Source organism: Tamandua tetradactyla, chromosome 16, assembly GCF_023851605.1.
Source record: "Tamandua tetradactyla isolate mTamTet1 chromosome 16, mTamTet1.pri, whole genome shotgun sequence".
In the NCBI taxonomy this organism is placed as follows: domain Eukaryota; kingdom Metazoa; phylum Chordata; class Mammalia; order Pilosa; family Myrmecophagidae; genus Tamandua; species Tamandua tetradactyla.
In genome coordinates, this window is record NC_135342.1 from 42232397 (window position 1) to 42376575 (window position 144179).

General features: G+C 40.1%; 1 protein-coding gene, 1 non-coding gene and 3 pseudogenes across 2 annotated transcripts; 1 reads left to right on the plus strand and 4 right to left on the minus strand.

Annotated features, from left to right (window-relative positions):
• Window positions 1–8256: 8256 nt before the first annotated feature.
• N4BP1 (NEDD4 binding protein 1) lies at window positions 8257–89139 on the minus strand. The gene is made up of 7 exons (XM_077132355.1): window positions 88936–89139; window positions 29588–31269; window positions 22029–22159; window positions 20358–20454; window positions 17078–17185; window positions 15028–15135; window positions 8257–13053 (listed from the first exon to the last, which is right to left on the minus strand). The coding sequence occupies exons 1-7, from the start codon at window positions 89131–89133 to the stop codon at window positions 12696–12698; spliced, it is 2682 nt and encodes an 893-aa protein (XP_076988470.1). The 5' UTR covers window positions 89134–89139; the 3' UTR covers window positions 8257–12695.
• On the plus strand, window positions 48054–48244 carry LOC143660446 (U2 spliceosomal RNA). Its single transcript, XR_013164047.1, has one exon. It is a non-coding gene; the product is annotated as a U2 spliceosomal RNA (small nuclear RNA).
• Window positions 89140–101939: 12800 nt separating the features above from the next.
• Window positions 101940–103414, minus strand: LOC143660279 (elongation factor 1-alpha 1-like; annotated as a pseudogene).
• A 22295-nt stretch (window positions 103415–125709) lies between these two features.
• LOC143660280 (E3 ubiquitin-protein ligase rififylin pseudogene) lies at window positions 125710–126761 on the minus strand (annotated as a pseudogene).
• A 10561-nt stretch (window positions 126762–137322) lies between these two features.
• LOC143658428 (uncharacterized) lies at window positions 137323–138915 on the minus strand (annotated as a pseudogene).
• Window positions 138916–144179: the final 5264 nt, after the last annotated feature.

Below are 144179 nucleotides of genomic sequence, written 5' to 3' on the forward strand. Positions count from 1 at the left end.
ATTGGGATGTTTCTAAAGAAGTGATTTAAAAATTTGAGTCAAAATTTAAAAATGGATTGAATTTACATTTTCAGAAAACCTCCAGATTTCTAGGTTTTCTTGAGAAATGGAAAGATAGGGCAACACCAGGCCTGCATCCCTGCAGGACAAAAACTGCCTGTCCCCACCTTAGACAAGGCATGGGCTCACTTACCTCTGCACTCACTCTTGTCTCCCCAAGACAATTTCTGTGCACTTTTGCTGTGCTGCTTCACTATTTTCTGTTGCATGCATGACCCTTCTTAGGTGCTGGAGTTAGTAACTACTGTGTTAGGTTCTCTCTACTCTGACTTTTGGGTAGGATGTTCTCACCTACTCTCTTCATCTCATCCTTCAGAGCTCAGTTCTAACTTAGGTCCCCCCAAAACCTTCCCTGATCAAGATTGGGGAAGACTCCAGCCTTGTGATCTCACAGATGCCTGTGCTTTTCCTCAGTCATTGCCCTGGGGGGTTGAGACACTTTAGTTGCTCAATGTGTGCCACCTCAGGGAGTTCCATGAGGACAGAGATTAACTCTACTTGGGCCACTGCTGTCCTCCATTGCCTATTTCAGGGTCTTGCACGTAGTAGATGCTCAAGGAATATTCAATCCAAGGATAAATGAACACTTCTCCCACAGGTGATGAGCCTTCAAGCAACATCTCACGTGCATGCCTTCCTCCCCCCTGCCCCCCTTCCCCCTCACTTGATGACATACCTGTGAAAAGGGTCAGGGTAGGATACCTGTATCCCTGGCTTGGGAACCGTTAACTTCTAATAAGATAAACAAGCTCCTTAAAGCCTGGGGGGAGGTCCTGGCTGGAAGCCCAGGGATGCAGCCACCCTGCATGGCTCTGAGTGCTCTGGTTTATTGTCTTTTGCTTAGTTTTAATAAATTAATTTTAAAATGTTAAGGTGTTATTTACATACATTAAAATGCATAGATCTTCATTGTTCAGTTCAATGTTTTGGGAATTGTATACACTCATATAAGAGCCACACAGAACAAGATATAGGGCATTTCCCAGAATACTCTCTCATGTCCTTCTGCTCCCCATGACCTTCTGACTGTTAGTCCCATAGGGTCATTTTGTCTGTTATAGAACGCCATACAAATGGAATCATAGCGTGCACACTCTTTGTGTCTGGCTTCTTTCATTCAACATGTCTGTGAGATTCACCCACGTTATTGCGTCTATCTGCATAATCTGAGTATCTACTGAGTAGTATTCCTTGGATGAATGTTTCACAATCAGTTTATCCATTTACCTGTCAATCAATTTATCCATTACCTGTCTGTTGGATGCTTGGGTTACTTCCAGTTTGGGCTCTTAAAAATAAGGCTGCCATGAATATGCTTATAAGTACTTTTGTGCACATATGTTTTTATTCTTTCAGATAGGGAATTTCCCTAAGAATGAAATTTTGGGGTCATAGGGTAGAAAAATGTGTTTAATGTTGTAAGAAACATCTGACTTATTTTCTAAGAAGGCCTAAGTTTGTGTTTCCCTGCTCCTGAACCCTTTTGTTCTGGTGGGATTTAAGAGTCAAGAAAATTTAGAGCTACAAGAGCATTCAGAGGTTAAGCCCCAGTCTACAGCTGAGACCACATCCTTACTTAGCTTTTCCCCTGGCCTACCCTGCCTCCCTTACTCTTCTTTCTTGAGAGCCCTCCTTAATACATTTGCTTCCTCAAGACCGTGTCTGAGGCCCTGCTTCAGGGGACCAGTTATATCTCCCTTTAGAGCACATACAGCCCATTTTATGCACCTCTCAGATTCTCTTCGGCCATCAACCCGCTGCTCTTGGAGCGCTCCAGCTGTCACCACCTCATTATCTTGGTGTCTTAGCCTCCCTGGGATCACAGCTGTCTTGCCAAGAGCTGGAGGAACTCCGGCACTCAGGCTGAACCCAAGGAACTTCTGTACTTGGATGGTCCCTCCCAGGCCTGGGTCTGGCAGTTCTGGACTCTGGGTGGGGATTACACCCACAGCTTCAGCAGGCTGTTACAAGGGCTATATGAAAGTTTACCCGAAGACACTAGTATGTACAGAGTTTCCCACAGCACTGCACACATAGCAGGCACTCAAATGTGAGGTGTTGTGTTATGGTATAACCTATCCTTCCACTTCCACCTGAGCCACAGCTAATTTGCCAGGAGTGGACCTCTGGACATTAGATAGGTTCCTCAGGTACGAATTTCTATAAAGCGGACATGGCATGTAGTGATTTGAGTTAGTCTTGATTGAGAATTTGGAACTGCGAGATTTAGGGCGGGTAGGTATGGCCATTTTTGCCACATACTTGGAGAAGCAGAGAGAAATGATGGGTTGCAGAGAGAGGCAAACAAAGCAAAAGCACACACATGGAAAGGAAGAGTGAGGAGAGATGGAGAGGGTGGCTGTCCTGCATCTGGATGGTAGTGACAACAGTCGTATCCCTGGTTCCAGTCTTGGCTTCCTGTAGTTGTCACTGGTGTTCCCAATAAATCTGCTTCAACTTCATTCAGCCTGGTTGAGAGGGTTTCTCTTCTCCCAACCAAAAATTTCTTTTAAAAAAAAAAAATACATATTTTTAATATTTATATTGAGAAATCTTCATACACATATAGTCCATATATGGTGTGCAATCAGTGGCTCACAATATCATCACATAGTTGTGTATTCATCCCCATGATTATTTTTAGAACATCTGCATTATTTCAGAAAAAGAAATAAAAAATAAAAAACTCATACATCCCATACCCCTCACTGCTCCCTTTCATTGACCACTAGTATTGCCATCTACTCAATTTATTTTACTCCATATCCCCCCTATTATTTACTTATTTTTTATCCATATATATATTTTTTTACTCATCTGTCCATACTTTGGATAAAAGGAGCATTAGATACAAGGTTTCCACAATCACAAAGCCACATTGTAAAAGCCGTATCATTATAAAATCACCTTCAAGATCAAGGCTACTGGAACACAACTCAAGGATTTCAGGTGCTTCTTATCAGCCATTCTAATACACCATAAAACTAAAAAGGGATATCTATATAATGCATCAAAATGACCTCCAGGATAACTTCTCGACTCTGAAATGTCTCAGCCACTGAAACTTTGTTTCATCTCTCTTTCCCCTTTTGTGAAGAAGGTTTTCTCAATCCCATGATGCCAGATCCTGGCTCATCCTGGGAGTTCTGCCCCATGATGCCAGGGAGATTTTCACACCTGGGATTCATGTCACACATAGGGGGAAGGGCAGTGAGTTCACCTGCTGAGTTGGCTTAGAGAGAGAGAGGCCACATCTGAGCAACAAAAGATGTTCTTTGGGGGGGGAGCCGGGTCATGGTGGCTCAGCAGGCAGGGATGCTTACCTGTGATGCCAGAGGACCTGGGTTCGATTCCCGGTGCCTGCCCATGTAAAAAAAAAAAAGATATGTTCTTTGGGGATGACTCTTAGGCCTAATTTTAAGTAGGCTTAGACTATCCTTTGCATGAATAAGTTTCATAGGGCGAACACCAAGACCAAGGGCTCAGCCTATTGATTTGGTTGTCCCCACTGCTTGTGAGAATATCAGGAATTCCCTAAAAGGGAAAGTTTAATATTTCCTACTTTCTCCCCAGTCCCCCAAGGGAACTTTGCAAATACTTTGTTATTAATTTCCCAAATTACTCTGGGACATATCTGGGCATTACACTAACCTGGACTAACCAACAAGATCTCATGCCTTACTCAAGATTCCCTGTACTTATGGTGTTCAACTAAATGGACCATCAAGTTAAATTTGGTAATGTACTACCCAAAACTAAAAATTTTGCACCAATAAACATCTCTCCCTTTGGTCTCACATAGAAGTTGAAGTTTTAAAATATGGATTATATCATCCTCTACCCTGTATTCTGATTTACCTTAGTCCTATCCAAACCAGCTTCATTCATATCTCTAGTCGAAGTCAGATCCCTTTTTCAACTTTTAAGCAGTTTCTGTATGGGGTAATGCTAACTTTCATAGCTTCAGAGCTCTAACTCTCAGGTGTCACATAAATACCCAGTTTCTGGGACTAGCCAGGTTATATACAAATAGCTCAGTATCTCAGAATTTAGAAATAGCAGTACAATTCTTGAATATATATGACTGCTGTAAGAGCTTACAATCTAGGACCCTTTACAATAAGCCCCAACCTGAAAACCTACACTCTTGACTTCAATTCACTGAGTTTGTTGAGTGAGGCATGGTAATATCTGTCTTTTTGTTTCTGACAAGTTTTCATTCAACATATAGGCCTTAAGGTTCATTCACCTAGTTGCATGCCTCATTTCATTCCTTCTTCCCAACCAAAAGGTTGACAGAAAAATGTAGAAAAGCAAGATAGAGCCCCCAGCTTACCAGTCATCTCGGAGGAGTAACAGAAGATGCCAGCCAGATGAGTGAACCAGGCTGCCAGCTCCACGAGGGCAGAAACCACTTCTGTTCCTTTCACAGTGAGGTGTCCCTAGTGCCTGCCCAATAAACGATTGATAAGTGAATAAACAGTATAAACTGCCAGAGGCTGGGGCTCTTGGGAGACATGGAGAGCAGGCATGGAGCTGATGGCTGGAGTCCCCTCCTTACAAATCTCAGAGTGCAGAGTGCTCTTAACACCATGGCTCTCCCAGCAATTGGGCCCAGTTGCAGTGTGGGGAATGTCACCCATGTCTCGTCTATTGGAACACTAAAAACCAGAGAGGGGAAGGGACAAGCCAAAGAAGATCCACAGCAAAGCTGGGACTAGAACTTCAGTTCTTGATCCAAGAAGAGATGTGTTCTGCAGCAGCAGAACGGGGCGACTTTCTGCCCTCAGGCCCCCTCACAACAACCCTCACAAGCAGGGAGCAGCCCTGTGTGGGCCTAGAAAGGGGAGTTCTGCTCTGCACAGATGGTTGTAGTTATTGACTGAGGGACAGGCGAGGGGTGCATTCCCTCAGAAGGGACAAGGGAAGGGTGGGTAATGAAAAGAACATTAGAATATAGGCTCTTCTTCCATTGCTCAATTAAAAAAAAAAAAAGAGAGTCGTCTTTCTTTTACTTTTCCCCGGTCCACCAACTGGACATGTGATCATGAAAACTTGATACAATTTTTAAAGGCAAGATAAATCTGCTCTCTTTATGGGAGATCTGTGCACGGGCAGTTTTCTGTAGAATTTGGTCCATGGAAGTTCCTTCTGGGGTTTTCTTTGCCAGAGGGAGGAGGTCAAAGCTCTGGGGAATGTGGGGATCCCCACTCAGCTCTGGGGCTTTGCTGTAAATGCCACATGCTGCGGGCAAGGAATTCTCTTTCGCCATTGGAATGAGGCACCCTGCCCTGGAGGCAGGAGCATGGCCTATCTAAGGGCTTCTGCACCCTCTTTAAATTGTTCTCTAGTCTACCCTGTATGAGAAGTGAGTGAGGCCTTTCGAAAGCCCTTTAGAAGTCTGAATTGTGGTTAGCTCTGGTGGAGAAAGACGGAGGGGCATGGGGGGGGAAGGGGTGCTCCGAGAAGTTGGTAACGTTCTGTCTCTTGTCTCTTGAGTATTTTAACCTTGCTCACGCCACATGATTCTAAGATGCAGCTTCATTGCTCCCATCAGCAGGGCCTTGAGAGGTTGAATGACTCCGACCCGATCACACAGCAGTGTCAGAGCAGCGTCCACACGTGCATCTCTGGGACCCTTTAGGAAAAGGGCTGTTTGGTTGTTTTCTCCCCCAGCAATGTCCCCTGCACACAGTTGCTGTCAATGAGAGCTGATGGAAAGGGGCAGGGAGGAATCACAGACAGGCTGGGGAAGCAGGAGCCTCAGGAGGAGGATGCAGGAGTCTGGCCTCTAGCTCTTCCTCCACCACTTAGCAGCTGGACCTCAGTCATGAGATGAGAAGAAGGGGTGCCCGGCCCATCTCAGAGGGGAGGTGTGAGATGCTGTGCTCTCCTGAGGGGCTGGAAAGGGGAGAGGGGCCTGCTGGCATCCAAAAACACTCTGGTTTGGGGAAGTCATGTGAGCAAAGCAGAATCTTGCTGCAGGAGGCTCTCTCCTTCCTGCTGCCTTTTTAGGTGGCTGAAACCTTAGATGGATCCTGGAGCCAGACAGGCGGGCAGACAGCACATTCTTCCCTGGGAGGCTCCCCCCTTCCCCCCCTTTCACTAGGAGCAGGAAGGTTGGGTTGGAGGTGGAGAGCAAGTCCTGCCCAGGCCCGAGATCTGACTGGGTTTCAGGCTGCGGAGCCTAGCAGGGTTCCCTGGGGGCCTGGGGCTGGGGTGGGGAGTGGTGGTAAGGAAAACCCAAAGAAGCAGTCTGTGGCCTGAGGCCCTGGGCCTCTCAGAGCAAGAGCCATCTAGTGGGAGAAGGAAGGAGGGGCTGACTCAAGAGGCCCTAAGTCCCTGGGCTTCCAGCCCCACTGCTGACTGTGGGGTCTTTGGCTGTTCCTGAGCATATCTCTGCCCTGCTCACCAGCCTTGGCGCCATGGATGTTAAGAGGATTGAAACCTGAGCTATAAAAAAGGAGGCTCTCCATTTTAAAACCACATCAAAAGGCTTTTAACTGATCTGTGCCCGTATGAAGTGGAGGGTGAGTGTGGTACACACAGGCTCACTACTGACAAAACTTCGGCAGCTCTGGTCAGTGCTTTTTCTTTTAAAAAGTGCTCAGCATCCTCTCACAGGATCAGGGATGGATCTGGGCTGTATCATGCAGGAAAGTGAGAGGTGGGAAGCCACTTCCTTCCACAGCCTCCCTCTATCCTCCAAGCAGCTGACAACCTTGACCTGGGTCCATCCTTGGCCACCTTAGGCACCATCCTGGCTGCCCACTTAGTTCCTTCCGGGGAAGTTTTGCTTTTTGGAGAGGTAGGGTGGCCTGGTGGAATTCAAATCCTAAATCCTGGACACATTAGCTTTGGGACCTGCATGTTTCTTACTCTTTGCACCTCAGTTTCCCACTCTGTAAAATAGGGATCATAAACAAATACCTACCTTGGAAGATCATGATGAAGATTACATGAAACAGCCCAACTGGTCCATACATGCGGCATGCTCACTGACTGAGCTACTGAGGCTTTAGGAACGTGGAAGTACTCACCAAGCACCCCCATCACGGTACATATTGTGCTGGTGAGTGCCTGGAAGACGAGCTCTCCGAGCCACTGGCAGTGGAGTGGTGACAGTGAGTAGAGATGGTGAGTGGGAACATGTGGCCACAGGCTACAGGTCAGCACTACAGGGATAATAAGTTTCAAGTCGAGGCTGTGCCAGGCACTGTACTGGCTCACGGCTATTAGCACGTTTATTTCTCCTAGCAGCCTGGGAGCAGAATTATTCTTATCCTATGCCTAGTTTGTAAATGAAGAAACTGGGGCAGATGGGGAGGTCAGATTCCAAGTGAACAGGCTGGTCTCTGTCCAGTGAGGACATGGAGCCAAGCAATCCTCCTCAGGGTGTTTAAGACATGACCTTGAGAGGAAGCAGGATGCTGAGCCGGAAAAGCAGCAGGAAGCAGTCTACCTGGGGGTGGAGGTGGGGGTTCCTTTCTGAGGTGAAAGGAAGGGGAAAGTTTTGAGTCAGAAATAGTTGGACTTGGGTGAACGCTCTCAAAGTTCTGTTTGCACTAACTTCTCCCATGTAACCTGCAAGTCCTTGCTAAAGGTTTACTGAGGGCTCTTGATTTCATGAGACATGAACCCAACTTGAACTAGATTAAGCAAAAAAGGAAGTGTGTTAGAATATGGGGTGGGGTCTTGACATCTGAGGAAGGGCATGGATCAGTGCTTCCATGACACGACTGGAACCTGGAACTCAACTGCTACCAGAATCTCTGTCCTATTTCTGCTTCTTTCCTACTGAAGACAAGCTTCCCCCCATGGCAAGAAATGGCTTGTAACAGTCCGTGCACAACATCCCACAGGAACCACCATCAGAGGGGAAAACAACTCCAAGGATGACTGATTGGCCTTGCTTGGGCCAGGTGTCCACACTTGGCCAACGTGTCACTAGGAAGTCAGAGTGAGATTAGTTCATCCTGCGTCTGGTGCCTGTCCCTAGATCATATGCCCAGGTGGTGTGTGTCAGAGTCTTTAAGAGAAGGAATAATGGAGTGAGTGAGCAAGGCAGTCATCTGCCCTAGCTCTATCACAGTAGAGTTAATGAATTCATGAGCTCGGTCACTGGAAGCTTGACTTTGGATGATCTTACTGGAAACTGCCACCAGGCGCCGCAATCACAAAGGCACTATCCTCCAGTTGGATTAACAGACGTTTATTGAGCACCTGTAAGTGCAAGGCACTGTGCTAGGTGCATGGGAAACACAAAGAGAGAACACAGAGCGTCTCTGCCCGCGAGGAGCTCACAGTCTAAGAATTCTGGGAGGTAAGAAAGTACACAGCCGGCTGCAGGAACACCAGCCAGAGTGGCGAATGACAAAAGCAAGACACAAAACTGAATGCTATGGGGTCATAGAACACCATGGGATTGCTTCTGGTCAGAAGCCTGGGACAAGGATACAAAGAGGACTCAGGGCTGGCCTTTGATGGGGGAGCCATCTGAGAGAAGGGCATTTCTAGTAGAGGAGGCACGTGTGTGGGCTGGTACCCACTGGTATTTGTGAAGAAATCTGTGGCTGTGGAGTAGCGTTAGGATAGGGCTCTACCAAGTGGGTGCTTAAGCATGGGCCAGAACTTACCAGTGAACAGCCACTGGTATAAAACTTGGTGTGCGTGTGTGTGTGTGTGTGTGTGTGTGTGTGTGTAGTGGGGGCTGAACTTGATGCTCCGGCCTAGAGAGTCATTGAAGATCACTGAACAGGAGACTGGTGCCCAGAAAGTTGTGCTTGGAAGATAAATTCAGCAGCAATGTAGAGTTTGGAAAGGAGAGGCGAGAGCTGAGAGGGAAGCCATGGAAGCATGGCTGGGGACAATGGCATGGAAAGGAGGACAACAGGGCTCCACTGGGGTGGAGGTGGGGGTTGGAGACTGAGAAGGAAAGTGGGGAACAGATACAGACTGAGGTCTGGGGAGTGAATGTGAAGACTCCATGGGGGTTCCAGGTAGAGCTGGAGAAGCACTCCTGCATGATGTGGCTAGAGTGGGCTTAGAGTCACTTCGAAGAGGGCACAGGTTGGATTCAGGGAGGGTGGTGATTCCTAAAGGGGGGTAAAGTTTCTTCACACGCAGTCCATGGGCCATCTGCATGGCATCACCCAGGGAGTCTGCTGCGGAGCTCCAGGCTGTACTTCAGAGTGACTGAATAAACATTTTAAGCATCTCCAGGGAGGTGCCCAGGAATGCCCAGGATATCTGCATTCTGAACTAGAGCCACCCTCCCTTTCCCATGAGTCTAAAGTTCGAGAATTCCCTTTTGAGAAAGAGAAGGGTGCCAAGGACTGGCTTTAGATAAAACAAAGAAGGAAAGGTATGAAGACCATCTAAGAGTGAGGGAAATCTCAGAAAATAGGGACAATAAGGTCAGCGGTTATATGCTGTGGTCACTGAGATTAAGGACTGAGAAGGAGCCTCTGAATTTGGCAATAAGGTCAGTGACAACTTTTCCTAGGTTACTTCCATATGGTGGGTGGAAGCTAAATTTGCAAACGGGGTCATGAAGAGTGGGAAGAAGAGGGAGTGATAGTAATGAACAGGGATGATTCTTAGGGGGAATCATGCCATTTGTTTTACTGTAACATAAAGGATCTAAAGTATGTGAGGAAGAATAATGGGGAGGGGGAAGGAGAGATCATGAAGAAATGGGGGTGAGCCAGTTGTAGCTGTTTGCAGTGAGAAGGGACAGGCTCAGGGACACAGGAGGAAAAGATGGGTGAGAACAAGGGATGTGGATGGAGAGGTGGAAGTGAGAAAGGACTCCCAAGACAGCATGGGGAGGCTGGCTGGGATATGAGGTATGGAAGGTGCCCTGCATGCCCAGAGGGGTAGGAAGTGCCTGGCTGGGCGAGGGTACCCAAGGTGTTGTGGAAAGCATAGACTTTCTGTATGTGTTCTGTGGTGCCCCTCTTCAAGTTCCACAAGTGCCACTATAAGTCAATGAAAGCAGGACTCCATCCCTCCTCTCCTTGATAGCAAAGCCACAACAGGGTGAGCAGTACCTGGTGACATGACCCGGCCTGCCTCGACCACGCCGACCACCATCCAGGTAGGCTGAGATGCCTGCTTGCTTTGTTCTTAACTGGCAGCCTACAGGGGACCTCAGGCAGAGGTTACCTGACAGAAAAGCCAAATGAGTCTCTTTTCCCCCTACAGGAACCAGGGAAGAAGACAGGCCTGGGAATCATTTGGCTCCATCAATCATTTATTCTCGGAATATGGACAATCTCTCCAAGCATCAAATATCTCATTTACTGAATGAGTGGGGTCCTCTGCCCTGTTGCCTACTTCACAGCAACGTCGTGGAATCCAGGTGAAATGGCCACTGTGCGTGAAAGCCTGGAGGAGCTACTTATAGCCTGCGGCAGCACACTTTAGAAGCCTACCACAGGAGCTGGTCCATCTGAAAGCATTTAGTTTGTCTAACACAACACTCAGCCTCACATTAAGAGGAGGCTGGGAATAGGTACTGACTCTCTTTAAAAATCGTTTGGTAACTGGATTTTTAAACAAACTAAATTTGATGGATCTCAGAAAGGATGGTAAATTATGTTCCATGCTTTAAAAAGGTAAAAAAAAAAAATGTTTTTCTGTATTCCTCAAATACAAAAACGAAAAACAAACGGGGGACAGAGAGATCTCTCAGAAACAATACTGAGAACACAAAGGCTACAGAAGTCAAAAGTCAAGGGTCAAGTTACTTCTAAAGCCTAGAAAACTCCGGACCCCTGGGCCTAGCCAGCAACACTGGCATCAGTGGGAGCTCCACTCCCTTCCAGGTAGACCTGTAGATAAGCTTCTGGCCATCATGGCCATTTTCCTGTATCCCTTCTCTGAAACAGGAGAAATATTGCATTGGCAAGGATGCTGGACCAAACTTTCAAATAGAAGGTCACAGAAATAGCCCCAGCCCTGTTATCTCCACTGAACTTTTTAAAACAACCAGTTCTGGAGCTGAGGCACAGAGGCTGTGACCAATGTCATATTCCTGACTGGCCTCACTTCTTCTACGTCTACTTTCACAGGTGGGTGACTTAAACTACCTGTCCCAAAGCAACAGCTGACAACCAGTTTCACCTTCAAGGCATTTAAGAGAAAACCTGATTGAAGCAAGAGTCTGGCCAGCTGGAGGGCTCTGAATTCATCACTACCTGCAAAATGCTGAGGGATGCAGAGATAAGACAAGGCTAAGAGGAAATACCCTGGTGGGAGCAGCCTGGGTCAGCCTCAGCAATGCTAGTAGCTGATCAAGTCCCCTTACCACGAAGAACTAAGGGCACTTTCAGCAGTGAGTCCTCAGTTGCTGTGTCTGGGAGCTGGGGAAGACACAATTCACAGGGCAGATAGGAACTGACTGTGAGCAGCTGGGGAGAAACAAATATAAAATACAAAGCCCTTTGAAGGTCTGGATGACAGTAAAGCTGTTAAGAATTACCCAGGAAAAGAACTTCACTGGCATAGCATTTGGGCAACACTGAAAACACACAGCCAACACAAAGATATAAATTCTGAGACTCACAGGAAGGGCTGCTAAGAAGGAAGGAGTCTAAAGAGAAAACCCCAGGGGCTCCAGGGCCCCTACAGAAGCTACTAATGCTATTTATTGGCTTGGGTCATTTTTGGGAACAGAAAGCCATTTTTTGGCAAAGCTGCACAAACTCTACATTAGATGCCTCTCATGGCTGTGGACGTAAATGGCCACAATAATGGAGCCCCTCCTTGAACCTCCTCACACCCACCACTGTGCTCAGAGGCAGGTCAGGTGGAGAGGGGCCTCAGCCTGGTGAGTGTGTTGGAACACTGGACATGGTCTGGTCCCTGCTGGCTGCCCTACAGCTGTGGGCCTTGGACATAGCCAGCAAGCACTTGTGCCTAGTTTTCCTCTTCTGTGGAGTGGAAGGATAAGAAAGGTTGGATTATATAAGCTTGAAAATTTCTTCTAGCCCTGATATTCTGTGAGTCAAACTTTGCCCTGGTCATTAAGAACAAGTAGGCACAAGGTGCCATCTAGTGGCACCATCTGTCCACTCTTACAAATGGCTTGCAGTTAAAGATCCCCCCAAAGGAGCAAAACCAACTCCTTCCAACTTGATTTCAGAAGTGAATACAGGAGAGGTGGGGAAGGAGGAGCACATTTCATGTTAGTGGATGTGACATATTCATCTCAAGAAAATATACTTTAAGAGGTCTTGCTTTCCTTAAGAAAGCAACTCTTTTTATTTAGAAAGGCTAATCATATTCATTTGTCAATATTTTCAGTTTTAAGGAAAATAGTTTAAAAAACATAAAAATGTAAATACACTCAAGAGTAAACTGCTATTAAACAGTTCTGAACAGGCAGAAAATGTAGACTTTCCTTTTACAGAAAATGTTAAATCTGTAATAGCAGCATAATTTATATAGAAAAAAGCTGGTTTTGAAATCCCAGGTTTTTTAATACATAAAACATCTGTTTTCTTCCTATACAATATGACAACGTTTACACTGGGAAATCAGTTTCTTCACATTATGCCACCTTCTATCGTGGACAGACGTTAGCTCACATGGGACTGGCCAGTCCCAAGCCGAGCTTCTCAACGTGACCATCAGTCCAACACCATGGCAGAGAGTGCGTTCAGGTCCTTCATGAATGGGTGTGCCACCAAGATCTGATCAATTTTCAGTCTTTGCTCTGAGTCAGGGAAGATTTTCAGAAGGGCTTCTCTCAGCTCATTGGTTTCTGCAGAAGATCTCTGTGCTGGCATGGGCATGTTCTGCTGGATACTGGGAAGGCTTGGTAGGAGTGGGAAGTGGGGCTGCTGAGCAAGCCAATGGCTTGGAGGGGCTCCCTGAATCCGGGCTGGAGGCTGGTGGCTGCAGCTGGGTGCCTGGGCTCCAGGGACTCTGAAGCTGGGGTCAAACACTCCCACATTTGGCAGGGCATTAAGCAGGGGCTGCATATCTCTGTGAATGGAAGTGAGTCCTGGTGAGTTGGGTTGTAAAATAAATGAAAAACCCTTCTAAAATTTCTCCTGTTGCCCTTGAGACTTAAAATGCTGGTTCCTAGCTTTCAAAGGCACGAAACAAGACTGCAGTAAAGGTAGTAATGCCAGTGGCTTAGGGAGGAGCCTCTGGTGACCTTACTGATACCATCTCTAGACTGGTTACAAAAAGGAATGCTAGTTCTGCAGGAGCTGTTGTCACCTTCCCAAGGCCTGGTGCCAGGAGGACTGGCACCTCCAGCTGTTTGGCTCTAAACCAGAGTGTTTCAGAATTGTCTGAAGAAGCTTTCAAAAAATATAGATAGGGCGGGCCACAGTGGCTCAGCAGGCAGAGTTCTTGCCTGCCATGCTAGAGACCCGGGTTTGATTCCCGGTACATGCCCATGTAGAAAAAAAAAAGGATAACAGGGCCCCATTCTTCAGGAGATTCTGACTCTGACTATGGTCCTGGCTGAAAAGGATGAGGAAAAGGGGCTCCTTTCAGGCAGAGGCAGTCCACAGACTCACAGATCCTCACCTTCCTCTCCTCCCCCAAATCTCCAGGTGAGGCATTAGTGCCCACAATCTATATGTACACATGTGTGTAAATGTGTATGTACAGGGCATCTGTATTGTTAAAAAGCCTCCCACTGATCCTGGCTTGCAGCTGAGAAGTGAGGCTAGCTGACCACTTTTCCCAACTTTAAAAGCTCTGTTCCAAAATGTGAAACCCTCTGTGAAGGGGGTTATTACTGACTTTTTAGTCAATTACTTAATACCTTTGTAATGAGTCAATGGGATTGACCCTGCTGCCATGCTGCTCAGGGAGGGTAAGGAGTCAGAGCACTCCCTTTTCCAGTTTTCATTAAGTTTGACTCATGAGGTTTGAGGCTTGCACACAGGCCTCAGGTCTTAATGTTCAGCAATGTTCAGCAGAGGACTTCCAAGTTAAGATGTTTGAAAGGGAAATGAGATGTACTGACATTAGCAGGTGTTAAAAATGGCTATCATTCTCTTGGTATGGACAGAGAAGCGTGACCTTTGGGAACTAATTCATCTCTGTAATACAACCCAAAGTCTCTAAAGAGAGATGACTCAAGACTAGGAACAGAAATCATGTAGGCCTCTTCTACAAAAGATACATACTTCTATGTAGTAAAAACTCACCATCACCACCCACTAAACCTAGAGCCCCCAAAGGAAAAGATCAGCTCTGAAGTTTCACTGCCTTAAAAAGCTGTGCTGCGCAACTTCTTCTCAGTTTAGACTCCCACAACCCTCCATGCAAATATCTGCTGGGATATATGCAGAAGTGTAGCCTAAATTAGTTCTAAAAGGAGAAAGGTCTGTCAGTGGGTTATATGAGCTGTTAGCACACCTAGGATACTTTAGTTACCTATCACCTAAGAATTTTGAAAATAGAACCAACCAGTAGCAACTGGTTGTCTGAAAAATAAAAACAAAATGCAAACTAAATCAAAGAAAACTGAAAACTATTAAATGAACTCCAGATAAATATGAAATACTGACTTCTCAATTGAGTGGAGGCAGAAAATAACAGACAACTCCTAGGTAGTAATTCTTGAACAGTAAATAAACTAACCTAAGCATAATATATTCAAAGCAAGTATCTTTGGAAAATGAATGTAAAAAGATATTCACATATACATAAGGAACCCAAGTAGTTCAAAACAAAATTTGCTTTGTTTTTTTTAAACACACAAAAAACGTTTGGCCCTCCATTCTCTCCTAGATTAAAACCTAAGGGGGATCACAATTGAGTATCTGATCTTTTGGGATGCCTGTCTGACAAACTTCTACATACATTATGACAGTATCAATTCTAAGGCTTTTTTAAAAATAAAATGCCATTTGTCTTCAAAGACAGCACTTGGCACTAAAACCAAAGAATTTAATTGAAATAAACATTTAAACATAAGATTGGAAAAGGAAATACCTAGGGAAGGCTTCCTTCTGGAGAAATTCTTCTAATCGAGGTCCACTTCTTCCCAGAGGATCATCAGGAACCATAAATATGTCCCCCACAAACGTGTACTGAAGTAGTCTACAACACCAAGTACAAGAACAAGGTTGAAGAGAACACCAAGTCTTCACTGTCAAGGGAACTGAAAAGAAAATCTCTCAAAGCAGCTACCCAATTCCTAAGCAACGGTCAGTCTACAAATTTTAAGACTGCCTAATTGCCTATCGGGAAGAAAAGACACCCAAAGTTAAACCACTTTCATTTCTCTTTTGGATACAAATACAATAAAGTAAGAAACTCTATCAGTTGGCCCTCACAGCATTTCACTGGGCTTACCTAGGTCTTACTTTATCAGCCCAGTCCTTACCAAGCCTTTGGGATTTTTATTTGGGCTTGGGAAACAGTTTTTTCTCCTAAAATATCTTTGAAATGCAACTCTGAAAAACAAGATTTAAAGACTATCAGTTTAGGATACAATAGGTACTCAATAAATGTTTACTTTGAATAAAACTGGTAATAAATGTGTCCATAGGCAAACCCACTGAAGATAATCTTTTCTAAAAGGAAAACAAGATGAAATATAAAGAAAGAAAATCTAAGGTCTGCAGGGTATTGCTTATCATGTCTGGAGAAAACACAAAAAGAAAAAGTCCAAGTATCTGTGCTGTTGCCCAGACGTTGGTCTCTGCCTTGATTTTGTAAACTCTGAAGAAAAATAGGTAGGTTTGATAACACAAGTCTTGACTGCATTCAAACCCTCTATGTCTGCAGGGAGTGTCCAATAAATACTGATGACAACAAGCCCAAGGCACAGACCCAATAAACCCGTCCTGTTAGACAGCTGGCTGATTGTGCCAAGAAGGCCAAAGGCCTTTTTTTTTTTTGAGGTAGACATAGATTTATTAGGACTTATGAACAAGACAGAGTCTCTGGTGGCGGCAGTCCTGGAGGGATACAGGGGCAGGAGTACAAGGGGCAATATATATGATTTTTAGAAAAAAGACATTCCTTCCCTATAGTTTGAAGACCTCTGACCTCTAGTATAATCATTAAAGGGTCTTAAGCATCTGATATTTTACTAAGATTAATGTTTAAGACTAAGATATAATCAGTGCCATCCTGTTCCCATCTCTTTACATTTGTGATTATATTCAAAGAGCAATTTTTGGTTCCACTGTTCACTATAGTTTTTAGCTATTTGGTCAAATGTATACAGGATTTTACTATCACCTGGGTATTTATAGCAGAGAATAGTTTTCTAAAAATCTATGTATAAATACCAGACAAAGGGCAATTGTGAATCTCCAAGAAGAAAATAACTAGTTTGTCTCACACTTGGCTTGAAGTTGGAGTGTTTATTTATTTATTTGCATGGGCAGGCACTGGGAATCAAACCCAGGTCTCCGGCATGGCACGTGAGAAGTCTGCCACTGAGCCACTGGTGCCCTGTTTATTTTTAATAATTTACTGAGTTGAAACATAACATAAAACCAAATGAACAATTCAATGGCATTTAGTACACTCTTAATGTGGTACCACCACCGGTGCTATCTAGTTCCTAAACATTTCCATCATTCCAAAGTAAAACTCCTCACCCCATCGATGAGGTATATTTATTTTATGTTAAATCTAACTCTGACACTTCATAGCAGACTAAAGTCGGAAGGTCCAAAGATATGCCAATGTCTCTCAGGGCATCAGGGTAGGGTCAACTTAGGAGACCATTTCTGCTCCATTATACAGTGAACCAAATTACTGTGCCACATAAATGTGCCTAATGTTTCATGTATGGGTAATACTGATCACCACACGAGTAGTTACAGCATGATCATATCACTTTCTGGCTTTGTAGCTTTGTGCAAGGGCTTCCTCCTATTTACCATTCTGTAGACTGGAAGCATATGCTTATGATACTTCGGCCCCCCAATACTGCCTTCTATAGGGCCAAGGTGGACACAAGCAAAACAAAAGCCAATAAATAATAGCAAAAAACATTTCTGACCAAAGAAAAAGAAAAGATTACCTTTTCGTAATAATTTCTCTCCAAGAGACTGACTCAGTCACAAATTCTCTGAAGTTATCATTTGTTACAATTATGCCACCAGTTTTGTCTGCTAAGTGTAGAAGAAACCTAAGGCAATATAAAAGAAGTTAAGATGGGCAGGCAGACATTCCCAGCTTAGAGAAGCTGTGTTATAAGAAAACAAAAGGATATCCTCTTCACAGGCAAATCACCCAAAAATTTAATTGGGGCAGGGAAGTAGAAAAATTCAGCTCTTGGCCACCTGAAGATTGATCAGAGATGTTGAGTACATCTGAAATTATTAGTTAAAGGTAGAAGACAGACTGGTTCTCCTACAATCTGATTTTTTCAGTTGTAATCTCAAATATAATGTATGCATTTAATGAAAACATTATTAGCAATAAATATCGGTAGTAAGATGAGGACCAGGACAGAGAATGAATTAGAGTTGGTAAGACAGAAATCACTACTCAATTTTCCGTTGCTTAAGCTACATTATTTTGGTTCTAAGATTAACTGCCTGGTAGTTGTGCTGGTTTGAATTTGCGGACCCCAGAAAAGCCATGTCTTTTAATCATCATTCAGTACTGCTTGGTGGGAGTTTTTAAATTATCCATGGAGATGTGACCCACCCAACTGTGGGTGGTAACTTCTGATTAGATAATTTCCACAGAGGTGTGTCTCCACCAATTCAAGGTGGGGTTGCTTACTGGATCCTTGTCAAGAAGCCTAGTGAGAAAGTAAGCAGACATCCCCATGTTCGCCAAGTGCCTTTCCAGTTGAGAGAGAAACCCTGAATGTCATTGGCTTTCTTGAATCAAGGTACTTTTCCCTGGATGCCTTAGACTGGACATGTCTACAGACTTGCTTTAATTGGGACAATTTCACGGCCTGAGAATGGTAAATCTGCATATTAATAAATTCCCCTTTTAAAAAGCTATTCCATTTTTGGTATATTGCATTCCAGCAGCTAGCAGACTAGAACAGTAGTCAATTATGCTGTGCAGGTCTGAAACTGTTGTATACCCTAGAAAAGCCATGTTCTTCAATCTTGATTTGACATTGTTGGGTGGGACCTTTTGATTATGTGATTTTCATGGAGATGTGTCTCCACCCATTCAAGGTGGATCACTTACTAGAGTCCTCTAAGAGGGAACCATTTAGAAAAAGCTTCAGGGACTTCTGGAGATACAAAAAGAAAACACCCCTGGGGATACTGTTTGAAACCAGAAGCCAAAGGACCTGTAGAAGCCAGGCACATGCTTTCCCAGACTAGCCTTTCTTGAGTTAAGGTATCATTTTCTGGATGTCTTAGTTTGGACATTCCTGTGGCTTTAGAACTGTAAACTTGCAACTTAACAAATTACCTTTATAAAAGTAAATCCATTTCTGGTATACTGCATTTCCCTTAGCATTAACAAACTAAAACATATGCTTTAAAAAAAAAATTCATAGATCCACATTTTCTGCTCTAACCTATGAAAAGTCTAGAACTGCCGTTCTGTTTACCTAAGTTACAGATTCACTCAACGTAAGTTAAGAAAGGATACATGGTATAAAAAAGGGTAAAACCTAAACATTAACAAAAAATTGTTTCATTGCTAGAATTATTCATGTTTAAACTCTCTTAAATGAGAGATTTGTGATAATAATGTCTAAGGGAATGTAGATAAGGATAAAGAAACAATAAATCCAAAGAATCACTGGTATTAAAAGCACAAACAACTGCCTTTATTACTAGTAGAGAGTATTCAGAGGCAAATAAAAAATAACCTACTATTACAGATAACAGTAAACTTTGGAAAGTAAATATGATTTGGCTCTTTGGATTTATTAATTAATTGGCATGAGTTGTAAGTGGTGACATTTGCCCAAAGGAATTAACAAGATAGTAAGACTTCTGGGTGCATGTACTAGGAATTAAGACTTATACTCATGTTCTCTAAAAATGCAGATAGTCATAAACATTATATGTACTCCAATTCTGCTGGTTGAGAATGAAGCTGCAGTGTTGGAGGACCTGTAGGTCCCCCATGAGCCCTAAAGCCCAGAAGCCATTGTGTCTTCCTATGTGAGCACTCCAGGGTCCCTACCCTGGCTCGCAGGGCTGGAGTAGAAGTATACTTGAGTCCCAGCTTCCCCATACTCTCTCACACCATGCCCTGGCCTCACATACTGCCCCTCCCACAATGTTCATGTCATCTCTTTGTCCTGCCATCAAATCTGGTCTCTCCTACTAGCCTAGTAAAGAGCTAGCCTAGTCAATGAGAAGGCACTTTGGACTTCTTGCTGAATGGATGTTTGCTGTCATCTGCAGCTCCCCTTTCCTCACCAAGCCCTCATTTCCTCTCTGACCCACTGGGTCACAAGCTAAACATTTATCTTCAATGGGGGGCAGGGGGGAGCACATTAGTGGATGGCAGAGGCAAAAACACCAGGCGGGCTTGTAAGTGTTATACATCAGAACAAAGTAAGCTGGGGAAATATGGAAGAGGAAAGAATAAGCAGTCAACAATTATATTCCCAGAGGCTATTTGACTTACTGACTTCACACCACTTGAGCAGGATTAAAAAATTGGTACTAATGCCACTGATCAAATTCGGAACCTACTCTTCCCCAACCACAGCATCTGCCTTTCCCTTAGATTACTAAGTCCTCAAGGAAAGATGTGTGTCTGTGAACACAGTTGGTGCTTAGGAAAACTTTCAGGAAAACATCTGGAAAGTGAACTAAAGCTTGTCATCTCAAAGTACCAGAGCCTACTTTCTGAATGATACACAAACCTAAGAATTGCAGCCTACTTCTATCACCCAGGGCTGGGTAGAGGGTCTTTTTATTATGCAGAGGAAACACTGAGGGCTCAGGCATTACACTGATGGTCTAAGTCACTGGCCAAAACAGATAAGGAAGAAAGACGTTAATGCTTGAAAACCACTGCCACACTAAGACAAAACACATCAAAATACAAACACAGCTTTAGCATACATCAAAAAAAAAAAGACCACAAACAAATACCTACATTTACTTATAGATTCTTCAGCCTTGTTTTATTAAAAACCAAAAACAAACCTAACCAATAGCTCTGGGTGATAAACTCATACAGTAAAGACTGTTGAACATACAACTTTAACGACCATAAACATTAGCATTTTCAAACCCCAGGACAAGTGAGTTCTTTAAAAATGTGGGTGGGAATACACAACAGTGAAATGCCCAAGTGAGTGGGTGGGTGGTTCCTTCTTACCCCACACCCACCTTAAAAAGAACAGCCTTTCATACCTGTCATCATGAGAAGCAATTCTTTCTCCAAAGACCATCCGTGCAGGAGTTAAAGATAATATTCCGAGCTCCTGGAGCTGGGTTAAGAAGTGTTGTTCTGTTCATGGAATAAGATGAATACACATTCAGGAAAAAAGGTTATTTTCCCAGACATTTTTTATGTAAATGAAAATACATCCAAATGTTCTACTTGTGGAGGTGTGGCAAACCTTTTTTTCTATCAACTCAAGATGACTCAAACTTTACTAACTCACTGGGAATGAAAATTTTTAAAAAATCAAGCAAGGATCATACTATCATAAGTGCAGTGTATAAGTGACTTCAGGAATTTTTAAAACATAATAAGATTCAACTCATTTGCTTCTTAAATTAAGAATAGAAAACCATAAACCTCTATTTAATGAACCCTACTACAAAGACTCTTCAGTGCCCATTATAAACAATTGAGGACAAAAAGAGCAATGTCAAGAGTCCCTGTGAGTATGGGGTGGGGAAAGGATGAGATAAGGGAAGAGTAAGGCTAATAGAGAAAGTAGGAGGGGCAAACGGCTCTGCTCCAATCCCAAGAAAGGTTTGCTTAGTCCCTAATCCAAAAATCTGTCAAAATCTCCTAGTTGGCCTGCTATCCAATCTCTCTTAGTTATCTGTACAAATATTTAGAGATTTTCATGGGAATAGGTGAGGACAGAAGAGAGAGGAAAGTGAAAGTCACATTTTAGAAAACAAGCGATGGTAAACAGAAGTTAAAAGGACCTAAGATTCCCACACCTGCATTTCTTGCAATGATGCTCACTCCTCAAATGCTGCAAACAGTTTTAATGTCCTAGCACTGCATAATGGATAGGATTGTAAGACTCTCTTAAGGATCCAACTGCAAAAACTATTATAAAATGAGTGGATGGCTCATTCCTCAAGTACCTTCTGTTAGAACAAATATCCTCTGCAAAATGAAGGCTGTTAGCCATTGGGAAAACTTTGGGAAATGTGTGGTTTTTCCATTTCCACCTTACTGACTGAGTCCTATATTCAACCCTCTACTGCCCCTGCCAATTTATTGTTTACTTCTACTTACTCCAATGTGTTAAGCTGCCTGACACAGCCTTCTCACCTGTCTTCCTATCACAACTCAAGAAACAACCATCTTTAAGTTTTTCTGGAACATTTCATGCATGCTACATATTTAAATCTGAACCTTCTGTGTGTGGCATGCAGGCCAGCTACACAGTACCATGTGATTAACAGAAATGATTTATATTAAGCACGCAGTTAAAAACAGTCAGAAACCCAGCCTAATAGAAAGATATGCTTAATTTGCTTTATGTAATTTTCAAAAAGTTAAAAAAAATTTTTTTTTGTGACATATAGTGGCTCCAAAATAACTTTTTTAACATTAACAACTATATTAAATTCCCATGCTACCCACCCCCAAGGATTTTCTATGCCGTAACACACTCTTCAATTGACGTTTTAAGATAATTCTTAGATTTAGAGTATCATTGAGAAACAACACAGAAGTTCGAGATTTCAGAATTGGCAATTTATGGGTGCAACTAATTCACAATTTTAGTTTTAAAAACCTATGCCACATGGCACTTGTCTAAATATTGTGTGTTGCAATTATAAGCCAATTCATTAACTAATTAGAAATCCGGAAAAATCAGTTTGCTTCACCTGTGACATTAGGATCACGCCTGGTTCTCCACTGTGGGACAAATACAGTGATGTTTCTGTTGCCAAGCTTCCAAAAATATTCAACTGCAATTGCAATTCCACGACAAGAAAAGAACTTTTTCAGACCATGGCTATAAGAAAATAAGTAAAATTCATTTTAGTTTATCACATTTAAAGCATGTTAAGTTTCACCATAAAAAAAGCGAAAAGGTAAAACATATCAAAGAAACAATTAAAACAAAATTTTTACTTCGACATTAAGTTGTATGGTTTGCACTTTGAAAAGCTTGATAAGATCCACTGTAGGATATGCAATTCTTAACAGAGTTCTATGATTTTTCTTGTATTTTGGTCAGTTGATTTAATTGGATGTGCTGTCATAATAGAAGGCAGTTTTTGAACTTCATGGGAATACTTGTTTACCTCGATTTTAATTTTAATTACGGAAAGGTCCAGACAGGCTTTGTGGGCTACACTGTTTTTGCCTCAGCTATTCAACTCTGCTGTTCTAAGTGGGAACGCACCAGAAACTATTACAAATGAAAAAGTGTGGCTGTGTTCCACAGTTACAAAAACAGGTGGTGGGCTGGATTTGGCCCACGGTTTGTGACCTCTGGCATAGAGGATTAAAAACTGCACACATACCACAGTCCCCCCAAAAAGAACTGGTAACAAATTTCAAAAGAAACTAGGAAAAATATTTAAATTTTATTCTCCATAAATTGAGGGGAAGAAAGAATTTTTTAAAGTTTGAAATTCTGTAGGTGGTAATCCATTTATTAGCATTATTAACCCATAAATATTTAAAATAAAAAATGATCAAAATCCAAAACTGGGATGCTGTCATTTATGAAATCAGCATAATCCATGTTCACTATCTCAGTGATCACCTACATTCCAATGTTTCTGAATTCTGCATCTTCAGACCAGTCTTCTATCTTTAGGCCACGTCACACGCTGCTTTGTGGCTGTTCACTTCAAATCCCTGCCACCTTCGGCATGACATGCTCCAAGTCCAATCCAGTTTCTCCTAATTCCAACTCAACCTTTAAACTTCATTCAGATTGACCTCTAAATGCAGTCATGAGGACTTTGATCCTCCTCTACCCCTTCACTGGCACCCGCCCTTCTAGACAAAGTCCTCTGACTGGCTAGGAGTTCCCCTCCACACCTGAGTAGTCAGAAGGGATCTGGGCAAAGTGAACTAACTTTTTGCTGCCACGTGGGAACACACTCTCAGTTTAGGCCTGGTGGTCTTGCCATGTCACCTCTGGACCCTGAGCTTTTTCTTTGTGTGCAAGTCTCTTCTCCTTTCCCCAGCTTTCCTCTGAAGTTCCTTCAGCACTCAATTTCAGTCCCTCCTCCACTATGAAGCCTCCTCTAGAATCAGTCCCTTCCTTTCAATCAGCTCCCTTTCGCCCCTCTGATGCCCTCTCCTGCACTGTGCACTAGAATCACAGTAGTTTGGGGATGGGATAGAATTTATATTCCACTTAGACATACAAAGAACAAAGCACTGAGACAGAGCAACCTGGATGAGCTGGGACTGGACTCGGGCTTCCTCATTCCCAGGACAGTGCCCTTTGTACCACCACACAGAGGTCCTGTCACCCCAACTAAACCTACATTTGGAAGCAGGAATGGGCTAGAAACTCGACAAACATCTAACATAGTAAAAGATTCAGAAGAGCTGCTCAGAAACCCCTCCATTTAAGAGGCCAAAGCCCACTCTCTCTTTTGTTTTTTTTTTTTTATTTTCTAAAGCCCCTCTCTTTCCAACGAACCATTACTAACAGACTACACAGGCATAAGCTATACCCCAGAAAACACATTCAATTAACAAGCCTATTCTTGATTAAATAAATCCAGTAGTGGTTTATTTATCTAAAAGCATTAAAGGATGGCAAGAACATAATGCTTCTTACTTTCTTTTATATTTCTTACTGGAAAGAAGACTGGGAACAGTTATTTGGGGGGGGGGTGGAAGTTTTTTTTTCTTCTAATCTTTAAAATGATTAAACCACCAATCACTCTAATTGCTTAACAGCAAGGACAGGCCTAGAGACAATGTCAGCAACAGCCCAAGCATGAAAATCCCAAATCCAACAGCTTTCTCTTAGAAAAACCACAGAACACATATATTTAGTCCTTGAAAGGAAGACTTCAGAGAAAGGAAGTAAAAAGACTTGTCAAGTGCCTCCTTGGCTTACTTATCAGATAAAAAGGTACATGTACTCCTTTACCCGTTTTTCTCAAATGCTTCCGTTGATGACGATAGAAACCCAGAACAATAGGACACAGTTCCATTCCACCAGGTCACTGAGGAAAAAGGAGGGAAGTGCAGATAGGGAAATTCTCCTGCCCTGGACCCTTAATAAACTGAAAGGGGAAAAGAATGGAATTTCTAGAATATAGCTCTAAACTAATCCCCAAAGTGTTATCCTTAGTGATCAGATGATATCACTTTTGATATTCTGAAAACTCGCTAGAGTTGCTTTGGAAATAAAAACAGTGGTTCAAAATTCTGGAGAACATATAGATTAATCTAGAATATAAAACTACAGAAAAAAATGAAGTGGAGCCAAATCACTGTTCTCAAAATAACACAGAAGGTCCACTAAGGACCCTTCCTATGTCGATTTCCACATCCTGACCAGGAGCAATGTGCTTTATCATCACTGGTTCCCAGCCCCTTTGCAATCAAAGCTCTGTAGCATACTGATAGGCAGACTCAGATCAGCTGTTTATTTTGACTCAAGAGACAAATACCTCTCTATTTCCAGATGTTCCTAGCTCCAAGGGCATCAGAATGATCATCTGACCTGGGGCGCCACATATGTAGGTTCTCAAGAGAGAAATGCCTGTTTCCATATGAATATTACCAAGTCCATCATCTGGTTGTTTCCCGTCTTACAGCAGGCAGTTGACTAGAAGGAGTGTCCGAAGTGGAGGAAAGATAGGTGACAGACATCTGAGAAAAACTCATGGCCATCACACAACCAGACAGGGCAGTGTGGTGAAGAAAACCCTCCCTGAGTTACCCAGGAGAGCAATTTCCTTCCATAGCTTCCACTTAATAAAAACAGCCATGAACAGAGTGATTTGATCAGTGAGTGGAAAAGTAAAGTCCCCTTTGGGGAATGGTGAGAACGGGGGAAAATTCAACCCCCCTTAGTTGAACTCTTGATATTCTCACAAGCAGTGTGGACAACCAAAGCTATAGGCTGAGCCCCCAGTCTTGGGGTTTGCTCATATGAAACTTAACCCCACAAAGGATAGGTCAAGCCTACTTAAAATTAGGCCTAAGAGTTACCCCAAGAGAGTCTCCTTTTTTTGCTCAGATGTGGCCTCTCCCTCCAGGCAACACAACAAGCAAACTCACCACTCTTCCCCTATCTATGTGGGACATGACTCCCAGGAGTGTGGACCTTCCTAGCAATGTGGGACAGAAATCCTAGAATGAGCTGAGACTCAGCATGAAGGGATTGAGAGAATCTTCTCAACCAAAAGGGGGGAAGAGTGAAATGAGACAAAGTGTCAATGGCTAAGAGATTCCAAACAAAGTCGAGAGGCTATCTTGGAGATTATTCTTATGCATTAAGTAGATATCACCTCGTTATTCAAGACGTAATGGAGCAGCTGGAGGGAACTGCCTGAAAGCGCAGAGCTGTGTTCCACTAGCCATGTTTCTTGATGATGATTGTATAATAATATAGCTTTCACAATGTGAATGTGTGATTGTGAAAACCTTGTCTGATGCTCCTTTTATCTACCTTGTCGACAGAGGAGTAGAACATATGGAATAAAAATAAATAATAGGGGGAACAAATGTTAAATTTAGTTTTGAAATGCTAGTGATCAATGAAAGAGAAGGGTAAGAGGTGTGGTATGTATAATTTTTTTTTTCTGTTTTCGTTTTATTTCTTTTTCTGAATAGATGCAAATGTTCCAAGAAATTATTATGATGATGAATTATGCAACTATGTGATGATATTGTGAATTACTGATTATATATGTAGAACGGAATGATTATATATTAAGAATATTTGTGTTTCTTTGTCATATTTTTAAAATTAAAAATTAAAAAAAAATAGCCATGAAATTCTGCTTTAGAAAGACTAACACAAAAAATGATTAAAATACATCATTTGGGGAAGTGAAGGGGCAAACCTCACCTTCGTGGAAAATTATCAATCCTGCTAAGTCAGGTGTTCTAAAGCTACAGTTTCAGATTGACAGAGCCCATGGGTTATTTGGCTACCACTGTGATGTCTAGCCACATACCACAAATAATTTCCATTTACTCATCATCTGACTCATTCCTGGTGGTGAGGGGAGAAAACTGAGTAGATATACAAACTCCACAGCAGAAAGGAGGGTAGTTCGGAATTTCTCATAGGTGTGTATGAGCAGGAGATACCATGAGTAAGAGATATGCTATGTAAGTAAATAAAAGCTTTGCAGAAATGTGGGGACAGGTGGTCATCAGCTGCTTTAGGGTGGGATTTAAACCAAAAGATTCTATTGCTTAAGGACTCAAGTTTCCTTTTAACCACTTCCCCTACCAGCCAGTCAAATGAGTGAGGTTTACTCAGCAGAGCTTAAGCAACACTAACATTGCCAAGGCTTGAAAATTCCAACCTCAGCCTCTGTGGGAGAAGAATGGAATGGTAGTTTTGGGACCAGACATTATGGTCCCAAATCTCCTATCTGTGTAACTTTGGACAAGAATTTGAAAACATTCTGGGCCTCCATTTTATGATATATAAATTGCAGATTACTTTACCTCACAAAATTGGTGGGAAGATTAGGTTTTAAAACAAAAAGTACAGTACCTGACACATAACAGGCATTAAAACTTGTTGAATACTTGCTGAATTCAATATAAGGCCTCAGTTAAAATTTAATCTAGGTTGATCACTGGAATAGCAATCTTGAAGTTGCAAATGGGCAGTGAAGTTATTTAAAAAAACTCTAATCTTTTTCCAACTTTCATTCATTCATTTATTCAGCAGATCTCTATGAACGCCCACTCAATGCCAGGTAGCATGGACACTGGGGACAGTTCAAGTGAACAGAACAGACACAAATCACTCCCTGCATGAAATTTACAGTCTAACTTAATTCAGACTTAATACTGGAGTAAATGATTTAGAATAAGGGCTCGTTTTAATTATTGTTATTTTCAGATTAATCTACATTAATTAAGTAGATGTCTATCTTCTTAGAGTAACACATCCTTTTGTAAAAGTGTTGTTTTTAAACTGGCACCTCTGAATTCAAAGAAAATTCAAATCCCCCTGAAGTTATCAGCTTTCAAAAAAATTATGTCCTCACTGAACTTTTAGCAGTTTTCAAAAGATACGGTACTATACCATAGGGGGTGTTAGGAAGTGCATAGGACTGTTTTGGGATGTCACAACAATGGATGGGGTGGGAGGGCTACTGTCCAAATATGAAGAACTAGATAGACAAAACAACCTGAGCTAGATACACAATACCACCCCAAATTCTAATAGTGACTGGCCCCCCCAACCTGTGAGAAACATACTAGTTACCACTCCAAAAAGTTTTCTGAACAGCGTCACATCATTCTCATTCTATGTTAATTTGCATTTCTTATTCTTTGAACATCAATTTGGGAAATCTTTCCATATATAGAAAAGTGAAAAAGGATTAATATTACTCACAATAATGACCTAAATTTTTTTCCACCATTTGGCTCAAGAAATCGTTACAATGAGGAACTGGTGCTGGGCTCGAAATGTGGGTGACTGAAATTGCATTTTACATTTTTACTTAGGTAATGCTATGTAGCTGTGGATTTCCCCTGAATATAACTGCCAAAAAAAAAAAAAAAAAAGAAATGACAATAAACAGTATTATTTGAAAATGAAGACAAGTATATTACATATTTTAAATGCCTGCCTTCAGACTTTAAAATGCTGGCATTTTTTTTTTTTTTGGTGGGGGGGTGCAGGTGGACAGAAAAACAGTGTCATAATTCATTCAAAAAATAAAAAGCTGGGGGTGCAAGAGTAGTTCAGTGGTAGAATTCTTGCCTAGCCATGTGGGAGACCCCGGGTTCAATTCCTGGCCCATGCACTTTCCAACAAACAAACAAATGAAAAAAATCAAATAAACAAAAATTCAGCAAATGTGCTGCAATAAGGGGATACTCACATGGAAAAAGAATGAAATGTAAACCCCGTCGTATAGCACACACAAAAAATAAAAAGCGAAAGTCTTTATATTTTTAGAAATATATACTAAAATATTCATGGATTAAATGATATTTTTGAGATTTCCTTCAGAATAATATAGGGAAAGTAGGTGGGGGTATAAATGAAACAAGACTGGCCCTTAGTTGATAACTGTTAAAGTTGTGTGAGGAACACATTGGGATCCATTATATATTTTTTTCTTGTGTATTTGTACAAAAGTCTCAAAACAAAAAACTTAACAAAATATCAAAAATACCTAAGAATGTATATATCAGCAATAAAATTTATTTTTCAATCTCACCAGATATGTCTAAAAACTCAAAGCATTAATCAATCTTTCAGAACTCCTCAGAAAAGAGCCACACAAATCCTCACTAATTTAGAAAAGTTTACCTTTGTTGAAATGGAATGATAAAGATGTCCTTTAGGACAGGTCAAAGGCTACTGAGTGCAGGAACTGAAGCCTAGAAGGATTAAATTACCTACCCAACATCAAATAGCTGTTCTACAGTGGAGCGGGGATTCTGATTCAACCTTCACATTCTCCTTAACCACTATATTAAACTGTACCCCTGGAGAAAAAACCAAAATTCCATACCACAGGTGTAAAATGACAATCCTTACTAAGAAGATTAATTCAAATTTATTGGTTGACTCTTTTTACTAAAAGCAAATACACAAAATGCTAGTAAGAGCAAAAGTCCACAAGAAAGCGCAAATGGACTAGTTTCGTTAGAAAGGAAATTGTTATCCTTCTATCAACAGGAGTATAACTGAAGCACCTCCCACTTAGCATACTGTACACTCATGGGCTAGAACCCTAACACATTCTGGCATAAAAAAGACATAAAAGTCTCTTTTTTTGTCTTAAGCGCCAACCTCATATTCAGAACTAATGGTATTTTTGGTATTAAGAACCCAATGAATAAAAAATTTCTATCTATAGTGCTAATCATTGGGAAATGGGATACAAAAAGATGAATTTTCTATCATTTCTTGCCTTCAGAAATACAAGGTCAGGAGGTGGAAGCCAAGTTCACAACTCCAGAAGATAGAACAAAACCTTTCCAACCAGTTCTTTTTTTTCCAGACAAGGCTAAAGATCAATCAGATACACAGTGTTGCTCCTATAAATACATGTGGTTCTGAGATACTGCTGAAAGCCCTATTTAAAAATTATAATATAGGGCAATGGTGGCACAGTGGCAGAGTTCTTGTCTGCCATGCCAGAGACCCAGGTTCGATTCCCAGTGCCTGCCCATGCAAAAACATAAACAAACAAACAAACAAAAAGCACCCAAAATGTATAATATAATTTACAAAGAGTGGACTTACGTAATTGCAACATTGCTCCCATCAATAACAATGTGTTTCAAATCCGTTCTCCCTGGTTCATTTTTTAATTCTAGCTTGTAGGGTACTTTTAGAGTATCACGAAATCTCTGAACCCCCGTAACTGAGCAATCAAGATGATCAGATGGTCCTGCCAACCGTGCATCAGCAACTGAAGGTAGCAGCTGGGATGGTGGCATCGGCGGAGAAAGGGGTGGACAATTTGACTTAGACTGAGGAGAGCTACAACATCTTGAATGGCTTTCACAGGCAGACTTCATATTATTTGGAAGCGAGGGTTTTTCCTGCAAACCATTTTCAGGAAAAACTGGAATTCTAGGCTGGTGTCTTGTAGCTCCCCTTGAAACAAAACTGACAACTTCTTTGGGGCTTGAAGGGGCAACAGAGGTTAAAAGGCCATCAGTTTCAAGATTGTTACAAATGTAGTTCTGGTTTGAACTCCAGATTTCTTGTTTCTGTTCTACTGGCAATGTTCTGAAGGTATTAATTTTGCAATTTGAGGTACATGGTTTTGATTCTACTCTGAATGGTAGCTGAGAAATTTTTTCTACCACATTTTGCTGTGAGTGAGGTTGTGTTTTCTTTGGAGTGGAATCCATAGTTAGCTCCTTTATGCTGTTACAAATGCCTTTATTTTTGGTTTTGTTGGTCTCTGGATACATAGTAGCAGGTAAAAATTCTCTGTCTTCCTGAAACCTTTTATTTTCTTTTTCAATTTCCTCTAAGAGCAATAATGGTTCAGTAGATGGCCCAAACTCCCTAATGACCTTTTCTACAATTTCTTGGGAATAGCCCATGGTTTTAAAAAAGTTTACAAGGATGTTGTATTCCATTTCCTCAGTAGTGTCTTTTAAATCTGGACCTAAATTTTCAGAATCAATAGAAGAATGTGACAGGTCAATGATTATGCTTCCGGCTGATGTTTTACCATTAGGTAAAAGCTCCCCCTCTTGAACATTTTCCAGAGAAAACTGCTTCTTGGTATGTCTTTCTTCAGAATCAGAAAATCTTCTTTTGTTACAAATTCTCTCTTTGGAAAGAGCCTCTTCATCTGGGGTTAGGCCATTTATCGGAAAAAGTACATCTGGGGAACTAGAAAAAATTGTATCCATTTGTTTTGTAAGCTCAGAAACAGGAGTCCCTGCTTTATTTCTTGCATCTTCCTGCAAAACAATTTCATCTCTGGAAATATTCAGTCCTGTAGCAGGATCCTGTGTAAACTCTGTTTGTTTAGAATCTCTAATTTCAAGAACATCATCATCTCCTGTTTCAAACAGATTTTCCTCACTTTGTGTGAGTGTCAACAGTTCTTTTTTCAAGGAAGTGGGCAAAATCAACAAGTCCATTGTATAATTGTCTGCATGGGCTTCAACAAATTGTTTAAATTCCCTTTTCACCTCTGATTCTTTTTGACTGCTGGGTAGGTTCTCATTGTTCTCAAAGAGCTTTACAAATTGCTGAATGTGACTCCTAGCCATGACCACAGCCTCAGCACTCCCTCTAATGCCAAGAAGGCCAATGTCCAAAATGCAGAGGTCAGCACAGGTATCTTGAATCAAGCTCTTCAGAAACAGGCTTTGTGCCCCAACAAAAATGCAGTGCATGGCCTTGGGGTAGCATTCTCTTTCTTCTAGTTCGGGTTCACAGATTCCTTTAATGTACTCCTGTAAAGAGACAACAGGAAATTAGATCAATTTACAAAAGCTCCTTACAGCACATATTAACTTACATGTGTATTTACAAATGTCAAGGTGGTTTTATACAAATCAAAAGCATGTTGGGACTTCCGGAGAAGATGGCGGCTTAGTAAGACGCGCGGATCTTAGTTCCTCCTCCAGAACAGCTACTAGGGGAGTAGAAACGATACAGAACAGCTCCCGGAGCCACGAAAGAGATAAAAAAGACAGCGTACCCCATCCTGGAACGGCTGACTGGCTGAGAGAACCCGCTCCGGTGAGATGGCCGAGGGGCGCAGGGTTCCCCGGGCGGGGCGGCAAGCGGCCGGAGTCCCTCCCTTCCTCTTTCCCGGGCCAGCTGGCAGGAATTGGGCAGGCGGTCCCCTCAAGCTGCGGCACCTGGCGCCCCCACCACGCGCAGCCCCCCGGACCAACTGAGAGAATTGGATCGGAAATCCCCAGGCAGCGGAGAACGGTGACTGGGGAGGTCCCTTTCAAACACGTGACTCCCCGGTCCGGCTGGGAACGGTGCACTCTCCCGGGCAGCGGCGGCTGGCGCCCTCCCGCCACGCTTGAAGCCCCGGGCCAACTAGGAAATTTGGACGGGCGCTCTCACGGGCTGCAGGGGCCGGCGACCCTTCCCGTGTTCAGACCCCCGGGCTGGCTGGCACTCTTCCAAGCCGCTTCGGCTGGCGAACCTCACCCATGGCAAGAGTTTTCCAAAGTTAAAGGACCCACAGCACTTTTTACTGGTGGGACCGGCAGACAAATGTGTCCCACGAGCGCCACCTACTGGGCAGGATAAGAAAAATAGAACCCAGAGATTTCACAGAAAAATCTTTCAACCTGTTGGGTTCAACACCCAGGGAAATCTGACTAAATGCCCAGACGCCAGCAGAAGATAACGGATCACGCTCAGAAAATTGAGAATATGGCCCAGTCAAACGAACAAACCAATAGTTCAAATGAGATACAGGAGCTGAGACAACTAATGCTGAATATACGAACAGAAATGGAAAACCTCTTCAAAAACGAAATCGATAAATTGAGAGAGGACATGAAGAAGACATGGGCTGAACGAAAAGAAGAAATAGAAAAACTGAAAAAACAAATCACAGAACTTATGGAAGTGAAGGATAAAGTAGAAAATATGGAAAAAACAATGGATACCTACAATGATAGATTTAAAGAGACAGAAGATAGAATTAGTGATTTGGAGGATGGAACATCTGAACTCCAAAAAGAAACAGAAACTATCCAGAAAAGAATGGAAAAATTTGAACAGGGTATCAGGGAACTCAAGGACAATATGAATTGCACAAATATACGTGTTGTGGGTGTCCCAGAAGGAGAAGAGAAGGGAAAAGGAGGAGAAAAACTAATGGAAGAAATTATCACTGAAAATTTCCCAACTCTTATGAAAGACCTAAAATTACAGATCCAAGAAGTGCAGCGCACCCCAAAGAGATTAGACCCAAATAGGCGTTCCCCAAGACACTTACTAGTTAGAATGTCAGAGGTCAAAGAGAAAGAGAGGATCTTGAAAGCAGCGAGAGAGAAGCAATCCAGCACATACAAGGGAAACCCAATAAGACTATGTGTAGATTTCTCAGCAGAAACCATGGAAGCTAGAAGACAGTGGGATGATATATTTAAATTACTAAAAGAGAAAAACTGCCAACCAAGACTCCTATATCCAGCAAAATTATCCTTCAAAAATGAGGGAGAAATTAAAACATTCTCAGACAAAAAGTCACTGAGAGAATTTGTGACCAAGAGACCAGCTCTGCAAGAAATACTAAAGGGAGCACTAGAGTCAGATACAAAAAGACAGAAGAGAGAGGTATGGAGAAGAGTGCAGAAAGAAGGAAAGTCAGATATGATATATATAATACAAAAGGCAAAATGGTAGAGGAATATATTATCCAAACAGTAATAACTCTAAATGTTAATGGACTGAATTCCCCAATCAAAAGACATAGACTGGCAGAATGGATTAAAAAAAAACAGGATCCTTCACATGCTGTCTACAGGAAACACATCTTAGACCCAAAGATAAACATAGGTTGAAAGTGAAAGGTTGGGAAAAGATATTTCATGCAAATAACAACTAGAAAAGAGCAGGAGTGGCTATACTAATATTCAACAAATTAGAATTAAAATGTAAAACAGTTAAAAGAGACAAAGAAGGACACTATATACTAATAAAAGGAGCAATTAAACAAGAAGACATAACAATCATAAATATTTAGGCACCGAACCAGAATGCCCCAAAATACGTGAGGAATACACTGCAAACACTGAAAAGGGGAATAGACACATATACCATGATAGCTGGAGACTTCAATTCACCACTCTCATCAATGGACAGAACATCCAGACAGAGGATCAATAAAGAAATAGAGAATCTGAATATTACTATAAATGAGCTAGACTTAACAGACATTTATAGGACATTACATCCCACAACAGCAGGATACACCTTTTTCTCAAGTGCTCATGGATCATTCTCAAAGATAGACCATATGCTGGGTCACAAAGCAAGTCTTAACAAATTTTAAAAGATTGAAACCAGACACAACACTTTTTCGGATCACAAGGAATGAAGTTGGAAATCAATAATAGGCGGAGTGCCAGAAAATTCACAAATACATGGAGGCTCAACAACACACTCTTAAACAACGAGTGGGTCAAAGAAGAAATTGCAAGAAAAATTAGTAAATACCTCGAGGCAAATGAAAATGAAAACACAACATATCAAAACTTATGGGACGCAGCAAAGGCAGTGCAAAGAGGGAAATTTATTGCCCTAAATGCCTTTATCAGAAAAGAAGAAAAGGCAAAAATGCAGGAATTAACTGTCCACTTGGAAGAACTGGAAAAAGAACAGCAAACTAATCCCAAAGTAAGCAAAAGGAAAGAAATAACAAAGATTAGAGCAGAAATAAATGAAATTGAAAACATGAAAACAATAGAGAAAATCAATAAGACCAGAAGTTGGTTCTATGAGAAAATCAATAAGATTGATGGGCCCTTAGCAAGACTGAAAAAGAAGAAGAGAGAGGATGCAAATAAATAAGATCAGAAATGGAAGAGGAGACATAACTACTGACCTCACAGAAACAAAGGAGGTAATAACAGGATCCTATGAACAACTTTACGCTAATAAATACAACAATTTAGATGAAATGGACGGGTTCCTGGAAAGACATGAACAACCAACTTTGACTCAAGAAGACATAGATGACCTCAACAAACCAATCACAAGTAAAGAAATTGAATTAGTCATCCAAAAGCTTCCTAAAAAGAAAAGTCCAGGACCAGACGGCTTCACATGTGAATTCTATCAAATATTCCAGAAAGAATTAGTATCAACTCTCCTCAAACTCTTCAAAAAAATCAAAGTGAGGGAAAACTACCTAATTCATTCTATGAAGCCAACATCACCCTCATACCAAAACCAGGCAAAGATATTACAAAAAAAGAAAACTACAGACCAATCTCGCTAATGAATATAGATGCAAAAATCCTCAATAAAATTCTAGCAAATTGTATCCAACAACACATTAAAAGAATTATACATCATGACCAAGTAGGATTCATCCCAGGTATGCAAGGATGGTTCAACATAAGAAAATCAATTAATGTAATACACCATATCAACAAATCAAAGCAGAAAAATCACATGATCATCTCAATTGATGCAGAGAAGGCATTTGACAAGATTCAACATCCTTTCCTGTTGAAAACACTTCAAAAGATAGGAATACAAGGGAACTTCCTTAAAATGATAGAGGGAATATATGAAAAACCCACAGCTAATATCATCCTCAATCGGGAAAAATTGAAAACTTTCCCCCTAAGATCAGGAACAACACAAGGATGTCCACTATCACCACTATTATTCAACATTGTGTTGGAGGTTCTAGCCAGAGCAATTAGACAAGAAAAAGAAATACAAGGCATCAAAATTGGAAAGGAAGAAGTAAAACTATCACTGTTTGCAGACGATATGATACTATACGTTGAAAACCCGGAAAAATCCACAACAAAACTACTAGAGCTAATAAATGAGTACAGCAAAGTAGCAGGTTACAAGATCAACATTCAAAAATCTGTAGCATTTCTATACACTAGTAATGAACAAGCTGAGGGGGAAATCAAGAAACGAATCCCATTTACAATTGCAACTAAAAGAATAAAATACCTAGGAATAAATTTAACTAAAGAGACAAAAAACCTATATAAAGAAAACTACAAAAAACTGCTAAAAGAAATCACAGAAGACCTAAATAGATGGAAGGGCATACCGTGTTCATGGATTGGAAGACTAAATATAATTAAGATGTCAATCCTACCTAAACTCATCTACAGATTCAATGCACTACCAATCAAAATCCCAAGAACTTATTTTTCAGAAATAGAAAAACCAATAAGCAAATTTACCTGGAAGGGCAGGGTGCTCCGAATTGCTAAAAACATCTTGAGGAAAAAAAACGAAGCTGGAGGTCTCGCGCTGCCTGACTTTAAGGCATATTATGAAGCCACAGTGGTCAAAACAGCATGGTATTGGCATAAAGATAGATATATCAACCAATGGAATCGAATAGAGTGCTCAGATATAGACCCTCTCATCTATGGACATTTGATCTTTGATAAGGCAGTCAAGCCAACTCACCTGGGACAGAACAGTCTCTTCAATAAATGGTGCCTAGAGAACTGGATATCCATATGCAAAAGAATGAAAGAAGACCCATATCTCACACCCTATAGAAAAGTTAACTCAGAATGGATCAAAGATCTAAACATTAGGTCTAAGACCATAAAACAGTTAGAGGAAAATGTTGGGAGATATCTTATGAAACTTACAATTGGACGCGGTTTTATGGACCTTAAACCTAAAGCAAGAGCACCGAAGAAGGAAATAAATAAATGGGAGCTCCTCAAAATTAAACACTTTTGTGCATCAAAGAACTTCATCAAGAAAGTAGAAAGACAGCCTACACAATGGGAGATAATATTTGGAAATGACATATCAGATAAAGGTCTAGTATCCAGAATTTATAAAGAGATTGTTCAACTCAACAACAACAAAAAGACAGCCAACCCAATTACAAAATGGGAAAAAGACTTGAACAGACACCTATCAGAAGAGGAAATACAAATGGCCAAAAGGCACATGAAGAGATGCTCAATGTCCCTGGCCATTAGAGAAATGCAAATCAAAACCACAATGAGATATCATCTCACACCCACCAGAATGGCCATTATCAACAAAACAGAAAATGACAAGTGCTGGAGAGGATGTGGAGAAAGAGGCACACTTATCCACTGTTGGTGGGAATGTCAAATGGTGCAACCACTGTGGAAGGCCGTTTGGCGGTTCCTCAAAAAGCTGAATATAGAATTGCCATACGACCCAGCGACACCACTGCTGGGTATCTACTCAAAGGACTTAAGGGCAAAGACACAAATGGACATTTGCACACCAATGTTTATAGCAGCGTTATTTACAATTGCAAAGAGATGGAAACAGCCAAAATGTCCATCAACAGACGAGTGGCTAAACAAACTGTGGTATATACATACGATGGAATATTATGAAGCTTTAAGACAGGATAAACTTATGAAGCATGTGATAACATGGATGGACCTAGAGAACATTATGCTGAGTGAGTCTAGCCAAAAACTAAAGGACAAATACTGTATGGTCCCACTGATGTGAACCGACATTCGAGAATAAACTTGGAATAGGTCACTGGTAACAGAGTCCAGCAGGAGTTAGAAACAGGGTAAGATAATGGGTAATTGGAGCTGAAGGGATACAGACTGTGCAACAGGACTAGATACAAAAACTCAAAAATGGACAGCACAATAATACCTAATTGTAAAGTAATCATGTTAAAACACTGAATGAAGTTGCATCTGAGCTATAGGTTTTTATTTTTTTTACTATTATTACTTTTATTTTTTTTCTCTATATTAACATTCTATATCTTTTTCTGTTGTGTTGCTAGTTCTTCTAAACCGATGCAAATGTACTAAGAAACGATGATCATGCATCTATGTGATGATGTTAAGAATTACTGATTGCATATGTAGAATGGTATGATTTCTAAATGTTGGGTTAATTTCTTTTTTTCCGTTAATTAGAAAAAAAAAAGCATGTTTGTAAATCTGGGGAAAAAATGCCATGTTTTAAATACTGCTTAAATGTCTTCAGAGGAACTGACATCTTTGCATCTAAATCTAGAAGGCAGAGGTATTTGTAAAATTCTCAACTGAGTATCTTGAAACGTGATACTGGGGGTTTGCCAAACTGAACAATGAATGATCACAAGAATAGATTTATTTACATCTCTGAAAGACAAACATTTTTGGTACCCTAGGAAGTCATTTACTACTACTATGACATAAAAAGTCAAATGATTTACTCGAGAATGAACCTTGAATTTTGCTTTGCTATTATTATTCTTGTTTTCCAGACTGAACAAACTGATATTTCGAAGACATTAAAAAAGAACAAGAATAATTTAATGAAAATAAAACCTTCCAAATGGTTGGACAATGTATATGCTATATAATTTATGTCTGCTTTCCAAAAAAGACCAGAAGACTATTTTAATGTAGACCTAAGTATAAAGAACCAGAGAATGCTGGTTAGTACTGCTGTTCTGAGATATAAAGCTAATGTAAGGTGGGTTTCTAGTGAAATTTTATAGAAGGAGAGCTAAAAGAGATACAAAAGGAATTATATTCTTTAGCAATTGGGTTGCTATTTGAGGCAGAAGTTGAAACAAGTGAGCAAATCCACTCCTTCCTCCCCTCAGAAGAAAAGAACAATTGTACAATACCAAAAACAGCAAAGTTATATGATCTCTTTTACAGTGACAGCCTCCCTACCTTCTCTAAGCCCTGACAACCATTAACCGTTGTATAACTTTGTGATTTCAAAATTGTTAATAAATCTAATGATAAAGTATGTTAACTTTTGAAAGTGGTTTTTCTCATTCAGCCTAATGGTCTTGAGATCCATTTAAGCTATTGGATGTATCAATAGTACATTCCTTGTTAACAGGTATAGATGCATCACAGTTTTTTAGCCATTCACCTACTGAGGCATATTTTAGTTGTTTCTAGTTTGGGGGTATTATTAATAAAGGTGCTATGAACAATTGTGTACAGTTTTTATGTGGAATTACGTTCTGATTTCTCTGTGATAAATGCCCAGGAGGGCAACTGTTGGATTGTACGGAAAGTGTATGGTTAGTTATTTCAGGAATTGTCAAACTGCTTTCCAAAATGGCTGTACCATTTCACATTCCCACCAGTATTGTATGACAAATACAGTTTCTTATATATCTTTTTCAGCAGTTGGTATTGCCACTGCTTTTTATTTGAGCTGTTCTATGTTGTTCTTCAGTGAAATATCTGTTCATTCCTTTTGTCCATTTCCTGAGTGGATGTTTGAAAGTTCTTAATAAATGTTAGATATGAGTCCTTTGTCAGGTATGTTGTTTGTGAATATTTTCTCCCAATCACAGTTTGTCTTTCATCCTTTTAACAGGATCTTTTTATGAACAAAAGTTTTTAATTTTAAAGAAGTCCAAGGTACTGATTTTTTCTTTTATGGGCAGTGCTTTTGGTGTTATGTCAAAGAATGCTTCACCAAGGCCCAGGTCCTGAAGAGTCACTCCTATATTATCTTCTAAAACTTTTGGAATTTTACATTTAAAATTATGATCCATTTTAATTTTTTTTTTTTTGTATGCTGTATGGTAGGGTCATATTTCATTCTTTTCCCATGTGAGTATCCTGTTACTGCAGCACCATTTGTTGAATTTTTGTTTGTTTTTGTTTTGTTTGCTTGCTTGTTTGTTTGTTTGGGGAGGTTCATGGGCCAGGAATCAAACACTGGTCTCCTGCCTGGCAGGCGAAAATTTTACCCCTGAACTACCCATGCACCCTTGATTTAATTTTTACATGAGATATGAGGTTTAGGTTGAGGCTCATGTTTTTGTTTAGGGATGTCCAATTATTCAGAACCATTTCTTGGCAAGACTGTCCTTTTATCATTGAACTGTTCTTGTATCTTTGTAAAAAAGTTTGTGGTAGTTAGATTCAGGTGTCAACTCGGCTAGGTGAAGGTGCTTAGTTCTACTGCTGGGGACATGAGCCAATGGCATGTGAACCTCATCTGTTGATCACATGTGCAGTCGGCTAGGAGGCCTGCCCACTACAATGAATGATGTTTGATTTAATTGGCTGGTGCGTAAATGAGAGAGCTCAACCTAGCATAGATCCCAGGCAGCTCAGCAGAGTTTATCTCAGCACTCATAGCTCAGCCCAGGCCTTTGGAGATGCAGAAAGGAATCATCTCGGGGAAAGCTGTTGGAACCCAGAGGCCTGGAGAGAAGGCCAGCAGAGATCACCCTGTGCCTTCCCACAGAAGCAAGAACCTCAGTGGAAAGTTAGCTGCCTTACCTCTGAGGAACTAACAAAATAAATCCCCTTTTATTAAAAGCCAGTCCGTCTCTGGTGTGTTACATTTCGGCAGCTAGTAAACTAGAACAAAGTTTATGTGATTATTTCTGGATTCCTCATTCTGTTCATTCAATCTGTGTATTTATGCCTTCACCAATACCATAGTCTAGATTAACGTAACTATATAATCTTAAAATTGGGTAGAATAATCACTCCCACTTTATTATTATTTTAAAAATCGTTTTAGTTATTCTACTTCCTTTACCTTTCCAAATAAATTTTAGAATAAACTTGCTATGTCTGCAAAATCTTCCTGGGATTTGTTAGGAATTATTCAAGGGTAAGTGACATTCTTACTATACTGAGTTTTCCAAACCACAAACATATTATATCTCCATTTATTTAGATCTTTGACTTCTTTCATCAGTATTTTAGTTTTCAGCATGTAAGTCCCATACACATATTACCAGATTTATACCTAAGTATTTCTTTTTTTTACATTGGGCAACTGCAAATGTTAATGCATTTCAAATTTTGGTTTCTATGTGTTCACTGCTAGCATACAAAAGTGGTTTTTGCATGTTGATCTTGTATACTGAGACCTTGCTGAATTCACTTATTAGCTCTAGGTCATTTTTTGGTAAATTCATAGGTACTTTCTATGCAGACAATCATGCCACCTACAAATATTTCTTCCTTTCTGATCTGCATGTTTTTTTATTTCCATTTCATGCCCTTACTGCACTGGCTAGAACTTCCAGTACTATGCCAAAAAAGTGGTGAGATGCTTGCCTTGTTTCTAATTTAAGGGGGAAAACATTTTTAGCTTTTTACCATTAAGTATGTTAGATATAACTGAGGAAATTCCTAGTGTTCTGAGTTTTTATAATTAATGAGTGTTGAATTTTGTTAAATGCTTTTCTGAATCAATTGCAATAACCATGTGATTTTTCTTCTCTAGCCTGTTAATGATGTATTACATTAAAATATTTTTGAATACTGAACCAGTCCTGCATCCCTGAATAAACTTCACTTTGTCATGGTGTATAATTCTTTCTATATATTGAACTCTATTTGCTAATATCTTCTTAAGAGTTTTTTGCATCTCTACATATGAGGTATTTTTTGGTCTGCAGTTATTTTTTTTGCATTGCCTTTGTGTGATTTTACATCAGGGTAATACTGACTACAAATGAGTTGGAAAGCGTTCTCTCCCTTTCCATTTTCTGAAAAAGACTGTATAGAATTGATGTTAATTCTGTCTACAGCATTTCATAGAATTCTCCAGTGAAATGATCTGACCCTGGAGATTTCTCTTCTGGGAATTAAAAAATTACTAATGAAATTTTCTTAAAATTTTCTGTTATCTTTTATTGATTTCTAGTTTGACTTCTCATGATGGATGAACATATTCTTTGTGATATCGAGTCTATTTAAGTTGAGATTTATCTTACGGCCCAGAATATCGTCTATCTTGGAAATGACCTGTAGGTATTTAAGAAAAGTATATATTCTATTACTGTTGAGTGAGGGTTCTATAAATGTTCATTAGAACCTGTCTGGATGATGGTGTTGCTGAGTTCTTTCATATCCTGCTGATTTTCTAATGGCTCTATGAATTGTTTAGAGAAGGGTGACGTCTCCAACTGTAATTGTAAATTTTTCAATTTCTCCTTTCAATTTTGCCAGGTTTTGCTTCACATAGTCTGCAGCTCTACAGTTAACTATATACATATTCAGCACTATCTTCTTGATGAAATGACCCTTTTTTCATTATGTAGCAACCCTCTTTATCTCTGGTAATTTCCTTTGTTCTGAAGGCTACTTTATCTGATAGTAACATTCCCACTACAACTTTCTTTTACTATTTGCACAGTATATATATTTCTCTCCTTTTACTTTCAACCTACCTAATATCACTGTATATGAAATGAGATTCATGAAGACAGCATGTAGTTCAGCTTAGTTTTTTTCAAACCCATTCTGACAGTCCGTCTTTAAACTATTTACATCCATGTAATTATTGATAATTTTGCATTTAAGTCTACCATTTTATTTGTTTTCTGTTTGTTCCCTATTTTTAATATTGGTCCCCCTTTCCAGTTCTCTTTTGGACTGTATGAATATTTATTAGTATTACAATTTAAAAATTTATCTACTGCATTTTTGACTATGTATCTATGTACAGTTTATTTAGTGGTCACTCTAGTAATTGCAATTTAACAACTTTTCACAGTCCACTTCGAATCAGTATTCTACCATTTCAAGAGAAAAGTATAAACCTTATTATCATCATATAGGTTCCTTAACCCTTGGTTCCTTTCCCCTCTCCTCCTTACATGTTATAACTATCTTATGTGTTACATGTACATACAATCTAAACACCTTCAGACAATATTATACTTTTGGCTTTCAAACATCAAGCTCATTTTTAAAAACTCAAGAAGTGAATATAATCTAATTAAATTTACCCAGATATTTACCATTTACATCTGAAGTACTTCTTTTGGAGCAGGTTGCTGGCAGTAATTTCTCCTTAGTTCAACTGACAGTATACTTTACTTTCATTATCAAAGGATAATTTCTCTGGATAGAGAATTCTGAGTTAACAGTCCTTTACTTTCAGCACTTAAAAAATACTGTGTCACTCTCTTCAGGCCTTCATGGTTTCTGATGAGAAATTTGTAGTCATTCTAATTGTTGTTCTCTTACATGAACGTGTTTTTCTCTGAATGCTTTTGTAATTTTTTTCTTTTCGGTTTTCAAAGTGTAGTTATGATGTGTCTGGGTATGGAATTCTTTGGGTTTCTACTGTTCACTAGGGCTTTCAGAATGTACATTTACAACTTTTGCCAAAATTTCCCACATTTTCAGTCATTATTTATCCAAATATCTTTTCAGTACCACATTTTCTTCTTCTTCTAGGACTCTGATAGTATGAATATTAGACCTTCTGTTGTCATCACACAGGTCCCTGAAGCTCTGTCCACCCAATCATTTTTACCTTTTTGATACTGATATTATTCGCGTTAGATCATTTCTCTGCGGAAATTTTATATTTTCTTAAATTGATTTCAGGAGTATCTGTGATTGCCTTTTGGAGTATTTCTATAACATATATTTCAAAGTCTTTGCCAGATAACTGTAACATTTGTGTCATCCTGGTATTGGTGTCTGTCTTCTCCCATGTGGGTTGAGATTTTCCTGGTTCTTCATATGCCAAGTAATTTTGGATTATAAATCCTGTTCATTCTGAGTATTATGTCATGAGACTCTGAGTCCTGTTTAAATCCTGTGTCAAATGTCAACACTTGTTTTAGCAGATAATGACTTAGATCCAGGCTGCAAGTTATAAGCTGCCTTCTGTGGGCTGTGGTTTAGTTGTTAAAGCCTCTGCAGTGTTATTTGGATCTGTCTCCATGTGTGCCAGTGGATTCTGGGACCTGGATGGTGGTCTTGTTAGTTCAGTACCCCAAACTCTTTACTATGCTGATTTGGATGGAGACATACATATGTAGCTTAAAAATGAGATCAGAAACAACTTCATAGGGCCACTTTCCTAAGTTCCCCCTTTGATCATCATCATCCTTGTACTTTCTGGTCCCCGAGACTTTTCCTTTTGATTCTCTAGTCAGAAAGCTGGGGCTTTGGTTACTTCACTTTGCCTTGTACTTCTGCAACTGCGCCTGGGTCTAGCCAAAAGATAGAAAAAGCAATGGAGGCTGGTCCCATCCTCTTCAGACGATAACTTCACCCTCACAGTTTTGGCTCCTGCAGGCACTAGCTGCTATCATCATGGGATTGTTTGAGGGTTGGGGTGTGAGAGATTGGAGAAAGAAAAAGAAAAAAAAAACCCAGGGGATTTCCATGCTGTTAAGTATTAGGTGCTCTTTTTTCTATTTCTTGAGCCAAAATCAGGGGGCTTCTCAGGGTGCTCTTTCCATGCTCTGTGTCTGCTTCCACATCCAAGTTGAGTTGTGTTGAGTTTAAGCTAGGGGATAACAGAGGGGGTAAATTCTGCCTGCTAATATTTACTTTTCAGAATCCTCAAATAGCTGCTCTATGCATTCTGTCCAGGTTTTATTGCTGTACTCAGTAGGAGTAACAGGGTGGGAGGTGCTTACTTTATTTTATCTGGAACTGGAACGTTCTTGCTGTCTGTTAATATAAGTGATTCCACTCTGTTTAACATAAGTAACTGTACGGTTGAATTCACATGAATCAACACTACTGAAACTACAGTGCATGTGACTACTGGATACAGAAAAGTCTAACAAATCTTTTCAGGAAACTGCCTAAGAAAATTATCCAAGCTGCAAAGAAGTTTCTTCAGATAAAACACCTTCCAAAAGAAATACCCTCTAAATAAAGGGTTAATTCACCCAAAGTAAAGCCCATATATCAAGATATTGTGTACAGAGAGCTTCCAATCAGCCTTTCAGACTTGGTCTGAAACGTAAAAAACATGAGGGAATAAAGCCTGTTATGTGAAAGACAAAGATCAAAAAACACAAAATAAAGGAAACAGGATAAAACTAGGTAATACAGGGTACAAAAGAAAACTTCAACAAAATTTTAATTAATGCTATTGGGCAGACACAAAATGAGACTGAATTCATAAAACAGCAATCAGGATTCTAAAAAAGGAAGCAACAATAAAAAAAAAAAAACAGTAAGAGTACCTGTAAATTAAGAACATGCTGACCAAAATAAGAGTCAATAGAAGAAATGAAAGATTAAGTGGAAGAAATCTCTCCAAATATATCATAAATAAATAAATGGGATAATTAAAAGCGATTATAAGGGTCCATCTAGTAGATTCCAATCTAATTAACTGGTACTCCAAAACAGAGAATGGCAACTAATAACACAAAATCATTTCCTAGGACTAAAACATACAGGGCTCTCTGTGTATAATTAGTGAAGAAATAACTTAAAATATTTTATTGAAACTAAAGGAGACATACTCCTTCCTGAAAGGACCCATGGCATGATTACTTTTAAAAGGCCCACAGATTACCCTGGCATGAACACTTTTAAAAGGCCCACAAGGGCAAGATCCTGGTGGATGAGAGGGAAGAAGAAACAGGGCACACAGGAAAAATGGCAATCAGAATGTCAAAAATTCTCAATAGGAATTCATGATGATAGGAAGAAAAGGGAGCAACGTATTTAAAATTTTAAGGAAAAATGATTTTCAATCCATAATTCTATATCTATCTACATTATATATTAAATATCAAGGTAGAACATTTCTAGACATGCTAAGGCTCAGAAAGGTCTCCCAAAGGAGATAGTTACTCAATAACAATACAAGAGTGGTAAAGGTAGGTCCAAAAATTATAACTATACAGCTGACAAAATGAGCAATCAGCTAAGATTGGAGGAGGGTAGAGGAACCTAGGGCTGCTCTCCCAAAAAAGAGGTTCAACAGACAGATGATATAAAATAATATTTATAACGACAGACACAAAGCAAATTTCACAAGTGGATAAAAATGGTAGATAAAAACTTAAGGAAAATTTAAAAGCTGTATCAAAAAGAAAATGTAATGTAGTATATAGTACTTGGCTCTGCAGTGAGCAATATACATCCAAAAGTCACAATTATATAAACCTTGTTTATTGCTTTAACTAAAACAAACAAAAAACTTTATTGGTATAGTGGGGTAGTTCTTTCCTCACCTATCTTAAGTAAATGAATAATATCTAATATTGATATGAAAGTACAGTAAATTTTATAACCAGTTAGGTAACCCTCAGAAGAAACAGTAAAAAGCAGTGCCTCTAGGAAGTTGGGAAGGGGTAGAAGCAGGGTACTGCTGTTTTTTTACCATATAAACCTTTCAGTACTACTTGGTATTGTTTTTTAACCACGTGAGCACATTATTTTGGTACATTCCCCTGCCCTCTGATTTTGATAAAAAATAAAAAAGGAGATGTATAACATATTGTGTAATTTGCTAGCTGCTGGAATGCAATATACCAGAAATGGAATGGCTTTTAAAAGGGGGAATTTAATAAGTTGCTAGTTTACAGATCTAAGGCTGAGAAAATGTCCCTATTAGAACAAGTCAACAGAAATGTCCAATCAAAGGCATCCAGGGAAAGATACTTTGTTCAAGAAGGCCGATGATAGTCAGGGTTTCTCTCTCATCTGGAAAGGCACATAGCGAACACAGTCATGGTTTCTTTCTCGGCTGAAAGGGCACATGGTGAGCAAGGCATCATCCGCTACTTTCTCTCCTGGCTTACTGTTTCATGAAGAGGCTTTTTCCTTCTTCATCTCCAAAGGTCACTGGCTTGTAGGCTCTCTGCTCTCACGGCTATGTCATTTTTCTCTGCTCTCTCTGAATCTCTATTCTCCAAAATGTTTCCTCTTTTATAGGACTCCAATAAACCAATCAAGACCCACCCAAATGGGTGGAGACATGTTGTCACCTAATCCAACTTAACAACCACTCTTGACAAAATCACATCATCCAGGGAGATGATCCAATTACAGTTTCAAACATACAGTATTGAATAGGGATTATTCTACCTTTATGAAATGGGATTTTGATTAAAACATGGCTTTTCTAGGGGGCATACATCCTTTCAAACCAGCACACTACTACTCTGGTATTTTTCTGGATTCATTTAATTTAAGAATATTTTGCAAGAAGAACTGCTAAAAAACGATTACAGCTGTAGGTGGCTGTTTCTCCCTCTCTTGAAATGCTGCCCGGGTGGCTCTGTTTCTTCCGGATATAAGACTTTACCTGAATTTCTTCGCCTCATCTTTGGTACCAGAGTTTGCCTTTCATCTGGTGCCAAAACCTGGGACTCAGAGTGAGGTGGCTTCCAGCCCCCCTCAGCCCTCCAACCTGGGAAGCAGCAAGCAGCGGCAGCTCATCCTGGACTTATTCCCAGATCCTGATTGATGGGTCTTGGGTGTGGTCCCCCTCTGAGTCTCTCCCGTCAGTCCAAGAGGCAAGAGGCTTCCTGACCCATTCCATCTTGCAACTAGGAAGCAGGAGGCAGTGGCAGCTTGTCTTGGGCTTACTTTCCAATCCTGGTGGTTCGGTCAGGAATAAAGTCCCAAAGTACCCCTCTGGACTCACCCTGCAAAGTCCACCTCTGACAATGGCTGTGTCACCTATAAAGGAACTGGAACTTCACCCACCCCAGCCCTCTGGACCCAAAACCGTATGTCCACCTCATCTAGCCTTGTTGCCATCTATTTCCTATCCTGCTCGCAGGACTTGATCAGCCTCCAAAAGCCTGACTCTGACGCAGTTCTGGCAATCCATCCAAACAAATGTGCACCTAGTCTCTAGGTTGAACCCGGGATGCTGGCTTCTCTCTAAAAGACCACTCTGATCTATTCGGTTCCTTTCAAGCTTGGGAATGCCCAGCTCTAGAGTAGACTGTCGTCTGGCTCCTTTTAAGGTGGGAAATACCCAACTCTAAGGAAACCTTTTCTTCTCTTAAGCTGTTGACATGGGCATGGGGCACTCCCCCTGGGCACTCCCTTCCCTCTACAGCCACTCCCCTAGGGTGCCTACTTTAACACTACAAAACTAAGTTACCGAGATCAAATTCAACCAAAGCATCTCATATTCTATTTAATACTGCCTGGCTGCAATATAAACCAGACAATAATTCACAGGGGCCAGAGAATGAGATCTTTAATTACAAAACATTGCAAGACCTTGACAATTTCATACTATGTATCGGAAAAATGGGGTGAAATTCCATATGTTCAGGTCTTTTCTCTTCACTTTCGTCTCTCTCACTCTCTCTGCATTTCCTGCTCAACCTACCACATCCTCAAAGTCCGCATCTTCCCCCGACCCGCCCGTGACAGCTCCACCCGGTTGCTGCCAAACACCCATCCAACACCGGACACAAATCACAGTGGAGTGTGTTAAGGATTCTTCTGCTGGAGGATCCTGCTTGCTTGCTTGCACGCTCTCTCTCTCTTTCTCTCCTTTTTCCATTGTCCAGGTCCTAACTGTCCCTGAGGGCCATGACAGGTGAGACACTTGCATCCTCGTGGGAAAAATATAATCCTCAACATTCCTGAGGGTCACAGGGTGAGATGCATGTCCTCATGGGAAAAAAGTAATCCTCACTGTCCCCGAGGACCACGGTGGGCAGAATGCCTCCGTCCTCATGGGAAAGACTTCATCGGCTCCGGAAATGTCTGGTTCCAAGCACAGTCTTCCATTTCCTGGGAGATTCCTGACTGATTTGAGGATGCCTGTCTCACTCACAATCTGTCCCAACTTAAAATTCCTTAGTCCTATCGTTTCTCAGCCTTTTGGCTAAGATCAAGTGTAGTATCTGTTCTTATCAGTTTAATCTCTGATACATCTTCTATCGGAGGACAATATATTAAATGGATTTTTGGAGTTAGGAGATGGAATAGGAGCTTGCTCCGTCCACTCCACGCACCGACCTGGTATTGCAGTACTTCCAGGAATGGTGCACCCCCCTTGGGAGAATAAAAAATGTATAAAAAGTTATTAAAAAAAAATTTCCTTAGTCTTACATACATCACCTAAAGTGGGGAACTCAATTGTGCACCACCCTCTGCCAAAAAAACATCCACACCTTTAAGCTGTCTCCTCTATAACCTTAAAACTCTGTACCCACAGGGAAAAAAAGCTCATTTTTCTATTCAATTTCTCTGTGGCCACATTTTTCTATTCAATTTCTGTGTGGCCACAATACAAATTAGATAATGAAAGTCAATGGCTGGGAAATGGCATTTTCAATTCTCAAGTTCTCTGAGACTTAGAGAACTTCATCCAGCGCAGCAGCATGTGGTCTGAAATTCCTTGTGTTCAAGCTTTCTTTTACCTTCATCACTGTCCCTCTCTTTCCCAATCCCGTTCTCTTACCAAATTTTTCTCTTACATCATAAACCCTCTCAAAAACCTTCCTCTTGCTCTTCCTCTCTTTCCTCCCCTAAATCCCATGAAAACTTAAACTCTGATCTGTCAGACTCTGCTTCTCTTGTACCTCTTCCCTCTATACCTCCTCCGTCACCTCTGGACTCTCCTTCCACCCCCATTTCCTCCTCCCCATCCTCAAATCGGCTTTCTGCCCCACCTTTCTTCCCTCCTCATACCCACTTGTGAGAACTACACCCTCCCCCTTCCTCATTGCCGCCCCCCTCCCCCCTTTGACACAAAGGCAGATCCTAATCCCCGACTTCTTAACTCTGCAGGGATGCTGGCTCCCCTCTTACTCCTCTAGGAAGAAGTGGGAGCTGAAAGAATAATTAAAATATACGTTCTTTTTTCACTCCCTGATTTAAGTCAAATAGAAAACCTACTAGGATCATTCTCTGAAAACCCTGCTACATACCTCACCCACTCCTATGACCCCACCCTATCAGGGCAACCACTACTCCACCTTGTAATTATCAACCTGACTCCCCTGACCTTCCTAGCATGGCCCACTTTTTAGCCTGCATAATAGGAAGCATAAAAAAGGCTGCCCCTAAGGCAGTTATTTATGACCACAAAAACCTGATGAAAATTCAGCTGCACTCATGAATAGATTGATGGAGTCTCTCTTCAAATACACTAACTTAAACCCTGAATCAGACTCTAGCCAAAGGCATCCACAATTCACTTCATCAATAATCTTGTTCTGATATCAGGAAAAACTTGCAAAAACTAGAGGATGGCCCTCAAATCCCTCAAAAAGACTTAATTAAAACAGCCTTTAAAATCTTTAACAAAAGAGAGGAGGAACCAAGTTAGAAAAACACAACCAAGATTAGGCCAAAGCCTCCCTCCTAGCTGCTGCCCTCAGGTTCAAATCTCAGAAATCTAATCCTTCTTCTGCTATTCTAAGCCCCACTGGGACCATGGCTGGTATGTCATCGTGATGGTCATTGGAAATCAGACTGTCTTGACAGAGATCCTAGGCCCCCACCAGGACCATGCCCTGTGTGTCACCATAGGGGTCATTGGAAATTGAGCTGTCCTGGAAACACGGTTTCCTCCAGCACACCCTATGAACCCAGAGCCAGGATCTTCCTTTCCAGACCTCTTCGGATTGAAGACAGAAGACTGACAGGTCCCTGGTTTGAAAGGGCCCCATATCTCCACCAGTAAATCTGAACCAAGGGTCATTACCAAGGTTGGAGGTAAGTCAATCTCTTTTTTAATTGATACGGGGACCACATATTCGGTTCTTCCTGAATATTCAGGACCTTTATCCACTTCTTCAATCTCTATTGTGGGGGTTGGCAGCATCCTCTTTTCCCCTCTTTACTGAACCAATCATATGTTCAATAGAAAATCTCACATTTTGCCAGCAATTCCCTATAATCCCTAGCTGTCCCTTTCCACTCCTAGGCCATGACATTTTATCCAAACTTCACTCTTCCATTTCCTCACTAAAATCATCTCTCTACATCCTCACCTTCCAAAACTCTTAAAACAGTCCCTGAAGTTCTTACTGGATGAATTCCTTCAAAGCCCCTTCCTAAGACTGCCAGTGGCACCAAATCCAGTCCTTATTTTATCCCTCTACCTCTACCTAAGCCATGCAACTGACTTCCCTGTTATTTTCTGCCAATTCTTCTTACTCTCTCACTCTTCCTCACATTAAATGCCCTAAAATCCCCATAACATCCTCTTACAGGAAACATCCAGACTTATAAATGAACCGAACTGTTTGGTCTGGGAACCCAATCAGGATTATTATTGCTTCTTTTCTTACCCTCATTACTATTCTCTATGCATATAAATATAGTATATGGTGGAACCCAAGTATTCAACTTTTCTACCCACCTGCATTTATACTTTATCCCCTCTGGATCTTCAATAGCCCTGATGCTCACAGGTACTGGTTTTTATTTCCTATGTGGGAACGCTGAATACTTAGTATTTCCTCAGATATGGACAGGAACCTGTACTATAGTATCCATCATTCCTAAACCCCAAGAAATGGCCTCTTCTGGACAAATACCTAATCTGGTTTCCGTTCTCAAAACCTCACTTCAACCTCAAAAACAAAACACAAGGAAAAAAGGCATTTCTCAGAAGATCTGGAATTTGGATTTCATGTTCATGACAACTCTAGTCTAGAAAAACCTGGTATAGGACACATCATCTTTCATAGCCTGTTTTGGTCTGCAGGAATCCCATCATTAGAATGGTGAATTTTAAACAGCTCCCTCATGTACAACTATTCTGGAATGCAACCATATGAGCTTCTGATAACCAACAACAGGAAATAAATAGCCTAGCTTTAGTTGTTATACAAAATAGGACAGCATTAGATGTTCTCACCACCATCATAGGAGGCACCTATGTAATCATAAATGAACCTGTTGTTTTATGTTAATAAAACTGGACAGGTAGAAGAAAATCTTAAAATTCTAAAAGAAAACATAGAAATCATTCAAAAGCCCAGGATGCTAATTATGAGCACCAGTCATGGCTAATTTTTTCCCTATTTCACTTCACCGCTAAAATCATTCCTTGTATCTCTTAAAACACCATTACTGATGTTATTATTGTATAACATCAATAAAATGTTATATAATTCTCTTTGGCCCCTTCTCTTTGGCCCCTGTTTCTCACAGCTCCTCTCCCAGTTCATACACCAATTCGTCCAGTCAATAACTCAAGAATATACGATGTCTCCCAATACAGGAAGGAGCAGAAACAACTTCTTCTCCTGTCCCAGAGCAACTCTGGCCACCACCCCCCAATTTTTCCCCATAGGATAACTGTGCTCCACTTCAGCCAGAAGCAGTTACAGAAAACGGGCCATTGCTCCATTCCCCTATTACCAAAAAAACCAAGGCCTAGAGGACAAAACCCCTTACTCCAGGATGTGAGCTACCTCTGGCAAATATTTCAGAAAGCCACTCCCACCCCATCCACAGCCAGCCTGCATCTCCTTCACCCTCCAGCAGTTGCCTTCTTGTGATAACCTCCCATTACTCAACCTCCACCCTCTAGCAGATGCATTCTTGCAGTAAACTCCCTTACTCAACATTCACCCTCGGGCAGATGCATTTTTGTAGTAAATTCCCCTTACTCAATATCTACCCTCCGACAGCTACAACCCTGCATAACTAAGGCAGCGTTTAAATTTTAAACTTCACCAAGGGAAGGCTGCCAACTCCCAAAAACCCACCAATAAAAACTTGCCTAACCCCTACCCCCAAGCCATACAAACCCTATTCCCCGCCACCTCAGGGCAGCAATTTCTCCCTCTCTTGAAACTCTCCCCAGGCGATTCTGTTTCTTCCTGAAATAAAAATCTGCCTGCAAAAAAAACAAAAACAAACAAAAAAACGACTACAGCTGTAACTAATTAATTGTATGCTTTAGGATGCTTTCAATACTATGTAACAAAAAAATGTAAAAAAGCTGGATGGTGAGAAAAGCAGGCAACTACATAAACTAGTGAATAATCCTGATTTTTGTATGACAAAATCCCATTTTTAATCGTCAATTTAAGTCAACCTTGTATATTTAAACCTACAGAAAATTCATACCATAACATTCTCAACCTGCTGTATTACTTATGAACAAATCCATATATTTTTCATAGCCTATACAATGCTTTCATGGAAAGTCTGTTCTGGGGGGATATATCCAGACACTACTTAGATTACTATCTTTAGAGGAAAAAATACAAAGTAAACGTCAGATGCTATGAGATTACAGAGGCCTTGGAGAGCTCCTGTGGCCTCTGGTATATAAGCACTAGAAAGACAGGCAGAAAAATGTGGAGTTACCTGATATTATCCCCCAAAGGAGTAAGACTATCACTACAAGATTAACCACACAGTTTTGACAAAGAGTTGTGCAAAAGCTCATTACAGTTTCACACACACAAAACCCATTTTCATGTATGCCCCACAAGAAGTGAATAATTCAGACTCAAATATTTCATTAATAATTTACTCTTGTAAATTACTGACTGCAACAATTATTATACTCAAGCTCAGAAGTGAACAATAAAGTATATAGTACTGTTACATTCCAGGAGATGTTTGGCTGCCAATTGTGTTGGTAAGAAAGATACTGTAGGTTCAAATATACATTATTTGCACTTGGCTATATTTGGTCACCTGAACAGTTTAAGGTTAATCAGAAACTGTCTTTCCTGTCCTACAATGTTCTTACTCAGTTTTACTTTACTAAGGATTTCAAGAAAACCTGGGCAGATCTAAACACTCAGCTCTTCTTAATATTATCATAACATTTCACGAATCCAGAGAAGCTCCTGGCAACCTATGACATCTAGAGCATAGCTAGTACTAGAAATGATCAAAATGGCTGGCTGCTCAAGATCCTGGTGTTTGATCTGAGAAAAGAAAAGTTTCTTGGAATCACTCTTAGTGACCTACCATATCTTATTATGAGTACACACTTAAGGGGCTTTGTCAACTGTCTCTCAGACCACTTATTATTAGAAGCAGCTGACTGAAAGAAGGAAGGAAACAGCATAGGGTGCTACTTGCAAGAGCACTCAAGAGCAAATGACAACTGACTGCGTGGGTGCAAAGCAAATTTATGTGAGACATGATGTAAAAAACCACAGCTACCTGGCTATTATGGGTGTAGTTATGACATGCTGATACTGAGCCGCAGCAAAATAAAATAGACCACAAGTTGTTGAGGAAAGGAACTATACAGTTAAGGAAGCTCTTAACACATTACAGAGAGATTTCTAAAAACAGCTCAGAGCAATCAACTCTGACTGCACTTTTGGATCCTCAAACTTAAGGCCTGAATCAGAGATGATGGCTCTCTTCCACTCTATACTCTGTTCAAGTGCCCTTTCAATGATACAGGGTAACTTCCTCTTTCCTCCTCACCATATGCAATATGAACGCTGCAACTTTTCTTCTGCTATAAGTCTTATACTCCACTCTCTTGTTACAGCACTAAGGTTGATACAGTCTTATACTACATTCTCTTGTTACAGCATTAAACGAATATCTGAAAGAAAATTCATTTTTACTTTCTTGTTCAAAAACTTTCTAAAGGTCCTCCCTACAGTAATTGTATAGGATTAATGTTCAAGATCCTGAAAACCAAGGGGTCCAAGATGGCAGCTTAGTGAGGAATAAAATTTAATTCATCCTCCAGAGCAGCTAGTAAATAGCTAGGAACACTACAGAACAACTGCTGGGGCCACATCTGTAACTGGACACACAGCATACAGCAGTCTGGACAGGCTAGATCAGCTGCAATCCCACCCAGAATGGTGAGGTTCTCAAGCTGCAGAGGCCAGTGCCCCTTTTCCACAGGCTGGTTTCCAGTGGGGAGAGGAAAGAGGCTTTACTAACAGCGAGGGGCTGAGCTCAACCAAGCTCCAATTGTGGAATTAACAAATTCTCACTACTAAAAACAGACCCCTAGATCGGGTGAACCTCAAGTAAAAGCTGAGGTTGCCGGTTTTTGCTCTGGTGCAGAGTTGATGGAAAAAGAAAAAAAAACAAACATAGAGGTTTTTTGGGATCAGAGAGCTTAAATACTTGAAAGTGTCTGGGTCCTGAAGGAAAGGAAGGGGCACATAGGACCTGGAGATACATAGAGCAATGATGTACCAACAAGAGCTCTTGATTGGGAAACCCAAGGAACACAGGGGTGGTCCTGCTCTGAAAAGGACTTTTTTCCCTCTTTTCTCTTTCATTTTCTTGCTGTGTTTCTACAGCTTGACTGCTCTTTGGATACAACTGCAAGACTTCTCAAGCTCCAACTGCCCCAGCAAGGGTGAAATTAAGCTTGTCTGAGGGACAAAGAGACTAGTTAGGTAAAAGGAGGTAATTTCCTGGAGGCTGTGCCCTCCCCAGGAGAGGGATGGGGCCCAGCTCAGGTGGAATCCCTTCATCAAGGAATTTCAGACCCCAGGGACTGGAAAACTGAAGCGATTAAAGCCAGTCTACAACCTCTCTTCTGTCTCAAAAACACCCAAAGCAGGAACAGTCTGCTCAAGTCAAAGGCACTGCATCACTTTATGCTGGTGGACCCTGCAGGCAGACAAGCACCACACACTAGGCAGGACATGAAAAACGCAGAGTCTAGAGATCATGATCATTCTCCAAGACAGACCATATGTTGGATCACAAAGCAAGTCTCAATGAATTTAAAAAGACTGAAATGATATAAAACACTTTCTCAGAACATAAAGGAATGAAGTTGGAAGTCAATAACAGACTTTTCAAAGAAAGTCTTTCAACCTGCTGGGTCTCAGCCTCAGGCAAAATTGATGCAGGTGACTCTTTCCTCCTGAGAAGAGGCCAGTCTGGTCTGGGAAAATCTGACTGGGGTCTATAATACCTAAGTAGACCCTCCTAAGGAAAAAAAAGAAAAAGAAAAAAAAAAAAGGCATCATACAGGTAGGGAAAGAAACAAGAAAATAAGAACTGAAAAATTATGATCCATTAAACAAAATCTATGCTAGAGGTTTAGAAAAAGCTGAACTGAATATCAAAGAACAGAGAACAAAGTCATCCAGCAAGAAAATCCTAAGTAAGAGTGAAAACAATCTCCAGAATAAACTAATTAAGGAAATTAAATGTCTAGGTGAGCAAAAAATAACAAATCATACTAGGAAAATTGAATATATGGCCCAGTCAAAGGAACAAGCCAACATTTCAAATGACATACAGGAGTTGAAACAATTAATTCTGGATGTTTGAACAGACATGGAAAATCTCATCACAAATCAAATCAATGAACTGAGGGAGGATATAAAGAAGGCAAAGAATGAACAAAAAGAAGAAATCGAAAGTCTGTAAAAGCAAATCACAGAATTTATGGGAATGACAGTCACAGGAGAAGAGAAGAAAAAAACAATGGAAACTTACAATGCTAAATTTCAAGAGGCAGAAGGTGGGATTAGTGAACTGGAGATAGGGACATCTGAAATCCAACAAGCAAAAGAAAATAAAGGGAAAAAACTGGAAAAATATGGGAAGGGACTTAAGGAATTGAATGACAACATGAAGCACATGAATATATGTATTGTGGGCGTCCCAGAAGGAGAAGAGAAAGGAAAAGGAGGTGAAAAACTAATGGAGTAAATTATCACTGAAAATTTCCCAACTCTTATAAAAGACTTAAAATTACAGATCCAAGAAGTGCAGCGTATCCCAAACAGAATAAATCCAAACAGACACACTCCGAGACACTTACTAATCAGAATGTCAGATATAAAAGAGAAAATTTTGAAAGCAGCAAGAGAAATGCAATCAACCACATAAAAGGAAGCCCAATAAGACTAGGTGTAGCTTTCTCAGCAGAAACCATGGACGCGAGAAGACAAATGGTACGATATAGTTAAAATTCTAAAAGAGAAAAACTGCCAACCAAGAATTCTATATCCAGCAAAATTATCCTTCAAAAATGAGGGGGAAATTAAAACATTTTCAGACAAAAAAATCACTGAAAGAATTTGTGACCAAGAGACGAGCTCTGCAAGAAATACTAAAGGAAGCACTAGAAACAGATAAGAAAAGACAAGAGAGAGGTGTGGAGAAGAGTGTAGAAATGAAGATTATCAGTAAAAGTAAAAAGAAGAAAAATTAGGTATGACATACAAAATCTAAACGGCAAAATGGTAGAAGAAAGTACTGCCCTTACTGCAATAACATGTTAATGGTTAAACTCCTCAATCAAAAGACACAGACTCGCAGAATGGATTAAAAACCAGGATCTATCTATATGCTGTCTACAGGAGACACATTTTAGACCCAAGGATAAACACAGGTTGAAAGTGAAAGGTTGGGAAAAGATATATCATGCAAACAACAATCAGAAAAGAGCAGGAGTAGCTACACTAATATTCAACAAATTACACTTCAAATGTAAAACAATTAAAAGAGAGAAAGAAGGACACTATGTATTAATAAAAGGAATAATTCAACAAGAAGACAGTAATCATAAATATTTATGCACTGAGCCAGTGTGCTACAAAATACATGAGGCAAACACTGAAAAGAGAAATAGACACATCAACCATAATAGTTGGAGACTTCAATTCCCCAGTCTCATCAATGGACAGGACATCCAGACAGAGGATCAATGAAGAAACAGAATTTGAATAATACAATAAATGAACTAGGCTTAACAGACATTACACCCACAACAGCAGGCTATACCTTTTTCTCCAGTGCTCGTGGATCATTCTCAAAGATAGACCATATGTTGGATCACAAAGCAACTCACAATGAATTTAAGAATTTAAGAAGACTGAAATCATATAAAACACTTTCTCGGAATATAAAGGAATGAAGTTGGAAATCAATAACAGGCAGAGGGGCAGAAAAATTCACAAATATCTGGAGGCCAAATAACACACCAGTGGATAAAGGAAGAAATTACAAAAGAAATCAGTAAATATCTTGAGGCAAATGAAAATGAAAACACAACATATCAAAAGTTACGGGGTGCAACAAAGGCAGTGCTAGAGGGAAATTCATTGTCCTAAAATGCCTATAGCAAAAAAGAAGAGCAAAAATCAAAGAATTAACCATTTACTCGGAAGAACTAGAGAAAGAACTGCAAACTAACCCCAAAGCAAGCAAAAAGAAAGAAATAACAAAGATTAGAGCACAAATAAATGAAACTGAGAACAAAAAACAATTGAGAAAATAAACAAAACCAGAAATTGGTTCTATGAGAAAATCAATAAAACTGATTGACCCTTATTAAGGTTGACAAAAAGAAGAGAGAGGATGTAAATAAATAAAATCAGAAATGGACAAGGAGCCAAAACCACTGACCACACAGAAATAAAGGAGGTAATGAGAGGATACTATGACTAACTTTATGCTAATAAACTAGACAACATATATGAAATGGGCAACTTCCTAGAAAGGTATGAACAATCAACATTGACTTGAGAAGAAACAGACGACCTCAACAAACCAACCACAAGTAAAGACATTGAATCAGTCATTAAGAAGCTCACAAAAAAGAAAAGTCCAGGACCAGATGGCTTCACATGTGAACTCTATCAAACATTCAAGGCTACCTAACTCATTCTATGAAGCCAACATCACCCTCATACCAAAGCCAGACAAAGATACCACAAGAAAAGAAAATTACAGACCAATTTCTCTAATAAATATAGATGCAAAATTCCTCAACAAAATTCTTGCAAACCAAATCCAGCAGCACATTAAAAGAATTACACACCATGACTAAGTAGGATTCATCCCAGGTATGCAAGGATGATTCAACATAAGAAAATCAATTAATGTAATACACCATATCAACAAATCAAAGCAGATAAACCACATGATCATCTCGATTGATGCAGAAAAGACATCTGACAAAATTCAATATCCTTTCTTGTTGAAAACACTTCAAAGGATAGGAACAGAAAGGGACTTCCTCAACATAATAAAGGGGATAAATGGAAAAACCCACAGCTAACATCATCCTCAATGGGGAAAAATTGAAAAGTTTCCTCCTAAGATCAGGAACAAGAAAAGGATGTCCACTGTTACCATTGCTATTCAACAACGTGTTGGAAGTTCTAGCCAGAGCAATAAGACAAGAAAAAGAAACACAAGGCATCAAAACTGAAAAGGAAGAAGTAAAACTCTCACTGTTTGCAGATGATATGATACTGTATGTTGAAACCCCGAAAAATTCATGGCAAAAAGACTAGAGCTAATAAATGAATGCAGTGAAGTGGCAGGTTCCAAGATCAGCAATCAAAAATCTGTAGCGTTTCTACACACTAGTAATAAGCCATCTGAGGGGGAAATTAAGAAAAAAATTCCATTTACAATTGCAACCAAAAGACTGAAATATTTAGAAATAAATTTAACTAAGCATACAAAAGACCTATACACAGAAAACTATAAGAAATTGTTTGAAGAAATCACAGAAGACCTAAATAAATGGAACGGCATAACATGTTCATGGACTGGAAGACTAAATATAGTTAAGAAGTCAATTCTACATAAATTGATTAATAGATTCAATGCAATACCAATTAAAATCCAAATAACTTATTTGCAGAAATAGAAAAACCAATAACCAAATATATCTGGAATGGCAGGGTGCCCATGGCAGGGTGCCCCAAATAGCTAAAAATATCCTGAGAAAGAAAAATGAAGCAGGAGGTCTCACACTACCTGACTTTAAGGCATATTATGGAGCTACAGTGGTCAAAACAGCATGGCGCTGGCATAAATATAGATATACTGATCAATGGAATCAAATAGAGTGCTCAGATACAGACCTTCTCATCTATGGACAATTGATCTGTGATAAAGCATTCAAGCCAACTCACCTGGGACAGAACAGTCTCTTCAATAAACGGTGCTCAGAGACTGGATATCCACATGCAAAAGAATGAAAGAGGATCCATATCTCACACCTCATACAAAAATTAACTCAAAATGAATCAAAGACCTAAACATTAGATGTAAGACAATAAAAATTTTAGAAGAAAATGTAGCGACATATCTTATAAAACTTATAATAGGAGGTGGTTTCCTAGATCTTACACCCAAAGTACGAGCACCGAAGAAAGAAATATATAATGGGAAATCCTCAAAATTAAAACAATTTTCCATATCAAAGAACTTCGTCAAGAAAGTAAAAAGACAGCCTACACAATGGGAGATAATATTTAGCAATGATAAATTAGGTAAGGGTGTAGTATCCGGACTATATAAAGAGACTGTTCAACTCAACAACAAAAAGACAAACCGAATTACAAAATAGGCAAAAGACATGAACAGACACTTCTCAGAAGAAATACAACTGGCTAAGAGGCACATGAAAATATGCTCAATTTCCCTGGCTATTAGGGAAATGCAAATCAAAACCACAATGAGATATCATCTCACACCCACCAAAATGGCCATTATCAATGAAACAGAAAACGACAAGTGTTGGAGAGGATGTGGAGAAAAAGGCACACATCCACTGTTGATGGGAATGTAAAATGGTACAACTGCCGTGGAAGGCAGTATGGCAGTTCCTCAGGAAGCTAAGAATAGAACTGCCATATGATCCAGCAATGCCCTTCCTAGGTATCTATTCAGAGGACATGAGGGTGAGGACACAAACGGACATCTGCACACAACGTTTATAATAGCATTATTAACAATTGCCAAGAGACAGAAGCAGCCCAAATGTCCATCAACAAATGAGTGGCTAAACAAGCTGTGGTATATACATATGATGGAATATTACGCAGCTGTAAGACAGAATAAAGTCATGAAGCATGTAACAATGTGGATGGACCTTGAGGACATTATGTTGAGTGAGATTAGCCAGAAACAAAAGGAGAAATACTGTATGGCTTCACTGATATGAACTTACATAACACTAATGAATGAACTTAGAGAATTTCAGTAAAGAACAGAGGCCATAAGGACATAGAAATATTGGGTAATTGGAGCTGAAAGAATACAGATTGTGCAACAGGACTGATTTTAAGAATTCAGAAACGGATAGCATAATACCTAATTGTAGCAGAGTAATGTTAGTACACTGAATGAAGCTGGATGTGAGAATGATAGAGGGAGGAGGGCTGGGGCCACAAATGAAACCAGAAGGGAAGATAGACGATAAAGACTGAGATGCTATAATCTAGGAATGCCTAGAGTGTATATTGATAGTGACTAAATGTACAAATTAAAAAAAGTTTTTACATGAGGAAGAACAAAGGAATGTCAATACTGCAGGGTGCTGAAAACAGATGATAATTCTTATTTTAAAACTTTAATGTATGTGTGAGACTAAAGCAAAAAATATGTACCTGGTACAAAATTTATATTTTGACTAGTGCATTTCCTAATATAGCTTATATGGACAGTTTAACTGAACACCATAAGTACATGGAACCTTGAATAGGGCATGAGATTTTGAAGGTTTGTCCAGAGTGATGCCTCAATAAATCCCAGAGTGATTTGAACAGTGAATAAAAAAATGTATTTGCAAAATCCCCTTGGGGGAATGGTGAGAAAGGGGGAAAATTCAACTTCCCTATTTGGAGAAGGCCAGATATTTTCACAAAGCAGTGAGGACAATCAAATCAATAGGCCAAAGCCCTCAATCTTGGGGTTTGTTCATATGAAACTTAACCCCATAAAAGATAGGCTAAGCCTACTTAAAATTAGGCTTAAGAGTCACTCCCAGAGAAGCTCTTTTGTTGCTCAGATGTGGCCTATCTCTCAGCAAATAAAGCAAGTAAACTCACTGCCCTCCCCCTCTTTACGTGGGGCATGACTCCCAGGGGTGTAAATCTCCCTGGCAACATGGCACAGAAATCCTAGAATGAGCTGGTACTCACATCAAGGGACTGAGAAAATCTCAACCTAAACAGGGAAGAGAGAAATGAGACAAAGTGTCAGTGGCTGAGAGATTTCAGAGTTGAGAGGTTATCCTGGAGGTTATTCTTACGCATTATATAGATATTCCCTTTTTAATTTAAGGCATATTAGAGAGGCTACAGGGAAGTGCCTGAAACTGTAGAGCTGTATTCCAGTAGCCATGTTTCTTAATGACGATGTATAATGACATAGCTTTTGCAACATGACTGTATGATTGTAAAAACCTTGTTCTGATGCTCCTTTTATATACAGTATGGACAGATAAGTAAAAAATATGGATTAAAGATTAACAAAAATAGGGGGAACAAAAGTTAAAATAAATTGGACAGAGGGAAATACTAGTGGTCAATGAAAGGGAAGGGTAAAGGGTGTAACATATGAGTTTCTTCTTTGTTCTTTTTATTCCTTTTTCTGGTGTGATTCAAATGTTCTAAGAAATGATGACGGTGATGAATATACAACTATGTGATGATATTGTGAGCCCCTGATTGCACACCAAGGGTGGAATGTTCATATGTTAAGAATGTTTGTGTTTGTATGTTGTTTGGCTTTACAATAAAAATAAAAAAAAAAGATCCTGAAAACCATATTCAAAGTCCCATGTGTTTTGACCTTTAACATGTTTTCTTTTTCTGTGGCCTATCTTTCTACCTTTCCTTCTACCCTTATCCACAATACCATTCAAAAATTTTGATCCAGGGAAAGGGGGTGGGGGAAGGGAGCATTAATCTATTTTGTACACAAAACAGAATCTTATACATTATTATTTTTTAGACTGGTATTTATCACACTCCTCCGAGTCTATAGGATTATGGGATCAGGGATGACCTTGGTTGTTTTATGCTCACATTTTCTAATGCAGTGGTTCTCTATCAGGGTGATTTTGTTCTTCCCAGGGCATTTGTCAAGGTCTGGAGATATTCTGGTAGCCACAATAGAAGGAGTGCTACTGGCATATAGAGAGTGAAGGTCAGGGATGCTGCTAAGCATCCTATAATGCACAGTAGAGTCCCTGGTAACAAAGAATTTTCTGACCCCAAATATAAGTAGTGCTACTGTTGAGAAACCCAGGACAAATCAAATGTCTAATAAATACATGTCAGAACAGGAATTAGGTGGTTTGGAAACACAGGTTGACATCCAGCTTAGCATCAATGATGAGGGTAAAATCCTTTAACAGAAAGAGTGCCAAAATGACTGAGAAAAATGATCAAGTATGTCTAAAGAAGGTAAAAGGATGGCCTTTCAATCATACTAGAGCAGTGTCTTTATTCCACCCGAAGACTATTTAATTCCCTAGGAAATAAACTTTTGTTTGACATACCATTTATTACTGATTGGGGCTAAGACTTTTTTTAAATTAATTAATTAATTTTTATTAATTAAAAAAATGAGGGGGCGGGGCCAAGATGGTGGCTTAGTAAGGTACGTGCGTCTTTAGCTCCTCCTCCAGAGCAACTACTAGGCGAACAGAAACAGTGCAGAACAGCTCCCAGGGCCACGGCAGGGAATGGACATACAGCGTACCCCAGTCTGGACTGGCTAGTCTGACTGCGAGACTCAGCTGCGGTGAGATCCCCGAGCGGTGTGCGACCCCCCGAGCAGCGGCACCTGTGGCGGCCGGAGCTCCTCCCTCCCTCCTTCCCGGGCTGGCTGAGAGTCTCGGAGAGGCAAGTTTCCAAAGCCGCGGCGGTCGGCGCCCCTCTTTTGCGGGTGGCTTCCTGGTCCGGCTACGAGTCTCGGATCAGAGGGCTACCCAAGCCGCGGTGGCCCTCCCCCGTGGGCGGCTTTCTGGCCCGGTGGCGAATTCCCCAGGCAGCGGCGGACTGCGACCGATGCCCCTCCACCGCGGGCAGCTTCCTGGTCCGGTAGCGAATTCCCCGGGCCCGCTGCGGCCGGCGACTGACACCCCTCCAGGGAGAGGAGGGAATTTCCAACAGTGGCAGGGACTGGGTCCAACCAAACACCAATAGGGAAATTAATAAAGGAGCCACAGGGTCCCCTCAAGCCGCGGCGGCTGACGCCCCTACCACGCAGAGCCCCCTGAACCAACTGAGAGAATTGGATCGGAAATCCCCAGGCCGTGGAGAATGGTGACCGGGGGGATCCCTTCCAAACACATGAGACAAACGTGTGCCACGAGCGCCACCTACTTGGCAGGAGAAGAAAAACAGAACCCAGAGATTTCACAGAAAAATCTTACAACCTTGTTGGGTCCGACACCCAGGGAAATCTGACTAAATGCCCAGACGCCAGCAGCAAAAGATAACGGTCCACGCTCAGAAGATTGAGAATATGGCCCAGTCAAAGGAACAAACCAATAGTTCAAATGAGATACAGGAGCTGAGACAACTAATGCTGAATATACGAACAGAAATGGAAAACCTCTTCAAAAACGAAATCGAGAAACTGAGGGAGGACATGAAGAAGACATGGGCTGAACAAAAAGAAATAGAGAAACTGAAAAAACAAATCACAGAACTTATGGAAGTGAAGGATAAAGTAGAAAAGATGGAAAAAACAATGGATACCTACAATGATAGATTTAAAGAGACAGAAGATAGAATTACTGATTTGGAGGATGGAATATCTGAATTCCAAAAAGAAACAGAAACTATCGGGAAAACAATGGAAAAATTTGAACAGGGTATCAGGGAACTCAGGGACAATATGAACCGCACAAATATATGTGTTGTGGGTGCCCCAGAAGGAGAAGAGAAGGGAAAAGGAGGAGAAAAACTAATGGAAGAAATTATCACTGAAAATTTCCCAACTCTTATGAAAGACCTAAAATTACAGATCCAAGAAGTGCAGCACACCCCAAAGAGATTAGACCCAAATAGGCGTTCTCCAAGACACTTACTAGTTAGAATGTCAGAGGTCAAAGAGAAAGAGAGGATCTTGAAAGCAGCAAGAGAAAAACAATCCATCACATACAAGGGAAACCCAATAAGACTATGTGTAGATTTCTCAGCAGAAACCATGGAAGCTAGAAGACAGTGGGATGATATATTTAAATTACTAAAAGAGAAAAACTGCCAACCAAGACTCCTATATCCAGCAAAATTATCCTTCAAAAATGAGGGAGAAATTAAAACATTCTCAGACAAAAAGTCACCGAGAGAATTTGTGACCAAGAGACCAGCTCTGCAAGAAATACTACAGGGAGCACTAGAGTCAGATACAAAAAGACAGAAGAGAGAGGTATGGAGAAGAGTGTAGAAAGAAGGAAAATCAGATATGATATATATAATACAAAAGGTAAAATGTTAGAGGAAAATATCCAAACAGTAATAACACTAAATGTTAATGGACTGACTTCCCCAATCAAAAGACATAGATTGGCAGAATGGATTAAAAAACAGGATCCTTCTATATGCTGTCTACAGGAAACACATCTTGGACCCAAAGATAAACATAGGTTGAAAGTGAAAGGTTGGGAAAAGATATTTCATGCAAATAACAACCAGAAAAGAGCAGGAGTGGCTATACTAATATTCAACAAATTAGACTTCAAATGTAAAACAGTTAAAAGAGACAAAGAAGGACACTATATACTAATAAAAGGAACAATTAAACAAGAAGACATAACAATCATAAATATTTACGCACCGAACCAGAATGCCCCAAAATATGTGAGGAATACACTGCAAACACTGAAAAGGGAAATAGACTCATATATCATAATAGTTGGAGACTTCAATTCACCACTCTCATCAATGGACAGAACAACTAGACAGAGGATCAATAAAGAAATAGAGAATCTGAATATTACTATAAATGAGCTAGACTTAACAGACATTTATAGGACATTACATCCCACATCAGCAGGATACACCTTTTTCTCAAGTGCTCATGGATCATTCTCAAAGATAGACCATATGCTGGGTCACAAAGCAAGTCTTAATGAATTTAAAAAGACTGAAATCATACACAACACTTTCTCGGATCATAAAGGAATGAAGTTGGAAATCAATAATAGGCGGAGTGTCAGAAAATTCACAAATACGTGGAGGCTCAACAACACACTCTTAAACAACGAGTGGGTCAAAGAAGAAATTGCTAGAGAAATTAGCAAATACCTCGAGGCGAATGAAAATGAAAACACAACATTTCAAAACCTATGGGACGTCGCAAAGGCAGTGCTAAGAGGGAAATTTATTGCCCTAAATGCCTATATCAGAAAAGAAGAAAAGGCAAAAATGCAGGAATTAACTGTCCACTTGGAAGAACTGGAAAAAGAACAGCAAACTAATCCCAAAGCAAGCAAAAGGAAAGAAATAACAAAGATTAGAGCAGAAATAAATGAAATTGAAAACATGAAAACAATAGAGAAAATCAATAAGACCAGAAGTTGGTTCTATGAGAAAATCAATAAGATTGATGGGCCCTTAGCAAGACTGAAAAAGAAGAAGAGAGAGGATGCAAATAAATAAGATCAGAAATGGAAGAGGAGACATAACTACTGACCTCACAGAAATAAAGGAGGTAATAACAGGATACTACGAACAACTTTACGCTAATAAATACAACAATTTAGATGAAATGGACAGGTTCCTGGAAAGACATGAACAACCAACTTTGACTCAAGAAGAAATAGATGACCTCAACAAACCAATCACAAGTAAAGAGATTCAATTAGTCATTCGAAAGCTCCCTAAAAAGAAAAGCCCAGGACCAGATGGCTTCACATGTGAATTCTATCAAACATTCCAGAAAGAATTAGTACCAACTCTCCTCAAACTCTTCAAAATAATCGAAGTGGAGGGAAAACTACCTAATTCATTCTATGAAGCCAACATCACCCTCATACCAAAACCAGGCAAAGATATTACAAAAAAAGAAAACTACAGGCCAATCTCTCTAATGAATATAGATGCAAAAATCCTCAATAAAATTCTAGCAAATCGTATCCAACAACACATTAAAAGAATCATGACCAAGTAGGATTCATCCCAGGTATGCAAGGACGGTTCAACATAAGAAAATCAATTAATGTAATACACCATATCAACAAATCAAAGCAGAAAAATCACATGATCATCTCAATTGATGCAGAGAAGGCATTTGACAAGATTCAACATCCTTTCCTGTTGAAAACACTTCAAAAGATAGGAATACAAGGGAACTTCCTTAAAATGATAGAGGGAATATATGAAAAACCCACAGTTAATATCATCCTCAATCGGGAAAAATTGAAAACTTTCCCCCTAAGATCAGGAACAACACAAGGATGTCCACTATCACCACTATTATTCAACACTGTGTTGGAGGTTCTAGCCAGAACAATTAGACAAGAAAAAGAAATACAAGGCATCAAAATTGGAAAGGAAGAAGTAAAACTATCACTGTTTGCAGACGATATGATACTATACGTAGAAAACCCAGAAAAATCCACAACAAAATTACTAGAGCTAATAAATGAGTACAGCAAAGTAGCAGGCTACAAGACCAACATTCAAAAATCTGTAGCTTTTCTATATACTAGTAATGAACAAGCTGAGGGGGAAATCAAGAAACGAATCCCATTTACAATCGCAACTAAAAGAATAAAATACCTAGGAATAAATTTAACTAAAGAGACAAAAAACCTATATAAAGAAAACTACAAAAAACTGCTAAAAGAAATCACAGAAGACCTAAATAGATGGAAGGGCATACCATGTTTCAGGATTGGAAGACTAAATATAATTAAGAAATCAATCCTACCTAAACTGATCTACAGATTCAATGCAATACCAATCAAAATCCCAACAACTTATTTTTCAGAATTAGAAAAACCAATAAGCAAATTTATCTGGAAGGGCAGGGTGCCCCGAATTGCTAAAAACATCTTGAGGAAAAAAAACAAAGCTGGAGGTCTCGTGATGCTGGACTTTAAGGCATATTATGAAGCCACAGTGGTCAAAGCAGCATGGTATTGGCATAAAGATAGATATATCGACCAATAGAATCGAATAGAGTGCTCAGATATAGACCCTCTCAACTATGGACATTTGATCTTTGATAAGGCAGTCAAACCAACTCACCTGGGACAGAACAGTCTCTTCAATAAATGGTGCCTAGAGAACTGGATATCCATATGCAAAAGAATGAAAGAAGACCCATATCTCACACCCTACACAAAAGTTAACTCAAAATGGATCAAAGATCTAAACGTTAGGTCTAAGACCATAAAACAGTTAGAGGAAAATGTAGGGAGATATCTTATGAATCTTACAACTGGAGGCGGTTTTATGGACCTTAAACCTAAAGCAAGAGCACTGAAGAAATAAATAAATAAATGGGAGCTCCTCAAAATTAAACACTTTTGTGCATCAAAGAACTTCATCAAGAAAGTAGAAAGACAGCCTACACAATGGGAGATAATATTTGGAAATGACATATCAGATAAAGGTCTAGTATCCAGAATTTATAAAGAGATTGTTCAATTCAACAACAAAAAGACAGCCAACCCAATTACAAAATGGGAAAAAGACTTGAACAGACACCTACCAGAAGAGGAAATACGGATGGTCAAGAGGCACATGAAGAGATGCTCAATGTCCCTGGCCATTAGAGAAATGCAAATCAATGAGATTTCATCTCACACCCACCAGAATGGCCATTATCAACAAAACAGAAAATGACAAGTGCTGGAGAGGATGCGGAGAAAGAGGCACACTTATCCACTGTTGGTGGGAATGTCAAATGGTGCAACCACTGTGGAAGGCAGTTTGGTGGTTCCTCAAAAAGCTGAATATAGAATTGCCATACGACCTAGCAATACCATTGCTAGGTATCTACTCAAAGGACTTAAGGGCAAAGACACAAACGGACATTTGCACACCAATGTTTATAGCAGCGTTATTTATAATTGCAAAGAGATGGAAACAGCCAAAATGTCCATCAACAGACGAGTGGCTAAACAAACTGTTGTATATACATACGATGGAATATTATGCAGCTTTAAGACAAGATAAACTAATGAAGCATGTAATAACATGGATGGACCTAGAGAATATTATGCTGAGTGAGTCCAGCCAAAAACTAAAGGACAAATACTGTATGGTCCCACTGATGTGAACGGACATTCGAGAATAAACTTTAAATATGTCATTGGTAACAGAGTCCAGCAGGAGTTAGAAACAGGGTAAGACAATGGGTAACTGAAGCTGAAGGGATACAGACTGTGCAACAGGACTAGATACAAAAACTCAAAACTGGACAGCACAATAATACCTAATTGTAAAGTAATCATGTTAAAACACTGAATGAAGCTGCATCTGAACTTTAGGTTTTTTTTTTTTTTTTTACTATTATTACTTTTATTTCTTTTCTCAATATTAACATTTTATATCTTTTTCTGTTGTGTTGCTAGTTCCTCTAAACCGATGCAAATGTACTAAGAAACGATGATCATGCATCTATGTGATGATGTTAAGAATTACTGAGTGCATATGTAGAATGGTATGATTTCTAAATGTTGTGTTAATTTCTTTTTTTTTTCTTTCCGTTAATAAAAAAAAAAAAAAAACTGCATCGCATATCAGGGCTGGAACCAAATGAAGAAAAGCTGAAAAAATATGAACAGTTAAACATGGTGTGATGATACGAATATTTCTTCCTTGGTTGTTATGACCACGTTTGTATTGTACAGAAAGCAAATACCTTTGTTTTCTTCTCTATCTTATCCTTTTATCATGACGTAAGTTGTACTGTTCATGTCATAGTATTTAAGTTATAGAATATCAAGTTTAAGAGTGAATGGTACCCAAGGACTTGCACTCTATTCTGGAAAGATTTAGTTAGTGTGCTTCCAGTTGTACACAGGACAGTCAAGTACTGTTAGGCAAAATACGGACTTTCAGAGTTAACTCATCAATATAATTAGGTGCCTAGAAATCTGCAAAAAACGACACACCATACTCAGAGACAGGAAAGACATAGCCCAGTTAAAGGAACATACTAAAATTGGAGGAGATGCAGAATTTGGAACTAATCAAAGAGGTTCAAACAAATCTCCAAAATCAATCCAGGACATAAAGGAAAATATGGCTAAAGAGATAAAAGATATTAAGACACTGGATCAATCCTAGAATTTAAAAACAAAAACAAAAAGAAAAACAACTCCTAGAAGAAAATGTAGGGAAGCATCTTCAAGATCTTGCATCAGGCAATGATTTCTTAGACTTTATGGCCAAAGTAAAAGCAAGAAAATAAAAAATAGAAAAAATAGATAAATGGGACCTCCTGAGTATGAAAAACTTTTGTATACCAAAGGACTAACAGGAAAGTGAAAATTCAACCTACTCGATGGGAGAAAATATTTGAAAAGCACATATTGGATAAGGGTTTACTATCCAGAATATTTAAAGAAATCCTACAAGTCAACAATAAAGAGTAAAAATAATTACAAAAGAATAAAAAAAAATAAGGAAATACATATGATTAAAAAGCAGATGAAAACATGCTCAACATCATGAGCTATTAGGGAAATGCAAATCAAAACAAGAAGATATCATTTCACAGCCACATAATGACTATATTAAAAAGGAGTTACGTGAGCAGTTGAGTGATAGAGGCTGCACTGACTGAAACCCTAGGGAGGAAGCGGGGCAAGATGGTGGCATAGTGAGATGTGGAATTTATTCACCAAATAGGGCAGCTAGTAAATAGCCAGAAACTGTTTGGGGGACTTAAGTGACTGGACACATGCTGTACACACATCTGCAACAAGTGGAACAGCCAAGATCCCAGAGAATTCTAAGTCTCCCATGCTACAGAGGCTGGCGCCCCTACCCCACAGGCAAAGCAGGCTGGTTTCCCATGGGAAAAAGAAGGAGACTCCATTAGGGGCAAGGAAGATAGCTCAACCAAGCTCCAACTGTGGAATTAATGAATTTTTACTGTTGAAAACAAGCCCTGAGCACAGATAACCTGGCGTAAGCACTAAAGGAACCAAGCGTTTTTGCCCCAGCAGAGGGGGAAGGGCTGACAGGGAAAAAAATACATGGAGGCTTTTTCAATTGGATGAGTATAAAATATTGGAAAAGGGCTGGGTCCCAAAAAAGGGGTGACATAGAGCCAGGTACCAACTCTGGCTCCTGAATGGCAAACCCGGGGGAATGGAGCCCAGCTCTGAAAAGGCTTTTACCTCGCTCTTCTTTTTAATCTCTTAACAGTTCATTAGAGAAAATGCAGGCATTCTGGGACTCAGGACTGCCCCAGTAAGGACAGAATTAAGACATGTCTGAGAGACAAAGTAAGTAGTCAGGTAAAAGCTAATAATTCCCTAAAGGGTATATTTTTAAGTAGTTTCTACTGAGAGTAAGGGAAGGTAGCTCAGCCATGCTCCAACTGTGGGTTTTAATCCTGAAAGAGAGGAAGTGGGGCTGAAAGAAAAAAAAATAAAGTGAAACAGAATAAAACAGAACAAAGATGGAGGATTTTGGAGTCAACTGAGCTCAGAGAACTGGTACTTTGGGGGCTGGTGACTGACTCTGAAAGGGAATTTCTTTGGTTATTTTATTTTAAACAATTCCAAGCAGATCATTAGAGAAAGCCCAAGGCATTCTTTTTTTTTTTTTAATTTTTATTAATAAAACCAATCAACATACAACACGAACATTCTTAATGTATGAACATTCCATGTTTGCTGTGCAATCAATGGCTCACAATATCATCACATAGTTGTATATTCATCACCATGACCATTTCAAGAACATTTATATCACTTCACAAAAAGAAATAAAAAGAAAAATGAAAAAAACTCATACATACCATACTCCTTGCCCCTCCTTCTCATTGACCACTAGTATTTCCCTCTACCCAATTATTTTGACATTTGTTCCCCCTATTATTTATTTATTTTTAAACCATATTTTTTACTCATCTGTCCATACTGTAGATAAAAGGAACATCAGAACAAGGTTTTCACAATCACACAGTCACTTTGCAGAAGCTGTATCATTATACAATCATCTTAAAGAAACATGGCTACTGAAACACAGCTCTACAGTTTCAGGCAACCCTAGGCATTCTTAATTGTCAAGAGGACCCAGGTAAGGGCTGAATTAAGATAAGTATGAGAGACTAATGAATCAAGTGGGGGGAGAGAATTCCCTGAAGAGTGTATCCTCTCCATGAAAAGAGGGCAGGGCTCAGCTCAGGGAATTCAAGCCCCAGGAATAGGAAAACAGAAAGCAACCTAAACCTGCCTTTCACTTCAGCCTCTGTCTCAGCCATGCCCGTGGCAGGGAGGGACTGCTGAGAATTAAAGGCTCTGAACCACGTTACACTGGTGGGGAGCTGTGGGCTGACAAGTGCCACTTGTTGGGTGAGACAGGGAAAAAAACAGAGACTAGATGCTTCAAAAAACTAGAAAGTCTGACAACCTGCAGGGTGGGGCTCACCCTCAGGGAAATTTAATACAGATTACACCCTCCTTCTGAGATGTGGGTCTGTCATGTCTGAGAAAATCTGACTGGGGTTAATCTCTTCAGGAGATCTTCCTCAAAAAGAAGGTTCCACACAGGCAGAGCAAGAGCCAGAAAAACAAGAGCTGAAAAATTCTGATCAAACAGATGATATGTTACAGGTGTAGAAAAGTTGAATCAAACACCAAAGAACAGATAGAAAACAAAGCCAACCAACAAGAAAACCCAAGGTAAAAGAGAGAAAGTGGCTTTCAGACTGAACTAATTAAGGAACTCAAATGCCCAGACACCAACAAATAATGAGTAATACTAGGAAAATTGAAGATATGGCCCAAAAGAACAACACAACATTTCAAATGAAATACATGAGTTGAAACAACTAATTAAGGATGCTCAAACAGACATGCAAAACCAATCAAAAACCAAAACAATGAGTTGAGAGAAGATACAACAAAAGAGATGATGGCTATAAAAACACTGGGCAAACATAAAGAACTTGAAAGTTTGAAAAAACAAATGGCAGAAGTTATGGGAATGAAAAGCACAATAGAAGAGATGCAAAAACAATGGAAATTCACAACAGCGATTTGAAGAGGCAGAAGAAAGGATTAGCAAGAACTTGAGGACAGGACATCCAAAATCCTACACACAAAAGAAGAGGAAGAGAAAATAATGGAAAAATATGAGCAGGAACTCGGGGAATTGAATGACAACATGACATGCATGAATATACATGTTATGGATATTCCAGATGGAGAAGAGAAGGGAGAAGGGGGAGAAAGACCAACGGAGGTAAAAATCACTGAAAATTTCCCATATCTTAAAAATACAGAATTACAGATCCAAGAAGCACAGTGTGCTTCAAACAGAAGAGATCCAAACAGACCTACTCTAAGACATTTACTAAATAGATTATCAAATGTCAAAAACAAAGAAATCTGAAAGCAGCAAGAGAAAGGCACTCCATTACATATAAGGAAAGCTCAAGGAAGACTATGTGTGGATTTCTCAGCAAAAAACAGAGGCAAGAAGGCAGTGGTATGATGTATTTAAGATTCTGAAGGAGAAAAATTGCCGACAAGAATTCTATACTAAGCAAAACAGTCTTAAAAAAGAGGCAAGAGTTTAAAATATTTTCAAACAAGCACTGAGAGCGTTTGTGACTAAGAGGCAGGCTTTAAAAGAAATCCTAAAGGGAACACTGCAGACAAACAGGAAAAGATAGGAGAAAGAGAGGTGTGGACAAGGGTGCAGAAACGAAGAATATCAGTAAGGGTAAAAAGAGTAAAGTAAATAGGATAAGACATATAAAATCCAAAAGACAAAATGGTAGAAGAAAGTACTGGTTTTACCTTAATAATAATGGATTAAACTCTCCAGTCAAAAGATATGGACTGGCAGAATGGATTAAAACACAGGTCCAGTCTATATGCTGTCTATAAAGGGATTCATTTTAGACTCAAGGACAATAACAAATGTAAACTGAAAGGCTGAAAAAGATATTTCATGCAAACAACAACCAGAAAAGAGAGGTGGTAGCTATACTAACTTCAACAAATTATAATGTAAAACAATAAAAAGAGACAAAGAAGGACACTATGTATTAGTAAAAGGAACAACTCATCAAGAAGATAATAACAATCATAAATATTTATGCACTGAGCTGGAGTGCCCCAAAACATATGAAGTACATACTGACAACACTGATGGGAGAAACAGACGCCTCTACAATAATAGCAGGAGACTTCAATACACCACTCTCATGAATGGACAGAACATCTAGAAAGAGGATCAATAAGGAAACAGAGATTTAAAAAATATATAAACAAGACTTAACATTTATACAAATTACACGTCACAAAAGCAGGTTATACATTTTTCTCAAGTGCTCACGCATCACTGTCAAAGACAGACCAGACACTGGGTCACAAAGCAAGTTTCAATAAATTTTAAAAGTTTAAAATTATACAAAACACTCTCTCAGATCATAATGGAATGAAGTTGGAAATCAGTAACAGGTAGGGGGCCAGAAATTCACAAATATATGGAGGCTGAAGAACACACTCTTAACAACCAGTGGGTCAAGGAAAAAATTAAAAGAGAAATCAGTAAGCATCCTGAGGTAAATGAATGTTGTGAAAACACAACATATCAAAACACAACATATCAAAAAATTGAGGAATTAGCTGTTCACCTAGAATAACTAGATAAAAAACAGCAAACTAACCCCAAAGTAAACAAAAAGAAATAACAAAGATGAAAGCAGAAATAAATAAAATTGAGAATACAAAAAGTATAGAGAAAATCAACAAAACCAGATGTTGGTTCTTTGTAAAAATCAATAAAATCGATGGACCCTTAGCTAGGTGGACCAAAAAAACAAAAAAAGAGGATACAAATAGATAAAATCAGAAATGGGAGAGGGAACATAACTACTGTCCCCAGAGAAATAAAGGAGATGACAGGATACTAAGAGCAACTACATGCTAATAAACTAGACAACATGAAAAAATGGACAACTTCCTAGAAAAGCATGAACAACCAACACTGACTCGAAAAGAAATAGACAACCTCAACAAAACAATCACAAATAAAGAGATTAAATCAGTCATTAAGAAACTCCGCAAAAAGAAAATCCCAGGACCAATGGCTTCACATGTGAATTCTACCAAGCATTCAAGAAAGAATTAGTACCAATTCTGCTCAAATGCTTCAAAAAAATTTAAGAGGAGGGAAAGCTACCCAACTCATTCTATGAAGTCAACATTGCACTAATACCAAAGCAAAAGATACTAGAAGAAAAGAAAATTACACACCTATCTCTTTAATGAATATAGATGCAAAATATCTCAACAAAATACTCGCAAAATGAATTCAGCAGCACAGTAAAAGAATTATACACTATGACCAAGTAGGATTTAACCCAGATATGCCAGGCTGGTCCAACATAAGAAAAGCAATTAATGTAATACATCACATCAATAAATCAAAGCAGAAAACCACATGATGATCTCAATTGATGAAGAAAAGGCATTTGACAAAATTCAACATCCCTTCTTGATGAAAACACTTCAAAAGACAGGAACAGAAGGGGACTTCCTCAACATGATAAAGGGAATATATGAAAAACCCACAGCTAATACCATTCTCAATGGGGAAAGACTGAAAGTTTTCCCTCTGATATCAGGAATGAAACAAGGATACCCACTGTCACCACTGTTATTCAACATTGTGCTGGAAGTTATAGCCAGAGCAATTAGATAAGAAAAGGAAATAAAAAGGCATCCAAATTGGAAAGGAAGGAGTAAAACTCTCACTGCTCGCAGATAATATGATACTACATGTCAAAAATCCTGAAAAATTGACAGCAAAGCTACCAGAGCTAATTAGGACAGCAAAGTGGTAGGGTACAAAATCAACACCCAAAAACCAGTGGTGTTTCTATACACTGGTAATGAGCAATCTGAGGGGGAAATCAAGACCAGAATTCCATTTACAATAGCAATAAAAGAATAAAATATTTAGGAATAAATTTAACCAACGACACAAAGGACCTATACACAGAAAACTACAAGAAATTGCTGAAAGAAATCATGAAGCCCTAAATAAATGGAAGGATATATCATGCTCATGGACTGGAAGACTAAACATAGTTAACATATCAATTTTACCCAAACTGATTCACAGATTCAATGCAGTAACAATTAATATCACAACAACATACTGTGCAGAAATTGAAAAACCAATAACCGAATTTATTTGGAATGCCAGAGTGCCCGGAATAGCTAAAAACATCCTGAAAAGAAAAATGAAGTGGGAAGTCTCACACTACCTGACTTTAAAGCATATTACAAAGCTACAGTGGTCAAAATAGCATAGTACTGGTATAAAGATAGATAGTATTGACCGAGGGAATCACATTGAGTGTTCAGAAATAGACATTCTCATCTATGGACAACTGATCTTTGATAAAGGATCAAGACAACCCAACTGGGACAGAGCAGCCTCTACAATAAGTGGTGTTTAGAGAACTGGGTATCTGTATGTAAAAGAAGGAAAAAGGACCTATATCTCAAACTCTATACAAAAATTAACTCAAAATGGATCAAAGACCTAAACTTCAGAGTTAAGACCATACAACTTTTAGAAGAAAACATAGGGAAATATCTTATAAATCTTGTGATAAAGGTGGTTTATTAGACACCCAAAGCATGAACAATGAAAAAAGAAATGCATAAATAGGATCTCCTCAAAAATGAACACTTTTCTGCATCAAAGAACTTTGTCAGAAAAGTGAAAAGGCAGCCTACCCAATGGGAGACAACATCTGGAAACCATATATCAGATAAGGGTTCTATATCCAGAATATATAGATTCTACAACCCAATAACTATAAGACAAACAACCCAATTAAAAAATAGGCAAAAGACATGAACAGACACTTTTCAGAAGAGAAAATACAAATGGCTAAAAGGCATATGAAAAAATGCTCGACTTCACTGGCTATTAGGGAAATGCAAATCAAAACTACAATGAAATATTATCTTATACCTACTAGAATGTTATCAAAACAACAGAAAATGACAAGTGCTGGAGAGGATGTGGAGAAAGAGGTACACTTATACACTATTGGTGAAAATAAAGAATGGTGCAACTGCTCTGGAAGGCAATATGGCAGTGCCTTGGCAAGCTAAGTATAGAACAGTCATATGATCCCATCATCCCATTACTAGGCTTATACTCAGAGGAACTGAAGGCAAGGACACAGACATTAGCACACCCATGTTTATAGTGGCATTATTCACGATTGCCAATAGATGTCCATCAAGAGAAGAGTAGATAAATAAGCTGTAATATATACAAATGATGGAATATTATACAGCTGTAAGACAGAATAGAGTCATGAAGCATGTAACAACATGGATGAAACTTGAGGACATTACACTGAGCGAAATCAGCCAAAAACAAAACAGACAAATACTGTATGAACTAACATTAAAAAGTGAACTCTGAGAGTTAAAAAACACAGATTATCAGGATATAGAAAGAGGGTAGCATATAAGAGACTGAGCATATAAGGGCAAAAGAGTACAGAATGTTCAACAGGACTGATTGTAAAGCTAATTTAGGCAGGTAGCCTAAAGTAGGATCATAGGCTATCAGGATGGGGCCTATCGTAAAGGGTCTTAGATTATAAGCTCTTATAGCAGACACATTTATTCTGGAGTTGTAACTGTTATTTCTAAATTCTGAGATACTGAGCTATTTGTGATCAGACTCTAATTAGAGATATGAATGAAACTGATCAGGATAGGACTAAGGTAAATCAGAACACAGGGTAAAGGATGATATGATCTGTATTTTAAAACTTCAACTTCTGGGCGGGCCATGGTGGCTTGGTAGGCAAGAATGCTGAAAATACTTGAAACTGTTGAACTGTATCCCAGTAGCCTTGATTCTTGAAGACAATTGTATCACCATGTAATTCTTACAATGTGACCACGTGTTGTGAAAACCTTGTGGCTAGCACTCTCTTTATCCAGGGTATGGGTAAATGAGTAAAAAAAAAAAAAAAAAGACATAAAATATATAAATAATGGCAGGAAGGATAAGGGGTAAAAATAATGAGGTAGATTGCAATACTAGTGGTCAATGAGAGGGAGGGGTGAGTGATATGGGATGTATGAGTTTTTTATTTTTTATTTCTTTTTCTGGAACGATTCAAATGTCCTAAAAATAATCATGGTGATGAATACACAACTATGTGATGACATTGTGAGCTACTAACTATACAGTTTGGATTGACTGCTGGTACGTGACAATGACACAATAAAAAAATAAAAAATAAACAGAAAATTACAAGTGTTGGAGAGGATGGGAAGAAAGAAGAACACTTATTCATTGTTGGTGGGAATGTAAAAATGGTGCAGCTGTTGTGGAAGACAGTTTGGCAGTTCCTTGGGAAACTAAATACAGAATTACCTTATGACCTGACAATTCTCTACTAGGTATATATAGAGAAGAATCAAAAGCAGAGACTTGAACACACACTTGCAACTGATGTCCACAGTGACATCATTCGCAATTGTCAAAGGATGGAAGCCAAGTGTCCATCAGTCAACAGATAAACAAAATATGGTGTGTATATATATATACCATGGACTATTACTCAGCTGTAAAAAGGAATGAAATCTTAGCTAGATATTGCTAATTGCCACACTTTGCAAATCTCAACCAACATCATTCCTATTAACCCTAAAGAATACCTAGGGCTCTATTTGAGATCCTATAAAAGGTGCATGCACTAAGTTCACTTTTTAGAAACCTAACACCTTCAGATGGTTCCTAAGTCAGATAAGTCCTGAAACTCAGAGGTGTCGGTCTCCTTCTCCTCAAGAACATGAAACAGTTCTATCCCCCCATCCCATATTGTCAACACCCCTTTTCAACATGAAAAAGTTAGAATGGGAATAACCCAAATATTCCTAAAGATGGGAGAAGGATCAAAGGGGAAGTAAGAGTTATAACAGAGAAATGAGGATTTAAGAAATGAATATGACAATGGAATCATTGTATTGATATTTCTTTTTAGTTTCCAGTGTCTTGGAGCAGCTAGAAGAAAAAACCTGAAATTGTGGAATTGTAACCCATACCAAACTTTGAAATCTGTCCTATAACTACTTGTTAAAAGATACTTTGAAATTCATTGATTTTTTATATAAATGTTATATTTCACAATAAAAAATGTTAAAAAAAAAAAAAGGAAAAGTCCTGATGCATGCAACAACAAAGACGATCATTGAGGATATTATGATGAGTGAAATAAGCCAGAGACAAAGGATAATATAAATATCATGTGATCTAACTGATATGAACTAATGTAATAAGCAAACTCACACAGTTAAAATTCATATAGATTACCAGAGGATAGACTGGGGGTAGAGGAAAGGGAGCTGATACTGAATTTGTAAAGAATTTATATTTACGTTGCCTGTAAAAGTTTAGAAATAGATGATGGTAGCTGTGCTGGTTTGAAATGATGTATGTACCCTAGAAAAGCCATGTTATAATCCTAATTCCATTTTGTAAAGGCAGCGGTTTCTTCTAATCCCTATTCTGTATTGTATGTTTGAAACTATAATAGATCACCCATCTCCCTGGAGATGTGATTTAATCAAGAGTGGTTGTTAAACTGGATTAGCTGGAGGTGTGTTTCCATCATTTGGGTGGGTTTTGATAGTTTCCGAAGTCCTATAAAAGAGGAAACATCTTGGAGATTGAGAGAGATTCAGAGAGAGTAGAGCAGAATGACATAGCCACGAGAAGCAGAGTCTATCAGCCAGCGATCTTTGGAGATGAAGGAAAATGCCTCCTGGAGAGCTTCATGAAACAGGAAGCCAGAAGAAGCTAGCAGATGACGCCGTGTTCACCATGTGCCTTTTGACATGAGAGAGGAACCTTGACCGTGTTCACCATGTGCCTTTCCAGATGAGAGAGAAACTCTGTGTTCACTACGTGCCCTTCAACTTGAGAGAGAAATCCTGAACTTCATTGGCTTTCTTGAACTAAGGTATCTTTTCCTGGGTGCCTTAGACTGGACATTTCTACAGACTTGCTTTAATTGGGACATTTTCTTGGCCTTAGAACTGTAAGCTAGCAACTTATTAAATTTCCCTTTTTAAAAGCTACTCCATTTCTGGTATACTGCATTCCAGCAGCTAGCAAACTAGAACAGTAGCACATTCTAATTAACAGTGTGGAATTAGGTACTTGAATGTGGTTCAAGGGGGGAGTTTTGTGTTGTAGATGTTACTAGGATGAAAGTTAGAAGATAAAACATGGGAGTGTATAACATAGTGATCACTGTTGTGGATGATGGACTATGTTTAACAGTACAAGTATAAAAGTGTTCTTTCATGATTATAACAAATGTATGACACTAATGCAAGGTATTACTGATAGGTTGGCATATGGGGAAAAATACACCTAATGTAAACTATGGACTATAGTTAATAGTACTATTTTAATATGCTTTCATCAATTTTAACAAAGGCACCATACTAATGCAAAGGGTCAACAACAGGAGTATATGGGAATGTTGTATTTTTTTTAACTTTTTTGTAAACTTACCACTACTCTAATTAGAAGAAATAATAATAATTAAAAACATTATGCCAAGTGAAAGAAACCAGACAAAAGTATAACATATTGTATGAGTCCATTTATATAAAATGTAAATACAAATAAATCTATAGACATAGAAATAGATTAGTAGTTATACAGGGGTGGGGATAGATAGAAGGACTGAGGTGACTGCTAAGGGGTATGAGGTTTTTCTTTTTGGAGTCATGAAAATTTCTAAAATTGACTGTGGTGATGAACGCACAACTCTGTGAACATACTAAAAGCCACTGAAAGTACATTTTGTATGGCTGTATGACATTTGAATGTATCTCAATAAAACTTCTTTAAACAAAGAATCTGTCCTCTTTTTTACTAGGACAAATTTATTGTGCAACCCAGGCCATACGCAGAGCTTCATATTTACGGATAAATGTCATTAAATCAGGTATGGTTAGCCTACCATTAAAGAACAAGGATTGCATGTGTGGGACCAAAGTTCAAAGTTCTTCTGGAAAACTGGTCTGCTACCTATTCCACAGCTTATAGTGAACCAGACTTAAAAGCAGTAAAGAAAGCCATTTCCTGGCAGGCAAGGAATTTTAGCTTATTTTTGGAATCTTGAGGAGAGAGAGGAATTCCCCCAAATGTATAGTATGGACACTGCAGGTGAAATATGTGGAGACAACTGTTGTAAGTTCTGGTGTCTTTGTGTGTGTGTGGGGGGGGGCGGTGGTTACCTAGCTTTAAGATGGAAGAGCCAGCAAGAGCAACAATTAAAATAAACAAGCAAAACCCCATCAGGCTACTGAAAATGCAATCTGAGATTCTTCATGAAATCTCTAGAAGTTTATTCTATAATCTTACTAGTTGCTAATTTCTCCTGCTATACTCCAGATACGATGAGGCTAGCCTGTGTGCAGGTGTTTGTCATCAAGAATAATCTTTAGAGTTATGTTCACAAGGGAGTTCAATTAACAATATTTACAAAATCTTTGAAATAAGATAAAAGCATGGCTGCATGTCCTCTTTTAATATCTCACCAGAATAATGTCTTTGGCCCATCCAAGGATTATTTAATTACTAGGACAACATTGCTCAACACAACTTTCTGCAATGGTTTATATCTGCATTTTATATCTGTTTATACATAAACTGGTAGTCACTAGCTACATGTGACTATTAAGCAATTGAAATGCAACTGATATTTAATTTCAAGCTTTAAATAATTTAAATTTAAAAAGCCACATGTAATGGACAGTGTAAAGTTTGGTCCAAATTTTTGCACAGCCCCTGAGCTAAGAATTGCTTTAACATTTTTGAAGGGTTGTTGTTGAGGAGGAGGAAAAAAAAAAGAATAAAATCTTAAGTAACCTGCAAAGTCTAAAAATATTTATTATATGGCCTTTACAGAAAAAGTGTGCTGATATATACTCTAGGGAAATATACTTTTTTGTTTGACATACGATTTATTATTAAGGCCCTATGAAATTATATGTTTATTTATAAATTTTTGCCTAGAAGAGATACAAATGATTTCTGACTGTAATAAAAGATGACCCCAAAAGTTATGGTTTCTATAGACTAGCTTTGTATTCAATCTAGCAATTGCTGTCCAAAAATCTCTTTTCAGATCTATAAGTACTCAGTTTCTCCAACGGTCCTTGAACCAGTTTTCCAATCCTCCTGGTTCCATTATAAATGAGTTAAATGTTTGATTGTGCTCATTTTAGTTTTAGGAATAGCATTTTTTTTTGGCTTTTAAAAGGGAGAATTTAATGAGTTGCAAGTTTACAGTTCTAAGGCTGAGAAAATGTCCCAATTAAAATAAGTCTATAGAAATGTCCAATCAAAGGCATCCAGGGAAAAGATACCTTGGTTCAAGAAGGCTGATGAAGTTCAGGGTTTCTCTCTCAAGTGAGACGGCACATGGTGAACACAGTCAGGGCTTCTCTCTCGGCTGGAAGGGCACATGGTGAATATGGCGTCATCTGCTAGCTTTCTCTCCTGGCTTCTGGTTTCATGAAGCTCCCCAGGAGGCGTTTTCCTTCTTCATCTCCAAAGGTTGCTGGCTTGTAGACTCTCTGCATCTCATGGCTTCATCGTTCTGCTCTCTCTGAATCTCTCTGAATCTCCAAAATGTTTCCTCTTTTATAGGACTCCAATAGGAATACCATTTTAATTTTAAAAAATTAGTGGGAAATTAAAAAGCACCCATTTTAAAAGTTAATGTGGATGGAGGACAGCACAAATTTTCAAAAGAATTATATGATATGGCAGCCCTGCCTATTGTCTACCAATATCTATTTTTAATTCCTTTAATGACAGAACCTAGATTTTGTTCAAGGCAGCAATGTACCTAATTAAAACTGAGCATTTCCTAGCTCCATTTACTGCTAATAGTGGCAATGTGGTATAGTTTTGATCCACAAGAGGTAAGGAAATTATCTGCTGGGTTTTCTGGAAAGGTTGCTTCTTCTTTCCTTCCTTTCTTCTTGAAACAGAGAAAATGGCAGGAGCTGCAGCAACCATATTGTGATCATGAGGGAAAGGCCAAGAAAATAGTAGAGACCCCTTATCCCAGTGGATCCTAACCCCTACTCAGCCTTCTAATGTTTTCTATACTTAGACGTCTGGTTGAATGAAAGAAAACTAAACACTATTTTGTTTAGCTTCTATTACTGCAGCCAAATTCATTATCTAACTGACAGAAATAGTTCATTTGCATTAGCTTACCCATTATAACACAGTAACAACTTCGTTACCCTCCTTTAAAAATTCCAGGATCTGTAATGAAACCTATTTACAGAGTTTTGTTTGGGGTGATGGAAAAATTTTGGTAATATATCTTGGTGATAGCACAATACTGAATGTAATGAACATTACTAAATTGTATTCTTGAAAGTGGTTAAAATGGGAATTATATGTTGTAGATATGTGGCCAAAATATAATTTAAAAAAAGAACAATGAAACATATTATAAACTAAATCAGCTGGTTCAAGAATGGATAAAAATCCCAGATGCCTGGTAAATAGGGAGTTTCAAGCAAAAGATGCCATAATCAGAACTATTTTCACACAGAAAATTCAGATGTGAAATTATTCTCAGCTCTTATCATCACTAATGTAAATGATTAAATTCTATCAGTACTAAGATTGAACAAAACTTCTCTAACCAGAAAGAAACATCTTAAAAGACTAAAAATTATGAGAAATAATACAATTTTTAAGAAAAATAATAACTTTTCTTATGTTGTTTCCATGACATGACCGATTCTTTTAAACATTATTTAATTTCTGCAATTTTTCCTATAATTTTGCTTTTGAAACTCAAGACTGCTAATCTTATACAATTATGTCAACTTAGCAAAAAGCCAATACAGAACAAGGTGTGGTCCTTGATCTAACTAAAACCCTAAAATACTTACTGGAAAATGGATAAGGAGGAGGAAACTACAGTCATGAGCAGTCACTTCTGGCCCAGTACAAATAATCTTAGTATCCCTTATTTCAACATTCTGGTATAACCCCAGAATGTTAACCATAAAAAAACACTGAACAAAAACCACTGTTTCTTAAGAAGATGATTTTCACAACCACATTGAGTAAAAAAATATAAATCTAGAAAGCACAAAAAAGACACCAACCTCTTTTCTGGTAAAACTGACATAAAAACGTTATGTTGCTACCCAGTCTTACATCTATTAATTATTCCTTCCATGAACAAATCTACTGTTCAGGTAATTCATTAATGAAATCAGGTACCAAGCTCTTCCACCTTTCTTTACAGGTTGATTTAACCCTTTAAAATCAAGGCTACTTCTACTTGAACTGTATTTTCTTTATTCTTATCTTTCTCTTCTTCCTTCACTCCACGAATATGCAAGTGAAAAACTAGAAGTTGGGAAAAATACAATTACCAGCTCTTCACACGACTCTCTCTCTTCCCAGCTTTTTTCCACCAAATTAAAAATGGAGACTGGATATTAGTCTATCTTAGCACAGCTTCTTAGGTGTACTATAACTACAATGTTTTAGGACTGAGTGTCCTCCAAATTACTCGACTGTGAGTTCTTCTTACAAGATGGTGAGATCTTGGTAGGTCACTGGCTACGCCTCATGGTGTCCCTTCATTGCCATGAGTTAAGCCTAGGCTGCTGCTGAAACAAAACATCTACTGATTTACAGCTGGTTAGCAAATTCAGCCAGGCAAAGGCCTCATGGAGAAACCATAGAGCAAGCAGCCATACCACTTCACCCACATCACTGAGGAACCCTTGGTGCCAGTCATCATCCACATTTTTCACAGCCAGGATTCCGAGTTCTTAAATTCCTCTCTGTCCATAACCTCTAGAATTCTCCAAAACACTGAACGACCATCCTCTGAATGACCACCTGAATCTAACAGGGAACAGGGTTTAAGGTCTTCGCCTTTCCTTTATTTTCAGTCCATTACACCCCTTCTGCTTTCATCTGCCTTCAGATAGTCTGAACCCCCTCCAGACTGTTGGTTGACTGAAAGCAGAAAGTAGGACTTGTATATTTTTTAATCATCCTAGCCCCCCAAAAGCTGACCATTCAAAAACAGTTCCTGGGCCCTATTTGCTTTGCTGAATTGCCCCTTACATCTCTATACTTCCAATTTTTCTTAGCTCCCGTATGGGAGAAATCATCATCCATTTGAGCATTTCTGGCTAAAGTAACACCTTAAATTCATGGTATCTAACCTGCCCCAGACCTTATGTCAGTTCTTTTAGTTTTTATTTTTTCTTTTCCAATACACATCCAGCAATACCTATCCTGCCATATTCCACTGTCTTTGCCCTCTCACACTCCCTCTCTAGGAATGAATTAGCATCCTACCGTATGGACACACTACTGCCATTAAAGCTGTCAAATGCCCTCTTCTCTAAATGAGAAAAAAAAAAGTGTACCTTTGTTCATCCTGTCTTCTTCTATCATCTAAAGTAGAGGTCTCAAAAAGGTAGTCTAAAAGCTAAACCTGGGCCTACTGACTTGCTTTATTTAACATGCAGGCTTTATGGTGCTTTTTTTAGAACATCCACTTTAACTTTAAAAAATATACATGCAAATTCTTATTGAGATACAATTCACATAAGTGGTTTTAAAACATAAATTAGTTGCCAACTTAAAATGAAACAGCTTTCACATTATAAAATCCAGACGCCTGGATTCTCTTGAAGAATAAGAAGATCAGACACCACAAGACCCACACTGTGTAACCAAGCATGGGCATCGGCCATCTCAAACAGGGCACCACAGTTCCTCCCTACCAACCAGCTGCTTTCCTATTCAGTCTCCCTGCCTGGTCCCAGTGAACATTCCAAGTAAGTCTGTGGATCTCTGATCTAAAGGAAGATGTTATGACTCTTCTCACTCCCCAGGCTAAGATCTCCTCAACCTTACCTCTTCTCATCACTGCCTGACTACAGTATATTGCCCAAGTTTTGCATATACTATACTTATAACATCACAAATCAGCACTGTCCATGGACCACACTGAGCAGCACAATCCTAGAGATGTAAACACTGACAAATAGAACTTTTTAAAAATGTAAATCTGACAGCATCTCTCACTTCTCACAACCTCTCATGACTCTCCACTGCTTACCTGCAGAATAAAATCCATGTTCTTTAATGGGTCTCAAGTTCTTTGAGACCTGGTCCTTTTCTACCTCTGGACATTTCCTCCATCCACCCCTTACATGTGAGTACTCAATGATAAAGTTGTAATGTTTCATATTTATGTGGTTTTGCATATGCTGTTCCTGCTGCCAGGAACTCACTGCTCTGGGAAAACTCATTCATCCTTCAGAATCCAGTTCTGCAGAACAATCCTTCCTCTTCTATATTACTCTAACACGTCGCATATACGTTAACTGATAAGAGTATTATACTGTACTGTTGTTTCCATGTTTGTCTCCCTTGCTAGGCTGTGGGTTCCTTGAGATCAAGAGCCAACAGCTGGTGCATTTCCTGGCATATGAGACGTTTTCCTTAAATTCTGGTTGGTAGTCCTACTCCACCCCTACCCATAGGTGATCCTGCCACCAGGACTCAAAACCTTTACCTTGATCTCCACATTCACTCAACTGCCGAGTCCCTGGGAAACCTTGCCACGCAACCACAGCTCTAGCCATGCCCAACTCTAACTTGGAACAATGTAATTCTGTCTGTTCCACTGTCAGATCTTCCTGCCTCCAAGTCATCCTACAAGTTTTAGGCAAGCCTCTCCCCCTCTCAAAATCCTTAGTGACTCCCTATCAAATTAGGTCCAAATGTCTTAGCTTGGCATTCCTGTTCCCCAAGGCTTCACCTCCCATAAAGGGACCTCAGTATTTTCCACTGTAACAGTCCATATGTCTTCTGGCTTCTAAGCCTTTGCTCATAGCCACTTCTGCCTAGAATGTCAGAAACCTGGGAATATTCCTGCTCCTCGAAACCCAGCTGAAGTGCTGCTTCCACAGCCAAATTTTCCCTTTGACAAAAAAGGCCACTTTAGTATTATTACTTTCTACCAGTCCCCTATCTCCCACCAGCAAACGGAGTTCTAACTAACTAAATCTCCAAGTTCTCTTTCCTAGAATTTGCAAATGGTAATGAAAACAAAGTTAACCACAGAGAAAGACCTACAACAGCTGATCTCATCTTATTTTGATCGGACTCTATATACAAGGCAATGATAAAAAACTCTTCCTTACACTAAATTTTTCTTCCCCTAAACTTTCTTCTCTTACACAGCTTAACTTAAAATATTGTAGATGTTAAATCAAGTTTGCTTTCTTGTTCTTAATTTTTTAAATCAAGTTAGTTTTCTCTTCCTCCAAAAAAATTTTTTAAATTTAAATAAATAAATAAAAAAAAAAAACTTCAAAACTAATTAACTGGAAAAAAAAAAACTGAAGTACGGCATTCAATTCTTACCCATGAATCACAAGAAAGGATTTCTGACAAGTTGGAGGATTGGGTTATGAGCAATAGACATTACAAAGATAACCGGGCAGGTGACACATACTACAAAATACTCTTAAGACACACCTGTTCCAATTAGTGTATGCTAAACTGAGTGGCTGGTAGGCGAAAAAAACTCCAGTTGGGAGGGTATGGCAGGACAGGCAGAATTTTTCTGTTAGAGCAAAGGAGGCATTGTCAATGGTCGGGGTGAGTAAAAGCAGAACTGGGAGCAAGCAGAACACACAGCAAGAGCAGTGAGACTAGTCTGACTACAGTGGAAGTTTAAGCTGAGAACTGCAAAGAAGGAAAACTGGAAAAAATAAGGTGGGGTTGCATTAAGAAGGGTTTTGTAAGTCAGGGGAGGAGTTTATACCAGATGAGTTGGCAACAGGACATCTAATATAGTTCGTATAAGAATGGGGTGAGGCGGGCCGCGGTGGCTCAGCGGGCAAGAGTGCTTGCCTGCCGTGCCGGAGGACCCCGGTTCGATTCCCGGCCACAGCCCATGTAAAAAACAAACAAACAAACAAAATATAATAAAACAAGAAAATGTTTAAAAATGTTTCCCTTTCTTCCTCCCTTCCTTCCTTCCATCCTTCCTTCCTTCTCTGTCTTTAAAAAAAAAAAAAAAAAAAAAAAAAAAAAGAATGGGGTGAAAACAATGGAAAAAAGAGGGATGAAAACATGAGACTTTCAGAAGAAATAATAGGATTTAATCACGTCTAACATTTTTTTAGCCCTGGTGAGTGTAAGAAATTGGGTAGCTGGGAAGAAAGGAAGGAGGGAAGGGACAGGGAAGAAATCAGACCAGTTGTCTGAAATCAGAATAATTGAATCACACAGCCAAGTGTCCTATCCCCTCTAAAGATGTTAAAAGTAAGATCTAGATTTTGTAAACCTAGGAAAGTCAGGAACAACAGCTAATCAGATTCTTCCAGGGCACGGTGAAACCTCTGAAACAGAATGTAAAACAAGGACTCCCTCACCCTCCCTCCCCACCCCAGATGAGAGTCAGCTTATCACTTTGGAGGAAAACATCAAGAACAAGAGCTCTGGAGTCCAACACCCTAGGTGTGAATCCTGAATCCCCCAATATACTAGCTAGGAAAAACTGGAGGAACTTGGATACTTGGGAGGAGAGACTTTTTTTTTTTGCCTGGGAAGGAGGGAAAGGAGCACATGAAGGTGCAGAAATGCTGATTTAGACAGAAAGTGACTCACCTCTTTGAGTTTCAGTTTCCCCAGCTGTTAATAAAAAAGGGGGCGGGGAGGGTTTTATAAAATCTACTCATTGGGTTTTTTAAGGGCTACATTAGATAGTTCCTCTAAAGTATTTAGCATTACTTTTGACGTGCTATAAGCACTCTATAAAAGTTATACCGAACATCAATACAAGGAGTGATGCTATTTTTTTTTAGCTCTAACTATAGCCACACCTCTAGGATCAACTCTTACCTGTTCAAGCCAATTCAAATGAACTGAACACATATTGGGTGTCACCCCCTGCCTCCAACCGCCTACAAGACAGCTCTCCTTGGTTATCAGCTATAGGCTGAAAATGTCAAAACTTAGCTTCCTCCCTCCTAAAACTACCTCTCTTCCCAATGGGCCCATCTCTAGTATCACTTGTCCTACTTCCTGTTTTTGAAGCTAAAAACCCTGACATTTTTTGATTCAACCGACTCCTCAATCTTCATATCCAAGCTGTCATGTTTCTACTTCGACTAGTCTCTTCGTTAATATGCTATTTTTAACATTATTATTAAAGATCTCTATCTTGCCTTGATATTTTCTGAGTATTTTACTATTATGATTCTGTATGATTCTCAAAGGGGGTGGGACTCCCAAAAGGTTCAGAATCCCTATAGCAGAGGCCTAGGAGGAAAAGGCTGAACGAGATAGTGGACAAGGAAACTGCGGTTCAGCCATCAGGACCTGCGCACCATCCTGCGCAGGTGGGTACAGATAATAACAGTCAACATTCGCTGCACTCTTACTCGCGCCAGGCACAGTGGTCAGCGCTTATTATCATCACCTACTGTAATCTTCGCGACAGCCATCTAAGGTAGGTGCCGTCGTCATCGCCACTTTACAAATGGGGAAACTGAGATTCCCCAGGATTAATCCGCTAGTCTAAGGTCACGTGGCTCGGGAAGCTGAGAGCCGAGATCCGCTGGCCCCGGAGACTGCGCTGTTAGCCACTGCGCTTTGCGCCGTCCCCGCACCAAGGAAGAAAAAGGGGACCAGAGACCTCCCTCTCAAGGGCGGAGGGTGTGGGGGGCCCGTCGGGAAGGCAGGCGGGGGCGACGGTCGGACTCACCTTGGCGCTGTGCACCGCCTCCTGCGCCCCCCGGAGCTGCAGCCAGATGCGTGCGGGCAGCGGTTCCTCTGCGCCAAGCGCGCCGAGCACCGCCAGATCTACGCCGAACAGGCCCTCGATGCGGCCGCGGCTCAGCTCCAGCAGCGCCGCCTTCTCGGCGGGCGCCGTGAACTCATCCAACACAGCCCGGGCCGCCATGGCGGGCGCGGCCTCCCGCGGCGGCGACGCCCCCTCAGCGTGCTGTCGCTGCGCCCAAGCTCGTCAGGCAGCGTCAGTCCTTGGCCGCCTCGCCTCGCCCGCACCCTGCCACCCACCACCCGCCACCCGCCACCCGCCAGCAGACCTCGCTACACCATCTTGCCGCAGCCGTCGCAGCTTGGCAATTGCGGACGGCGAACCCCTTCGCCGCGCCGCTACAGCGGGCCGGGCCCCGCCGCCGCGCATGCGCCTGCCCGTGGCCGTCGCCTAGGCCCGCCGCCCCCAAGGGAAGGGGAGGGAAGAGGGCGGAGGCGACAGCAATTGACGTCATCACAGTCGCCATGTTGGATGAGGGCAAAGCGATTGCTCCGAAGAGGGTCTGGGCAGTTGTCTGTGGTGAGGGCAAAACGCTAACGGGTGGTCGGGTAGATGCGTGGATTTGTGGTTTGACAAATAGGGGAAATTGAGGCTCGGAACTGCAAGGCGCCCAAAGGAATTATCTCAGCCAACTTGAAACTCACACCAGGGCTCCCTCAATTGGGTTTTCCTCCTCATTAATTATGAGGCTGACAGGACTTTTTTTTTTTTTTCCTTTCTTTCTTTCTTCCCAGTCTTCTTTCCTCTTTCCTTCCTCTCTGCCTTCCTTCTTCCAGTAAAAATAGTCATAGGAAAAAGAAAGAAAACGGGAATAATAAAGCTGGAGAATTAAAAGCAAGGAAATGCTCAAGATAAATTCAGGAACTTGATTTCTTCTGGGAGGGAAAGAGAGGCATGTGCATGGGGTGGGAGAACTGGGGAGAGGGTTGGGACTCATCCCATGATCTTACCATGGGATCTTTGGCAGCTAAGCCCTAACCCCCTCATGGCCTCAATTTTTCTGTCAAAATGCAGAGTCTGTAAGACTTATCCAGATCTTACATTTTCTGAGTCGACAGATTTGTAGAAGGTAAAATGTTGGTTTCTGTTAGGACTGGAAGACAGGACCCCTTCCCCCATGACGTGACCTACCCCTGGCAGATGTTTCAGAAAGCCTTTCCCACTCCAGTCCACGCCAGCCCGCATCTCCTTCACCCTTCAGTTACCCTCTTGCAATAACCTCCCATTACTCAACCTCCACGCCCACCTGCAGATGCATTCTTGCAGTAAACTTCGCTTACTCAGCATTCATCCTCTAGCAGATGCATTCTTGCAGTAAACTCCCTAAGTCGACATCCATCCTCCGAGATATGCATTCTTGCATCCCCTTACTCAATATCCTCCCCTTACTCAATATCCGCCCTCCACAGTTACAAACCTACATAACGAAGGCAGCGTTTAAATTTTAAAGTTCAACAGTGGAAGGCTGCAAACTCCCAAAAACCATCAATGAAAACCTAACTCCTACCTACAACTCCCTACCCTCAAGCCATAAAATCCCTATCTCCTGCCACCTTGGTGCGGCCTTTCTCCCTCTCTTGAAACCCTGCCCCACCAGCTCTGTTTCTTCCTGAAATAAAACTCCCTGAACTGCCTCATCTTTGGTGAGTTTGCCTTTCAGTTTCATTCTTCCGGGCTGGATATAGTTAGGGACTGTGGGTCTATTATTTCTGTATGCCTTAGTCTCCTTATCTGTAAAATGCAGGTAAAAATTGTGAGAATCATACTATCTGGACATGGTAAAATTCTCACTAAATATTAGCTCTATGATTATTGCTAAATTATCAATATATTTAAGGCTCAATTTTCATGGAAAAGAAGCTTTATGTCTGAACCAGTGGGCCTGGGAGCCAGATCCATCTTTGTAGATTCCTCCTCAGGAAAAAGAAGGGGATTTAAAAAGTTTGCAGTTGGAAATGCCCAGTGGGAATGACCTTGGTAAAAGGGATTACCCAAGGTAAAATATGTCAGGGATCCAGGCTATGGGGGGTTTCCAAATGCCTCATAAACTCAGGCAGGTGCGGTTCTCCAATGCCCCACCAATAAATGACTCAGCAGAGAAGCTAACCACTAGGCTCACAGACCAACTTCCTGCTCCCCTGGGCCTTTCCCTTGGTGTCCACACTGCTGTAGCAGCCTTGTTCCATCAGGTAGATGAGCAGGGATTGGCTGAGGCAGGGTTGGGTGGTGAGCGAGGCCTTGCTTATAGATTGCACTCAGAGTGCAGTAAATACCACGTTATTTCCTGTCTTCTCATTGTGCTCACCTTAAATGGAGATGCTCTTGTTGAGAAATTGGACAGGGCTTTCCCCAGGGCTTGTTCCTGTTTGCTCCCAGTGATTTCCCTGCCAGATTCTTAATCGCTTAATTGTAGGGGACAAAGAGAGAAGCTGCATTGAAAAGTTAGAGCATGCAGCAGCCCCTTCACCATCCTACTCCCCACCCCCTTGAAATAAACAAACCTTAAAACAAAAAAAGTATGTATAAACACACCCATAAAAGCTGGGTTGTTATAGTGTGTTCCTAAGTCCCGGGTGGATGTATCACCAAAGATGCAGTTGCTTGATTATTTTTTCCCCCTATTACCACTTTACCCAATCCGGTCAGCGTTTCCCTTTAGGACAGTCTCAAGGTTTCCTGAGTGAAGGGAACAAAGAGAAAGAGAAATCATCCAAGAAACTCTTTTGCTTCGCACGGTTTCTGAACGACAGCTTAGCCCATTTGGCTGGCCTCCCAGCCCAGGTCACTTAATGCCCAAGAGATCTTTATTAAGTCAATATTCCAGACTCTTTACCGAGATATGTCTTTAAATTCCCACTACCACCCCATGAGGTGAGTGTTAGGGAAAATGACTTATTTTCTTTTCTCATATATCCATGGGTTGGGGGTTCTTAAACCACAGCAGGAGCAAGAGTGGAAGAAATATCTAACTTCCTTCAGTCTTTTAATCACTCTTCCCCTGAGAAGGAGGGAACTTCTCTTACTCGTGACTTTCTGAGAAATCCCAGTGCTGGGTCAAAAGCCAGAGAATGTGTTCTGTGGTCTGCCGTCTGCGGTTGCCCACTGTGTCAGTGACTGGGTGAAGTATTTGCAACTCAGCCACATCCTCCAGTCCAGCTTTTGTTAGTAATAAAGACGAAGTTTTGATCTCTACTTGTCTGGCGCCTGCTTTTATTTCTGTTTTGAACTCAGAAGAGGCAGAGAGAGTGTTTATTGCCTTTCTGAACTGCCAACAGTGGTTGCTATTATTATCATTCCTATTTTAAAGACAAGGAAACAGAAGCATAGAGGATTCTGGAACTTGCCCAAGGCCACACAGCTGATAAGTGAAGCAATAGGAGTAGACACTGGAGTCCAGGCATTCTGACTCCATGCTAGGCACTCTCATATCTATGCTGTAATGGCAAAAGGTCCTCTTTTCTGGGTCAATGCAAAAGTAAACAGTAGATATAATGTGTATTCATGATCAACCCCCTGATTTCACCCTTATGTGCCTTGGCAAACTGTCAGAAAGACTTGGCACACCAGCCAGACACAAGAACCTCTCTGGCCAGCAGCCTCTAAGTCACTGTGTTGTCCTCCTGGATTCTGTGCTTTTGGTATAATCACTTCTAGGGCTTTAGAGCAAGACACAGGAATTCATTGCAAAGAACAAAGATACAATCATGCTTCATCCACAAACATGTTTTAATAAAAGTACAAACTATTCAACTTCTCTCATTTTCCCTGTCACCAGTCCAAGCCACCATCATCTCTCCTTTGAACAACTGTAGTGATCTCCTAAACGGTCTCCTTCCCACATTCTTCCAGAACTCTCTCTGAATTTCAAGAACTACAATTGCTGCAACGCTAGGAGAAATTATGTACAAATGTTGATGGCTGCAGCTTGAATGATCTTCTCAAATTGCAGATCTGATCAGTTGACACCTTGCTCATTTCAACCCTCTGTGCTGGTTTGAAATGCTGTATGTACCCTAGAAAAGCCATGTTTTAATCCTAATCCCATTTTGTAAAGGCAGCCGTTTCTTCTAATCCCTATTCAGTATTTTATGTTTGAAACTGTAATTAGATCATCTCCCCCAGAGATGTAATTTAATCAAGAGTAGTTAAACTGGGTTAGGTGGAGGTGTGTCTCCACCCATTTGGGTGGGTCTCGATTAGCTTACTGGAATCCAATAAAAGAGGAAACATTTTGGAGGATGAGAGATTCAGAGAGAGCAGAGCAGAACGACAGAGCCACAAGAAGCAGAATCCACCAGCCAGTGATCTTTGAAGATGAAGAAGGAAAATGCCTCCCAGAGAGCTTAATGAAACAGGAAGCCAGGAGAAGAAGTTAGGAGATGATGCCATGTGCCCTTCCAGATGAGAGAGGAACCCTGACCGTGTTCACTATGTGCCTTTCCAGATGAGAGAGAAACTCTGACTGTGTTTGCCATGTGCCCTTCCACTTGAAAGAGAAACCCTGAACTTCATTGGCCTTCTCGAACCAAGGTATCTTTCCCTGGATGCCTTAGAATGGACATTTCTATAGACTTGTTTAAATTGGGACATTTTCTCAGCCTTAGAAATGTAAACTAGCAACTTATTAAATTCCCCTTTTTAAAAGCCATTTGTTTCTGGTATGTTGCATTCCGGCAGCTAGCAAACTGGAACACCCTCCAAGAGCTCCATCCATCTCCCCCCATATTCAGAATAAAATCCAAACTCCTTACCTTGGGCTTCTGCAAGATCAGTCTCCTGCCTACTTCACCACAGCTCCCCTCCCTACTTAGCCCTTGCCTGAGGGCCTGAGGGCATTTGCACCTGCTGTTCCTTCTGATTCCTTTTTGATTAGTTAACAATCTCATCATCCTGCAGCTCTCAGCCCAAGAATGACTTCTTTAAGAATTTGTTCACTGACTTCTCTGATGGGCTAAATCCCCTTGTAACAGACTTCCTGGGCACTGTGGTACTCTGCTTCCTAGAATTAGGGTCAGCTTTATGAGTGTGTGATAGGATTGATTCGTGTCCATCTACCCAATCAGACTGTCAGCTCCACTAGGGCAGTGACCTGAGACGAAACTGAGCTTGAAGTATTCCAGGAACTGAATGCAGGCCGGAATGAAGCCCTCCTTGGCTGGAGTGTATTGAGACAAGGGCAGCACCAAGAGGTAAGATGAGGCTGAATCCTTCAGGACCTGGCAGGCCAATTATGGATTTTGTATTTTATTTTAAGTATGATGGGGAGACTTCTCTGGTTTTAAAGCGTCATCTAATTTGTGCTGTAAGCTCTCCTCTCCCTTCCCTAGGGGAGAAAGCATGGAGGGGGCAGCAGACTGGGACATGGGATGAGGACTTAGAAGGTATGAATCCAGGCAAGAAATTTTGGTGGCTTAGCTGGGGAGGTTTAAGTGGGGATGGAGAGGAGGAATTTGGGAGATATTTTGGTGGAAGAACCTCTACATTAAAGTGCAGAGGGCTTGTTTCTGTGTAGCTGCAGAAAAAGCCTTAAGGCTTCAGCTGCTTCCAGTCTTTTATTTGTGTTCTTTTATAATTACTTTGTATTTTTGTTATCCATGTTGTTGAAACCCCTCTACAATTAATTCAATTCAATTCAAATTGCTGCAATATGGAGAGGAGCTATTTTTAATACTCAGTCATCTTAGGTGGAAAGACAATTCTGGGCCAAGTGCTACTACAAAGATCGCCTACCACCTGCCGGTTCCTAGAGGCTCTAATTCACAGCGTTTTTCCCATCACTCTCTATAGCAGTATTTTCTCAATAATGGCACAATTGACGTTTTGGTTCAGATAACTCATTATTAGGGGTATGTTCTAGTTTGCAAGCTGCCAGAGGGCAATATGCCAGAACAGAATGGCTTTTACAAAGGGGAATTAAGTTGCAAGTTTACACATTCTAAAGCTATGAAAATGTCCAAATTAAAGCAAGGCTATAGAAATGTTCAATCTAAGCCATCCAGGGAAAGATACCTTGGTTCAAGAAGGCCAATGAAGTTCAGGGTTTCTTTCTCAACTGGAAAAACACATGGCAAACATGGTGACATCTGCTAGCTCTCTCTTCAGTCTTCTTGTTTCATAAAGCTCTCCCAGGGGCGTTTTCCTTCTTCAATTCCAAAGGTCTCTGACTGCATGGGCTCTTTTAGGAGCAAGGGTTAAAAACGAGAAAAGCAGAATTTGTTGGGAGCAGCTGGCGTCAGGATGGCTCAGTGAACTGTGGAGATTGTTATGTAGAGCAGTCTGGGAGGAAGAGAATGTTTACCCCAAATGGTTATGTTAAGTATGAAGGAAGAGAGCACTGAAAAATAAGCACTCTGTTCCCTCAGGCAATGCATGCATACCTTTTGTCACCCTGTAGTATATAGACTGGATCTGGTTAAGAATAAAGTTGCCTGCTTGTTATGGCTGATCTTCAGACTCCCTGATCCCGTCTGTTTCTTTCTCATCATTCCTTAATATCCTGCGAGCTCCATTCCATAGGAAGCAACAGGCTCTTGTGGCTCTATAGCTTTTTCCAAAAGGTTTCCTCTTAAAGGGCTCCAGTAAGCAACCCCACCTTGAATGGGTGGTGTGCTGGTTTGAAAGGATTATGTATCTAGAAAAGCCATGTTTTAATCTCAATCAGTTTTTTGGGAGCAGCCATTTCTCTTAATCCCTATTCAATAATGTAGGTTGGAAACTTGATCAGGTTACTTGCACAGAGATGTGACTTACCCAGTTGTGGGTATTAACTTTGGATCGGACTTTTTTTGTTGTCACAACTGGCAAGGGATGCTGCTAAACATCCTACAATTCACAGGACAGACACCCTCCCACCCCCCTGTGCAAAATCTGTTTATATCTGTTTATAGTTTAAATCTGTGGTATATCCCCGAAAAGGGAGATGTGACTCCAGCCTTTCCAGGTGGGTCTTGATTACTGTCATGGTTAGGGACAGGTGTCAACTTGGCCAAGTTGTGGTACCTGTTCATCTGATTGGGCAAGCGCTGGCCTGTCTGTTGCAATGAGGACATTTCATAGGATTAGGTCATGATCACGTCAGCTACATCCACAGCTGATTCCATTTATAATCAGCCAAAGGGGAGTGTCTTCTGCAATTAGTGATGCCAAATCCAATCATGGGAAGCCTTTTAAGGAGGACTCAGAGGAGACAGGTTCCTTTCCTGCTTTGGCTGGTGAGCCTCTCCTGTCGAGTTCATCCAGGCCATCCATTGGAGTCATCGGCTTCGCAGCCTGCCCTGTGGATTTTGGACTCTGCGTTCCTACGGTCACGTGAGACGCTTTCATAAATTTTATATTTGCAAGTGTTCCCTGTTGATTCTGTTTCTCTAGAGAACCCTAACTAATACAATTACTTTACTGGAATCCTATAAAAGAGCAAGTGTTTTGGAGAAAGCTTCAGAATGACGAGAGAACCACAGAGTCCATCAGCCAGTGACCTTTGGAGATGAAGAAGGAGGATGTCCCCAGGAAGCTTCATGAAGCAAGGGGCCTAGAGAGGAAGCTAGTAGAAATTGTCATGTTCACCACACATCTTTCCAGATGAGAGAGAAACCCTGAACGTCATTGGCCTTTCTTGAGTGAAGGTAACCTTTTGTTGGTGCCTTAATTTGGACATTTTTATTGACTTGTGTGTTAGTTAGATTCAGTTGTCAACTTGGCCAGGTGAGCATACCTAATCTTGTTGCTGCGGACATAAGCCAACGGTACGTGAACCTCATCTGTTGCCAATTACATCTGCAGTCGGCTAGGAGGCGGGTCTGCTGCAATGAGTGACGTTTGACTTAATTGGCTGGTGCTTAAATGAGAGATCGCAACATAGCACAGCCTAGCAGCTTGGCATTCCTCATCTCAGCACTTGCAGCTCAGCCCAGGCCCTTGGAGATGGAGAAAGAAATCACCCTGGGGGAAGTTGTTGGAACCCAGGGCCTGGAGAGAAGACCAGCAGAGACCATCCTGTGCCTTCCACGTAAGAAAGAACCTCAGTGGAAAGTTAGCTGCCTTTCCTCTGAAGAACCAACAAAATAAATCCCCTTTTATTAAAAGTCAATCCATCTCTGGTGTGTTGCGTTCCGACAGCTAGCAAACTAGAACAACTTGCTTTAATTGGGACATTTCCTTGGCCTTAGAACTGTAAACTTGTAATTCATTAAATTTCCCCTTTAAAAAGCCATTCCATTTCTGGTATATCACATTTCAGCAGCAAGCAAACTAGAACAGATGGACACACACCTCCGGGGAAACTATCTAACAAAGAGTTTTCACCAACAATTGGATGGGTCACATCTCCATGTATAATCAAAAAGCTTCTATCCAGCGATACTGAATGAGGATTAAAGGATATGGGTTTTTTGGGATATACCACAGATTTAAACTGGCACAGGGGGGTGGGAGGGTGTCTGTCCTGTGAATTGTAGAATGTTTAGCAGCATCCCTTGCCAATTGTGACAATAAAAAAGTCTCTTGACACTATCACATGTCCTCTGGTGGGGGGGGGGGGGGCAGGGGAGATCACCTCCAGATGAAAACCAGTGGTCTACAGTGCAAGATAAAAGAAACCCCTGCACCTGGGGCTGAGCTAGTGGGAATTCAGTCCCCTCCTTTCCACAAACACACACACACACACATAACAAATATAATGAAAGCTTTCTGAGTTCTCTCTGTAAGAAAATTAAGTTTAGCTTTCACACAAGATGGTGCAGGAAAGGGCTGCAGATTAACTCAAACCAGTTTTGCAGGCAGGGAAGGAGAGCACCTCTGACGCAAGCCTAGAATTGATGCCAAACAGGTAGAAACAAGTTTAAATAAGTAATGACCAGGGTCATTGAAATATAAAGCATAATCAAAAGTGGGAAACTTCTGCCAGAAATTTGAATAATTAGTTAGACTATCCAGATAGGCTGTAATCTCTGGAGTATCCAATCAGCGGAGATACAGGGTAGGGTCTGTGAGCTAGACACAGGTATAACTGTTTTGGCACTCTAATGTATGGCGCACCAGCCATCATTTTTTGGTTAAGTGCCCATTCTTGCAAGATTGTGAATAAATTCTTTTCTTATCCACAATCAGATGGGCATTTGTTCTCCTTCAGGTATGGTGTTCTTTCAAGCACCTCTGGCATGCTGCTGGTGTTGAGTGTGGAATGAGAATGGACTGAGAGGATCCTAGTCAGTTGTGTACTACTAAGCAAGTGATGGGACAACTGCCCACTATGCAGCACTGTTTCTCATCTGTTTATCCACAGAACATGTTCTTGCCAGACCTATGTGTCTTTTAAGCCCAGTTTACATCTCACTTTTTCTAATTTTCTGTGGTTGGTTGAGGTGATTGAATGATTAATTCATTTACTCATTCACTGAACAAATATTAATTGAGCACCTACTATGTGCTGGGTATTGTTCTAGTTGCTAGGAATATAGCAGTGAACAAACTAAAGCATCTGATCTCATCAACTTACATACTAGAAAGGAAAACAAACATAAATGAATGAATGAGTGGTATAGTGTTGGGGAGTCACTATTGGAACATTCTCAATAATCTATTCCTCATCTCTGGTAGGTAGTCTCCAAAGACGGCCCTCAACAAGTTCTTTACTCCCTGTATGGGCATGTAGCACTTTACATCAAGGATCTGGACTGGCCCTGTGACTGCATTGACCAGTAGAATTCAGTGGAAGTGATATTCTGGGGCTTCCAAGATCAAGTCTTAAGAAGATAGGCAGTTGCTCCTTCCTTCCTCTTGGAACACTTGCTAGTAGACCTACCTGCCATATCAAAAGGAAGCCTAAGAATCCATGTGGAAGAGAGCCAAGACACATCCTACCCCAAATCCCCCCAGCCAGCCAATAGTCCTAGTTGACCTCCTAACTAGTGGCCAGGACCTACTGCCAGCCGTGTGAATAAAGCCATTTATACCTTTCAGCTGGTCTAGCAGCTGACACCATGCAAAAGAAAAGAACCAATTAGTCAACCCAAAGACTCATACGTAACAATAACTGTTCACTTAAATTACTAAGCTTTGGGGTGACTTGTTATACAACAATAGATAAAAGAAACACCATATAAATTTATAATCAACTGGAGAACTGATTTAGGAGCCAGATGGATATTTAAATTTTTAACTGATAATGTTGATTAGAAGATGTGATTAGTTGATGCTTTTAATCCAGGACCAGACACAGTCCAGTGAGTGACATGGCTGGACGCCCAAGCCTTCTCCTCTTTCCTCTGGTTGGTGGGAAGCCCTTCATGTGTGACAGTGAGCGGATAGGAACATGTGTGTGCACACAGGCAGTTCCCGAAGAGAAAGGTGAACTGAGCTGAGTTAAGTGTTTCCTTCCTAACTCACCAATTAGACAACTCAATCCTTCCATGGAATGGAGGGAGTGATGGAACAGGAGAGGGGTCAAGAGAGATGATCTGGCCAGTTTCCCTCCATATGGAAATATGGGAAATGAAAATGGCAAAGGGTTGTGATGTGCATTCTGAAACGGGGAAGATGTGTGAGTGTGACTGTTGACAGCCTGGGCAGGGATGGCCTCTCTGAGAGGTGCCATTTATTGATCAGTGCTGAATGGAGTAGGAGAGCCATGCAGCTGTCTAGAGAAGAGCTTCCAGGCAGAGGGAGCAGTTAGTGAAAAGCATCTGAGGTATTTGAAGAACAGTGAGGAGGCCTAAATGTCTGCAGTGGGGTGAGAGAGGGAGGAGAAGAAATTGAGATTGAGTGACAGGCAGAGACCAGAACACGAAGGCCTTGTAGGACACAGGAAGGACTTTGGACTTTCGTGATTCTGATGGGAATTCATAGAACCTGATCAATGCTCCTTGAAAGGATCTCCAAATTGCCAAGCTGCAAGGGCTTCAGAAACCTTATAGTTTAATTTGCTGTACCTGAGCCAGGGTTTGAAGGGCTATATATGGTGAACATAAGTGGGCAGAAACGCCAAGCTGGGTGTGAGAACCTAGGTGTACTTTGATCAGGTCTAACACATGGCTGATAACAGATGCTTTCAGAACAAAATGGCCAAACAACATGTGTCTGCTTCATGGGACCTCTGGTCTAAGCTGCCTGGGTCAGTGAGATTTCAGATGACAAACTTCACGTGAGTGTCTATAATGTACAGGGTGTTCTGTAGATACTGGAGTGGGGGATGGGGGTGGGCAATGATAGCTAAGGTAGCCTCTGGTCAATCTCACCTTCCTGGAAAGGGAGCAAAGGAAGGACATGTCTCTGTAATAAAAGGCAGAATGTCATGAACATCACAAGGAATGGCAGTCAAATGCTGAGGCAAGATCAGAGTGGAGAAGAGACCAGCTATGAGGAAGGGGATTGGATGGAAGTGCTGTGGCCTGGGTGATATTCTATATAAACATACATATCTGTTTATTGCTCTTCCAAATATTCCTTGCTTGATAAACCCTTTACAAGGAACTTGGCTATAGACCCAAAGCTAGAATTAGGTGCTCAGCTGCTATTGATAAAAGCAACTGTGTGTGAACAATCTCATGTAGCCCCTACAAACAACTGTGCAAAGTGGGCATTGTGCCCACTTTACAGATGAGGAAACTGAGGCTTAGTGAGGTTTCTATTTGTCTGAGGTCCCAACATTAGGAGGGGACAGAGTCATAGTTAGTGCCCTATTCCGCCTGACTTATACCTCTGGGTATTGGAGTATTGAAGTCTGCCCTGTAGAATCTGAAGGGGTAGAGGCGCCCACATGCCTGGCTCCCTTTGAACTCGTCCACACCAAAATGTGTGTTAGGCTCATTCAGTGATGGTTTAGGACCCATAACTGGGTCTTCTTGTCTTAAAGATCTTTAGGACAAGATGGGTCCAATGGTGTCTCCTAGCAGCACATTTCAGTATTGCAGGACAGCAGTGAGAAGGGTCTTTTTCCCATTTGACCATTATCTTTTGGTTCTCTGAAGAAAAGGAAGAGAAGATATAGATATCCTTTCTAAATTCCTGCCTGCATTTGGAGACAGAACTGTCCAGGAGCGGCTGGAGAGAGGCAGGAGAGGGATTTGGGGCTGGTTCCTCACTAGCAGGCCTTGTCTAATCAACCCTTTTTGTTTTATAGATGCAGAGAAAGGAAGCAGCTTGCCTACATCCCATGGTTATCTTTCCTTACAACTTAATGACAGGCTTCCTTCCTCCTCTTTGTCCATCTCCAGGTTGCACATATCTTTCCTGCTGCCCTGGCCCCTGCCCTACTGTAGGTTACCTCCAGAGCAGGCAATGAACTGAGGCAGAGGCAAGGAGGCCGCCCAGCAGGATTTGGGAGATGGAATTAGATATCCAGAAGGGAGCAAGGAGACTGGGTGACCACTAAGGACTTCCTCACCCTGAGAGGCTATCATGCTTGGCACCAGGGCTCCAATGGGTGGGGCAGATGCACAACAATCCAGGTATCCACCTTTCCCCTCCAGCTTCCCAGAGGAAAATATAATTAAACTTCCAGAGTTGTGTGCGTAATGCAGAAAGGACGTGGAATTTGTTGCACAGTGTACAATATGAGTAAGCGTTCCATTTGTTCTGCAATAGAGTAAAAATTGTAATAGCCTTCCTCTCTGGCTTCCTTCTGCTCCTTTCTCTTTCACTGTTTTTTTTTTTTTTTTTCTCATTAAACTTGGTTTTAATGGGTCTCAAAATGCTGTGACAGGTTTTTGGTCATTATTTCCACTTAAAAAGTACTGGCTGTAAAAACTAATAACTTAAAACTGCCACACAAAAACAAATGGTCCACAAAACATTCCTTTTCTTCTGAAGATTTTACGATGCATTGTTACCGTTAACCAGTCTTTTACTATTAAATGGCCAATTGAGATAAACAGTTCTGAGACCATTCTTATACCACTGATTAAGACTGGGGTGCCAAGTGTTATGGGTGATATTCATTTAGCTTTCTGGGCAGACCTGGTAACCTTGCCAGCTCCAGCAGCCTTCTTGTCCACTGCCTTGATGATAGGTGCTCAGCTCTGTGTACTTTGATCAGGTCTAACACATGGCTGATGACAGATGCTTTCAGAACAAAATGGCCAAACAACATTTTGGCCCATGGAACTGTCTCATATCACCACCAACAAAACAACCCAGAGGAGGATAGTCAGAGAAGCTCTCAGCACAGATGGGCTTGCCAGGAACCATATCAATGACAGCAGCATTACCAGATTTCAGGAATATGGGACCATCTTCCAACTTCTTGCTAGAACAGTGATCAATCTCCTTAAGCTCAGCAGACTTGCAAGCAATGTGAGCTGCGCAACAATCCAGCACAGGTGCATAACCAGCACTGATTTGGCCTGGATGGTTCAGGACAGTCACTTGAGCAGTGAAGCTAGCTGCTTCCATTGGTGGGTCATTTTTGCTGTCACCAGCCACATTGCCATGACAAATATCTTTTACAGGCACATTCTTGACATTGAAGAATTGTCCCCAGGAAGAGCTTCACTCAAAGCTTCACAGTGCATTTTAACAGACTATACTTCAGTTGTCACATTGACTGGAGCAGAGGTGACCACCATGCCTGGTTTGAGGACACCATTCTCCACTTGGCCCACAGGCACAGTAGCAATCCCAGCAATGTTGTAGACATCCTGAAGAGGCAAATGCAAGGCCTGTCATTTGGACAAGTAGGTGGCAGGATGCAATGCAGAGCTTCAAGAAGCATGGTTCCACTGGCACTACCATCCTTACAGGTGACTTTCCATCCCTTGAACCAAGGCATGTTTCCATCCCTCGAACCAAGGCATGTTAGCACTTGGCTCCAGCATGTTGTCACCAATCCAACCAGAAATCAACACAAATGCTATTGTGTCAGGGTTGCAGTTGATTTTCTTAATGTAGGTGCTGACTTACTTGACAATTTCCTCATAGCTCTTCTGACTGTAGGGTGGCTCAAGGGAATCCATTTTGTTAACACCAACAATTAGTTGTTTCACACCCAATGTGAAAGCTAGAAAGATATGCTCATAGATCTGCCCATTATTGGAGATACCAGCTTCAAATTCACCAACACCAGCAGCAACAATCCGGACAGCCTAAGATGTGCCTGTATCATGTTTTTAATAAAGTCTCTGTGTCCTGGGGCATCAATCACAGTCACCTAATAGTTGCTGGTCTCAAATTTCCACAGGAAGTTATCAGTAGTGATACCACGCTCACATTCAGCTTTTAGGTTGTCCAAGACCCAGGCATACTTGAAACCCCCCTTTCCCATCTCACCAGCCTCCCTCTCAAATGTTTCTATGGCTCTTTTGTTGATTCCACCACATTTGTAGATCAGGTGGCCAGTAGTGGTGGACTTGCCCGAATCTATGTGTCCAATAACGACAATGTTGATATGAGTCTTTTCCTTTCCCATTTTGGCTTAAGATATAGCAATATTTTTCTCAACACCTGTGTTCTGTTAGCAAACCCATTGCAAAAAAGAAAGCCTTCTCACTGCTTCTTGCTTCATCTCACTCAGAATTCTTGGGAGAATTAGTATTGGAATCTCAGTTTCCCCTAAAGTATGGAAAACACCACTGATGGTGTGTTCGAGGATTATTCAGTAGTAAGCAGACTTTTAAAGAAAGTTATGTTTAGGGTGAGAAATACTGGGTTTTCAGTTACGATAGCAGTAAAATGTTTCCTTTATAATAATTAAATTTAACTTTACAAAGTGAGCTGATTTAAATACAAATACAGGCGGTATGTAGATGTGGCCAAAATCATGAATGGGGCTGTAGGTGACCCAAACTTGGAAAATACCTCCGTTGGCTTCAGGACGAAGCAAGCACCATGCCACTTTATGGGGATGTGCTAATGGTATATATTTTTAGAAAAGCAATGCCTATGAGTCTAAGTGTGGCCAAAGAACTGGTCTGTCCAGAATCTGGGCTCTGCTTCCCACCCTGGGTGACTCTGGGTGTGTCTTCCCCATCCCTGTCGGGCGTCTCCCATCTGTGACAGGAAGAATTTGGTTCTGCCAGTTTTCTAGCCCTTCTAGCAGTGACACTCTCTTTCCTTCACAGTCCTGCCAGCTTTGATACTTAGACCAGGAGACAGAGTGTAATGGTAAGCGATTGCAGCTTTCACAAGCCCTCACTTATGTCACTTATCAAATATTTATTGAGTTCATATGTCCAGCAGTCTACCACTGCTCTTTGCTAACGCCTCCTCGGTTCCTCCAGGGTTCCTTTCTCCCGCACGGAAGTGCGCAGCGCCACCTGCTGTTCGTGCAGCGCTATTGCACGCTCCGACCGCGACTGAGCAGGATTTAGTTCCCGGTCCCTTTCATCTGGAGGGTGGGAGAGAATTCCCGAGGAAGTTCAGGGGATGAAGTCCTTGGGAGTAGGTGACAAGGTCGCATTGGGGTGCAAAGTAAATGGGTCTGGGTGATTGGCAGTAAAAGGCTCCTACAAATGGAAGGGACCTCGGAGGGAGTTGAAAGAAATCTGTCAAGCAGCAATAGCCACATCCAACCATGTTTTTCTTCTGTAACTAACCTTTAAAACAGCACCTCAGATATTGGGGCTATACCTATCCCTCACTGCTTCCTCGAATATGGAGAAAACAGCTGTGGGGCTGCCCATGATGCCGGGAAAGTGCTCAATAAATGGTTGATACATTAATTTTATGGAGACACTGCAGTCTCATTGCGTGCCGTAAGTGGAGAGGAAGCGTCATAGGTCCAAGTGCTTGCAGGGTCTCCCACAGGTCCCAAAAGCTCTCTTTCCTAGCAGTGTCAGGTGATGAGGCTGGAACTCCTCTGACTCCAGAGAGGCAACATCTATCTGCATGCCAAGCTGCCTGGGTCTTACCCCTCCCACCTCCCCAATTCCCCAACTTTCCACCCAGTGAAACTGAGCAAGGAGATCAGAGTCAATTTAGATTTTGCAGCCAGAGGCCAGGAAGTGAGCCTAAGAGCACAGGCCTCTCTACCACATTCGTTCTCTAGCTTTGGTGGATCTGAACCCGAAAATGTGTGCATTAAAATTCCAATGCACAGGTTCCATTCAAGTCGATTCTGATTCTGGGACTTGGGGATGCAGTTCTGGACATATATATTTATATATAAAGATACATATATTTTAACAGGTACTCCAAAGTTTGAGAACTACACCCCCTTTGTCCAGCTTTCTTCCAGGTGCGATAAAAAAATAATAGTCGTTCTGAAAAACAACCTTACCCCATTCTAAGTATCAAGCTCAGTGCTTTACAAGAATTTTCATTTCATGATCACAGCAACCTTTACAATGACACCATTAAAAAAAAATTATTAAACATACCAACATACAAACACAAACATTCTTACCATATCATCATTCCATTCTACATATATAATCAGTAACTCACAATATCATCACATAGTTGTATATTCATCATTATAATGATTCCTTAGAACATTTGCATCAATTCAGAAAAAGAAAACGGAAAAAAATTCATACATACCATACCCTTACTCTTCCCTTTCATTGATCACTAGCATTTCTTATTTTCTTCTTCTTCTTTTTTTTTTTAACATGGGCAGGCACCAGGAATTGAACCCAGGTCCTCTGGCATGGCAGGAGAGCATTCTTGCCTGCTGAGCCACCGTGGCCCACCCGATCACTAGCATTTCAATCTACTAAATTTATTTTAACATTTGTTCCCCCTATTATTTATTTATTTTTAATCCATATGTTTTACTCGGTTGTTGATAAGGTAGATAAAAGGAGCATCAGACACAAGATTTTCACAATCACACAGTCACATGGTGAAAGCTATATCATTATACAATCATCTTCAAGAAACATGGCTACTGGAACATGTAGCCTATATTTTCAGGCAATTCCCTCCTGTCTCTCCATTACACCTTAACTAAAAAGGTGATATCTATTTAATGCGTGAGAACAACCTCCAGGATAACCTCTCCACTCTGTTGGGAATCTCTCAGCTATTGATACTTTATTGTGTCTCATTTGGCTCTTCCCCCTTTTGGTCAAGAGAGTTTTCGCAATCCCCTGATGCTGAGTCCCAGCTCATTCTAGGATTTCTGTCCCACGTTGCCAGGAAGGTTTGCACCCCTGGGAATCATGCCCCATGTAGAGAGGGGGAGGGTAGTGAGTTTGCTTGTCATGTTGGCTGAGAGAGAGAGGGCACATATGAGCAACAAAAGAGGTTCTCTTGGGGGTGACTGTTAGACCTAATTTTAAGTAGGCTTAGCCTATCCTTTGTGGGATAAGTTTCATATGAATAAACCCCAAGATTGAGGGCTTGGGCTATTGCTTTGGTTGTCCTCACTGTTTGTGAGAATATCAAGAATTCTCCACTTGGGGACGTTGAGCTTTCCCCCTTTCTCAACATTCCTTCAAGGGTACTTTGCAAATACTTTTTTGTTCACTGTTCAAATCACTCTGGGATTTATTGGGGCATCACTCTGGACAAACCTACAAAATCTCAGGCCCTACTCAAGGTCCCACGTACTATGGTGTTCAATTAAGCTTTCCACAAAAGTTATATTAGGAAATACACAAGTCAAAATATAAATTTTGCATCAAATTAACATTTTTGCTTTAGTGTCACAACATAAGTTTGTTATAAAATATTAATTACCCTATATATTCAACACCCTGCCATACTGACATTCGTGTTCTTCCTCATGCAAAAACATTTTAAAATTTGTACATTTAGTCACTGTCATTATACACTCCAGGCATTTCTAGATTATACCATCTCAGTCTTTATTATCTATCTTTCCTTCTGGTTTCATTTGTGCCCCTAGCCCTCCTCCCTCTATCATTCTCACAGTCAGCTTCATTCAGTGTTCTAACATTATTGTATTACAGTTAGGTAGTATTGTGCTATCCATTTTCGAATTTTTAAAAATTTTTTTAATTAATTTAAAAAAAAGAAAAAAATTACAGGAAAGAAACACAAACATTCCCAATATGTGATCATTCCATTCTACATATATAATCAGTAATTCACAATATCATCGCATAGCTCCAGATTCATCATCATGATCATTTCTTAGAACATTTGCATCAGTTCAGAAAAAGAAACAAAATGATAACAGAAAAATAAAACGAAAACAGAAAAAAAAAACATACGCACCATATCCCTTACTCCTCCCTTTCATTGATCACTAGCATTTCAAACTAAATTTGTTTTAACATTTTCCCCCTATTATTTATTTTTATTCCATATGTTCTACTCATCTGTTAACAAGGTAGATAAAAGGAGCACAAGACACGAGGTTTTCACAATCACACAGTCACACTGTGAAAGCTACATCCACTTCCGAATTTTTACAATCAATCCTGTTGCACAATCTGTATCCCTTCAGCTCTGATTACTCAATATCTACCCTTTTTCTATCTCCTGATGGTCTCTTTTATCAACTGAAGTTTTGCAAGTTCATTCACTAATGTCAGTTCGTATCAGTGAGACCACACAGTATTTGTCCTTTTGTTTCTGGCTAATCTCACTCAGCATAATTTCCTTAAGGTCCACCCATGTTGTTACATGCTTCATGATTTTATTCTGTCTTACAGTTGCATAATATTCCATCGTATGTACATACCACAGCTTATTTAGCCACTCATCTGTTGATGGACATTTTGGCTGTTTCCATCTCTTCGCAATTGTAAATAATGCTGCTATAAACATTGGTGTGCAAATGTCCATTTGTGTCCTTGCCCTCACGTTCTCTGAGTAGATACCTAGCAATGCTATTATGGGTCATATGGCAATTCTATACTTAGCTTCCTGAGGAACCACCAAACTGCCTTCCACAGTGGTTGTACCATTTGACATTCCCACCAACAATGGATAAGTGTGCCTCTTTCTCCACATCCTCCCCAGCATTTGTCATTTTCTGTTTTGTTGATAATGGCCATTCTGGTGGGGGTGAGATGATATCTCATTGTGGTTTTGATTTGCATTTCCCTAGTAGCCAGGGAAGTTGAGCATATTTTCATGTGCCTTTTAACCATTTGTATTTCCTCTTCTGAGAAGTGTCTGTTCATTTCTTTTGTCCATTTTGTAATTGGGTTGTCTGTCTTTTTGTTGAGTTGAACAATCTCTTTATAAATTCTGGATACTAGACCTTTATCTGATATATCGTTTCCAAATATTGTCTCCCATTGTAGGCTGTCTTTTTACTTTCTTGACAAAGTTCTTTGATGCACGAAAGTGTTTAATTTTGAGGAGTTCCCATTTATTTATTTATTTCTTCAATGCTCGTGCTTTGGGTGTAAGATCTAGAAAACCACCTCCTATTTTGAGATTTATAAAATATTTCCCTACATTTTCTTCTAAAAGTTTTATGGTCTTAGCTCTAATGTTTAGGTCTTTGATCCATTTTGAGTTAATTTTTGTATAGTGTGTGAGATATGGATCCTCTTTCATTTTTTTGCATGTGGACAATGACACCATTTTTTAAAAAAAATTTTAATTAATTAAAAAAAATTACAAGAAGGAAACACAAACATTCCCAACACATACACTCAGCAATTCACAATATCATCACATAGTTGCATATTCATCATCATGATCATTTCCCAGAATATTTTCATCAATTCAGAGAAAGAAATAAAAAGATAACAGAAAAATAAAACAAAAACAAAAACAAAAAATTTTACATACCATACCCCTTACCCCTCCCTTTCATTAATCACTAGCATTTCAAACTAAATTTATTTTAACATTTGTTCCCCCTATTATTTATTTTTATTCCATATGTTCCACTCATCTGTTGACAAGGTAGACAAAAGGAGCATCAGACACAAGGGTTTCACAATCACACAGTCACATTGTGAAAGCTGTATCATTATACAATCTCAGCAGGCAAGAATGACACCACTTTTAATGTGCCATTTAAAGAAGGGGAAGAAAAGGCCTAGAGAGACTAAATGACTTGTCCAAGACAAGTTAAGGCAGCAATAGGATTTGAATTTGGTCCCATCTGATTTCAAAGCACATTCGCTTCCCCCTCACCCTTTCACAATACAAAGATCTTCTTTACTCTTCTGAAATGGAAATCAGTGATGCATTATTTGGGAAAAATGATTTTTTTAAACAGGCAATACAATTCCAAAATTTTATAAAGTATTAAAAGATATCCAGTGAAAAGTTTCTCTTTTGCATTTGTTCCCCCTTCTTATTGCCCTTTCCATAAAGTAACCCTCATTATTAGCTTTTTATGTATCCATTCACATAATTCTTAAAGCACATACAAATTAATACAAATATGCCTCCCTATGCCTCAACCTGTTTCACAAAGTATAGCAAATGATCCATACCAATTGGCACTTTGCTATTTTCATGGGCACTATACCTGGAGCTCTTTCTGTCTCAGAACTTCCAGAGCTCCTCTTTTTTTGCAGCTGCTATAGTAGCCTACTGTGTACATTGCTGTATTTTATTTTGCCACTTCCCTTTTGATGGCTATTTAGATTGCTTCTAGTCTCTTGAAGATTCCTTGTTAACCATGACCTCTCAGAGCAGGCTCCAACTTTCCTGGAAATTACCATACGTTTGGTTTGAAACTGTGCCCACAGGGTAGAAAGTGTTACTTGGACTTACCCTTGAAAATGTCAGGCCCACATTCAAGTCTGGCCATCTTCCCTCAGTAAACTCAATGCTGTTTTCATTAGTGTTGGAAGAGATCACTGTTGTGGTACCATATGGAGTGGCAGGTGTGCATTTACTGGCCTTGTTTTAGTTTCCCAGCTGCTAAAACAAATATCCTGCAATGGGTTGGCTTAAACAACAGGGATTTATTGCCTCACAGTTTTGAGCCTAAGAGAAGTCCAAAATCAAGGAGTCAGCCAGGCAATGCTTTCTCCTCAAAGGTTATGGCATTCTGGGGCTGGCTGCTTGCGATCCTTGGTCCTTGGCTTTTCAATCACAAGACAATGCACATGGTGGCTTCTTCTTTTGGTTCTGGGCTGTCTTGACTTTTAGCTTCTGGCTGCTTCTCCTACTGTGTCCAATTTCCTTTGCTTGTAAGGACTTCAGCCATATTGGATTAAGATCCACTGTCATTGAGTTTATTCCTACCTTAACTAAACAGCATCCTCAAAGATCCTATTTACAAATGAGTTAATACCCACAGGACCAGGAGTTGAAACCTGTGATGGTTTGAAGCTGTTATATACCCAGAAAAGCCATGTTATTTTAATCCAATCTTGTGGGGGCAGACCTATTGTTGGGTAGACCTCTTGATTAGGTTGTTTCCATGGAGATGTGACCCACCCACTTGTGGGTGGGACCTATTGATTAAATTGTTTCCATGGGCATGTGATCCACTGAATTCAAGGTGGGTTTTAATCCTTTTTATTGGAACCCTGTATGAAGAGAATAAAAGGCAGAAAATAGAGAGAGCTCAGAGGCGACAGAAAGTGGAGAGATGAAACCGGATACAGACATTTGGAGATGCTAAGCTAAGAGATGAAGCCCAAAGTCTACCCAGAAAAACTAGGTGAGGACCCACAAAACCTTAGAGAGAAAGTCACTGGAAACAGGAACTGAGAGAGCCATTTGAAACCAGAAGCTGGGTGAGAGGGCCATCAGATGTAGCCATGTGCCTTCCCCTGTGACAGAGGAACATGGACTCAATCAGCCTTTCTTGAGTGAAAGTATTCTCTGGTTGCTGCCTTAATTTGGACATTTTCATGGCCTTAGAACTGTAAATTTGTAAACCTAATAAATCCCCTTTGTAAAAGTCAATCCATTCCTGGTATATTGCATTCAGGCAGCTTCAGCAAACTGAAACAGGACCTGAGCATGCCTTTTGTGGGAGACATAATCCAGTCCCCAATAAGCATTTTTGGTACAAAAATAGTGTGTTTTCACACATTGCAATCACCCACGCTGTGGTCAGCTCCCACTATAGAAGCTTTTGGAATGAGGGCCCAGCAAATTCACAACCTCTACCTCATGCTCTGTCTGGGTTCATTGGGTAGGGTGGGGAAACAGGTGGAAACACACGATATTCAACTTTTTTGGGGGGACAGATGTGCACAGATGAATACATGTAAGGTGTGTGCAGGGGTGCTGGGGAGTTGCCTCTCACTGCTATGTGGTGGCAGTCTCCTGTGGGTGCTCTGATGGCATTTACGTTAGCTCTCCCCACTACTCTCACTCATTAGAATATGAGCTCAAGGCAGAGACTCATATGTCCCTGCAGTCCTCACCGCTTTGGATATATAATGTGGGCTCAGACCATGCCTGAGCTCTTCTTACTATGTGCAAGGCATCCTTTTAAGCATCTTATTCAATTATCTCACTTTGTCCTCATAACAGCTGCCTGAAGTAGGTGTTATTATTGTCAACAGATTTGAGATGAAGAAAATGATTCATAGAAGGGTATGTTAGTCATGGTTCTTTAGAGAAATAGAACCAACAGGAGATATCTGTAAATATGAGATTGAGAGAAAGGTGTTTCATGCAACCATGGGAATGGAAAAGTTCAAAATCCATAGGGCAGGCTTTGAGGATGGCAGCTCCAATGAGGGTCTGGATGAATTCCACAGACGATGCTCGCTGGCTGAAGAAGCAGTGAAAGAGTCTCTCTTCCTCCTTAAAAATTCTCCAACTGATTGTATTATATTGCTGCTGGAAGAAGCGCCTTAGTTGAATGCAGATATAATCAGCCACAGATGCGACCAACTGACTGATGATTTAATACAACCACCTTTCATTTTATCAACCAGCCATGAAATATCCTTGCAGCAAAGGTCAGGCCAGTGCTTGTCTGAGCAGAAAACTGGGCATCACCACTTGGCCAAGTTGACACCAGTACCTAACCATCACATTCCACCCATTGTCAACTGTATACATATCACATTGAAACACACTTAAATTCCAAGTAGAACACAATAACAGACATATGTTTCACCTAACAATATTCAGCTGTCCTGTTCACAACTGGAAACATACTACATCTCTCCAGAATACAGTGCAAGTCCTTAGATAACATTCACTCTTAAACTTCATATCATATGACTTAAATACTATAACATGGAAAATACAACTTATGCCAGATGTTAAGAGGAAAACAAGATTCGCTTATGTACAAATGCAAACCTACTCATAACAAAACAGGGAGGAAATAGTCATACAATCACGGCCCTCATTTCTGTAGTCACAGTTCATATTTATCACTACCTTCTTTTACTATCCATTCCATGTTGCCTTTATCCTCTGGCCATGGTTCTTTGCGAGGTGGGGTGCCCCAGACCTTTATTTGTGGTTTCTGGGCCATTGTTAGTCCTGCTTGGGTTGGGGTGTTGCAATTTTCCATTCACTTTAATCACAGGGCATGGTAGTAGTAAGAGATGCCCTAGGGAATCTCCTGTATTCCAGGAAAACTCTTCTGTACCTCCATTGTGTAATTGCAGTTCTTTTTTCCCTTAATAGTCAGGATCAATCAACCCAGACAAACAGTAATCCCATTCTGTTGCCTGTCGATTCAGTGGCATGAGAAGCCCAAAGTGGCCAGTCTTAACGTCCACTTCAATGGAATCATTGTTGTGTCTCCTGGTAGGAGTACTACTCCTTTGGAGCTAAGACCTGTACACCAGCAGAGCTTAAGGTTTTAGGGATAGAAGGCAAAAATTTTCCTAGTGGATCACTAAGGGTGTTAGTGAGTGGTGTCACTCCCATTTCCAGCCCTTGATTCCTGGACCCGTGAATCCTGGCTATGGGAGAAGCAGTACCATAGAGGAGATGCTGATTCAGAGCATACACAGCCTCCTGGAGAATACTGTCCCAGCCTTACAAAGTATTGCCACCTAGTTGACACTGTAATTTGGTCTTCAAAAAGACATTCCACCATTCTATTAACCCAGCTGCCTCTGTATGATGGGGAACATGGTAAGACTAGAGAATTCCATGAGCATGTGCCCATTCCTGCACTTCATTTGCTGTGAAGTGGGTTCCTTGATCAGAAGCAATGCTGTGTGGAATACCATGAGACTAGATGAGTCCATGGATGGTAGTTTTTGTAGAAGCGTTGCGTGCAGGGAATGCAAACCCATATCTGGAATATGTGTCTAATACAGTTCCAGCAAATTGCTGCCCCTTCCATGATGGAGGTAAACCAGTGTAATCAACCTGCTACCAGGTAGCAGGTGCCATATTGGGGACTGAGTGTGGGTCTCTGCTGCTGGCAGATTGGGCACTCAGCAGTGGCCATAGTCAGGTGGGCCTTGGAGAGTAGAAGTCCATTTTGCTGAGCCCATACATAACCTCCATCCCTACCACCATGCCCACTTTATTCATGAACTCATTGGGCAATGACAGGAGTGGATGAGGAAGGAGGATGACTTATATCCACGGGATGAGTCATCTTATCCACTTGATTATTAAAACCTTCCTCTGCTGAAGTCACCCTCTGGTGAGCATTCACATGGGACACAATATCTTCGTGTTCTTTGCCCACTCAGGAAGGTTTATCCACATATCTCTTCCCCAGACCTCTTTGTCACCAATTTTCCAAGCTCCTTCCAAGTCCCTGACCATCCAGCCAAACCATAAGCAACAGCCCATGAGTCAGTATACAAACATACCTCTGGCCAGTTCTCCTTCCAAGCAAAATGAACAACCAGGTGCACTGTTCAAAGTTCTGCCCACTGGGAGGATTTCCCATCACCATTATCCTTTAAGGACAGCCCAGAATGGGGTTGTAGTGCTGCAGCATTCTACTCCCGGGTCGTCCCTGCATATTATGGAAAACCATCTGTAAACCAGGCCTGAATCTTCTCTTCCTCAGTCAACTTATTGTAAAGAGCTCCCCAAGAGGCCATGGTTCTGATCTGGTAAAGAGAAGGTAATGTAGTAGGAGTGGGGGTGATAGGCATTTAGGCTACTTCCTCATGTAACTTATTTGTGCCTTTAGGACCTACTTGAGCACTATCACTAATATACAATTCCCATTTTACGGTGGAGTGCTGCTATGCATGTTGAACTTTATCACTGCATGGGCCATACAACACCCAGCTCATGACAGGTAACTCAGGTTTCATGGTAACTTGGTGGTCCCTGGTTAAGTGTTCAGTCTCTACTGAGGCTCAGTAGCAGGCTAAAAGCTATTTCTCAAAAGAAGAGGAGTTAACTGCAGTGGATAGTAAAGCTTTGCTCCAAAATCGTAAGGGTCTGCATTGTCATACTTCTATAGGGGCCTGCCAAAGCTCCAGACAGGATCCCGATTTGTCACTGACACTTCCAGCATCATTAGATCTGCTGGAACATATGGCCAACCTGGAAGAGCAGCTTACACAGCAGCCTGGACGTGTTGCAGAGCTTCCTCTTGTTCTGGTCCCCACTCAAAACTAACAGCTTTTCTGGTCACTTGGCCAATGAGCTGGAGTAGCACACCCAAATGAGGAATATGTTGTCTCCAAAATCCAAAGACACCAACTAGGCATTGTGCCTCTTTTTTGATCGTAGAAGGATGCAACAGCTTATCCTTCACCTTAGAAAGTATATCTCAACATGCCCCACACCACTGAACACCTAGAAATTTCACTGAGGTGGGAGGCCCCTGTATTTTTTTTTTAAATTTATCTCCTATCCCCTGACATGCAAATGCCTTACCAATAAGTCTAGAGTAGTTTCTACTTCTTGCTCACTAAGTCCAATCAGCATGATATCATCAATTTAATGGACCAGTGTGATGCCCTGTGGGAGGAAGAAATGATTAAGGTCCCTGTGGACAAGATTGTGACATAGGACTGGAGAGTTGATATACTCCTGAGGTAGGACAGTGAAGGTGTCCTGCTGGCTTTGCCAGCTGAATACAAACTGTTTCAGGTGGTCCTTACTGACAACTATTGAGAAAAAAACATTTGCCAGATCAATAGCTACATACCAGGTACCAGGTGACGTGCTGATACGCTCAAGCAATGATACCACATCTGAAACAGCAGCTGCAATTGGAGTCTCCATGTGGTTAGGTTTACAATAATCCACTGTCATCTTCCAAGTCCCATCTGTTTTCTGCACAGGTCAAATAGGAGAGTAGAATGGGGATGTGGTGGGAATCACTACCCCTGTAACTTTCAAGTCCTTAAGCGTGGCCCTGATCTCTGCAATCCTTCCAGGAATACAGCATTGCTTCTGATTCACTATTTTGCTAAGGAGGGGCAGTTCTAGAGGTTTCCACTTGGCCTTTCCTACCATAATAGCTCTCACTCTATGAGTCAGAGCATGAATGTGGGGATTCTGCCAGTTGCTGAGTTCGTTGATTCTGATTATGCATTCTGGAACTGGGAAAATGATCATAGAATGGTTCCAGGGACTCACTGGACCCACTGTGAGACAGACTTCGGCTAAAACTCCTGCAATCAATTGACCTCCATACGCCCCCACTCTGACTGGTGGACTCGAGTGGTGTTTTGGGTCTCCTAGAATTAGTGTCACTTCTGAGCCATTGTCTAATAATCCCACAAATATCTGATCATTTCCTTTCCCTCAATGCACAGTTAAGCAACTTGTTCAAAGTCATATAGTTCACAAGTGGCAAAGCTGGGTTTGTGATTCCGTGCTCTGGCTTCAGTGTCTGCCCTCTTGCACCACTCCCCTGTGCTCTCTCAACGCCCTTTTCTCTCTGACCTGGAAAGTTAGGGAAGGAAAGCTGGATAGTGTTTACTTTGATTCAACATAATACGGCATCCAGTTTAGCAAATGTGCATTGTGTCTGAGTCCTGGTTCTGCTACTAATTAGCTATTACAATGTTGGGACATTTATTAGTGTTTTTGTTTCTCATTTATAACACAGGGATGATAACACTGGGCTCCCTGGGCTACTGTGAAGACTAGATGAATTAGTACATATATGTGTAAGGGGCTTAGTCCCTTAGCATATAGTAAGTATTCAGGAAGTGGATGCTATGTGTATTTGCCAGGTCCTCTAGGCTCTTGCTAGAGTGGACCAGCATTATCAGCGTCACCTGAGCCTTGTTAGAAAGACAGGATCTCAAGCCCATCCCAAATCAGCTGACTTAGAATCTGCATTTTAACCATGGTGAGTGGTGGTGGGGCTGGACAGCCCAATTGAAGAACTCCTTCAGCCTCTTCTTATGCATAACCTGTCTTGGGGACCTTGCTGTAAGAGGCTGCAGAGATGAATGAATGAAGCAGTTTTCTTCATCTCTGATGTGACAGGGAGGACACTTTGTTTTGGCTGCCGCATTCAGACTTTGTCATCTTTTGGACCCCTTCCATCCTTCCTCAACTAGAGCATTTTGAGAAATGAAGCTTTAGTGATTCAGGAAAGGTGGCCAGAGACAACAGTGCCACCCTGTGGCAAGAGCCTACCATTACCAAACTAGAACACAGCTGGTAAGAATTCAGTACTGAGGGATTTTATGTGCAAGAATGAATTAGTAGTAGGTAGATCTTATTGAAGTTTTATTATATAATAGATACGCTGTCAAGCTCTCTTCATGGATTAGTTTATTTAAAACTTAAAATAAGAGTATGACATTGGTCTTATTGTCATCCTCATATTACAGGGCTGGGAAAACCGAGATGGAGAAATTAAACAATTTGCCCTTGGTCTTTGGATAATAAAAGCTGAAGCTGGGATGGAGCTTTGGACAGCCCATGATTCTGACCATTTTGATATATTTCCTCTGTAGCAAGAGAAGGAACCATTTTTGGTGTAGAGGTCCAAATTTTAGTCTATTTTTAGAACTATGCTATTTTATTTCCTGGTGCCAGAAAATGAGCATTCCTCTCTCTTACCAGCCGAGGAGTCTCAGGCAAATCAACTTTTCTGAGTTTGTGAGGTGAGGGGATCATATCTGGCATGTTTACCTTACAGCATCTTTGCAAGAACCAAAGAAAGCCCCCAGAAAAGAGAAAATTGGATTAAAATCATATGACAAAAAGGCAAGGTAATATCTGAGAATTTCAGGGAGTAAAAGGTTTTAAAGATGTAATTTTTACTAATACCTCAAACCAGCTGCATCAGTCAGAGTAGACTTGGTACACTGGGTTAGTAATAAACTCCAAGATCTCAGCACTTTAAAAGAACAGAGTGTTTTTACCCACTCAGGCATTCTGTCTGCTGAGGTCAGCTAGGGGGTTCTGCTCTTTGGTCACTCAGGACCCAGGCTAGCAGAAAGATCAACACACAATTCCAGAGGCAGTGCAAAAGAGCAGGGATATCATATGTTGGCGTGGAGGCTTCAGCCCAGAAGTGATACAGGTCATTTCATGCACACTCCATTGGCCAAAGCAGGTCACATAGTCATGCCTGAGTTCAACTGGGTGGAAACGTGTAGTCAACTATCTGCCCTCAGGAGAGCTGAGTGTCTGTGACCCAATGATTTCCTTCTTTCTTTTCCTCTTTCCTTTTTCCTCCCTCTCTCTCTTCTTGCCTTTCTCCCCTTCTCATACAATGCCTCTTGGATTATAGATTATGAAAAGACTCTTGACTTTAAGGTACATGTGATCTCGTGATAAGTCAGAAAAGCTTACAGAGATATGTTTGGGATGATATGTGAGCACAAAGAAGGACAGCTCACCCAACCAGAGGATCAGTTAAGGAAGGCTTCCTGGAAGAGGTGGTACATAAGACCCCAAGGACAAGCTCCTACTTGCTCCTGCAAATTGGTGAAAAGGCAGAGGAGAGCATTTCCAGCAGAAGGAGGAGGTATATAAAGGTCTGCAGGACAGCTCTTTGACAACAGTAAGGAGTCCTGCCAGTCTGAAGTCTTGTGTGGGTGAATAAGAGGATGAGTGGCATGGTAAATATTGGGGTCAGATTACATAAATCCATTGAGGGCAAAGGGAGCTGAGGGAAGATTTAAAAAAAGGATTGGGAGAGGAAAGGCAGTTGGGAAATTGTTGCTGTAACTAGAGAGAGATGAAGACTCTAATTCAGGTAAGGTTGGGGGGACAGGGAAGACAGACAGATCTGAGAGGTGATATGTAGACTGTCTACCTGACTTATTATATATGTATGTATTTTAGAGAAGCTGTAAGTTTACAGTAAAATGCAGAAAATACAGAGTAAACACATATCCTCCTTTATACACAGTTTTCCCTATTATTAACACCATGCATTAGTGTGGTAACTTTGCTACAATTGATGAAACAATGTTACTATCATTATGCTATTAACTATAATCCATAGTTTACATTAAGATTCACTATTTGTGTTGTATAGTCCTATGATTTTTAAAAAAAAATTTATACAAGTAATATATATACAACCTAAAATTTCCTCTTTTATTCACATTCAAATATATAATTCAGTGGCATTAATTACATTCAAAATGTTGTGTTAACCATCACCACCATCCATTACCATAGCTTCCATCACCCCAAACTCTGTTCCAATTATGCATTAACTCCCTATTTGAAACCCATACCCTGGGTGCTATAACCTGTGTTCTAGTTTCTGACTCTAAGACTTTGCTTATTGTAATTATTTTATATCAGAGAGATCATACAATATTTGTCTTTTGTTGCCTGGCTTATTTCACTCACCGTGATGTCTTCAGGGTTCATCCATGTTGTAGCATGTATATACAACATTTTTTTTTATCCATTCATGGGTTGATAGGGTTGATGGACATTTGCATTGCTTCCATCTTTCGGCAATTGTGAATAATGTCACTATAAACATCGATGTGCAAATATCTGTTCAATTCCCCACTTCCAGTTCCTTTTTAAATATTTTCATCGAGATACCTTCACACACATACGGTTCATCCCAAGCATGCAATCAACAGCTCACAATATATCACATAGTTGTATATTCATCACCGTGATAATTTTTAGAACATTTGTATCACACCAAAACAAGAAATAAAAAGAAAAAAGAAACAACCCATACATCCCATACTCCTTACCCCTCCCTCTCACTGACCACTAGCACTGAAATCTACCCCCAATTTTTTAACTCTTGCCCCTCATTATTTATTTATTTTTGTCCTTATTTTTTCACTCGTCTGTCCATACCCTGAACAAAGGGAGTGTCAGCCACAAGGCTTTCACAATCACATGGTCACATTGTAAAAGTTATATAGTGATGTACTCATCTTCAGGAATCAAGGCTACTGGAACACAGTTGAACAGTTTCAGATACTTTCTCCAGCCACTCCAATACACCACAAACTGAAAAGACATATCTATAGAATGCATAAGAATAACCTCTAGAATAACTTCTTGATTCTGTTTGAAATCTCTCAGCCACTGAAACTTTATTTTGTCTCATTTCTCTCTTCTTGCCCTTGGTCGAGAAGGCTTTCTCAATCCTTTGATGCTGGGTCCAGGTATCCCCAGGAGTCCTGTCCCATGTATTATATTGGTTGTTCCCACAGCTTGTGAGACTACCAGGAATTCCCCTGGTGGGGAAGTTTAATATTTCCTCCCTTTTCTCCAGTCCCCACAAGAGGGACTTTGGAAATTTTTTTAATTCTCTGCCCAAATTACTCTGAGATGTATTGGGGCATCACACTAAGCTCTATGAACCAACAAGATCTCACTTCCTGTTCAAGATTCCATGTAATTATGGTGTTCACATAAATGAAACATACAAGTTAAATTACATAATGCGCTACCCAAAATATAAATTTTGCACCAAATAAACATCTCTTCCTTTGGTCTCACACAGAAGTTGAAGTTTTAAAATATAAACCATATCATCCTTTATGCTGTATTCTGGTTTACCTTAGTCCTATGCAGATCAGTTTCATTCATATCCCCAGTTGAAATTTGGTCACTTTTTCAACTTTTTAAACAGTTGCTGTATAGGGTAATGCTGACTTTCATAGCTTCAGAGTTCTGAGTCTCAGGTGTCATAAAATACCAGAAGTTTCAGGGAACACCAGGTTATACACAAACAGCTCAGAATACAGAAAGAACAGTTACAACTCCTGAATATATGTGACTGCTGTGAGAGCTCACAGTCTGGGACCCTTGGCAATAGGCCCCAACCTGATAACCCATGCTTTCGACTTCCATTCTCTGAGTTTGTATATTACAGTTAGTCGGTACAAGTGAGGCATGATAATATTTGTCTTTTTGTTTCTGACGTTTTGTTCAACATATTGTCCTCAAGTTTCACTCACTACTTGTGTGCTTCACAACTTCATTCCTTCTTGCAGCCACTCGATAGTCCATGTTATGTATAAATCACAGTTCCCCCTTCCATTTCTCAGTCATTGTACCCTTAGGCCACCTCCATTTGTTGTGAATTGGGAACACTGCTGCCATAAATATCAGTGTGTAAATGTCCATTCTTGTCCATGCTCTCAGTTCCTCTAGGTGCATACCTAGCAATGGGGTTGCAGGATCATATGACAACCCAACCCCTAGCCTCCTGAGGAGCCATCACACTGCTCTCTAAAGGAGCTTCACCACTCTGATTCCCTACTAGCAGTGAATAGGTACATCTCTCGATCCACATTTCAACCAGTACTTGAATCTCTCTGTTCATTTTCAAAGTTTTATTCACACGTCATATAGTCCAACCTAAATAAAAATCAATGGTTCTGAGTATAACCACATAGCCATGGCTTTGCCACCACAAACATTTCCTTTTCTTCCACAAAGAATCTCATACTGCTCCCACACATCCCCTGCTTGTTGATATTTAATTTTGGCATATTGCTTTTTGTGGTAGTTAGATTCAGTTGTCAGCCTGGCCAGGTGAAGGCACCTAGTTCTGTTGCTGTGGACATGAGCTAACAGTATGTGAACCTCATCTGTTGCTAATTACATCTGCAGTTGGCTAGGAGGTGTGCCTGCTGCAATGAATGACGTTTGACTTAATTAGCTGGTGCTTAAATGAGAGAGTGCAATGTAGCACAGCCTAAGCAGCTCAGCATACCTCACCTCAGCACTAGCAGCTCAGCCCAGGCCTTTGGAGATGCAGAAAGAAGTCACCCCGGGGAAAGTTGTTGGAACCCAGGGGCCTGGAGAGAAGGCCAGCAGAGACCATCCTGTGCCTTCCCACCGAAGAAAGAACCTCAGTGGAAAGTTAGCTGCCTTTCCTCTGAAGAACTAACAAAATAAATCCCCTTTTACTAAAAGCCAATCCGTCTCTGGTGTGTTGCATTCCGGCAGCTAGCTAACTAGAACACCTTTCTTACATTCAGTGGAAGAATATTACAATGTTACTGTTGACTCTAGACCCTAGTTTGCATTGATTGTATCTTTTCCTGTATACCATCCCATTTACAGCACCTTGCAATGTTGACATTCGTTTGTTCTCCCTCATGCAAAAACATTCTTATATTTGTAGATTTAACCACCATCACTGTCCTCTCTAGGCATTCCTAAGTTATACCATCTTTACTTCTGGTGTCATATATGCCCCCAGCCCTTCTCCCTTAACCATATTCACATTCAGCTTCATTCAGTGTACTTATATTATTGTGCTACCATCAGATAGCATTGTGCTCTCTATTTCTGAATTTTTCAATCAGCCCTGTTGCACAATCTGTATTCCTTCAGCACCAAATGCCCAATCTCTATGCTCTTTCTATCTCATGATAACCTGTGTTCTTAACTTTAACTCTCAAAGCTCACTCATTAACATTAGTTCATATTAGTGAGATCATACAGAATTTGTCCTTTTGTTTCTGGCTAATTTCACTTAGCATAATGTCCTCAAGGTTCATCCATGTTATGACATGCTTCATGACTTTATTTTGTCTTACAGCTGTATAATATATGATCATATGTATATACCACAGCTTGTTTAGCCTCTCATCCATTGATGGACATTTGGGCTGTTTCTATCTCTTGGCAATCATAAATAATGCTGCTGTAAACATCAGTGTGCAGATGTCTGTGTCCTTGTCTTCAGTTCTTCTGAATATATACCTAGTAATGTGATTGCTGAATCATATGGCAATTCTATACTTAGCTTTCTGAGGAACTGCTGAACTGCCCTCCAGAGCAGTTGCACCATTTACATTCCCACCAGCAGTGGGTAAGTATGCCTTTTCCTCCACATCCCCTCTAGCACTTGTTGTTTTCTGTTTTTTTTTTTTTAATAATGGTCATTCTAGTAGGTATGAAGTGATATATCTCATCGTGGTTTTGATTTCCATTTCCCTAACAGCCAGTGAATAGCATCTTTTCAGATGTCTTTTAGCCATTTGTATTTCTTCTTCTGAAAAGTGTCTGTACATGTCTTTTGCCCATTTTTAAATTGCTTTTTTTTTTGTCTTTTTGCTATTGAGTTGTATAATCTCTTTATATATTCTGGATAGTAGATCCTTATCTGATATGTGACTTCCAAATATTGTCTCCCATTGAGTAGGCTGTCTTTTTACTTTCCTGACAAAGTCCTATGATGCAGAAACTGTTTAATTTGAGAAGATCCCATTTATCTATTTCTTTTTTCATGGCTCGTGCTTTGGTTGTAAGGTCTAGGAAACCACCTCCTATCACAAGATTTATAAGATATTTCCCTACATTTTCTTCTAAAAGTTTTATGCTCTAAAGTTTTATGCTCTAAAGTTTAGGTCTTTGAAAATTTTGAGTTAATTTTTGTATAGAGTGTGAGATATGGGTACTCTTAATTCTTTTTTTTTAATTCATCATCATGATCATTTCTTAGAACATTTGCATCAATTCAGAAAAAGAAATAAAAAGAAAACAGAAAAAATTCATACATACCATACCCCTTACCCCTCCCTTTCATTGATCACTAGCATTTCAATCTACTAAATTTATTTTAACATTTGTTCCCCCTATTATTTATTTATTTTTAATCCATATGTTTTACTCATCTGTCGATAAGGTAGATAAAAGGAGCATCAGACAAAAGGTTTTCACAATTACACAATCACATTGTGAAAGCTATGTCATTATACAAACATCTTCAAGAAACATGGCCACTGGAACACAGCTCTACATTTTCAGGCACTTCCCTCCAGCCTCTCCATTACACCTTAACTAAAAGTTGATATCTATATTATGTGTAAGAATAACCTCCAGGATAACCTCTTGACTCTGTTTGGAATCTCTCAGCCATTGACACTTTATTTTGTCTCTTTTTGCTCTTCCCCTTTTTAATCAAGAAGCTTTTCTCAATCCCTTGCAATGAATTTAACTCTCCAACCATCTGTAGAGGTGTCTACTTCTCCCTTCAGCATTTTCAATGTTTGCTAATGTATTTTGGGGCACTCTGGCTCAGAGCATAAATATTCATGATTGTTATGTCTTTTTGTTGAATTGTTCCTTTTATTAATACATAATGTCCTTTGTCTCTTTTAAATGTATTACATTTGAAGTCTAATTTGTGTGATATTAGTATAGCAACCCCTGCTGTTTGTTATTTGCTTGAAATACCACTTTCTAACCTTTCATTTTCAATCTGTTTTTGTCCTTGGGTCTAAAGTGAGTCTCATATAGACAGCATATATATGGGTCCTGTTTTTTTTTTTTTTTTTTACATCTTTTTTTAAATGTCTTTTGATTCAGGAATTTAATCTATTCACATTTAATGTTATTACTGTAAAGGCAGTACTTTCTTCTACATTTCGTCTTTTGGATTTTATATGTCATGTCCATTTTTTTTTCTCTTTTTACCTTTACTGATAGTCTTCATTTCTAAACCCTTCTCCAGATTTCTCTCTCCTGTCTTTTTCTATCTGCCTGTAGTGCTCTCTTTAGTATTTCTTATAGAGCTGGTCTCTTATTCACAAATTCTCTCAGTGACTGTATGAAATTATTTTAAACTCTCCCTCATTTGTTTTCTAATTCCTACGGAGATTTGAGCCTTTATTTTCAATTCATGACTAGGAGGAAATGTGGGGAGTAAGGTGGGAGACTTGGCAAGGCCTCAGCAGAGAAAGCAACTTATGAGTAGGGACAGAGCCATCTTTTGGCATGAAGTTATTGTTAGATCTTAACTGAGTTTCATGTATATAGACCTGTTTCACAGTGAAATAAAGGAGTAGCTAAATGGATAGTCCTTTGCTAAGCTCGCAGCCATCGTAAACTATAGAATTTACTGTCTAGCAGAAAGGAACGGTGAAAATATGTCTTCATGGAGAATCTTGATTCTCCCAACTTCTACAAAGGCTGTGGTCCAGAATCAAATCATCCAGGACTTGGTATGATGCCAGGATCAGTGGCCCAGTGTTCAGCTGATGAACTACTTCCTGAAATTATTTCACTTCCCTAAAAGGGAGTTAGTGGCTGGTGATGATGGAGGGGAAGGGGAAGGACAATCATGTGTGATCCAACATAATAAGTCCCCTTCTTAGGGCTTTCTCACTGCTTCCCAAAGTCACTATTGGTTCTTCTAATCTGAGAGATCTTGGTTGCAGAGTGGGCTCTGCCAAGGCCCTCATGTGTTTAGGGTTTGCATAGTTCTTTAATTGGTAATGGGAGCACACATAGCTCTTCTCACAGCATGTTTTGCACTTGGCTAAGATTCTCGATTGAGCTTTCCTTAAGCCCTTCCTTCCTCCAGTGTTATAAAGATGTTAAGTGGGCACATGAACATCACCTACTACATGGCCCTCCTTGGCCCTCCAGGGCTTCTTCCTGACCTTTCCCTAAATGTGGGCCAAGAAAGGAAATGGGAGTACAGACTTCCCACCAATTTTGGGGATAAAGGCTACTGACGGCCTGTTCAAGAACAAAATCCAGCCTAAAACAGTACCTTCTGATACCTCTTAGGTGCTCTGTCTTACAGGTTGTTCTCCGTAAAAGACTGGCTAGAGAAGAGCAAGCCTCTTTGCCCAAGGCTCTATTCTTTCAATGTGAAGTCAGCAAGACCATGATGCTTTATAAACTCCATGGAAAAGGGAGGGACCTCAATCTCAGAAAGCAAATTAAGACCTCTTACTGTTGGAAAAGGAGGATCAGAAGTCAAAGTTAAGCAGAAAGCCACTGCCTCCTCCAGAACTTCCCCTTTCATCATGAAATAAAATTAAGGATGGCGCAAGCCTCAAGAGAGGAAGCAGCACAGATGAGACTGAAATTTCCCAGCAGCTGGGGAGCCAGATCCTCTGTTGGCTCCCAATGTCAGGTCAAGAGACTGATAGTTTGTAATCCCAGCACTTAAGGATGAAACTCTAAACAACACTGAAGACTTTTGACAGCATTTGTGTTTCATTTCTCACAAGTTTGCTGGTCCAAAATTCTATCCTAGGAGGACCACTATTGGTCTGATAAGCTAACATCTTTTTGGTCCCAAGAAACAAATGGGCTGTAGGGAATATAGCCAAAGACTTTAGCAAAGTTAAATCAAAGCACAGAAAGCTAGAGACCAGAAATAAATCCAAATGTGTTGGAGAGAAAGAGAACCATTTCTAGCAGGACTTCTGTGATTGGTAAAACAGAGGTATCTCAATGGGATGGGTGGGAAATGGAAGGTTGAAATTGCAAGAGAAGTTGTCTCGGTTCTCAGAGGAATGGAAGAAGACAAGTTCCAAGATCTGGAAAGTCAATTGCCATCATCACCCTAAGATCATAAAACAAGGACTTGCCCATGCAATTTGTGCCAGTCCCCACCGGCCTCAGGGACTCTGTCAGCCAAGGGATGCACCCTCATGGCAAGAAAGGCAAACCCAGGGTGACATGGTGTCTTTGCCTGCCCTGGTCTTGGGAACATTCTGCAAATTTTCTTCTGTGAGATGGCCAACCATGAGCCCAGACACCCAGGGCTGTGTCCCTGTAAGGCACTGAAGAAGCCAGTGTAAGCCCTCAGAATTAAAAGATGTGCAATACTTGGATCACAGGCTGCAAACAGATGGGATACTCATTCATGCACTTGTTACATTTGGTGCAAGTTACCATGTGGCCACATTCCAGCAGAACATCGTCAATGGGTGAGTCCGTACAGATCTTACACAGGCTCTTTTCCATGCTGCATGGCACCACTCCTCCATTTTCATCTTCAGCACCACAAACCAGGTGTTGGAGTCCTTTTTGATCCTTATACAGCCAAGTCACCCTCTTCATCAGCTCCCACTTCTCAAAGTAGCCCTTGTAATTTACAAAGTTGTGAGCTAGGATCTCTTTCAGCTGCCTCATTGTCTGCACTTCAATGTCTTCCAGATTAGTCAAGTCAGACAGAGAAGCCCTCCGGCATGGCATGAAGCTATCTGCTGAATCGATATCTCATCCTCAGCAGGTACTCTGGCTGTGCTCTCCAGGTAGATGGGTTCCTCTTGGTCTTGAGACACATGGCCATTGGTCTGATGAGTTTCCTAAGCCTGGGCTGGGTTAATAGGGGTGGCTTGTGTAGGTGAAGAAGGGAGGTTGGGTGAGATAAGAGGTGCTGTGTGGGTGTGAGGCTGGGTCAGGAAGGCCTGTAACTTGGGGAAGTCTGGGAGATTACACGCTGCTGGCCAAGCACCAAGAACACCAACTCCTCTTTCTCATGACGCATTTCAGAAGAGGTGTCATGGAGGCTGAGATAATTCCTCATGTCCTTCATCTTCATCTTCATGATCATCTTCATCTTCACTCCCACTGAAAGGCTATCACCCAGAACTGTTGACAGAGAAGACAGAGGTGGGACCCAGTCTCCTCTTGGCTTGAACAAGACATTCAGAAATTTTTCTTACAGTCCAAGCATGTCTGCTTCCTGGCTGTGTTCACAAAGTGAGCCCCACAGGCTTTGCAGCTTGGTTCAGAGCCTGTTGCAGAAGGGAAGGAGAGATACCCAAGGTTGGACTAGGCTTGCCTGGCTCTCTCAGGTGAAGGGGCCTCCTCAGGCTGTCCATCCAGGCAGACCAGTTGCAGCAGGTTGCCCACATGATAAAATCTGATTTTCTGTGTTTCAAAACATTGTCTTGGCAGAATGCAAGATGCTTCCAGTTCCTCTGCCAAGGTTGTTACAGTTCCCCTCATTTTTGCATTCTTTTTTATTTTTTATTTTTTTTGGCATGGGCAGGCACTGGGAATCAAACCTGGGTCTCTGGCATGGCAGGAGAGAACTGTGTCTGCTGAGCCACGTGGCCCAACCCCCTCATTTAAAAAAATTTATTAATTAAAAAAATTAACAAACCAAATAAAACATTAACATATATAATCAGTGATTCACAATATCATCACTTAGTTGCACAGTCATCATTTCTTAGAACATTTGCATTGACTTAGAAAAAGAAATAAAAAGACAATAGAAAAAGAAATAAAATGAAAACAGAAAAGAAAAAAAAAGATTGTACCTACCATACCCCTTACCCCTCGCTTTCATTGATCACTAGCATTTCAGACTAAATTTATTTTAGCATTTGCTCCCCCTATTATTTATTTTTATTCCATATGTTCTACTCGTTTGTTGACAAGGTAGATAAAAGGAGCATCAGACAGTCACATTGTGAAAGCTATATCATTATTCAATCATCCTCAAGAAACATGGCTACTGGAACACCGCTCTACATTTTCAGGCAGTTCCCTCCAGCCTCTCCATTACATCTTGAATAACAAGGTGATATCTACTTAATGCATAAGAATAACCTCCAGGATAACCTCTCGACTCTGTTTGGAATCTCTCAGCCATTGACACTTTGTCTCATTTCACTCTTCCCCCTTTTGGTTGAGAAGGTTTTCTTAAGCCCTTGATGCTAAGTCTCAGCTCATTCAAGGGTTTTTCTCAATCCCTTGATGCTGAGTCTCAGCTCATTCTAGGATATCTGTCCCATGTTGCCAGGAAGGTCCACACTCCTGGGAGTCATGTCCCACGTAGACAGGGGGAGGGTGGTGAGGTTGCTTGTTGTGTTGGCTGGAGAGAGAGGCCACATCTGAGCAATGAAAGAGGCTCTCTTGGGCCACCCCCCTCATTGTTGATGAACAACTTCGCTGGGTATAGAATTCTTGTTTGACAGTTTTTCTCTTTAGGAATCTTAAATATATTATACCATTGCCTTTGCCTTCATGGTATTGCTGAGAAATCCACACGTAGTTTTATTGAACTTCCTGATATGTGATGGATTGATTTTCTCTTGTTGCTTTCAAAATTCTCTCTTTGTCTTTGACATTTGATAATCTGAGTAGTAAGTGTTTTGGAGTAGGTTTATTTGGATCTATTCTGTTTGGTGTATACTGTGCTTTTTGGGTCTGTAATTTTATGTCTTTTCATAAAAGATGGGAAATTTTCAGTGATTATTTCCTCCATTAGTCTTTCTGCCCCTGTTCCCTTCTCTTCTTCTGGGACACCCACAACACATATATTCATGTGCTCCCTGTTGTCATTCAATTCCCGGAGACCCTTCTCATGTTTTTCCATTTTTCCCCCATTTTTTCTTTGTGTATTGAATTTCAGATGTTCTGTCCTCTAGTTAACTAATCCTTTCTTCTGCCTCTTCAAATCTGTTGTTTTAGGTCTCCATTGTTTTTTCATCTCTTTTATTGTGCCTTTTATTCCCTTAAGGTCTGTGATTTATTTTTTCAAATTTTTGAATGCTACTTTATGTTTGCCCAATGTCTTCTTTATATTCTTCATCTCTTTTGCCAAATCTTCCCCCAACTCATTGATTTGATTTTTGATGTGATTTTGCATGGCTGTTCCAACATCCTTAATTAGTTGTTTCAACATGTGTTGTACTTGAAATATTGGCTTGTTCCTTTGACTGGGCATACCTTTGATTTTTCTTGTATGACTCTTTTTTTTTTTTTTTTTGCTGGTATGTAGGATTTTGGTTTCCTTAATTAGTTTATTCTGGAGATCATTTTCACTCTTTTACTTAGAGTTTTCTTGTTGGTTGGTTTTGTTCTCTATCTGTTCTTTGGCATTTGGTTCAACTTATTCTAGACCTATAGCATGCATTCTGTTTAACTGATCAGAATTTCTCAGCTCTTGTGTTTCTGTTCTTGCCCTGCCTATATGAAACCTGTTTCTGAGAAGGGTCTCCTCAGAGATGATTGATCCCATTCAGATTTTCCCAGACCAGAAAGACTGGGAGTCTCCTGAGACTCTATGTCTCAGGAGACAGTGGCCAGTATCAGTTTTCCCTGAGGGTGAGACCCAGCAGGTTGTCAGACTTTCCTTGAAGCCTTTAGACTCTGTGCTTTTCCTAACCTGCCCAGCATATGGCACTTGTTTGCCCACAGGTTCTCACCAGCATAAGGAGATGTAGTGCCTTTAATTTCAGCAACCTCTCCCTGCTAGTGGTGTGGTTGAGACAGAGACTGAGGTAGTAGGTAGGCTAATTTGCTTCTTTTTTTTCCCAGTCCCTGGGGTCTGAATTCCTTGAGGAAGGGCTACTACTTGAGCTGGGCCCCACCCCACTTTTTTGGGTAAAATACACCCTTTAGGAAATTAGCCCCATTCACCTGACTATTTACTTTGTCTCTCAGGCATGCCTTAATTCCACTCTTGTCTGGGCCAGTGCTGAAGTCTGAGAGTGCTTGCAGTTCTATCTCATTAACTGTTAAGGAGAGAGAGAGAGATAGATAGATAGATAGATAGATAGATAGATAGATAGATAGAGAGAGAGAGAGAGAGAGAGAGAGAGAGAGAGAGAGAGAGAGAGAGAGAGAGAGAGAGAGAGAGAAAGAATAAAAGCCTTTTGTGAATCAAGAGCTAGGGTTGGTACATGGCTCTATGTGTCCCCAGGCTCTATGTGCCCCCTTTCCTTGGGATCCAGTCCTTTAACAGTATTTTGTGCTGTTCAACTCAAAAAAGCCTCTGTTTGTTTTTTTTCCTTCAGCCTCACCCCCTCTCTGCTGGAGTGAAAATTTCTGGTTCTTTTAGTGCTTTTCCAGGTTTATCTGTGCTTGGGGCCTGTTGTCAGAAGTCCGAATTTGTTAATCCAGCAATTGTTTAAGTAAAGTCTTGCAACTAGTAAAGTCTGTTTCCTTTCCCCTTGGGGAACCAGTCTGCCATGCCTGTGGAAGAGTGGTGCCTGCCTCTGTGGCTTGGAAAACTTAGAGTTCTGTGTAGAATCTCAATTGTTCCACTCATTTTGGACTGGTGTATGATGTGTATGTGGCCACTGATGCCCTACCAAGAGTGTTTCCATACAATTCCTGGCTAATTACTAGCTTCTCTGTAGGGTGAACTGAATTCCACACCTCACTATGCCACCATCTTGTCCCACCTCCCGCATTTCCTTCTTCCACTTTAAACTTTTTTGGGTATATACCCAGTATTAGGACTGCTGGGTCATATATTAGTTCTATACTGAGCTTTCTGAGGAACTGGCAAACTGTCTTCCACAGTGAGTCCATCATTTTATATTGCCACAAGCAATGAATAAGTGTTCTTATTTTTCTACATCTTTTAAAATACTTTTTATTTTCCATTTTTAAAATAGCAGCCATTCTAATGAGTGTGAAATGGCATCTTATTTCGGTTTTGATTTGCATTTCCCTGACGGCTAGTGATGTTGAACATCTCCCCATGTGCTTTCTGGCCATGTAATATCGTTTTTGGATAGATATCTGTTCAAGTCTTTTGCCCATTTTTATCAATAGTTGCCCATTTTTAAATTGTGTTTTTGTGGTTAAGTTGAAGGATTTATTTATATATTGTGGATATTACACCTTTATCAGATATGTGGTTTCTAAGCATGTGCTCCCATTGTGTACATTGCCATTTTACTTTCATGATAAAGTCCATGAGGAGCAAAAGTTTTTAATTTTGATAATAATAATTTATCTATTATTTCTTTGTGCTTTGGAAGTAAAGTCTAAGAAACCATTACCTAGCACAAGGTACTGAAGATGCTTCCCTACATTTTCTTTTAGGAGTTTGATAGTTCTAGTCCTTATATTTAGGTCTTTGATACACTTCAAGTGGATTTTTGTATATGGTATGAAATAGGGTCCTTACTTTTTGTTGCTGTTGTTGCAAATGGAGATCCAATTTTCTCAGCACCATTTGCTGAAGATACTATTCTTTCCCAGTTGAGTGATCTTTACCACCTAGCCAAAAGTCAGTTGGTCGTAAATGTGAGGGTTGATATCTGAACTCTCAATTCTATTCCATTGGTTTATATGCCTGTCCTTGTGCCAGGACCATGCTGGTTTGCTTATTGTGGCTTTGTAATAAGTTTTAAGATCAGGAAGTATGAGTCCTCTGACTTCATTCTTCTTTTTCAAGATGGCTTTAGCTATTCAAAGCACTTCCACTTCCACATAAATCTGATGATTAGCTTTTATATTTCAACAAAATCCCACTCCATTCAGCAATGGGAGTGCATTGATTCTGCAAATTGTTTTTGGTTATATTAATATCTTAACAATATTTAGTTTTCAAATATATAAACATGAATTTTTTCTATTTATTTAGGTCTTCTTTAATTTCTTTTAGCAATGTTTTGTAGTTTTCTTTCTGCAAGTCCTTTACAACCTTGGTTAGATTTATACCTAGGTATTTAATTCTTTTAGTTGCTATGGTGAATGGGATTTTTATTGATTTTTTCTGATTTTTCATATTTTTTTGTATAGAAATACTACTGAATTTGGGGGGTTGATCTCATATCCTGCCACTTTGCCAAATTCATTTATTAGCTCTAGCATCTTTGTTGTGGATTTCTAGTATTTTCTATATATATAGGATCATATCATCTGCAAATAAGGTAAGTTTTACTTCTTCCTTTCCAATTGAATGCTTTTTATTTTTCTTGCCTAATTGCTCTGGCAAGAACTCAGTATAATTTTGAAAACCAAAGGTGAAAGTGGGTATCCTTGTCTTGTTCCAGAGCTCAGAGGGAAAACTTTCAGTCTTTTACCATTTAGTAGGATATTAGCTATGGGTTTCTCATATATACCTTTTATCATGATTGAGGAAATTTCTTTCTATTCATATTTTTCTAAGTTTTTTTTTTTATCAAGAAAGGGTGCTGTGTTTTGTGAAATGCTTTTTATGTATCAATTGAAATGATAATGTATTTTTCCCCCTTCCTTCCGTTAATGTGTATTTCATTAATTTATTTTCTTATGTTGAACACCCTTGCATAATAAGGATAAATTCCACTTGATCATTGTGCATAATTCTTCTAGTATGCCGTTGGATTTGGTTTGCTAGTATTTTGTTGAGAAGTTTTGCATCTATGTTCATGAAATATTTTGGTTTGTAATTTTATTTTCTTGTGGTATCTTAATTCAGCTTTGGAATGAGGGTGATGTTGGCCTCATAGAGTAAGTTTAAGAGTGTTCTCTACTCTTTAGTTTTTTGGGAAAGATTTTGAGCAGAATTGGATTAAGTTCTTCTTGGAATGTTTGGCAGAATTCCCCTGTGAAGCCATCTAGGCCTGGACTTTCTTTTTGGGAGGACTTTGATTACTGTTTCAATCTTTTTACTTGTAGTTGGTTTGTTGAGATCTTCTATTTCTTCTTGAGTAAATGTAGGTAGTTTTCTAGTTCCTAAGAATTTGTCCATTTCATCTAGGTTATCTAATTTATTGGCATAAAGTTGTTCGTAGTATCCTTTTACAGACCTTTTTATTTCAGTGAGGCCAGTAATAATGTTCCCCTTTTTCATTTCTAATTTTCATTATTTTTATCCCCTACCTTTTTTTCTTTGTCAATCTAGCTAAAGCTTTGTCAATATTATTCATCTTTTGAAAGAACCAACTTTTGGTTTTACTTATTCTCTCAATTGTTTTTTACTTTTCTGTTTCATTTATCTCCACTCTAATCTTTGTTATTTCCTTCCTTCTTCTCACTTTGGGTTTAGGTTGCACTTCTTTATCTAGTTCTTCCAGTTTTGAGATTAGGTCTCTGATTTAAAATTTTTCTTATTTTTTAACGTAAACATTTAGAGTTATACATTTCCCTCACAGCACTGCCTTGATACATCCCATATGTTCTGGTATGTTGTGTTTTCTTTTGCCTGAAGATATGTCTGAATTTTACTCATGATTTCCTCTTTAACCCATTTATTGTTTAATAGTATGTTGTTTAATTTTCACATATTTGTGAAAATTTCCATTTCTCCCTCTGCTGTTAATTTCTAGCTTCATTTTGTTGTGGTCAGAGAAGATACATTGTATGAATTCAACATTTTAGAGTTTGTGGATATTTGCAATCCAACATATGGCCTATCCTGGAGATTGACCCATGTACACTCCAGAAGAATGTGTATTCTGCTGGGTGCCATGTTCTAAATATGTCTATATATGTTACTTGTATGTCTATTAGGCCTAGTCATTTTAGTATATCATTCAAGTCCTGTATTTACTTATTGATCTTTGACTAGATATTCTGTCTGTTATTTGACAGTGGTGTACAAAATCTACTAATAACGTAGAACTATCAATTTTTCCCTTCAAATATGTCAGTATTTGTTTTATATATTTTGTGATTCTGCTGTAAGGTGCATATATATTTATAATTCTTACATCTTCCTGTTGAATTGTCCCTTTTATCAGTATATAATGATCATCTATATCCCTCATAGCTGTTTTTTTAATTTAAAATCTATGTGTTAGATTGGAAGCTGCTGGAATGCAATATGCCAGAACTGGAACGGATTTACAAAAGGGGAATTTAGTAAGTTACAAGTGTACAGTTCTAAGGAAGTGCAAATGTCCAAATTAAGGCACCAATAAGGAGTTACCTTCCCTCAAGAAAGGCTAATACTGTCTGGAACAGTTCTGTCAGCTGAGAAGTCATGTGGCTGGCATCTTCTGGTCCCCTGCTCCTGGGCTCCAATGCTTTCAGTCTTTGTTCATGTGGGGGTTTCTCACTTTGCTTCTCTGGGGTCAGCTTTCATTTCCTGGCTTCACTTGGCTCCCTCCAGGTTCTGGCTTGCTTAACAACTCGTGGTAATGCACGTGACAATGTCTACTGGGCTCCAAGCATCTCCCAATATTTGTGTCTCTGCTCTCTCTGTTGGCCCTGATATTTCTGTTGGCTCTTTCTGTTGGCTTTGTTGTTTTTGTTGTTTCTGACTCTCTTCAAAATGTTTTCTCTTTTAAATGATTCCAGTAATCTAATCAAGACCCACCTGCAATGAGTGGAGTCACATCTCCATCTAATCAAATGTCACACCTACAATTGGTCGTGTCACATATCCGTGGAGATAATCTAATCAAAAGATTCCAATTTACAGTATGGAATCAAGATTAAAAGAAATGGATGTAATGTTATTAATATAGCTGCCCCATCTCTCTTTTGGTTACTACTTGTGTGTATACATTTTTCTGTCTTTTCATCCTCAACCTCAACCTAAACTCTCTTTTAGTTTGAGGTGAATCTCTTGCAGACACCATATATTTGGGTCATACTTTTTTTTCAGCTATTCTGCCAATCTCTGCCTTTTGCCTAGAGAGTTTAATCCATTTATATTTATAGACATTACTGATAACATAGGACTTTTTCTGCCATTTTGCTATTTAGCCTTTATAAGCCTTATACCTTTTTAAAAATGCAGTTTTATTGACATATAGTAACACACCATACAATCCATCGAAATTATACAATAGTGACTCACAGTGTTATCACATAGTTGTGCATTCATCACCACAATCAATTTTAGAGTATTTTTATTACTCAAAAACAACAACAAAAGCAAACAACCATCCCAAAACATCCCATACTCTTTATCCCTCCATTATTGCATTGGTGTGGTACATTTTTTACTGTTGATGAAAAAATATTAAAATATTACTGTTAACTACACTCCATAGATTGTAATAGATGTTTTTTCCCCATATCCAGTCTATTATTAACTGTTTGTAATACTAATATACATTTGTTCTAGCTCATGAAAGCACTTTTTACAAACTTTTTCATTGTATAGTATAACATACATGCAAAGCAAAGAAATAAAAAAAACAATAGTTTTCAAAGCACTCTTCAAAAAGCATTTACAGGATAGATCCCAGAGTTTGCCATGGGCTACCATATGATCCACTCATATTTTGCCTTCTTGTTCCTCCAAAATATAGGAGGCTAGAGGACTTAAATACTTTTTTATCATCACAATCGACTTTTTTTCCTTCTTTTTTTTGTGAACAAGAAGATATATACAAAAAAGCTATAAATTTCCAAGCACAGCACCACAATTAGTTGTAGAACATATTTCAGACTTTGACATAGGTTAGAATTTCACAATTTTAGGTTTTTACTTCTAGTTGCTCTAAAATACTGGAGACTAAAAGAAATATTAATTTAATGATTCAGCATTCACATTCATTTGTTAAGTCCTATCTTCTATGTATAATTCCACCATCACCTTTGATACTTTTACTTCTCTTTGGGGTTGTTTGGGCTATGGCAATTAAGATTTTTTAAAATTATTTTTATTTTTATTTTTTTATTCAGCATAACAATACACAAACACAAACATTCTTACCAAATGATCATTCCATTCTTGATATATAATCAATAACTCACATTATCATCACATAGTTGTATATTCATCATCATGATCATTTATTAGACTATTTGCATCAATTCAGAAGAATAAATGAAAAGAAAACAGAAAAAAATTTATACATTCCATACCTCTTACTCCTCCCTTTCATTGATCACTAGCATTTCATTCTACTAAATTTATTTCAACATTTGTTCTCCCTACTATTTATTTATTTTTAATCCATATATTTTACTCATCTGTCCATAAGGTAAATAAAAGCAGCATCAGACACAAGGTTTTCACATTCTCACAATCACATTGCAAAAGCTGTATCATTATACAATCATTTTCAAGAAACGTGGTTATTGGAACACAACTCTACACTCTCAGGCACTTCCCTCCAGCCTCTCCATTGCACCTTAACTAAAAAGTGATATCTATATAATGTGTAAGAATAACCTCCAAGATAACCTCTCGACTCTGTTTGAAATCTCTGTCATTGACACTTTATTTTGTCTCATTTCTCTCAACCCCCTTTTGGTCAAGAAGATTCTCTCCATCACTTGATGCTGAGTCCGAGCTCATTCTAGGATTTCCTACCTCATTTTTGAAGGACAGTTTTGCCAGATGAATTCTTCACTGGCAGTTTTTCTCCTTCAGTATCTTAACTATATAATATTTCTGCTTTGTTGCCTCTGTGGTTTCTGATGAAAAATTGGAACTTAGTCTTATGGAGCTTATCTTGAGCATGATGAACTGATTTTCACTTGCTGCTTTCCGAATTCTTTCTTTGCCTTTGGCATTTGACAGTCTGATTAGTAAGTGTCTTCCAGTAACTCTTTTTGGATTTATTCTGTTTGTAGTAGTTTTCCCTTCTTTCACTTGTATGCTAATATCTTTCATGAGAACTGGGAAATTTTAAGCCATTATTTCCTCAAATATTCTTTCTGCCACTTTTTCCTCTCTTCTTCTGGGACAGCCCTGATGCACATATTTGGGCACATCGTGCTGTCATTCAGTTTCCTGAGATCTTGCTCAAAATTTTGCATTTTCCCCCATCTATTATTTTGTCTGTGAGATTTCAGATGTCCTATCCTCTAGTTCGCTGGTCCTTTTTTCCCACCTTTTCAATTACTTCTATGTTCTCTAGGGTATGTAAAATCTCTTCTACTGTGCCATTAATTTCCATAAATTCTGTTATGCTTTTTTGCATGCTTTCAAATTCTTCTTTATGCTCGATGAGTGTCTTCTTATTTTTTGGCTTTTATAAAGAGGATTTATTAAGTTACAAGTTTACAGTTCTAAGGTAATAAAAATGTCCAAACTAAGGCATCCAGAGAAAGGGACCTCAAATCCAAGAAGGCCAATGTCTGTCACATGGGAAGGCACATAGCTTGAGTCTGCTTGTCCTTGTTTCCTGTTCTGTTGCCTCCAGCTTCCGATGCCAATGGTTCCCCTCTAAGCATCTGTGGGCCTTCACATAGCTCCTCTGTGATGCAACTCTGGATTCTGGCTTGCTTAGCATCTCATGGGAAGACATATATGACATCTGCTGGGTTCTGCATCTTCAAATGTCCATGTCTAGGCTTCTGTTCTCTCTGTTGGTTCTCCACACATTTCCAAATGCCTGCCTCTATTGGCTCTGGTTCCTGTTTAGCTTCTGTCCACTCTCAGCTTCTGGCATCTCCTGGGGCTTCGAAATTCCAAACATCTGCCTCTGTCAGCTCTCTGGGCATCTCCCTCAGCACTCCAAGCATCCCCAAATGTCTACAGCTGTGTCTTTGTCACTTCTGCATTTCCAAAATGTCTTCCTTTTTAAAGGACTCCAGTGAACTAATCAAGACTCACCTTGAATGGGCGGAGTCACATCTCCATCTAATCAAAGTGTCACACTTGGGTGTGTTACATCTCCATGGAAGTAATCTAATTAAAAGATCAAACCCATAATTAAGTGGGTCAATCTCCATGGAAACCATCTAATCAAAGTTTCCTTCTAGGCAATAGGTCTGGTCCCACAAGATTGGATCAAGATTAAAAGAAAATGGCCTTTCTGGGGGTACATATCACTTTCAGACTAATACAATAGGGTTTCTCTTCAGTATAAATTTCTGATGTTCATAGAGTTTTGAGGTGGGCCTGAAAATTTTTACACATTCATTACATCCAAAAAATTTCTCACCATTGTGATTTGTCCAATGCAAAGAAGGCTTTGCCATCTTCATCACATACATAGGATTTCTTTCCAGTGTGATTTTTTCCATGTACATAAGCCTGGAGGCATGAACAAAGGCTGGACCATATTTTTGCCTTTATCAGGGTTCTCACCAGTATAAAGTCTCTGATGCTGAGTGAGAGCTGACCTCCAGCTGAAGGCTTTCCCACAATCACCACATTCATAGGGTTTCTCTCCAGTGTCTGCTCTCTGGCATAAGGAGAGTTGTGAGTGCTGACTGAAGGCTTTCTCACATTCAATGCACTGATAGGGTTTCTCTCCAGGGTGAACCCTTCAATGCTGAACAAGAGTCAGACTCTTACTAAAGGCTTACTGCACTCATTAGAAATATAGGGTTTTTCTGCAGTGTGAATCCTATGGTGTTCACTAAGGTGAGAGTTAAAGCTAAAGGCTCTGCTGCATTCATTACATACATAAGGTTTCATTCCAATATAAGTTCTGTGGTGGAGAAAGAGTCTTGAGCTTTGACTGAAAGCCTTCCCACACTGACTGCATTTATGGGGTTTCTCTCCAGTATGAATTCTCTGATTTTTCATTAACCGTAGGCTCTGGCTGAAGTCTTTTCCACACTCACTACATTTATAAGATTTCTCCCCTGTGTGAACTAAGGATGTTGAATAAGAGTTGAGCTTCTACCGAAAGCCTTCCCATTTTCACTACACCCAAAAGTTTTTTCTCCACTATGAATTCTCTGATGGAAAAGGAGGTGGCAGTTGAGCCCAAAAGTTTTCCTGCATTCATTGCATTTGAATAGTTTATTTCCAGTGTGAACTTTACAGTACAGAATAAGAGTTGAGCTGCAAGTAAAGGCTTGCCAACTCTGACTACATTCATAAGTTTTTTCGCCAGTGTGGTTGCTCTATGTCTATTTAGGTTTAAATTATATTTGAAGGCTTTGCTGTATGTATCATGTTTGAAGACTTACTCTCCTGTTTTATTTCTTTGAGGTCTAACAACAGTTTGGGTCAGATTCAAATTTCTATCAAATGCACCACACTCCTGTGTTCTTTCTCCTGGAGAGCTTTACCTATACATGATTACTTTTTCATGTTGGGGGGGTCTCTTCAAACTCTGCCCAACAGAATTTTCCAGATGTCCTTCTAGTTTACCGTCATGGTCCTATACTTTCTGCTTCTTGGATGCCTGTTGATTACCCCCTTGAAAATCTTCTTGATATCAATTCTGGGGTTTTTACTTCTTCAGAATATTTCTGGTTTAAAATGGGTAGTTCTTTTTTTCAGTCTCAATGTCAGAATCCTGTCCTGCTGGGTGGGAGGGAGCCAGCTGTCATGCAGCTTCTCAATATCTCTGGTTCCTCAGCTCCCAGAAGATTCAGGACCCACAGTTCTATTCCTTACTCCAGGTGGGATATCAGTTCTGGGGGAATCCCAGTAAGGTCATGTTCCTGTTGTCCAAGTAGAGCAACCATTGCTGCCCGCCGCCTGAGGCCTTGGTCACAGGGGCTGAGTTGGCATCCTTGGGGTTGGACTGCTTCTGAGGAGGGCTAGTGCTCAGTAAGATCCCCATGACACCTTCCCATCCACCCAGGTCTTGCTCACTTCCTCAGTCCCAGCATGCTGCATCCTGCATATTGACTCCCTCCCACCCAGCACTGGGTGGGGCAGGAGACAACCATGCAAACCCATCATGAGGAGTTAGTCATGGTGATGCCAGCTGCAACACATCTAGTGCTCCAGGTAGGGTGGGGCAGAGTACAGGGCAGGCCATAGAGGGAGGACCCAGGGTGGCACCTGCCTGACCCCACCCCCCAGTATCTTCTTTATATCTTTCATCTCTTTTGCTATATTTTCCTTAATCTCCTTGAATTAATTTAGATGTGTTGGAATACCATTAATTAGTTGTTTCAACTCCTGTATCTCATTTGAGGTTTTAGTTTGTTCCTCTGACTAGGCCATATCTTCCCTTTTCTTAGTGTGGTTTCTGATTTTTTTGCTGATGTCTAGCAATGTGATTTTCTTTTCTTTTCTTTTCTTTTTTGGTAGTATGATTTTCTTGATGAGTTTGTTCTGGGGGTCAGTTTCTCTCTCTTGCCTATGTTTTTCTTCTTGATTGCTTTTGTGCTGTAATTCTTCTTTACACTTGGTTCAACTTATACTAGACCTTTAGAATAGCTCTTTTTAAACTTTTTTATTGTATAGTTTAACATATAGACAAACAAAGAAATAAAAAAGCAATAGTTTTCAAAGTACAAGTCAACAAGAAGTTACAGGACAGATCCTAGAGTTTGTCATGGGCCACCACATGATCCTCTCAGACTTTTTCCTTCTTGCTGCTCCACAATTAGGAGGCTAGAAGGCTGAACTATTTATTTAATCACCACAATTTACTGTTCTCTTTCCTTTTTGTGTGTGAAAAATAACATATACACAAAAAAGCAATAAATTTCAAAGCATAGCACTACAATTAGTTATAGAACAGATTTCAGAGTTTGACATGGTTTATGATTCCACAATTTTAGGTTTTTATTTTTAGCTTCTCTAAGATACTGAAGATATCAATTTAATGATTCAGCAATAATATTCATTTGTTAAATCTTATTTTCTTTGTATAACTCCACCATCACCTTTGATCTTTCTGTCTCTCTTTTTAGGGGTGTTTGGGCTATGGCCATTCTAATTGCTTTCATGTTGGAAGAGTCTGTCACTAATATGGGGTAGGGAGATGGAACTATTTGATGTTCTAGAGAGGCAGGGCCCTCTAGGTTTCAGGATGTATCTGGTCCAGGGATCCTTCTGGGGTTGTAGGTTTCCGGAAAGTTGCACAAGTGCATGAAACCCTTATGGAATCTTATATAATACCCTCGCTGTTCTTTAGGATTGGTTGGAATGTCCCTGGTTGGGGTTTTGGAGGTTATTATAGGTAGCAATGTCTAACTGAATCCTGCTTAAAATCAACCTCCGGAGTAGCCTCTTGACTCTATTCAAATAGAAAAGCTGTTGTTTAACTGATCATAATTTTTCAGCTCTAATTTATCTGATTCTTGTCCTGCATATATGGTACAATTTTTAAGATTGCATTATTTGTGCAATTGTTTCACACCCAGACAAAAGCCTCATTTTTCCTCTTCCTCATCTAGGAATGTTGATCTGTTCTGTTCATTTTTTATTTGCTTCTATATGTTTTTACCACTCCTTTCATTATCTCTATCTACTTTTACCTGGAAGACTGATTCTGGGAGGAGTGTCCCCATGGAGAGGACCTACCCAAGTCAGTTTTTCCCAGTCAAAACAAGTCCAGAACCCATGAAGGGGTTGTAGATCAGTTCCAAAGTGCCCCTGGAAAGGGGGAGATCTGAGCACATGCCAGTCTTCTCTATGATGTCTCCTGAGTCTGTGCTTTCTTATCTTTCCTGGCAGATGGCTGTCTTCAGTCGACCTTTATCCACAGCCCTAAGGTGGCACTGTGGCTTTAATTCTCAATGGACTCTGCCCCTACTGTGTGCATGAATAAGACCGGTTGCCAGCCACTTTTTTAAAAAAAATTTTAATTAAAAAATATATGTATAACAACAAACAAACACAAACATTCTTCACATATGATCATTTCGTTCTACATGTATAATCAGTAATTCACAATATCATCACATAGTTGCATGATATTCATCATCATGATCATTTCTTAGAACATTTGCATCAATTCAGAGAAAGAAATAAAAAGAAAATAGAAAAAAAATTCATACATACCATACCCCTTACCCCTCCCTTTCATCGATCACTAGCATTTCAATCTACTAAATTTATTTTAACGTTTGTTCCCCCTATTATTTATTTTTATTCCGCGTTTTAGTTATCTGTTGATAAGGTAGATAAAAGGAGCATCAGACACAAGGTTTTCACAATCACACAGTCACATTGTGAAAACTATATCACTATATAATCATCTTCAAGAAACATGCCAGCCACTTTTTAATTTTTTGTCTGAGGCGTACTGAAACTTTGCTTAATTCCCAGACCCTGGAATCTGAAGTCTTTAATCAACAGCTGCAAATTGTACAGGGCCTAGATCCCCCTTTTTCTTAGGAATGAACTGCACTTCTGCACCCTGTTTCCCACCACCCTGAGAAGTTATAGTGCCCCTCATTCAGTCCCACTGCTGTCCCTGCCAGGTGTGTGGTTGAAACAGAGACTGCCAGCCATGTTTTGCAGGTGTGGGTTGAAACTGTTGCTTAGATCCCAGACCTGATGCTCTACACAACAGCACAAACTGAACTGGGCCTTGCCCTCCCTTCTTCTTGGGGAAGAGCCATTCTTCAGCAACCTATCTATGCTGCCCTAAGAGATTCCGTGTCTCTTAATCAGCTCCACTTCCACTCTTTATAGGGGCAGGGCCAAAATGGAGGCTGCCCTCCACTTTCTGCTCTAGGCTGGTCCAAACTGCAGCTGTTCTCTTGGAACTGGAATCCAGCACTCTGAATTTGCTGATCAGAACTGGAGTTGGTGCCCGTCCCTGTCCCCATCTTCCTGGGGAAGAACCTTCCCTCAGCAAATCTCTTCCCACCAACCTGAGCAGTCACTGCATCTGCCAGTTAGCTCTGCTTCCTCATCTGCCAGTAGAAGCACTGAAATGGATACTGCCAGATGCTTTCTGTAGTGGACTGTTCAAAAATATAGCTGTTCTTGGAGCTGGAGTCCAGTACCCCAAATTCACCAGTCAAGAGCTATAGTCAGGGCCTGACCCTGTCTCCCCTTTTCTTGGGGAAGAGCCATCCTTCAACAAACTGATCTCCACCACCCTGAGACATTTATGTGTCTCAGGAAGGATAAAGAGACCTATGTGTCTCTTTATCCTTCCTGCTTCCTCTTCTGCTGTGAGCAGAGTTGAAGCAGAACTTCTGGGTTCTCTCTGTCCCTGGTGAGTTGTAAATTTAGCTGTGCTGAGAGTTGTTCCAAATTCACTAATCAGAAGTCACAATTGGTGCCAGGCTGAGTCCTTCCCCCTCCATTGCTAGTTGAAAGGGCTTCTATTTCCAGCAAGGGAGTGGCTCCTGAGGCAGTCTGCTATGCTAGTGGGGAATGGACACCAGCCTCCACAACGTGAAGAGATTTACTCAGCTCTTCACTGCAGTTTATCAGTCTCTTCCTTCCACTCACCCCCGGATGATGCGCAGCATTCTCATTTAGGTCTTTGTAGACCCCCAAACAGTTGTTTCAGATGGTTTCTGGCTATTTGGTCATTGTCCTGGAGGACGACCTGAATCCTAGATTTCCTAACTCTGCTATCTTGGGGAAAAATGTCTCCATCTATTATTAATTTCTAGTTCCATTCCATGTGGTTGGAGAAGATGCCTTATATGACTTCATTATATTAAACATTATTGAGACTTATTTTGAGACTTAACTATTAACTATCCTGGAAAATGACCCATGGACACTACGGAAGAATGCATTTTCCTGCTGTTGGGTGAAGTGTTTTGTTTATGTTTATTAGGTTTAGTTGTTTTACAGTGTTCAAGTCTTCTATTTTCTTTCTGATCTTCTGTCTGTATGTTGCACCCATTATTTAAAATGGTGTATTGAAATCTCCTACTATTAGTGTAGAACCATTTGTTTCTTTCTTCAAGTTCTCAGTATTTGCTTCATACATTTTGAGGCTCTGCTGTTAGGTATGTGTGTGTGTGTGTGTGTGTGTGTGTATATATATGACATATATATAATTATGTCTTCTTGTTGAATTGATACATTGTCAATATATAATGATCTTTATCTCTCATCATAGTTTTTTTTCTTAAAGTCTATTTTATCTGATATTAGTATAATTATCTTTTTTTGTTACTACTTGCGTGGTATATTTTTTCTATCCTTTCACTTTCAATCTACTTGTGACTTTGAATTCAAGGTTTGTCCCTTATGAATAGCTTATAGTTAGGTCATGCTTTTCTTAAAAAATCCAATTTACTGGTCTCTGACTGGAGAATTTAATCCATTTACATTTAAAGTGAGTACGTTAAAGCTGGACTTTCTTCTGCTATTTTGCTATTTGGTCTTCATAAGTTGTATATATTTTTTGACCCTCAATTCTTCTGTTAAAACCTACTTTCATGTTTGTTTGTTTTTTGTAGTGTGATATTTTGAGTGTCTTTACATTTCCTTTTGTATATGCTTTAAGGTATTTTATTTATGGTTACCATAGTGTTCAAATTTAACATCCTATATTTATGACAATCATGCTTGATTTGATACAAACTTAACTTCAATAGGATACACAAGCACTGTACCTATATTAATCTGTCTTTTTATCTTTTTGTGGCACTTATTACAAATGATACCTTTATACATTGTATGTCCCAAACCATAGATTTAGCATTTGTTTTATGCATTTGCATTTTAGAACCTGTAAGATGTAAAAAATATGGAGTTACATATAAAAGATTATAATATATTAGTATTGGCATTTATAATTACCTATATGGCTATATATCCAAAATGCCAATACTAATTGTGTCCTTTCCTTTCATCCTGGAGATATCCCTTTAGCATTGCTTGAAAGGCATGTGTAGTAGTGATGAAATCCCTCAGTTTTTGTTTGTTTGGGAATGGCTTAATCTCCCTCTCAGTTTTAAAAAATAATCTTGCTGGACACAAAATTTTTGGTTGGCACTTGGTTTCTTTCAGCACTCTAAACCTTTCATTTCACTGTCTTCTTTGCTCTGTGTTTTTTGGTGAGAAATTGGCA

What these genes read in the sequence shown, in the direction of transcription:
- N4BP1 (XM_077132355.1), bottom strand. Translation starts at nt 89,133, where the DNA reads ATGGCGGCCCGGGCTGTGTTGGATGAGTTCACGGCGCCCGCCGAGAAG. An exon ending in ATTGCTTCTCATGATGACAG is followed by an intron (nt 17,186 to 20,357) that starts GTATGAAAGGCT and finishes ATATTGCCTTAG; the next exon opens with GTTTCTTCTACACTTAGCAG. An exon ending in AGAGAAATTATTACGAAAAG is followed by an intron (nt 15,136 to 17,077) that starts GTAATCTTTTCT and finishes TTGGTGTTGTAG; the next exon opens with ACTACTTCAGTACACGTTTG.